The 129,928-nt window shown below is 33.6% G+C and overlaps 5 protein-coding genes, 1 long non-coding RNA gene, 1 other non-coding gene and 6 pseudogenes across 7 annotated transcripts; 5 read left to right on the forward strand and 8 right to left on the reverse strand.

Annotated features, from left to right (window-relative positions):
• The first annotated feature begins 17,053 nt into the window (after window positions 1-17,053).
• LOC120215234 lies at window positions 17,054-22,003 on the forward strand (annotated as a pseudogene).
• Window positions 22,004-28,980: 6,977 nt separating this feature from the next.
• LOC120214600 (lamin-like protein) lies at window positions 28,981-29,748 on the forward strand. Its single transcript, XM_039212455.1, has 2 exons — window positions 28,981-29,323; window positions 29,414-29,748. Exons 1-2 carry the CDS (start codon window positions 29,071-29,073, stop codon window positions 29,746-29,748), a joined length of 588 nt encoding a protein of 195 aa, XP_039068386.1. The 5' UTR covers window positions 28,981-29,070.
• Window positions 29,749-46,891: 17,143 nt separating this feature from the next.
• LOC120215244 lies at window positions 46,892-47,842 on the reverse strand. The gene is made up of 4 exons (XR_005524923.1): window positions 47,811-47,842; window positions 47,612-47,725; window positions 47,132-47,493; window positions 46,892-46,968 (listed from the first exon to the last, which is right to left on the reverse strand). It is a non-coding gene; the product is annotated as an uncharacterized LOC120215244 (long non-coding RNA).
• LOC120214610 (protein argonaute 4-like) lies at window positions 47,059-48,781 on the reverse strand. Its single transcript, XM_039212465.1, has 9 exons — window positions 48,735-48,781; window positions 48,423-48,594; window positions 48,205-48,321; window positions 48,013-48,120; window positions 47,832-47,874; window positions 47,612-47,715; window positions 47,331-47,493; window positions 47,132-47,244; window positions 47,059-47,079 (listed from the first exon to the last, which is right to left on the reverse strand). Exons 2-9 carry the CDS (start codon window positions 48,585-48,587, stop codon window positions 47,059-47,061), a joined length of 834 nt encoding a protein of 277 aa, XP_039068396.1. The 5' UTR covers window positions 48,588-48,594; window positions 48,735-48,781.
• Window positions 48,782-48,911: 130 nt separating this feature from the next.
• Window positions 48,912-50,136, reverse strand: LOC120214622 (protein argonaute 4-like). The gene is made up of 5 exons (XM_039212471.1): window positions 49,936-50,136; window positions 49,642-49,847; window positions 49,358-49,555; window positions 49,113-49,249; window positions 48,912-49,024 (listed from the first exon to the last, which is right to left on the reverse strand). The coding sequence occupies exons 1-5, from the start codon at window positions 50,134-50,136 to the stop codon at window positions 48,912-48,914; spliced, it is 855 nt and encodes a 284-aa protein (XP_039068402.1).
• An 8,580-nt stretch (window positions 50,137-58,716) lies between these two features.
• LOC120215271 (protein ETHYLENE INSENSITIVE 3-like) lies at window positions 58,717-62,173 on the forward strand. Its single transcript, XM_039212998.1, has 2 exons — window positions 58,717-58,970; window positions 59,768-62,173. The coding sequence occupies exon 2, from the start codon at window positions 59,900-59,902 to the stop codon at window positions 61,736-61,738; it is 1,839 nt and encodes a 612-aa protein (XP_039068929.1). The 5' UTR covers window positions 58,717-58,970; window positions 59,768-59,899; the 3' UTR covers window positions 61,739-62,173.
• Window positions 62,174-67,959: 5,786 nt separating this feature from the next.
• On the reverse strand, window positions 67,960-69,502 carry LOC120215283 (annotated as a pseudogene).
• A 7,432-nt stretch (window positions 69,503-76,934) lies between these two features.
• Window positions 76,935-81,478, reverse strand: LOC120215250 (annotated as a pseudogene).
• A 3,885-nt stretch (window positions 81,479-85,363) lies between these two features.
• LOC120215292 (60S ribosomal protein L30-like) lies at window positions 85,364-86,808 on the reverse strand. The gene is made up of 5 exons (XM_039213014.1): window positions 86,657-86,808; window positions 86,448-86,553; window positions 86,058-86,159; window positions 85,627-85,695; window positions 85,364-85,532 (listed from the first exon to the last, which is right to left on the reverse strand). The coding sequence occupies exons 2-5, from the start codon at window positions 86,509-86,511 to the stop codon at window positions 85,492-85,494; spliced, it is 276 nt and encodes a 91-aa protein (XP_039068945.1). The 5' UTR covers window positions 86,512-86,553; window positions 86,657-86,808; the 3' UTR covers window positions 85,364-85,491.
• Window positions 86,809-88,062: 1,254 nt separating this feature from the next.
• On the forward strand, window positions 88,063-93,743 carry LOC120215259 (annotated as a pseudogene).
• TRNAK-CUU lies at window positions 90,827-90,899 on the forward strand. Its single transcript has one exon. It is a non-coding gene; the product is annotated as a tRNA-Lys (tRNA).
• A 1,082-nt stretch (window positions 93,744-94,825) lies between the features above and the next one.
• Window positions 94,826-96,632, reverse strand: LOC120214634 (annotated as a pseudogene).
• A 5,347-nt stretch (window positions 96,633-101,979) lies between these two features.
• Window positions 101,980-104,295, reverse strand: LOC120214644 (annotated as a pseudogene).
• Window positions 104,296-129,928: the final 25,633 nt, after the last annotated feature.

The raw sequence follows: 129,928 nt of genomic DNA on the forward strand, positions 1-129,928 counted from the left end.
AAGAAAAATGAATATTGAATGAAAAATAGGCTTGAAATGCTCAAACTTGAGGTTTGATGCTTTTTCTTTGATTCTCTCTTGATTCTAGTTGATTGTTGCTTCTTGTTGTTGATCAATGGCTTCTAAGCTTGTTTAAATACACCTTCAAATGATTCTGAACGTTGGGTATGCTTAGTGGAGTCAATAGAGCAGTGTAAGTGTGAAAACAATGAATAAATTCAGTTGGGAGCGTCAGTGCATCGATGCATACCCATGGTGTATCGGTTCATCAGTGAAAAATTCAAATATTTTGACCGTTGGACCCTTAGTGCATCGGTGCACTAAAAGTGCATCAAGTGTATTCGATGTTTCAAAAATAGCCAGAGTGCATCGATGCATGGCTGGTGCATCGATGCATGGCTGGTGCATCGATGCATCAAATGCATTCGATGTTTTCATAAAATCCTCAGTGCATCGGTGCATGGTATGTGCATCGATGCATGAAATGCATTCGATGTTCAATTTAATTCATGGTGCATCGATGCATGGATTGGTGCATCGGTGCATCACTCTGAAAAATTGATTTTAGGCTTGATTTTGGTTCAAAATATTTTGTGAAAATTGTTTCAAAAATATATATTAAGTATAAAACACAATTTTACACATTTAGTAAGGTTTGAATTTGATCTTGAAAAGACTTGGAGTAATTGATTTGATATTCAAATAATTGTGTCGAATATACTTATACAATCATTTGTAAAATCTTAAAATTTATTTAAACTTAATTTGTTATATCGAAACATAAAAATGTTTTCAACATATTTTTATGTAAAAACGTCAAATTATTTATTTATTTTTTGTGTGTGCAAAAAAAGTATGCATTAAAATCTTTAAATATTCTTTTGTAAATTATTTTATAAGTCGAAGAATTTGGATTTTTACATGAAATTACAAAATACGTATAATCTATTATAGGAAAACTTTGAGAGTAGTAATTTAAAATATAAATAATTTTATAAAAGTTTAATAACTAATATTTCTTTTACAAAATGATGATGATGATGATGATGATAAGAATCTTTTATAATTTAAAAAGTTATAAATTTCATATATTTTTGAAAAATTTATTGACTTTTAAAATTAATTATTTAAAAATATAAAAAATATAAAAATAAACTTTTAATTACAATTGAGGGATCAAATGAATTATTATTCATTAATTATTATTTTTAACAACAGTTAATAATGTTTATTCATTTTTAATAAAATTATAATTTAATATTTATTTTATATTTTTAAAATTAATATTAGAAATAATATTTTAAATATATATGTGATATTTTTTAGCTTTACATTTTTTATTGAATTTTGTTACAAGTTTAAAGAGTAACATAAAAGAAAAGGAAAATCTTTAGATTTTCATGTATATATTTATACTTTTCGTTTAGAAACATTTTACCATAATTTTTCTTAATTAATTTGAATAATAGAAAAATAAATGAGTAATTTGAATTATAACTCATATATTTAAAATTCAATAAAAATACAATAAAAAAGATTTAAAAGCGAATAAAATTCAATAAAAAATGTAAAGATAAAAAATATCACCTATATATTTAAAATATTCTTTCTAATATTAATTTTAAAAAATATTAAATAAATATTAAATTCTAATTTTATTAAAAATAAATAAAATTATTAACTATTGTTAAAAAAATATTAATTAATAAATAATAATAATTCATTTAATCACTCAATTGTAATTAAAAGATTATTTTGATATTTTATATTCTTAAATAATAAATTTTAAAAGTCAATAAATTTTTAAAAAATATATGAAATTTAGAATTTTTTAAATTATAAAATATTTTTTATCATCATCATCATCATCATTTTGTAAAAGAAATACTAGTTATAAAACTTTTATAAAATTATCCATATTTTAAATTACTTACTCTCAAAGTTTTCATATAATGCATTATATGTATTGTGTAATTTCATGCAAAACTCAATATTTGTCGAGCTATAAAATAATTTGCAAAAGAAAATTTAAAGATTTTAATGCAGAAAGTTTTTTTTTTGCATACACAAAAAAATAAATTAAAAAAATTGACGTTTTTACACAAAAATCACCTTAACAAAACTTAATTACATATTAACGAAATTAGTACCTAACACGTGACATAAGACGCGATTCATGGGATGTGCCTTACCCCACGTGGTGTCACATCAACGTAAGATGCAATATATGGGTCGCATTTTTCTACAAAAAATGTTAAATCGAGAAATATATCTAAAAGAATGTCTGATAAGTAAACATATAACGAAAAAATGATTTTTTTGTTGAGAAAATCGCCACAAAACAAATCTTTAAAAGACAAGAAAGAGAAAAATGATTAAAACTAGTCCACGGAGAACCACAGTGGGGCTTTTTGACAGATTGATAATAACCCAAAGCTGAGTCAAAATTGGGCCCACGGTTTAATTACGTCAAATTTCAATATAACAATGCCATATACTTAACTTCAGCCTTTCGATCTCTTTTGGAAGCGTGAAACGAAATCTGTCAAGCAGTAAAAGCTGAAAACCCTACTTCCAAGAGGAGACAAAAGATGTTTTTTGGCGAGTAAAGTAGAAGAAGAAGAAGAAGAAGAAGAAGAAGAAAAATACGAGACCGATTTTGATGAAAGGTCATGAAAGGCCATTGATGTTTCTCAACTACAACAGAGATGGAGGTATTTTGTTCTCATGCGCTAAGGACCATACCCCCACTGTTTGGTTCGCTGACAATGGAGAGCGTCTCGGTACTTATCGTGGCCACAACAACACCGTTTGGTCTTACGATGTCTCTAGTAAGTTATTCTTTTTGTTCTTTAGTTATTTTATGAAGTTTTTGAATTTGAAGTTTCATATTTTTTTTTCCAAATTTGCAGGGGATTTGGTGAGGCTTATAACGGGAAGTGCCGATCAAACGGCGAAGCTTTGGAATGTTCAGATGGGAGCTCAGTTATATATTTTTAATTTTGGCTCGCCTACGATGTCTGTTGATTTCTCTGTTTGGGATAAGCTTGTTGTGATTACTATGGATCCTTTCATGGAATTGACGTCATTTATCCATGTTAAACGCATTGCTAGAGACCCAGCTGAACGTAAGCTTGTAAGTGTTTTTTATCTTTGTTTTCTTTAATATAGCTTTTAAGTGATTGCTGCGCCAATTTGTTAACTTTTGTACTTACATGATTTAGCTAGGAATTTTGAAATCTTGAGATATTTACTGAAGTGAGCAAATTCTTGTAGTCAATCTGTTCTGATGTTGTTACCATGAGAGCTAATTATTCTTCCTCCGTAGCAAATAACGCTTCAGCATCCCAACCATCTCACTATTCTCCTTCGAGCTGGAAGTAGCAATATTACTTTCAACAGGTTTTTTCTTGGTTCAACAGTCTTTTGCCATGTATCCCATTTTCCTGCAGTTGTAACACTTACCATCAAACTTTATACTATTATCGCGATTATTGGAAGCTCCCCCTGGATGAGGGCCTCCATTTCCTTTGTAATTTTTCACCTTGTCACAATTCTTTTTAGATCCACTATCAGTATTCCGCTAAAAAGTGTCTCTGCTTTTGCTGGTGTAGAGCGCTTCTTCTTCACCCTTCAGCGAGACTCCTACTGATAACTCCGTAAAAAGGTCATATTTAGGTCCTTTTCACTTAAATTATTAACTGTCTAAAAGCCCATTTAGGATCATATATATGCATTTAGGAGCATATAGTTGCATGTGGTGGAATTCTATTTGCCGCATCATTTTATTTTGTAATCAGTGCTACTTTATGGGGAAGGTGTTTGCTTGGTGATGTGCAGGATTTGGGAGCAATGAAAAGAAAAAGGGCACCCTAGTAAACTCTGTCGGGCAGATAAGACATAGAAGTAAGACCATTATGAGAAGTGGACTTAGATTTTCCTTAGTGACTCCTATCACTCACTCCCATAGTAGTTTGTCTTACGAGGAAGTTAAAGTCCTAGTTATTAAATCCAACATTTACATTTTATTTTGCCTTTACATTTTCGTTTGTTTGCACTCAACACAATTTAATTTGCCAAGACATTTCTATCCAATTTGCCACACCATATCCATTTGCTACCATATTATCACCATTTCATTTCCACAACATCCATCTAATCATGTCACAACATTATCATTTGTACATACCATCACTAAATTTACTTAGGTGATAAATTAAAGTGCTTTGATCGAACTTATCAATTTCCTCCAATCCTTGTTGAGACGATACTCACTTATCACTATATTACTTGTTCGATTGTGTATACTTGCACATATTTTCGAACCTATATATAGTACTCACACAGCGCAAACAAGTTTTTGGCACCGTTTCCATGGATTGGCAACTGAAAGTTAATTTGTTTTGTCATGGCATTTTTATTTTACTTGTGTATTTTTTAGATAGTTTTACTTTTTATTTTCCTTATCTTTTTCAGGTTTTTCTTGGTGTATGACCAGAAGACACTCGAACGAGCCATTAGAACTTGAAATCGAGAGGTTTTTTAGGAGAAGAAGACGTGCTCAACATGCAAATATGTATCAAATCAGAAATCAAGGCATTGGTCATGAGGAAGATCTGAATATTGGGGTAATTCCAAATACTGGGAATGCAGCTAGACCTCATGCTATTCGTGATCACTTAAACCCTATCTTAGATTACTTAAATCCTAGAATTGTGGCACTAGAAATTTAGACAACCTACTTCGAACTCAAACCTATCATGTTCAATATGCTGAATTCCATATGGTAATTTAGGGGCATGCGAAATGAAGATGCCAGACAATATATTCATAACTTCTTGGAGGTGTGCGATTCGTTTTGTCAACAAGGAGTGCACAAAGATGTATTAAAGTTAAAGTTATTTATGTATTCTCTGTGTGACCGAGCAAGGGCTTGGTTGAGTGCCATTCCAGCGAGTTCAATGGAGTCCTGGATTGATCTGTGCAAAAAAAAAATTTGCTACGGTATAATCCTCTGAACATGAACACCCAACTGAGGAACGACATCGCTTCCTTTTGTCAAGCTGATGATGAATCAATGTATGAATGATGGGATCGGTATAAATGATTGCTTTGCAAATGTTCAAATCATGGTTTTCAAGACTGGACGCAAGTGGTGATGTTCTATAATGGAGTTAATGCACCCACGGGGATGATGCTAAATGCCTCGACAAATGGGACATTATTTAACAAATCACCTGCAGAGGCATTTGACATTCTGGATAGGATTGCCAACAACGATTATCAATTTCCATCTACAAGGCTTGGACTTTGGCAAAAATAACATGGAGCTTTCGAGCTGGACTCTAAGGATTCAGTGTCCGCCCAACTTACTGTTATCACCAATATGTTGAAGAATTTGCAAAGAGCAAGTGAGATGAGAGAAGTAAAGGCATCCAATTCAGCATGTTTATTATGCCACGACAATCACCATGAGAGTGACTGTCCGACCAATCAAGAATCCATCAATTATGTGGGAAACTACAATCGAGGTAACAACAACCCCTATGCTAACACATATAATCCTGGATGGCGTCAACATCCAAACTTTTTGTGGGGAAACCAAGGAACCAGCAATGCTCATCAACTAGTTCGGCAGTAGAATTTCAATGACTCCCAAGGTTTTCAAACAAATATATCATGGCATAATTCTCACATGGGAGGGCCATCTTCATCTAACACTAGTTCTTTGGAGGCCACAATGCAATAGTTTATAGAAACTATGAAGACCACACTGCAAAACCATGCGACCTCCATAAAAAAACCAAGGAGCCCTGCTTCAGAGCCACAGTTCATATTTGAGGGCATTAGAGGGCCGAGTTGGTCAAATTTTCGCGACATTACAAGAATGTAGACCAGGACATCGCCGAGTGACACTGAAGTCACAAAACCTCATGGCAAAGAACAATATAGTGTGCTAACTCTACGGAGTGGTACATATATCAATGTCGAAGACAAGTTTGGGGGAAGACCGAAGGATGATTCACCCCCTGTAACAGTGCAAGCTGATCAAGAATTGCTGGAAGAAGCACCAGTGGAAGAGGATAAGGATGAGGGTTCATCAAGTAAAGTGACTGAGAGGGCAAACAAAAATGCCAAGGAAAATATTGTTCCCACCACGTCAGAACAAGAAGTCAGACCCCCACCCCCTTTTCCGCAAAGACTGAAGAAACATAACGAGGATATTCAATTCAAAAAGTTTGTTGACATTCTGAGTCAACTTCAAATCAATGTTCCTTTTTTTGGAAGCTATGGAATAAATGCCGACATATGTTGAATTCCTCAAGGAGATTGTTACCAAGAAAAGAAAGGCTGAGCAGTGTGAGACAATTGCCACGGCAAAAGAATTTTGCTCTTCTTTAAGCAAGCTGCCACTGAAGAGACATGATCCAAGAAGTTTTATCATACCATGTTTTTATAGGAGACAAATATGTTGGAAATGCACTATGTGACCATGGCTCAAGCGTGAACTTGATGCCTAAGTCAATTTTCTTAAAGCTTGGGATAGGAAATACGAGACCCATCTCGGTTATCTTGCAATTAGCCGATCGTTCACATGTTCATCCCGAAGGGTGAATCGAAGATGTCATTGTACGGGTTAACAAGTTTGTATTTCTAGTTGACTTTCTGATTCTGGACTGTGAGGTCGATGCCACAACACCCATTATTTTGGGGAGACCCTTCCTAGCTACCGGTCGTATTCTTATCGACTGTGAGAAGGGTGAGCTGACCATGAGAGTGGCCGATCAATGTGTTACTGTGAATATCTTCCGATATCTCAAATACATGGATGATTCTGAATAATGCCAGAGTGATTTAGAAGTTGATACAATAATCGCAAGAGAAACAGATCAATTTTACCATGACAATTTCATTCAGCTGAAAACTGATGAGCGGCTATTTGAAGACTTAAAAGCTGAAGAGCCTAATGACTTCTATTTCGAGGAGCATCAGGCTAGCTTCCTCATAACTAGCCCAGGTACGTGTTTTGAACCTTTGAATTTTGAAGAGTTTGTTCCTCCTAAACCCTCAATACAACATGCTCCTATCCTAGAGTTAAAAAATTTCCCACATCTTAAATATTCTTATCTGGTAGCAATAAAACTTTACCTGTGATTATTTCCTCTACCCTTACTCCTAACCAAGAATGTAGTCTGCTAAGTGTTTTGTCACATCATGAGAGAGTGTTAGGATAGACGATGGCAGATCTGAAAGGAATAAGTCCAACTATTTGTATGCACAAAATCCTGCTGGAATAATGCCATGGCAAATCCATAGGACTGCAGCGAAGATTAAACCCAATTATGAAACAAGTTGTGATGAAAGAAATTCTTAAGTGGCTTGACGCTGGAGTGATTTACCTCATCTCTGATAGTTCTTGGGTAAGTCCCGTCCAATGTGTACCAAAGAAGGGATGCACGACCATGGTGACAAGTGAAGACAATGAGTTGCTACCAACATGTACTGTCACCGGGTGGTGAATCTGCATGGACTACCGTAAACTCAACAAGGCCACCAAAAAGGATCCATTCTCTTTTCCATTCATCGATCAAATACTGGATCGACTAGCTGGAAAAACATATTATTGTTTCTTGGACGGATACTCGGGGTATAATCAAATTTCCATCGCACCAGATGACCAAGAGAACAACATTCATGTGTCCCTATGGCACTTATGCTTTTCGAAGAATGCCTTTTAGACTTTATAATGCCCCGACAACTTTTCAGTACTGCATGCAAGCCATATTTTCTTACATGGTTGAGGATTTTCTAGAAATTTTTAGGGATGACTTCTTTATTTCTGGAGATGACTTTCAAAAATGCCTCGACAATCTGACAAAGGTACTCAAGCGATGTGAGGAGGTTGATCTCGTGTTGAACTGGGAAAAGTGTCACTTCATAGCGACCGAATGCATTGTTCTAGGCCGTAAGATCTCTAAAAAGGGCATTTAAGTGGACAGAGCCAAAATCGAGGTGATCGGGAAGCAACCCCCACTAACTTCAATTCCGCCCATGTGTGACAAATATGTACTCCTCTTGCACGATGTAAAAATTGGCCAAGCATCTTGAATATGCCGTTACATTTTAGATTTACTCCTGTGCATAAATAATATTTTACTTTACTATCGTTTTATTCTATCTTATTTTTAGTGATTATTTTTATTTTTGTTGCAAGATAAAATCCACACAGCCGACACGTGAGGATTTTACGGTGAAAGCAAGGGGAAATTGGCAGCAACAAGATAAAAAAGATGAAGGAAAACTTTTTCATTTTTACTTTTACTTTAGGGTTTATTTTTTAACTTTTTTTATTTTCCCACCCATACCCCACCAACTCATTAAATACCCCCTTATTTTTTTACTTTGTTTTTATCTTCTTCACTTTTCACATTGTTTTATCTCTCATTCCTCGTCATCCTTAACGCCGAAACTCCATATCTAAAAAGCTTTAAGCTTTTTCACTTTTTCTTTGTCTTGTTCATTAACCATTGTGAGATCTCGTCCGTCCAGTTCAGACGCAACATATCCATCTTGTTTCGTGGATAAAGTAGTACAACAAAGGTTTCAAAACCTTAAAACCGTTAGGTGTTCTTCGAGTTGGGCTTTGTCTTCTCTAATGAGGAAGATGTCGACCTCGGCAGTGATGTGCTCGACATTTTCCACCAGCACAAGTGGAAAAAAATTGCCAAGCATCCGAATAACGTGAACGCGTCGCTAGTGAAGGGATTTTACGCCAACATCACTGAGCCGAATGAACATGTTGTGATGGTTCGTGGTATTTCTATTCGATTTACTCCATCTTCTATTAATCGTTATTTTAAATTGCAGGATGTTGCCGACAACCACACCACTTTCACGAAAGAGGCAGACAATAAAAACTTATTATGGCATTCTGGAAGACCTTTGTCTTCCCAACACAATGGAATGGCCAGCAAATGAGCCGCAGGACGGTGAACCGAGAAAAGCTACAACCGAGAGCCAAATTGTGGAATCACTTCATGAAGCACAAGCTTCTCCCGACTTCCCACAATACCACCGTTTCATGTCAAAGGATGTTTTCGTTGCATTCCATTATAGTAGGGTGTTCCATTGACATAGAAAAAATTATTGTGGAACAAGTTCATACATGTCTGAAGCGACCTGCTAGTGCCTTGGTATTTCCAAATCTCATTACGACTCTCTGCCGTAAGAAGAATATGCCCGAGGAGCAATTTGACGAGATATTACCTGGCGTGGATGGTCTAACATAGGCCAAGATTCCTATGTTACTTGGATTGAAGGAAGCCAAGGGAAAAGAGAAAGATGAGAACACTTCTCGTGCTGCTGTAACTCCACATGCCAGGGCAAAACCAGATGTCCTAGAAGAGGTCATTAAGCGCACTCAAGAACAAGTCGAGCAGCTGACCGACAAAATGATGACCTACTTTTCATATACCAAGCGCCGAGATGAGTTTCTGGCCAACACTTTCATGGAGATTCTCCCGCACACAAATTTTGACATCCCAGTCTTTCCTGTCACACTATTGCAACCAGCTGAAAATGTCGAAGCATATGAAGATGCTCACCAGCCAGCCAATGAAGAGGTTCACCAGCCAACCGATGAGGAAGAACCAACTGATCTCGATCCCTTCCACACTATGTCACCAACTGAGCACCGAGAAGAAGAACTCCAACTTGCACCGGGTACCAGAACCCCCGCAGTTTGTTGAGCCACTGGCGAAGGAACACCCTGAAATGCCATAGCTTACAGAGCCAATGGAAGATGAGCAATCTGAAATGCCACAGCAAGTTTCTTTGCGAATGAGTCGACGCCGACTGAATAAGGTTTCTAAGCTTAAGGAGCCTCATCTGTCAACAGTCCCAGAAGGCCCAATACTTCCCCTGCTGCGCCAGCATCAGACTCTGAACACTCCATCCCCACACAACTACGAAAGCGCACACGTCGCACGACCGCTATCCCACCACAAGCATGAAGTTTATGTACCTTGCATTACATTGCATTTCATAGCATGTAGTTTAGTTTTACTTAGTTTTTTATTTAGCATTGGGGACAATGTTTCTCTCAAGTTTGGGGGAGTTAGGTTCCCAAATCATTACAGTATTAGTATAATGAATACGCCATGACATTAGTACGTGTAGAATTAGTTTTCTGGAGTAAATTAAGGATGCCCGATGATGATGAATTCTTGATGGCTAGAATTGAATGTACATGACTGTTGAGGATGATGGAACCAACTCTAGGACTTGTTTCTTTGAAACTTTTGAGTACACAATTGTATGTTTTCCATGCTTGCGGAACTTAGAAATTTTTAGAAGAGAATTCTTGTATATCGTGGCATAAAACTTTGAACGATGAAAACCCCATTATGTAATAAAGAAATAGATTAAAGTGTGAATAAATGCTTTGGCATATATGTAGAGGGACACTCCGTTATGCCATGACATTACCTGGAAACTGCATATAAATAAAAGACAGCTATGGAATATGAGTGAATGAAAGTAGTGACGGGATGACTCTACCTGACTAGATCGGGGGTGAAAGGTATGCTCCCTTTCATCTAGAGTGTGGGATGATAGATGAGATAGGTTGACTCCCCTCGTAGCAGAGCTAATGAAAGAAAAGAAAACAATGTGGGAGTAAAAATTGTAAATGTCGTGGCAAAACAAGAAACTTGCTTAGAAAAATTTTAGGTTTGTTAAGCATGGACTGGATACAAACACGCACACACTTACACAAAGAATCTTGCCCTAAGGGGCAGTATTTGATTTCTCAAACTAGTCTAGCATATTGAAGCCAAATATCGAGGATTGAAATTTTATCCCATATAACTATTATGCTTCTGAACTTGCCATAGTATTTTTATTTTGCTTAATACTATCCTTTGATTGAGGACAAGAAATAGCTTAAGTTTGGGGGTGTGATAACTCCGTAAAAAGGTCATATTTATGACATTTTCACTTAAGTTATTGAATGTCTAAAAGCTCATTTAGGATCATATAGATACATTTAGGAGCATATAGTTGCATGTGGTGGAATTTTGTTTGTCGTGGTATTTTATTTTGTAATCAGTGTTGTTTTATGGAGAAGGTATTTGCTTGGTGATGTGCAGGATTTGAGAGCAAGAAAAAGGAAAAAGGGAAAATGCTGTAACATAAGGAGACTACTGAGCAGAATGCAAATGCCGAACCAGATGCCATTTCGAGAGCGAACAAAGAAAAAAATATATTTTTAGTAAGAGCCAGTTGTCATTGTCTAAACTTGATTTCTACAATCAGCCATATAGGAGGGTCCCATTACCATCTCTGCACCATCTCTAACATAAAAGGAATGATATTTAGGGTACTAGGGTAATTTTAACACAAAACCCTAGGTTCATTCTCCACCTATAAATAGGAGATAAAGCCACAATAAAAAAAACACTTTGGGGACTTTGGACTTTTACCTACGTTGCCAAGAGCTAAAAATTCGGAGAAAAAGTTCTCCATCAATTCGATTTGCCGTGACATTTCTCCATTGACAAACTAGAGGGAGTGGCGTTCTAGGCGTCCGAGAGGAGCTAGTTCGCTGGGACAGTCCGTGGTGGCCGATGGAAGCTCCGGTAGTGCACGTCGAAGGCTTTTCCTCCTTCGCTTTGCTCTTTGCTTTCATATTTTATCATTTGGGTTGTAAAGAACAGATTAACTTGCTTTGTGCTTGCTTATTTCGAACTCCACCATGAACTAATCCTATTTGGTGGGAGTCCATTTTGGATATTTAAGATTTACTTTAATGAATGATTGTTTTTGTATGTTATTATCTGTTTGTTTATGGATCTTAGTGCCTTAAGGTTGTAGGAGCTATGAGAGTAGTCATTCCTTAGGAGATTACTTAATGTTCGAGAGAATGTCTAGGTAGCACATCCTTAGTGTCCTAGAGAAACTAGGGAGGAATCACATAAGCAAGGGGTTCTAGATAGTAACTAGGCCTAATCCACTTTAGAGATAAGGCTAGGATTTCATTTGACTAAAAAGAGTTGTGCATGAGCGATGGGTTAGATGTTAATACTGCCGCAAAAAGTTATTACCAAGACATATCATGTTATCTGTACCAATAGAATTACTGCAGGGGTTACGCCAACCGGTTTTTCCAATGCATCTTCACTCTGTCGAGTCCCTTACTATAGATAGCATAGGACACCCTAGTAAACTCTGTCGAGCATATAAGGCATAGAAGTAAGACCATTCTGAGAAGTGGACTTAGATTTTCCTTAGTGACTCCTATCACTCACTCTCATAGTAGCTTGTCTTACGAGGAAGTTAAATTCCTAGTTATTAAATCCAACCTTTATTTTTTATTTTGCCTTTACATTTCCGTTTGTTTGCACTCAACACAATTTAATTTACCAAGACATTTCCATCCAATTTGTCACAGCATATCTATTTGCTACCATATTACCATCATTCCATTTCCACAACATCCATCTCATCTTGCTACATCATTATCATTTGTACATACTATTAGTAACTTTACTTAGGTGACAGAGTAAAGTGTTTTGATCGAACTTATCAATTTCCTCCAATCCCTGTGGAGGCGATACTCACTTATAATTGTATTACTTATTTGATTGTGTATACTTGCACATATTTCTGCACCCATATATAGTACTAACACAGCGCGGACACCTACCATTTGCTTGGCCATGGCTTTTTGACCTGTAAGCAAATTTTCGAACTCAACAAGCGAGTGTTGTGTCAGCCATCCCTATACAGCGGCAACAAACCCTCGATAGTCGGGTCTCAAACCATAGATAATTATTCTTTTTATCCTGGCTTCCCCAATAGCAGTTGTCGGATCTAATTCTAAAATTTCGTGGCATATCACCTTCACCTTGTGAAAGTATTGGGCAACCGCCATGTCGCATTGCGCCATTGATAGAAGTTCATTCTCGAGAAGTTGCAATTATGTATTGTTCCTCTTTGAAAAGAGTGTAGCAAAGGTGTCTCATGATTTCTTCAGTGATTTAGCATCCCGAATATTCTCCAATATTTCTTCTTCTATTGTGGTCTTTAAAGCAAACATTGCTTTGGCTACCTTAATTTTCCACTTTCGCAAGACACCGTTAGCATTTTCTGCTGCCAGTTATCCAATTTGCCACAACATATCCATTTGCTACCATATTACCATCATTTCATTTCCACAACATCCATCTCATCTTGCTACATCATTATCATTTGTACATACCATAAGTAACTTTACTTAGGTGACAAAGTAAAGTGTTTTGATCGAACTTATCAATTTCCTCCAATCCATATGGAGGCGATACTCACTTATCATTGTATTACTTATTCGATTGTGTATACTTGCACATATTTCTGCACCCATATATAGTACTAACACAGCGCGGACACCTACCATTTGCTTTGCCATGGCTTTTTGACATGTAAGCATATTTTCGAACTCAACAAGCGAGTGTTGTGTCGGCCATCCCTGTACAGCGGCAACAAACCCTCGATAGTCGGGGCTCAAACCATGGATAATTATTCTTTTTATCATGGCTTCCCCAATAGTAGCTGTCGGATCTAATTCTGAAATTTCGCGGCATATCGCCTTCACCTTGTGAAAGTATTGGGCAACCGCCATGTTGCATTACGCCATTGATAGAAGTTCATTCTCGAGAAGTTGCAATTGTGTATTGTTCCTCTTCGAAAAGAGTGTAGCAAATGTGTCTCATGCTTTCTTCAGTGATTTAGCATCCCGAATATGCTCTAATATTTCTTCTTCTATTGTGGTCTTTAAAGCAAACATTGCTTTGCCTACTTTAATTTTCCACTTTCGCAAGATACCGTTAGCATTTTCCAATTTGCCACAACATATCCATTTGCTACCATATTACCATCATTCCATTTCCACAACATCCATCTCATCTTGCCACATCATTACCATTTGTACATACCATCAGTAACTTTACTTAGGTGACAGAGTAAAGTGCTTTGATCGAACTTATCAATTTCCTCCAATCCTTGTGGAGGCAATACTCACTTATCATTGTATTACTTATTCGATTGTGTATACTTGCACATATTTTTGCACCCATATATAGTACTCACACAGCGCGGACACCTACAATTTGCTTGGCCATGGCTTTTTGACCTGTATGCAAATTTTCGAACTCAACAATCGAGTGTTGTATCGGTCATCCCTGTACAGTGACAACAAACCCTTGATAGTCGGGTATCAAACCATAGACAATTATTCTTTTTATCCTAGCTTCCCCAATAGCAGCTGTCGGATCTAATTCTGAAATTTTACGGCATATCGCCTTCACCTTGTAAAAGTATTGGGCAACCCCCATGTCGCATTGCGCCATTGATAGAAGTTCATTCTCGAGAAGTTACAATTTTGTATCGTTCCTCTTCGAAAAGAGTGTAGCGAAGGTGTCCCATGCTTCCTTCAGTGATTTAGCATCCCGAATATGCTCCAACATTTCTTCTTCTATTGTGGTCTTTAAAGCAAACATTGCTTTGCCTATTTTAATTTTCCACTTTCACAAGACACCGTTAGCATCTTCCGCTGCCGGTTGTGTAACTTCACTACCATCGACAACCTCACACAAGTCTTGACCTTGAAGGTAAGACTTTATACACGTTGTCCACGTGTTATAGTTTTGGTTGTTGAGCTTCTTGATTCCTCCAACTACTTGAAGGTCACCCATCGTAACGGCAAGGCTTTGACTACACCGAACAAGCTTGAGTAACAAACGTGCAAAGTACTAAATTACTCTAAACACAAAGGTTTGTAATAACTCTGACAATAATCTCAAGAAATATTTTCTGATGTGGAAGATCAGTTAAAACTGCAGCCACAGAACATACTCGAAATTTCAAGAGACCTTAAAAACGTGGCTCGGATACCAATTGTTGAATCAAAATAGAGTAAAAACTCTAATTGATCGAGAAGAAGAAAAACTCTCTTTAGAATAATCTCACAAAATTGCAAAAGGGAAGAACTCTTAAGAAAGCTTTCAAACTCAAATACAAATGGTGTATTTATAGGTTACAAGAACCAATCTAAACCACTCATTAAAATAACCACAAAATAATTTAAACCATTGAAATTAAAAATGAGAAAAATATCTAATTTTTACCTAACTAATCATTAAAATGACCACAAAATAATTTAAACCATTGAAATTAAAAATGAGAAAAATATATATTTTTTACCTAACTAAATTGATGTAAGCAATGACATCAAATTAATTTAGGTGTGGGCTTATTTAGGCTAATATTGACTTCTCATCACAGAATTGTGCTCGAAATCAAACCCTCATCGCCAGAGCTCACCCAGGCACGCTGGAACTGGACAAAACAGATCACAAGAGGAAGACAAGATATATTTGCTCCATACTCCAGAAGAATGGTTCAATTCCAATACCGATTATACCAATTATGTTACTAGTGAATAAATCAACGACTGTGATCTGAAGTAACAGTAAAATTATGTCTTAATACCCAAATAAGAATCCAAACTACACATTTTTTTTTCTGAATAAGTGCCTACTGTATATTTTTTGGATCATCCAGGTGTCTAATGTTACAAACATATTAATTTAGGTGTCTGGGACGTAACAACCGTTAGTTTTCTCCTTTAAGTGACACGTATCATGATAAGATAATTTTTGAATTTTTTTAAATATTAAAAATATTACTATATTTATAAAAAAACCTAATTCCTTTTAAATTACAAAAAAACTCAAAATCCCTAAAATTCTCAAATCTTAACACTAACCTGCTGCCCCCTTTCCGACCACGACCACTGTCGCGGACGTAGTCCCTACCATCATCCTAGTTATACGTCGTTGCAGTTGTCACCGATTGACCGTCGGAATCATATAGGATAGCGATTTTTATCATAGGGTTCGCGGGGTATAAAATGTTGATTCACCGTCAATTGGCCATTGATCGATCATAATTTCATATGGGTTTTGGCCGCGGGGGGTGAGTTATGGTGGAGCTTTGTTGATGGCAAAGGGCGGCAATCAGTGTGAGTTTAGGGGTTGAAATAAAGGTTTTTAAATTTTTGGGGTTATTTCAAAATTTAAGTGTTTTTTAAATATATTTTTTTTAATTTTATATATATTTTTAAAAATTATCAGATTGTGTCACGTGTCACTTAACGGAGGAAATTATCGCCTTTGACAGCCCGAATACTTAAAGTGGTAACGTTTATAACGTTAGACACCTGGATGGTCCAAAAAATATTATAGGTACTTATTCAGGAAAAATGATATAGTTTGAACACTTATTTAGATATTAACCCTAAAATTATTTTATAATTTTTTTTGGTTACATGAACTACTTTTTAACTTATAAAAATAAATATAGGAGTAAAGCATATACATGTGTTCAAATGAATGTCAAAAGAATTGTTGGGGTAAAAGAGTAAGGTGTATGGGTTTTTTATTTAGCCTATTAGAGTAAGTTAAAATTTATTTTGAGATTTATGGTCTTTTTTATAATGATATGGAACTCGTCACGTCGGAGTGACGAGTTTTAATAAAAAAAATATTTTTTTATTCTAAATTTTTACCTCGATATGATAGATTTTAATAAAAAAATTATATTTTATTCGAACTCGTCATTTTGACGTGACGAATTACAATAACACTGTAAAAAATGTCGTAGATCTCAAAATAAATTTTAACTTGCCCTAATAGGCTAAATAAAAAATATGATATCTTTATTAGGCTATAAAAGATATGTTTATATATATGAAAAACATGTATTAATTTTTTTAAAATACAAATCAAGAGTTTTGGTGGTAAAATAATTATTATTATTTTTTGCGGTCCCAAATTCGAACATCATGAATATCAAAAGTTTAAACGTTCAATATCAAATAATTGAAAGTTATCTTTAAATAAATCAAACTAAATTAATTTAAAATAATACAAAAAGAAGTATGGTCCACCTTTCATTGGGTCCGGGTAAAAAGCATGGGCTCAGACTCAGTCTCAATAACGAGACAGATCAGAATATTCATATGAGTGATTGCCAAATCCCGTTGTTCTCCAGAAACCCTAATTCTTCCTCTGACATCAATTTTTCGAATCTTCATTTTCTCCATGGCCAAGAAGCGAAAGCAACGATCTTCTGCGGTCGTACCCAATAAAACAACAGCGGATCCTCAACCAATCAAAGAAGAAGAGTAACAACATCAAGAATACATACCCAAAGATCCGAAACCGAGAGTAGAAGATGAACACCTACAGGAAGTGGAAGAGGAAGTTGAAGAATAAATATAGGAGAATCCTGAAGATGAGGATGAGGAGGAAGATGACGACGACGAAGTAGTCGAAAACCAAACCGTAGCTGGAAATGGAGCTCCGAAAGGAACGAGTCAAGTGAGGAACTGGATGACAAGCCGTTCGAGACCCTTCTACAACCGTTTGAGAAAGATCAATTGATTACCCTTATTAAGAAAACAGTTGAGAAGCACCCTGATTTCAACTCATCGGTTCGGGAACTCGCGGATATGGACCCGGCTCAACGGAAGATCTTCGTTCATGGTCTCAGTTGGGATACCACTGCTGAAACCCTCACCGTCGAGTTTTCTAAATATGGGGAAATCGAATAATACAAAACGGTTTCCAAAAGGGTTTCTGGGAAATTCTTGGGTTATGCTTTTATTCTCTTTAAACATCGGAGTAGAGCACGTCGGGCTTTGAAACAGCCCCAGAAAAATATTGGGAATAGAACTACTTCTTGTCAGCTAGCTTCGCAAGGGCTGGTTCCAGCCCCGCCTCCAACCACGCCGCCTATGTCTGAGTATACTCAGAGAAAGATTTTCGTTAGTAACGTGTCTTCTAAAATGGACCCAGAGAAGTTGCTCGAGTTTTTAAACAGTTTGGGGAGATTGAGGAAGGTCCGTTGGGGCTTGATAAGCATACAGGGAAACTAAAAGTATTTGTGCTTTTTGTATACATGTCGATTGAGGGAGCTAGGGAGGCGTTTTTGAATGTCATGTTTTGCATTGCCAGAAGGCCATCGATGGGCCAAAACCAACTGAAGGTGGTTACGGAGGAGTTGCTTCTACTTGGCCTCATCAGTAGTCTCAACCGCATCAGCAAGGGCAACATGAGAATCAGTCTCGTTACCATCATGCAAAGAATGGGAAGTACTCGTCTAGTGGATCAGAGACTGGTCATTTGATGGCTCCATCCGGGCCTGCTGCAGTGGGAATGGGATTCAACCCTGGATTTGCTGCTGTTGGGTTTAACCCTGGGGTGGCTGCTACTACTCCAGATTTAAACCCAGTGCTTGGACAGGCTTTGACTGCATTGCTTGCTTATCAGGGAACTGGTTTAGGGCTTGGTAATCTTCTAGGAGGGCTTGGTGGTGCCCCCGTTAAACAGGGAGCACATGCTGTAGGTTATGAGAGTCAGGTTGTAGGAGGCTATAGGAACCATATGGGAGTACAAGGTGGGTATCAGAAGCCAAAAATGGGGCAGGGCAGTGCTGGTAGGACTCAACCTGGTAGTGGTGCTCCGTACATGGGATAGTAGGTAAGCGCTAAGGTAACTTGATATAATCTTTTTATGTAGTTTATTTACATGTCCATTTTTTCATTTTCCTCATCTTTATGCATAATAGACCTTACAAATGAGAAAACAAATCTAATCGAGTTACAAGTTTTGTTGCATAAGTAAACATGATCTCGCGGTATGAGGATGACTTTGTGAAGGATCAGGTTTGTGATTGCAAAACTGAAAAAATAATTTAGTAAAATAGTTAAAGCATAAGCCTGCACTTTTTGACTTCTAGTGTTCCAGGCAATTTCAAATTTTTCTTCCGTTGAAAACCTCATCCATGTTTGGTGAGAGTTAAAATTTAAAAGTCTGTCTGAACACCATCCGCCGTCCACCGCCATACTCTGACCCCCATTCGCCGTCATTTTTCTCATTTAAGATCGTCTGCTCTTGGGGTTTCCAAATCTGGGCTTAGATTTGCGATAAGATCATTCAATCGGCGTAAATCTAAACGTTGTTCACTTTCGTAGTGTCGAGATTCCTTGTTTTCCGCGAATCTGCCTTAAACAGCTTCGACGAGGCTGGATCTCGACACTGTTCCTCAGTTGTTTTGCGCCTATTAGAACGACCGGTGGCATCGTCGTCCCAACTGGTGGGTGGTTCCGACGTGCCAGTTTTCTTAGACGTTGTCGTGGGTGTTCGATATTCACTGATTTTTTGCTCTCGTTCAGTCCCATTTCGTTCAAGGGGTGTCGTACAGTGGATTGTTACTGCAGCACGTTGCTTGAATTCCTGATTAATTTTTTACAATTCTCACAACCTTGGTTGACTCACTCCAGCTCCGGTAAACCAGTTCTGACTTCCCCATAAATCGAACGAGCTCAATTCGGCTTAGAATGTTACGATCTCTTACTGCAGCTGTTGGATCATCTCGGATCCGAGTTAGGTTACTTCCGGGATTTTACAATGCCTTTTCACCTTTGGGATTAGCCAAAGGAGAGGTCAGACTTCGGTTAATGGCTCTACCCGAGAGATCCGAATCAAAGATGGCGACTAGAAGGCGACAACGGGTTCGCCAATCACAATCAGATAATAAAACTCGCGTCGATTTTAACAAAACGAATCAAGAAAGGACTTCGGTTTCCTACGGTTTGCGAAGGAAACAGTCAATGGTGGGTCTGGTGGGAATCAGAAGTTGCCAATGACCGGTGGTAGCAGACGAGGACAGGTGAAGTCGAGATCGACAAAGGAAATGCATTTGAGATCCTGATTGGAGGATACGTCGGCGACTGAGGAAACATTTTTGTAAGGAAGATGACGGATGTTAACCAAGATGGAACCAAGGAGTTCACCAAAAAGGGGTGTTCCGATAATAATTCTACTGAAGTAGCGAGAAGGGGAATCGAGTTTTATAATTGGTAGAAGGAATGCCACCCAAAAATCCGTAATGGGTACAGAAGCGGTTGTTACACGTTATTTATCGGAAATTTACTAGAGAAGGTCCATTGGAAGAGGTTTGGATCTTTATTTTGTACCCACGGTCAGGTTATTGATGTTTTCATTCCGAACAAAAGAAATTCGAAAGGGCTTCGCTTTGGTTTCATTCGGTTTGAAACAATCGAAGAAGCAAGGAAAACGATCTCAGAAATGAATGGATCTCATATCGACGGGAGCAAAATTAGTGTATCTTTGGCTAAATTCAAACCTCGACAGTCTTTTTTGGAAAAAGAAATCTACATCTATTCAACATAAGTTTGGGATGGAAGGTGTTTCGAGGAATAATCGTTGTGAAGTTGAAGGTGTTACGGACGAAAATAAATTTCACGTGTTGTGTAAATGTCTAGTGGGGTGGTGCAAGGACTTTATCAAAATCGGTAATCTCGCTAGTCAAATGCAAGCCACAGGCCCCATTGGCTTCTCGTTAATGAGAGCTGCTGGAAATGCAGTGTTAATGATTTTCGAAGACTCTGCTTCATTGGGAAGTGTGAATAACGATAAATCAGAGACTCTCGCAAAGTGGTTCTCCAGAGTAGAAGCTTGGTCAGATAGTTTGGTAGTGGAGTGTCGTCGAGTGTGGTTAGTTTGCGAGGGTGATCCTTTTCACGCTTGGAATTGGGATACTTTCAAAAACATTGTAGATAAGTGAGGCTATTTATTAGCAATCGACAAAAGCTGTCACTCACCATCATTTTTTTGATTGGGTAAGAATTCAAGTCCTCACAAAGGCTTATGTGAGAATTGATGGGACGTTGGAATTGAAGGTCGGTGACAACTCCTTTAAAATCATGGTGCATGAGATTGAGCCTTCATTCAAACCAAACTCTTGGGTCCCTGACGAAGTAGATTCTCATTAGATCTCGTCTCTTCCATTGTGGCTTTGATATAGTTTAAATGGTTACATGTGTTGGTTTTCTTTTGTGTTATGTTCTTTTACGTTGTTTTTTATCCTATTGCTGGAGGTTTAACTTAGAAATAGGGTGATTGTCGATTGTGGTTTTTGGTTTAGGATGTGAGAGTTAAAGGTGTTTGTTGTAATGGTGTATATCACCATAGGAGGATTTTCAATGTTTTATTATGTATTGGGTATTATTATTAATAAACTATGAGGTACTCTTTTCTTCCTTCCAATGTTCGTTAACATACTTCTTAGTATGTGGACGAATACGAAGGGAGTTTTTAATGAGACCTCCAACTTCTATAAAAAAAATAATTTAGTACAAATGAGTAGTACGTGTTTGCTTTTAGTTTTTGAAGGAAATGAAGGCTTGTTGTAAAGTGTCTAGTTTCAACAACATTTAGCTGTTGGCTTGTAATTAGTTTCACCACAAGGACTTATATTATGCTTACATGCACAGCACAATTGAAAGTCAACAGCTCTTAATATGTTTTATTTTGAAGCTAATTGTTTAATAGTTCCAGTTTTACAATCTGGCTGTTGTTTTGAGATAGTTTAACCCTCTTAAGATGGACGGTGGATATTTTTTTAGTCTTAACTCATCACTTTTCTGATGATACATAAGACTTCCTACCAAAATTTTGTAACTATTTATATTTTGTTGCGTTCTATTTGTAATTCTAGTTACCCCATTCCTAAAATTATGAAAATCTTGCTTTCGTTGCACTATTTTTTGTATTTTCTCAATGCATAACTTCAAAATTTAGTTGGTTAAATTATGTTAACAAAAATCTTATTTGGTTTTGCCAAAGGTATGAGAATTCTTTTCATCTTTCTCATGGATATTTTTCCATAAATCTTTTGTTTTTGACACTTGTTTTTTATGATTTTTTCATTGTGCAGATTCTCTCATAAATGCATCAATCGTTTTGTTTTCGACTCTGGTGATTCTGAAGTTCAGGAACTCATGCAAAAGTGGTCTTTAACTTTGTAACCAAAAGTTGATACTATCTGCCTAGTACTATAAAGATCTGAGATCTCAAATCTGTATTTTCATTTCTATTTAAGTAGTTCCCCCTCACTTGTTTTAAAAAATATGTACTATTTTGGCTTGAAAATTGTGGAGAACGGTAGAATTTCATTGCAGAGGACAGAATGTCTTTTCAGGTTTTCAACTGTGTTACTCAAACAATAACATTTTCTTACTTTTTTTCTTAAATCGATTGATGTTTTATGATGACTATTTCTTATTAATTTAGTTTTATGTCAGGCAGCCTTTTTTTCCTGTGTATTGTTATATTTTCTTGACTTGTGCTTGTTTTATCTTTTTAATTGCCTGGAATCTTTTTCCTCTTGTATGATTCCCCCCTGTTTAACTTCATATAGAATAGATTGTTGTGCTGTTACTTTTGTGATATGCTCTTTTAAATAGCTGATTATGGAGTTATTAACTAAAAATATTGGATGAGATGAGATTTCAAACTGCAGGTACAATGGCTATGTAGTCCCAACTGCTGCTTTCATGCTTAATGTATTCTTAATGGAAGCGACTCCAGCTTCTACTAACCTCCCAGCCCAAACCCCATTTTCCTGTATCTGATCCCCCGTCCTTGTGGTGTTTCTCTCATTGATCGAGAACCTTTGCCTTAGGAAGGGGAACAAATGGAGATGTCGGGTTACTTCTTCTGTCAATGACTGGTGAAATGGCTTCTGTCTTCAATGGCAACATTTGTTGTTTTTCTAACCGAGTTATTTGTGATGGTGGATGGAATCACAACTTGGCAGGGAAGGTCCTAGATATTGTTTTGCATATAAATAACCGGTTGTTTATGTATATATGAAGTTAGTTTTCAGGTCCCAACACCAGGAACCCCTTCATCTTGTTTGAGGGGATAATTCCGGTACGGCAGACTAAAAAACGGTTAAAATAAAGCGTTACCAGTTTTGTTATTGTGTTAAATAATAAAACTGGTAAAAATTATCGGAAACATTATTAGGCGCTATCGATTTTGTTATTATTGGGTGTTTTTTATCGGATTTTCGGAAAAAAATACTGGAAATATTATTAGGCTTAAAAAATGATCGGATTAATATAATATTTTAGGTAATTACCGAAAAAATTTAGATAATTTTTATCGATTTTATTATTTAAATGATAATAAAATCTGCAACGTCTTATTTTAACTGTTTTTAAGCCTACTGCATTGTAGAACTTCCCTTGTTTGAGGTTTGAGGGACTTGGATTCATGGGGGGAGCTGGTAGTTGAGTTGATGGGACCTCCGGATCTGTAAGCTGAAGAATGTTAGTGACAGTCTGAACTTCTCCGGATTAACTTTCTTGCATAACTGAAATGACAGCTTCTGATTATTATTGCTCATGATGGATGTAAAACAAGAATCCTGGACAGTTGTTATTCCTGCATTCGATTTAAAAAAGAACGTTCTCCGGTTCTTCGCAAAGCTATATGTATATTTATTTTTAACGATGGTGCAACGTTATACATATACTACTAAAACAAAATTGGATAACTAAGATATGTATGGTTCCGGTGGAACTAGGGTTGTAAAAAGCTAATCTGATATGCAAAATTGATTGAAATCGATTTGAGTCAAAATTATTTGTGATTCGGATGAAGATGATCTGAAATTGATTAGAGTTCGAACTGGCGTTGACTTGAACTTGAATTGGACTTAGAAATTGTGGATCTGGACTTGACTTGCACTCGATCTGAGAAACTCGAATTGATCTAATAATATGATAATCAAGTCCGACTTGCATTCGACTAATATGAATCTAAACTCGGAATTAACCTGGTAAATAAATAGTATTACCTGACTTGTTATGAAAAACCTGACTTGTAATTGACTCAATATGTAAATTATTTGACTTGTTATTGAATTGATTTGCTATTGATACGATTTGATATTTTTTTGACTTGTAAGTTGCAAAAAGAATTAATAAATTTGTGAGATTATGAATTTATGATATTATAGTATGTCAAAATATTTTTTACTATTTAAGGTACATGATTAATTATGACATTGAATTAATATATTTACTTTTTATATTTATAAATTATTATATATAATATACTTAAAAGTTGTATTAAATTAATAATATGTAATCAATAGAAATAATAAAAATATTTTTTACAATTTAAAATAAATTAGTAGTTTTGATCATTAGATTAAATAATTTAACTTAAAATTTCAATATATATAAAAACAGTAATGTAAAAAGAAAGGGTTTCATTGAAAAACCACGAAGGAAAATGAAAAAAATATAGTAAACTATATATTTAGTCATTTAACTTTTTTTTCTTAAAATCGTACTTGATATTAGACTTTGTTCCTATTTTGATTACTTGTTGTTAAAAAAATTAACAGTGATATTGATGTGTCACCATGCGATAATATATATTTATCATCAATTTGGTTTTTTTTTAATAATAGGTGACCAAAACTAAATAAAATATAACGTTAGGTATCATTTTGAGAAAAATATGGAGTGATTAAAACGAAATCAAAATGATAGTTAGGTGACGATACATGTAAGTTTACCCGTAAAAATAAAATAGGGTTGACAGTTTATGACCAAATTTGGGTCCCACCACACATACAATCTATCTTACACGTGTTTAATGAAAATATGGAGCATGAATGAGACTTCTACATTTCCGAGGTGAAAAAAGTTCTAAAAAGTGAAATAGTTAATTTTGGCATTGATGAAATCAAAATAATACTAATCGTCGGATGAAAAAGCAAAATAAAGAACAAATGTTGTGTATGATACGTACCATCAACTGGTGAAGTCGCGAAGAAGAAGGATGTCTGAGGAATTTGACAGTTAGGGTCATCGTAATGAAAACAGTCTCTTCTATAAAGATCATCATATCTATTATGTTTTCAGTGATAAAATCCAACGGCAGAGATTACTTCCACTTGCTTCTTAACTATCACTTAAAATCATCTCCATTTAATAGATATTTAAATGATATTAAATATTTAATACTTTATATATATTTTAGTATTTTATATTTATATATATTTAATATTTTAATACTTAATCAAATAATAATAATACTCTAATACTTACATTTATACTTTAATACTCTAATAATTTATATATTAATATATACTAATACATATAATATATATATATATATACACGTATATGTATACTATCTACTTATACTAAATATAATTATATATATATATATATGATTAGTATATACTTGTTTATAATATATGCATAAGTATAATGTACATTATATATATATATATCATATTATCATATTATATAACATTCATCATACATATTATACAATTGTACGATGCATAAGTATAATGTATATTATATATTATAATTGTTTTAATTTTTTCTCATGTTTTACAATTATTTTGATTTGATCATTTTATATTGTTTAATTTGTTTAAATTTAAATTTGTAATTTCTTATATGTTCATTTTAGTTCTTAAAATTATATTTGTATATAAAATTGACCCTTACTTATTTATATTTTTTGTAATTTACTTCTAACCCTGCAAATCACATTATAAATTTCATTTTAAATTCTATAAATTTTTGTTCACCAACTTTTTAAATGTATGCAATTTAGTTCATTTTTATATTAATTTCAACTTCACATTTTATAATTATTTCGATTTGATCCCTCATCCATGTGTATTGTTTAATTTATTTAAAGTTTTGTTTCTAGTTTTATGTTTCATCAATTTAGTACTTCAAATTATATTTTTATCAAAATTGATCCACAATTATTTATGTTTTTCGAAATTTATTCTAAATAATATACAATTACAAATTACAATTCAACATCCTCACGTTCGTGAAACATTGAAAGGCAAAAAATAATTTACCAAAAATGACCCGACTTGAAGTCAATCCGTATCTGGTAAGATCCGACCTAAATTTTATATGTCAATGATGTGACCCGATATGAACGAGATCCGACTGAAGTCCATTCGAACCTGAATTAACATGATATTTAACTGCTCTGGACTTGAACCGTTTTGACGTGAACTGACATCGATCCGAACTGAAATTAACTCGACCTGAATCTAATATGAAATCAACATGAAAATGACCCGAACTGCTTTGACCTAGATCCGATTTGATCCGAGTCAAATCATTCAATTAACATGACTCTATCTGTATCTGATTTTGCATGACCTGACAAGATCCGACTAAAACTTGAACGATTACTTGGTTTTACAACCCTAAGTGGAACTAATTTCCATTTAGGGTAATGTGGAGATGCGAATTAAATTATTACAAAAGACATTTAGACTAATAATTGAAATATATTTTAGTAAAAAGTAATTGATTATTACACATGATATTTTGATGCGTGTATAATTTATTTTATTGATTCCAACACTTTGTATATGGATACTATCTTTTGACAGAAGCAGAAGCAATTAATTTTATTAAGAAGGAAAAAATTATAATTATAATAAATATTTATAATTAGTTCATAAATTAAATATATAATTAAAATATTTTTTATAATTATTAATATAAGAGATTAGTAATTTAAGATTATATAAGGATTATATAAGAAAAAATAAAAACTTAACTAATTTTTTTGAATAATATGTAGATACGAATATATATGATTGTCAAGATAAGGAACCGCAACAAGAAATTTAACTACGGGAAGACCAATGATAAAATACAAATTCGAGTCAAGCATCGTGGGAAAGCTATCTACGAACGTATATTGCACATCTAAATTCAATTTGAGGGTCTACCAAAGCAACTTGATATTGCTTAAGCAAGGTCTCGAGTTCGAGTCGTTATGTATGCAAAAAATCCATGCTAGAAGACTCACCCACAGATGTTAAGTGTGTGATGCGGGTCGATCCGGATTAGTCAAGGCGAAGCTTTGAAATTGGGAGAACCAAAAAAAATTAAAAAAAATTTTTGATAATTTTTAATTTGAACTATGATTTTTTTCATATTAATCTTCGAATCAAGTAATTATTTTTTAAATTTTGATGGGATGACATTCAGAATTTATACCATAGGTTTTATCATCAAAATTTAAAGGAAAAATATCAGATGGACTAATTTGAGCCAAAAAGATAGTAGGATTAAGCTGAAAAGTATTAAATTGGGAAACTAAATATTATTTTCGCCCATAAAAGAAACCCTTTCTGTGACTATGAATGTATCCTAATCTTGATTAAAATAAAATTGTTAAAATATAATTAAATAAATATATAAATAAGAGTTATAGAGAATTTGGGCCATTTTAAATATGTAAATAATCTAGGGTTTTTGAGAATTTGGGCCTTTTTTTTTGAGCTCTTGGTTTATATCATGCACATGATAACTGAACTCTGTTTGAATCTTATGTATACCTTCCAGGGGTTGTATACTATGGACCTGTTGCTCCTCCAGGCTCAGTAAGGGACAACCTCCTCCAAACTTAGTTCAATACACTATGAATCCAGGAACTCCCATGTTCCCTCCAGAGATTATAACTTTGAGGGCTAGTATTGTAAAACAAATTGAGTATTATTTCAGGTAAGGGATTCGTTCTATTCTTATTTATTTAATAATTTTCATATACAATTTCCTTTGTGGTTTACTTTTTGCTGCTTTATTGCTGGATGCTATTGTTCAGAACCACTTGTAAATTCTATGTTATCCCTTTCAAATCCTAGTACCATTTCCATTGATGGATTGATTTATCTCTTGGCTGGTGAAATTGATTGTTTCATAAATATTTTCATTTAAGAACTGGATATCTTGTCAGAGAAGTGCCAGTTTAAAGCATTTGTGTGATTTTAATCTTGTGAGTCAGGTTAAGAGAATGAGTACAGACATACAATTTATCCTTTGATGCGCTGATGACTTCTTCAACTATATAAGTGCAGGTTAAATTTCTCTTTCTTAGGTGTCATTGTTTAAAATTTGATTATGAATCGTATGAATGCAAACTTTGTTCAGGTCAAAAGTTTAATTTTGAGCATAGTTTTAAGCTATTTTATGGTCTTTCTTTAATAATTATTGTTATAGGGTGATAAGATACGGAGATGTGATGAGTCGTCCAAGTGAGTTCCTGCTAGTTTGAAGCCAACATTGTCATCAAATTCTCTGTCTACTCAGGACCAACTTGTGGAAACTGTTATTGAGACATGTGGAAATGGTGATGTGAGAGAAGATTATTCAAGGAACACCATTGAAGAATTTTTAAATTTCCATTGCATGGTGTGTGCTTGGACCATGTTCTATTTGAGGTCAAATTTGTAGGAGTAACACGTAAAATTAACAGAAAACATACAATAGCTCAGCGATGAGAAACAAGTAGTTTCTGGTGGAAATGATGGCTTGAACATGAAATTAATGTTCCATTACAAGTAATTGATCTTGTAGTTTATTGACCTTAGAACTGAAAGTGCAGAATTATTAGATTTGAGCTAGATTTTTTTAAAAAAAAGATTATTAATTTTATATTTAATTGACACAATTCTAAATTGTTAAGCTAGAGAATTTTTTACTTCCTTAATGAATGAATATTCTTACACTTTAGATTTGAAACGGAAAAGAGAAAAAGATAGAAAGTGTGAATAGAATAATTCGAGTTTGAGTTTTAAATATTTACTTGATACATTGTTTACATTGTTTTGTGGTTTATGACACTTTTTTTTAAAGATTTTCAGTTTGGACTAATCAATACGGAGATAACAAGACAGGTTTGAGAGAGAGGAGATGTTTTTTTCTTTAACAAATGAAACAAGTCATTATTAGAGGAGGTTTTTTGTAATAGAAACATTTTGTGATCAAAATTAATTCATATTTAGATCCAAAATAATGTTTTATAAACAGAACTGTGAGACAGAAAAGTTTAAATCTCCTAATTTAGAGACATCAATAAGAAACAAAGGCTATACCAAATTGTTGTGGGAGAGGAGTGGAATAAAGTCCAATCTAGTCAGATAGACTCATCTTATGTTTAACTTTTTATAAGCAAAAATCACAAAATATTCACCAGATATGAGTGTGATTATTGGGCCATGAAAAATCTGTGAGCTAGTTAGTCTGCTCATGCCAAAATGTGCTTCTTATAACATTAATTTCTTGAGAGTTTTGTGATCATATATATGAATGCGAATGTGAAATGCATGTGTTCGGGATTTTCGTTAGCCTTAGATATCAACCAATTGCTATTGAAAGAGCTGTTAAACAAAATGAAGGGATTTCTCTGCCTGGTGCTGCTGATGGTAACAGTTGAAAAAACAGAGAGTAGGGAGCCAGTTCTACATAGGGTTGGAGGTGGAAGATTTTCTTGGAAACCAAATGTTAACTTCACGGATTGGGCAATTCATGAGCAATTTTTTGTTGGTGATTGGCTTTGTAAGTTTCTCTTTAAGACCACTTGATCAATTCTGCGTTATAAGCTGAATTGCAATTGAAAATAAAAGATTTCATTTGTTTTCTGGGTAGATTTTGGATTCAACAAGCAGTTATACAGTGTTCTACAAGTGAGCCAGACAAGTTATGACAATTGCATCGAACAAGATTCTATCAAGAACATAACGAAGGGAGGAAGGGACGTGTTTAATCTCACAGAAGCAAAACCATATTACTTCATAAGTGGCGGAGGCTACTGTTCAAAAGGAGGAATGAAAGTTGCCATCATCGTCCAATATTACATTTCCGCACCATCACCTCTTACAAGTGGTTCCTTCCCTATTACGGTCAGCTCTGCCTCAGAATTTCCTGGAAAACTGTATCTCTTTGTTCTGCCTGAAGTTATTCTTGCATACGCAATGCTATGAAGGAAAAAAAAACAGTTGCTTTGACATTGTTATGGATTTACTTTACAAGTGATATCAAACCAAGGTTTTTATCTCTTAATTACAATATTACAAATATTTAAGAAATAAAGACAGGAAAATTAAACAAAAGGGTAAAGGTTAACCATTTTAACTGATGAAATCTTAAACAAGACTAGATGAGTAGGATTTGACTAGTCAACAAAAACCATTTCATATTTAGATAGGCACTAGAAACAACATCCAAAAAATGTGATAATAAAAAAGTCTGAAACAGCCCTACTTGATATATAACTTAAAACGTTTTAGGATGGAAGCCCGTACAAAATAATGGGATATACGAGGTTCTTTTTCATCAGAAGAACATGGAGCTGCTGACATTTTCCTTCAATCTGGGAAGCTGAGGGACGGTAATGGCTCCAGGAACAGTCACACCAGCATGGCTCGAAGATGTCTCAGAAGCATCCTCAAACTTCAGGAATTGCCCCAACTAAGAAGCTGCCAGGTGAGCGTAGCAAATAGGAGCAACTGCGCCAAATGGATGTATAGAATAGGATTAGGAACAACAGCATTTTAAGAACTGGAATTACAAAATCAAGCGAATAACAAAATTTCGACGGCAACTCATAAGAGTATACTCACCAACAGAGATGGCAGTGGTGCTCCTTTGATACCTGCAATAGCCATATATCATAAGGAACACAATACTGATCGAGGCTTAAACCGTTAGTGAAGAAACCGAGTGAATATACACTTACACATAGGATAGAGAATGAACAAGTTCCTGCAGATCATCAGCTGAAAACCCGACCTGATCTAAGAGAACGTGATAATGGGTTGGCCTTGTGGTCTCCTGAACAAAGAACATATTATATAATCAAGAATAGCCAACAACCACAAACAACCATGAATCAACTAAAACAAATTTCTGTAGAACTTACTATCATCCCTGCATGAGCACAGAGATAAAAATCATTGTTCTTTGGGTGACAAACTTTGTTGTCAATCGCAGTTCCTGCATTGATTAAAAATAAGAAAAAGTTTTTAATGACCATAACAACAATCGGTAACAAATGAAGTAGACCAAATAATGAGTGAGACTAACCAGGTTGCACGTTGCCTGGAGATCCCTGCTGAAAAAAATTAGTATGATGATTTTTCTGCGCAACAATCACCACAAACTTCGGGTTCCAATTCTCATCGAGGAACTTACAAGTCTATATAGGGGAAATGTTGCTTACAAATTATTATCTTAAAGACAATCACGACTTAGGGTGAATAATTTAAAGAGAAACGTGAAACTATCAGTTCTACAAATTGAAAGGAACTACTGCATACCTCAATAACTTGATCAAGTTCTTTGTTCAAAATCTGATTGAACTGAGATTCACTGACACCATCCCTGAAAGAAAGGGAAAATCAAGAGGAAGAAAGCAATATTGCACAAGCATCTCAATAAAACATAATAAAAACATAAGCAAAAACAACCATAAACTATTTCACAAGAAACAACATACAAGAGACAATAGAAAATTGTGACAATCAGCAGCAAAATCTCTACCCTGATTTTCCTAAAAAAATGCATTCTTCGGCAAAAACAGTAAAATCTTAAAACAAAAAGAAACTTGAATATGATTATCTGATCAGACTTCATCTTCCTTGAATTTGAATAGAAATCCAATAGAGCCTCCCTGATACCAGATAAAAACATGTTAGGTACACAAAATTATTTCCCAGAAGAATAACATATTCATTTGGTCAATAATCATTACAAATTTAGTCCAATAACTTTATGATTGAAACACACCTCATGATACCCTCATCACCCTTGTCTTGAAAAGAGAATCTATCGTTTCGAGCTTTGGAGACTGTGTACGCACACCTGCCCTATAGCGGGAAATCAATGGCCATTGTCAGGAGCTAACTACATGCAATAAAATGAATTCAAACCAAAAAAAGGAATTTTAAAACCTGATGCTTACAACATAAGGAAACTATTAAAATACAATAACAAAGGATTAGATCATCTTTACTGCAGCAATTGACGGGACATCTGACTGCCCAGGAGAGCCATGCGATACATCCATACCAAGGATAATAGTTGGTGAAGATACTAATTTTTTTTACCCATTTTATTTATTTATTTATTTATTTATTATTATTATTATTATTATTATTATATATATTATTATTATTATTAAAAAATAATTACAGGCTCAATGAAAACTGGACCGGCCCAGTTACAAACAACCAGAACCAGCCCAGACCAAAATGAAACCCTAAATATTTAGGGTTTCAGGGTTTCTAAACCCTAGCACTGTTACCGCCGTCGCCTCCTCCAAGAACTCCCAACAGCCGCCTCTGCCGACACTTCCCAAGCCAGATGGTCCAACCAGCTGCTACCAACGCCTTGCTGCCACGCCGCCGCCTCAAGGAACACTCCAGAACGCCAGATGGCAACCAACAGCCTTCCCTACAGTGAGTCACCAGCCTAGCTTTGGTGACTCACTGAGGTTTCCCTCTCAGGACCGGTCCAAACAGAACTCTGTGGTGGCTATAAAAGCCACCCCACCTGCAAGAAAGAAGGAGGGGACAGAAAGCAGACACAGAGCAAGAACAACCGAAAACAACAAAAGGAACGAAGGGAACGACGGCAACACACAAAGAGAGAGAACCCACTACAAGCAGTGAACCAAAACAGAAAACAAAGAAAGAAGAAAGAATCTCACCAGAGCCTTCACACGTCACCGGAAACCTTCGAAAATCGAAGGTATCTTCTTAGATCTGCTCCGATCGGGGGCTATTTAAAAAAAAGGGTTACCGGAATCGTCTTTAAGACGGTCCGATCTATGTTTTGGGAAATTTTGGAAATTCCGGCCACCATTTACGGTGGCCGGCGGCGGAGGTGTATGGTGGCAGACGACTGCCGGATTCCCTCTGGCGGGGGAAAATAGAGAGAAGCCAGAGAGAACTCTGGCTCTCTCTCTGTTTGAGAGAGAAGAGAAAGGAAGAAATGAGAGCCGGTGTCGGGTATTAATACCCTCTCCCAAACGACGCCGTTTTGGGGGAGGGTATTTCTGTAATTTCATAAAGGGTAAACCCTGTTCGTAGTGCCCCAAATTTGTATACCTTACAATTTAGTCACTGAAAGTAATTTTTTTATTATTTTAATTTAATCTTCTAATTTTATTTTATTTTAATTTAGTCCTTATCATCATATATATATATATATATATATATATATATTTTTAGGTAAATATCAAATTTAGTCCCTCATAGTTTATTAATTATTATTTTAATCCCGTATTATGAATTATGGTTAAATTACACTTTTAATGCCCATCTTTTATATATTTCGAATTAGTACTCTAGTTTTATAATTTTATATTTTAATCATTCAAATTTCATTTTTGATTTTTTTTTTAATATTTTATATTTTAATACTATATTTTTAATTATTATTTGCAATATTATTTTATTATTATTACTTTTTATTATTATTCTTATTATTTATATAAATAAATATATATATAATAAATAATATTTGTTTATTCGTTAAAATCTTATATTTCATAAATTACTTTTTTAATAATCATATTTTAATATATATTTATTTATTTTTCAATATTAAGAAAGGGCAGTCTTAAAACAACTGGATGTACATTTTCTGATATTTTTAAATAAATAAATATCCTATTTTTTTAAATCATATATTAATTATTTAATTATATATTTATTTTTTAATATTGAAGAAAAGAGCTGTCTTAAGGCACATAGAAGTCATTTTCTGATATTTCTAAATAAATAAATATTTTATTTATAAATATATAAATTAATATTTTCCATAATTATAATTTTGAAATAATAGGATTATAAATTAAATATACTTTGAATTTTTAAATTTTTAATAATAGAGACAATTTATAATTAAAAAGTACCAATTTTGGGCGTTGTATGGGTGCTAATCCTTCCCTAAACGTAACCGACCACGAATCCCTTTTTATTATTAAAAAGAACAAATTTTTGGTTAAAACGCAGATCAGTTTATCTTTTAATCGATGTTTTGTTAAAAACTCTTTTAAAAGATGATTTTTAGGTATTCGACCTACCTGATCCAAAAGGCCGATGGCGACTCCCAAATTATTTAAAAAAAACCATTTATTCACATCACTTTTCCCGCCAAGTAAAAAATTCGTGCCCGGATAAAAACCGGTTACGACAGCTTGGCGACTCCGCTGGGGATTGTCAAACTTTAAAATTAATTATAAATTGTCTCTATTAATTAGAAATTAAAAATTCATTTATTTAATTTTTAATTCTTTTATTTCAAAATTTTTATTACTTATTATTTTTATATTATTTTATTAATATTTTTTTATTTTATTCAGGTATTAATTATTTTATTTGTCTGTTAGAGGTTTGAACATTTCTCCTCACACACAACACTTGTATTGCATAACATAAAGCTCTATAATTGAGTTTGTCCCTTTTAAGTGGGAGTGAAAGCGACATCTTCGTGAGAATTATTCTCCGTGTCAGACCTAGCAAGTAACTTTCAGGGATTATATGCTCTATGTCTTCGTGAGAATTTATTCTCCGTGTTAGTCATAGAGAAATGTATCCCCTCGAATTGAACTCGATCCGCTTAAGTCTGTAATGGACTAAGATTGAGGGTTTGACAGCCCAAGGGGGCATCAACAAGGACAGTTCGAGTACCTTTACTCCTAGAACTGAAAACCTGCATATAATAAACCCTAGAAACTCTCCCGATCTGAAATAATGCCGAAATTTTGTCAGTAGGTATACACAAAGGAGAAATAAGCTCTAGCTTTTAATTTATTTTATTTCCTTTTCTTTTTTCCTGAATAAATGCATGCGAACTAGAAATCATGCGGTTAGGTTAAATTTTCCAAACAAAGCATGGAACTAGAAAGCATGAGGTTAAGATTTATACCTTGATAGATAGATTTTTTCCATTAGTTGGTACTAACTATTCTATTTTTTCTTATTTTTTCATGCATGTTACATTGCTCTAATCTGTTCATATTGATTTCTTTTGTTTGCATTGCATGATCATGGCATAACCAAAAGGTTTACTGGAAAGACTGTTCATCATATTGGAAAGAAATCGTAAATGGACAAAACGTTTTATGATCAAACAAAATATGATGCGGCCAAGGAAAGACATCCTGAAGAAACTACGAGGATCGAGGGAAGTTCTGTACATAGAGAACCGGTTATATTAATACCAAAAGTATTACACAAAGATACTACCAGATTGATACCAAAAGCAGTCTATAGTAAGAGTATCAGTCGGGACATTCAGAGTAGTGGAGGTTTTTATGAAGCTCAAGCATGTTATTTGAAGGACTTGAACGACCAAAACAAGAAATTGAGCACAGAAATGAAAACCATGCATGAAGATTTTCAGAAGATCAGTCAAACCTTTCAAAATGCTGGCCTAGGAAGTACCCCAGAAGAGTGGATAACAGGGGTCACCAAGCTGAAAAAGAGCTGCAACATATATGAGGATCTTGTTCAAGAACTTCTTGGACAGAAAGTTTCTCTTACAAGGGAAAATGAGCAACTCCGAGAAATGACACAGAAGATGAAAGAGAATATCATGAAAGAAGTTGCAGTCCAGACAAGCAATATGGTTCTTAAATGATAGATTTAGCTAATTTTATAAAGAGATGAAGCAGACTGAAGACTCAACTTTTTAAGCATGAACAGAAACTAACTGGGCTTTGAAAAAGTTAGGAGTTAAAGATATCCTTATATGTAAAGTTTTGTTTGATGTACCGAAACTTTTGTGTTCAATGAAATCTGTTCTAAGATGATCACTCTTGAGTAAACACCTTTTCATACATACATTTGCATCTTTGCATTTTTCATTGTGCATTTATACTTTTATATCTGTTTTTGTACTATACAATTTGCATTTTTATTGTTACATTCACATATTTACATTTGCATTTACATTTGCATTTTTTACGTTTGTATTTACATTTTCATTTTTACATAATTACATTTGGTTTTAAACTATTTTACATACATTTAAACATGAAAACATGAGAGTAATTCGTGGAGGATTCCATGACAGAATTTCTGAAATCAAAATGGAGCTAACTTGGTCTTCCTAAAGAAGGATAATAGCCATGAATGAGATTTTAGCAAGGGTTGGTAGAATTGAGAAATTGCAAGAACAACTTATCAAGACTCAACAAGAAATGACTGATCATGCAAAAAAAGTTTCAGGATGATTCAAAAGAGCAAATGACCAAGCTAATGAACCTGATGAATGTTGTGATACATGGAGAGAAACCCTTAGAGGATCCTTTTGTGAAAGATTTGAATAGGATTATAAATAATGTAGATGATGCAATGGAAACAAATGACCAGAACTTTGCTAAGGAATGTGGAAATTCGATAAATCTCCAAAAATTGGGTATGACAGAAGATGAGACAAAGATCAGGTTGAAGAGAAACATAGAAGAAATTTTAGTACCATTGAAGAAAGCTAAACAAAGCAAACATCTAGATCGTAAGTCACAAGATCTTCAAGAAAGCAAAGAAAATAATTGTAATGTGACAGTGATGTTAGGGGAAATTCTACCCAAGTTTCCTTCAGTTTTATGCAGCAAGTTATATCCTGAGTTACTCAAAGCCCATCTTATTGGCCCATGTCAGGCTAAGCCTTTGTTGCCTCCTTACCCGAGATGGTATAATGAGAAAGTCTTTTGTGAATATCATGCTGGAATCTGAGGACACTCCATCGAGAATTGCGGTAACTTCAAAAGACAAGTTCAAGACCTTTTGGTTCATAAAATCATAAGAGTATATGTTAACAGTCAATCCATTTTGTTCAAACAACCGGGATTCAAACCCCAAAATGAAATTAACACGGTCAAGGCAAATGAAGATCATACAGCAGAAGATATTGAAAAGAAAAAAGGTAAAATTAAGGAATATGAAGTATGTATGATAGATTCAACTCCTGATACTTCTCTGATACTAAAGAATGAAAAAGAAAAAATGAAAAGAGAGGTAATTCAAGATTGGCCCACCAGTTTAAGAATGAATGGGAAAAATGTAACTCTGAAGAAACCTCAAACATTTGTATTAGATGTTCCGAGGACAAGTGAAGCAGTGGGCAATATAAAGAGTCTAGTGAATACTACTTCAATCACAGCTGCAAGATGCATTCAGAATCAGAACAAAACTTTCATCACCAAAGGAAGCTATTCTGAATATAAAATTGAGCCCAATTTCCACTCGGGGAAGAAGAAGATGATGATAGAGACTGATCAGGGAGAAGCAAAGATTTGTGCATTTGAGAGTTTATCCAAAGAATTTGACACAAAAGATGATCAAGAAATGGGAGGCAAATGAGGACAAAAAACCTTAGTCCTATTACACACCTAACATTATAATGTGGCATGATAGATAAACAAGTGGAAGTTGATATCTACCACTGTAGTACCTTTCTACTTTCAGCATCTTGTTTGAACTTGTTTTTTGTTCCTTTTTACACCTTTTGTGCAATAAATAAATGTGTGTTGCTTTTATGGTTATGAGCAAGGAGTCAAATTTTAATCTTGAGATTATTGAGTATCAAGTAGATTAAATATTCTTTTAATTTTTCAAGAGTTATAGATCTATTGGCAAGTGGTAAAATTATATCTTCAATATCCCATCCAATGCCAATTACTCGACCCTTACCAAAACCAAATCCTGACACTACATTTATCTGAGATTCTGAAGAAATGTCTCTACTTGTTTTTGAGACATCAACTCTAGATGTTTACCTTCTCGGATAGAGTTGGTTGGTTTATGATACTACCCCTTCCACTATATATATGACCTCAAAAGTCACACATTTGACCTTCCAAATACAAAACCATCATAAACCAAAAGACCTCAAAAGAACCAAACTTTCAATTATTCGTGAATTTTACTGCAAGAAGAGACGAGATGAGGCATCATGGACCAACTCATTAATGATAATTTCGAGTGATTAGGGCATACTCAAAGAAGAAGGGGAAAGTGATTGATTGAAATAAATATATCATGCATTAATTACATTTTTTCATGTAAATAAAGTTAATCTTGAATATTCATCCCCCTGTGGATACCTCTTTTTACAAAGGTTTATGTGTATGAGATGATGAACGGCATTGTTTCATTTATCCTTTAATATATATATATATATCCTTTGTTGTCCCCATTTGAGCCTGAATAATTTTTCTTCTAATTCAACCCTAACCAAGGATCACCCTCTACATTGGGGGGGCAAGGTAAAGGATATTGGCTCACAAGAATAAAGATTGGCAATACAGTTTTATTACGAAGAGAAGTTTCCATGAAGTCATGAAAGTTTTGAACTACAAAGTATGTCAAATACAGAGTGCTTGAAGATCAATCCAATCAAGAATAATGGAAAACCTCCAAAATGCAAAAGGAAAAGGAGGTGCTGAAAGCAATTGAAGTATTATACTCATCCAGCAAAGAAAGAAGAAAAAAAAGAAAAAAAAAGAAGAAAAAGGAAAATTGAATCAAGATGGGTGACTTATTGAGCCTCAAGTTACAAGGTTGATCAAGTACGAACAAAAAGAGTAAGAAATGCTGAAGATATGTGAAATTGGAAATGAATCCAAAATTTGGCAGTCTAGAGGGATCCAAATGATGGAAAAATCCCCAACAAAGCAGATCCAAGTTAAGCAAGGAAAGATTGATGGCATCAAAATGAATTGATCCTTGGTTTGATTACCCTTAAACACTTATTTGGGCCTTTTTATCCCTTTCTTTCGTAACCATAAGCCATGGCCTACGTTACGTACCTGAAAAGTCCATTCTAATCATACATGGATTTCTAAGTAAAAGAGGATATCTTTAAAATTCATTCCACCTCCCAAGATTGATTTTTATTTGCAAAAATTGGTTTTTAAAATCTTTAATGCATGATATGAAAAATGATAAAGGGGGGGGTTCAAGATGTAAATTTTTAAATAACATTTTGAAACCAAAGGAGGATTCGAGTTGAAAACCTAAAAAAGGCGGCTCGAATAATGAATGGTGCAACAATGACATAAGAGACGATCTTAATGAAACACCGCACATCCCAAAGACGTTCATGAGAGTCTGGAAACGAGAAGCATCTTTACAAGATGAGCATAACAACCATTTCTTCAAATTAATGGAAACCCAAAGAGACATATATGCTGGACTAACCTGAGAGACCTTACTTTACCAGAATCAACCTACACCTCAAATCAGTCAATAATTTTGACACTTGCCGTAGAACTATGATTTTTGAATGATTTAAAAGTGTATTTGATTTATTTGATATTTATTAAACTCATTGTTTATGATCTGATTCTATTGTGAACCTGAGAAGGGCAATACTTTACAAAATTCTTTCATTCTTCAATAAAGAAAGGAGAAAAAACATTTTCAAACAGGACAGTCTCAAATGAAGAAAGTCCTTGAAGCAATTGTTGTTTATTCTACCTCTGTTATAGAAAAAGAATGAACGAGGCCAGAGTAATGAAGCACTTCACATTTTTGAAAGCAAGTGGTCTGAAAAGCCAGAAAGTCTGGAGAATTAAACTTGTGACACTCTCCTATCACATTATTAGCAGCTCATCAAGAAAGATTATCATGCTGAGGGAGATAAGTATCACCAGGCAGATTATTTTCCCCAACCATCAATTCATGTCCTCTAGAAGATTACATCATAGAGCCATGAACAAGTCACTACCTGCACTCTGGTTATACCGTGATGCTGGCTCAAGTCTTGATACATCATTGCTACTTCTTCTATGCCGATCACTTTCTTTGTCAAGATGAAGATTGTTGAATTTGAATTTGAGGACTTATGGAACAGAATAAGACATTGGAACAGAATCTACCCTTATAGGCCTTTTATATAGGGTAACATTGGTTACAGGATTCCAAAAGTTGAAGATGACCAGTTTTACTGTCAATTAAACCTTTCCATGATTCGAAAAGAGTGGGATATATTCGAGCAGCAGAAGAGACAGTTGTCATAGCAATCATTGCAAGAAAATGCACCAACAAAAATCTTTAAGTCCATCCTGATGATGTTTATTTCTTCCAGTAAGGTTGTTACGCTGGATGTCATCGACGATAAGGTCGAATTTGCCAAATCTACTCATTAATTGCTCCAACTGATCATCATTCAGTTCTTGCACATCTATTTTCAAAGATATGCCAAGACAGTAGAAGACGACCTCTGCATCACTGATCCCAGAAAAAAAAAGACAGGACATGGATATCACCGGAGAACTTGTCTCTAGCAGCTCCTCATGTATAGTTTTTAGGGAAACCTATAAGCATTTCCACCTCATCAGGTTCAAGTGGAACAATTTTATTCCTTCCAACCCATACCAGATTCTATTTTCAGCACTCATCAAGAACATACTTCTAGACACTCGAAGGTGGTTCATCGTCATAAGCTTCAAGAGCCTTGCGGATCCTTTCTGTCAATTTGGCACTTCTTGTATATGTTTGTAAACAGTTCAACTTTTTTCTTGGATCCCAGGAAGGCCATCATTTCTTTGTCAATGGAAAAATATCATGTATAGTGCGTGGAGAAAACAAGATAAGAAGAAATCTGTTCTCAATTGGCAGATTATGAATATAGCCCTTTTCAGTGTAGTAGCATGAAAATGCTTCGAATCTATAAATTCTGGCTCTACATAGAATAAGTACTGTGATATTCCAGTCCAAACATTAACTAGAGCAAGTGCCACGTTCTCATAGTAGAAATAAGGAGACCCAATAGCATCTTCTGGAAATGTTCTTTGAGTTATCTGATCTGATTTGGTAGGAACCCCAAAACCAATCATTGGATTTGAAAGATGAATTTGCTCATAGTAGAAATAAGGAGACCCAATAGAATCTTCTGGAAGTGTTCTTTGAGTTATCTGATCTGATTTGGTAGGAACCCCAAAACCAATCATTGGAATTGAAAGATGAACTGTATGATCGTCTTCATTAAGAAGCTTCATTTCAAGCTTCCTCTGCTTCTTCCTTTTCAAAAATCATAGCCCAAGTTTCGCCTTTGCTTGTAATTGGGATAATTGCATAATGGCTTCCTATCTTCTACCATAAGAAGTGGGTCAGTAGCCTTAGCCATTTGATCATCACATATAAAATCTGTCAATTCTGCAATTGATGAATCTGGACCACATCTCTCCATGGCTATTGAAGCCTCAACCTCTGAGAATCCCATTTTTGCCAAGTGTAACAGTTTATTCTCCTAATCAGAATCAGAATTCAGGATTTCCTCGATATCAGAAGAACTATCAATATCTGTGAAATCATCCTGAAAGATCGCTTCATAATCAGATAAGTTGTTATCAGAATCAACATGTTGAATGGGTATGGATTTTTCAAGAGCCTGTACCACTGTATATGTAGTCTTGCTATTGCATCAGATTACTGTTCGCATAAATTGGTTTCTCTCCCAAAGAAAAGTATATTTCAGAGATGGCTTTCACTGAAAGATGATAAGCCACTGTGTCAGCCTGGAATGGATTACCAAGCTATTTATATTGCTCTGTCTGACTAAATCCCTCCAGATACAGAAAATGGTCACCTCATTCAGAAGACACATATCTCAGACGTTTCTGTCAAAATGATTGAATACTTCTTAAGTTTGTGACAACATAAAGAGAATTTCAGTTATTTGACAATACTGTTGTTTAGTGACAACAGAATGAGAGTATTCAAGATAAACATATTTGGGGCACGAATAAAGCCACAAGTACCTACAATAGTTCATTATCAAAATTGGACCTCGTGGGGATCATGACATTTCAGTTAAACAGACATTGAGAGTTAATCAGAAGCAGAATATTGAGGCATCTTGAAAGCCCATTTTAAACAGAAATAGAATATTGGGGCATTTTGAAGGCTCACATCAGTATGAATATTTGGGCATTTTTGAAGGCTCATCTCAACAAGAAGTAATGTTGAGCATACTTTTAGCATCTGTATCAGCAAATATTGGGGCATTTTAAAGGTTTCTTCAGACAGATCCATGTGGGGCATTTGAAAGCTCAAATTAACAAGAAGCAAATGTTGGGGCATGCTGAAAACCCTTTTTCAATCAGAATCGGGAATATTGATGTATCCTGAATATTTATATCAGCAAAATGCTGGGACATGCTGAAGGCCCATATCATCATGTGTTAAAGATCATTGATTTGAGAAAATATTTCCAATAAGATAGAAAGATATGAAGAATGAAAATGGTGAAACAGTGACAGTCAAGCTGACTATACATAATTGCTTCGTTCATCAGGCAGTTACATTATGATCATGTTGTTGAACAAATATCTACTCAGCAAGTATGGTTTCAAGTACCCAATCTTCTTAACCATGTATCACATGACAGCGTGTTCTTTGTTAAGCTACATCATGGTTGCATGAATAAAGATGGTCCCCAGGCAGACTATTTGATCCAGGGTTCAGTTCCTCGAGATCTCAGCTTTGAATTTTGTATTCTGTGTGTCGGTGATGATTGGAAATATTTCTTTGAGATTCCTGGCAGTTAGTTTCAACCATAATGTTGAGATTATGAAGCTGTTTTTCACATCAGTTTTTGCTTACTTGATGACATTGGAAAGGGAGACTCGACTCTCACTTATATTACTGTTATTCTCGTTGTTATTGGGATCATCATTGCTAGCCAAGATGAACTGAGTTTCCATCTATTTTGGTTTTATCATGTACGTCTCATCCCCATAAACAAGAATTCTACGGATATCTTTCTGTACATAGGTCCTATAGCTGAAGTGTTTCTACTTTCTACAATGCTCATTATGAAAGAAAGCATGATCAGTATCACATTTGCCTTTTCCAAAGATGATATCAAGATTTGTTGGTATCTCCTATTCAATTCGACACCTTCACATTTTGTGAATTTGACCAACTTTTTGGTCATACCAACATTACACTTGAATCCCCATTGAGTTTTGTTTTCAAACGGTCTTGTGACATCATTCAAAAGCTTTGAACACTAGGCAAAGAGCTTCAATGATTGAGAAATCTTGGCAGAAGCCACAGGAAAAGATGAATGTGTTGTCAAATGTTTTACGAACATCTGAACAAAAACCACAGGAAAAGATGAATGTGTTGTCAAATGTTTTACGAACATATGAGCAGAAGCTACAAGAAAGGATGAATGCGCTGTCAAATGTTTTACGAACCTGCTATTCTGATGCTGAACCAATGTTACGATCATATGGTTTCCATTTATTGATCCAAGATGAAATCTGTCTTCTTCAACCCCAAGATTAGAAGTAAGATATAATGAAGATTTCTTTCCACATAAGGGAAGCAGAAATTTTAACAACAAGAAACTAGTGGAGCCAACTATGATTGAACGACAGGTTGTTGTTAAGCATCTCGACATTATATGGTCCAAGTTGCCGTATTCGAGATTGGATTAGATGTGGAGACATGAAAGGAATTGGAATAAATCTTCCTTGTGATGTGTTTCAAGAGTCAAATCAGAACATACTCTATTCTCCTAATTAATCCCTGCTGAGTCAGGCATATCTACATCTACACTCTTCAAAGATGATAGATTCTCTTTTTAAAGATGATAGATTCTCTTTTCAAAGATGAAAGCTTTATGGGATTTATACACAAGTCCAAGCAAATAAAGTTGGTTTTATCTAAGACAAAATGGGGCATCAAGGTCATAGTTCTGACTACGACAAGATTTCTACAAATGAAACAATTCTTCAAGAGACTTTCATGAAGCAAAGAAGACATAAAGATACAAGTTGGTCAGATGGTTTTTCAGAAATGCAAGCTTGGTAGCATAAGTTGCTACACTGATATCCAGAGGTGACCCAGGCAATAAATGATGAAGTGAAGGAAAACCGAGTTCACCATTTTGAAGTCAAATGAAGATTGCATCAACATTCATGCATCATATTTAGACATTTGCAAAAATAGGTGCATTTTCATTCATTTTATCCATGTTGAATTTTGAAGGAATTTCAAAGATTTTAGCAAAGATTCAAATCCATCATTTGATGGATCAGCTTTTCCAGAAAAAGTTCATAATGAGAAGAACTCATCTGAAGAAGGAAGAAGAAATTCATAATGAGAAGAATTTGTTCAACCTTTTGCTCAAATCCATCATTTGATGGATCAGCTTTTCCAGAAAAAGTTCATAATGAGAAGAACTCATCTGAAGAAGAAGAAGAAATTCATAATGAGAAGAATTTGTTCAACCTTTTGTTTGAATTCATCACTTGATGGATCAGCTTTTCCAGAAAAAGTTCATAATGAGAAGAACTCATCTGAAGAAGGAAGAAGAAGTTCATAATGAAAAGAATTTGTTCAACCTTTTGTTTGAATTCATCATTTGATGGATCAACATCCCCAGTGAAAGAGTTCATAATGAGAAGAACTCATCTGAAGAAGGAAGAAGAAGTTCATAATGAGAAGAACTTGTTCAAATTTTCGCTTGAATTCATCATTCAATGGATCAGCATTGCCAGGGCGAGTTCATAATGAGAAGAACTCATCTAAAGAAAGAAGAATAAGTTCATAATGAGAAGAATTTGTTCAACTTTTTGCTCGAATTCATCACTCGATGGATCAACTTTTCCAGAGAGAGTTCATAATGAGAAGAACTCATCTGAAGAAAGAAGAAGAAGTTCATAATGAGAAGAGCTTGTTCGACATTTTGCATGACTCTATCACAGAAGGAGATATATCATCATCAACATTTCCAGAAGGAGTTCACAATGAGAAGAACTCATCTGAAGAAGAAGAAGTTCACAATGAGAAGAGCTTGTTCAATCTTTGCTAGATTACATCGCAGAAGGAGATAAATTGTCATCCCCAGTGGAAAAGTTCATAATTAGAAGAACTAATCCCAAAGAAGAAATTATTCAACATTGCCATTATAATCAAGTGAAGTCAAATGGATAAAAAAAATTATTATCTTTTCGTCTTTGCCCTATTCTTGTTAACACAAGAATGAGCAAAGAGGGGCAGATGAAGATACTAATTTTTTTTTACCCATTTTTTTTTTATTATTATTATTATTATTATTATATATATTATTATTATTATTAAAAAATAATTACAGGCCCAATGAAAACTAGACCGGCCCAGTTACAAACAACCAGAACCGGCCCAGACCAAAATGAAACCCTAAATATTTAGGGTTTCAGCTAGGGTTTATAAACCCTAGCACTGTTGCCGCCGCCTCCTCCTCCAAGAACTCCCAACAGCCGCCTCTGCCAACACTTCCCAAGCCAGATGGTCCAACCAGCTGCTGCCGACGCCTTGCTGCCATGTCGCCGCCTCAAGGAACACTCCAGAACGCCATATGGCAACCAACAGCCTTCCCTACAGTGAGTCACCAGCCTAGCTTTGGTGACTCACTGAGGTTTCATTCTCAGGACCGGTCCAAACAGAACTCTGTGGTGGCTATAAAAGCCACCCCACCTGCAAGAAAGAAGGAAGGGACAGAAAGCAGACACAGAGCAAGAACAACCGAAAACAACAAAAGGAACGAAGGGAACGACGGCAACACACAAAGAGAGAGAACCCACTACAAGTAGTGAACCAAAACAGAAAACAAAGAAAGAAGAAAGAAACTCACCGGAGCCTTCACACGTCACCGGAGCCTTCACACGTCACCGAAAACCTTCGAAAATCGAAGGTATCTTCTTAGATCTGCTCCGATCGGGGGCTATTTAAAAAAAAGGGTTACCGGAATCGTCTTTAAGACGGTCTGATCTATGTTTTGCGAAATTTTGGAAATTCCGGCCACCATTTACGGTGGCCGGCGGCGGAGGTGTATGGTGGCAGACGACTGCCGGATTCCCTCCGGCGGGGGAAAATAGAGAGAAGCCAGAGAGAACTCTGGCTCTCTCTCTGTTTGAGAGAGAAGAGAAAGGAAGAAATGAGAGGCTGGCCCGTCGGGTATTAATACCCTCTCCCAAACGACGTCGTTTTGGGGGAGGGTATTTCTGTAATTTCATAAAGGGTAAACCCCGTTCGCAGTGCCCCAAATTTGTATACCTTACAATTTAGTCACTGAAAGCAATTTTTGATTATTTTAATTTAGTCTTCTAATTTTATTTTATTTTAATTTAGTCCTTATCAGCATATATATATTTTTTTAGGTAAATATCAAATTTAGTCCCTCATAGTTTATTAATTATTATTTTAATCCCGTATTATGAATTATAGTTAAATTACACTTTTAATGCCCATCTTTTATATATTTCGAATTAGTACTCTAGTTTTATAATTTTATTTTAATCATTCAAATTTCATTTTTGATTATTTTTTTAATATTTTATATTTTAATACTATATTTTTAATTATTATTTGCAATATTATTTTATTATTATTACTTTTTATTATTATTCTTATTATTTATATAAATAAATATATATATATAATAAATAATATTTTTTTATTCGTTAAAATCTTATATTTCATAAATTACTTTTTTAATAATCATATTTTAATATATATTTATTTATTTTTCAATATTAAGAAAGGACAGTCTTAAAACAACTAGATGTCAATTTTCTGATATTTTTAAATAAATAAATATCCTATTTTTTAAATCATATATTAATTATTTTAATTATATATTTATTTTTTAATATTGAAGAAAAGAGTTGTTTAAGGCACCTAGAAGTCATTTTCTGATATTTCTAAATAAATAAATATTTTATTTATAAATATATAAATTAATATTTTTCCATAATTATAATTTTGAAATAATAGGATTATAAATTAAATATACTTTGAATTTTTAAATTTTTAATAATAGAGACAATTTATAATTAAAAAGTACCAATTTTGGGCGTTGTAGGGGTGCTAATCATTCCCTAAACGTAACCGACCACGAATCCCTTTTTATTATTAAAAAGAACGAATTTTTGGTTAAAACACAGATCAGTTTATCTTTTAATCGATGTTTTGTTAAAAACTCTTTTAAAAGATGATTTTTAGGTATTCGACCTACCTGATCCAAAAGGCCGATGGCGACTCCCAAATTATTTTTAAAAAAAACCATTTATTCACATCACTTTTCCCGCCAAGTAAAAAATTCGTGCCCGGACAAAAACCTGTTACGACAGTTGGAACATTTGAAACCATAGGTATTGATCTCTCAAGGGTTAACATCGAATTTAGACCTCCAAGCTGTGAGCAAATAAAGATGTATGACGTTGAAAATGTTAGCAGGTTTACTTGCAAAAAAAGTTGTTAAACCTAATGATATAGTTACAGAAGTTATAACTGCAACCGGATGAACTGCTTAAAGCAATAGAAAAAAATATACATTTGAAAAGAAAGCAGAAGAAACCTTTGCATTTATCTTCAGAAGCAGATTCGTCGGGTACTGATCAGTTACTTTAATTGGTGCCATACACTGAGTCACTATGCCAATCTCGGAAAGATTTTTTCGTTTCCACGGACCTTAAAATATTCAATGTTAAATGCAAGGAAAAGACACCAAGCAAAACATGCAAAGTCAACAAATCAATGGAAGAGATTCAGCTCACCAAAGAGAGCGTTTTTCCTATCTGGCAGAAGACAAAGAAGAAACTGCGGAGCATCGGAAAGTTTGGACTGTATGATATCAAACATTTTCTCAACCCTAGCAACAGGAGGGAGGCGTCTATTCTGGCCCATCTCATTAAATACATCAAATGGATGATCTATTCGCTGAAAAGAGGAGAATCAAAAGAAGCTAAGCTAGCAAGATGAGTATTATAAATGACAATGCTACACCTACACTAAGTAGCACACTCTAACAATCAAATAAAAGTGGATGCTGACATACGATTCCTTTCATTTCTCCGCACCGAATCAGACTTTGCACAATGTTGTTTGGACCACAACGAGCAGAGAAGTTGGCAACAGCCCATCTTTCAATCCTCGATGGCTCTACCAATTTCTATGAACGCATAAATTGAACTGATTAGAAAAAATGATAAAACAAATATAATATAGAAAACTACATGATTACAAAGAGCAATGACCTTATTATTAAAATTTCCAACTTCCATTCCTCGGGAAGAAATCATCACCATTGCCCACCCTTAACTGAAACCAAAAGATAACCCAATTAGTACATCGATCTAAAGAACAATCATTAATATAAATAAAAGCCTCAAAAAAGCAGCAACACAAATGGATGCAACATCAGGGAACAATTCACAAAGACAAAAACTATAAGTCTACCTCTGGGGTTGGTAGAACACAACCTTCAACTTGGGTGAAATTAGAATTTATAGAAACACCACATGATGACAGCATTGGTTCGGCACGATAATTACTGGTACGTAAAACCTGCACAAGAATTTCCAACACCGATGGGGAACAAGTAATAGAACAAATGAAATTCTGATTCAAAAGCTTCAAAATGAGACCTACATTAAATAATGCATTCATCCTTTCTTGTGACTTCTGCCTAGATTTTTCAACCAGAGAAACTCTTTGCAAGGTCTTTAGAGCTTTCGTATAGCGTTGCAAGGACACCAAAAAACAAAGCTAGTGTTTAGAAACAGATACACAACAAAACACAGACCAGAATTAGTTGTTGAACATTTATTATTTAAAAAAACAAAAGAAAACCACTAACACACAATCACCTCGATGGGAATGTATGTAGGCCGCTTTCGCTTGCCAACATTAATCCATGGCAAATCAGTAGAATAATGTAACTGTATGTTACGATGGTTGACAAAGTAATCATAAATAGTAATCTCCACTGCCTTTGTTTCACCATTTTCATTCTTCAAACCTTTTTGCTTCATAGAAAATCTATATCATGAAGAAAGTCCACATCAAATAAAAAATTAAGCACTCATGAGGTGCAAGAAATACAAGGACAAAATAAAATAAAAGATGCTTTAGTAAAAACCAACGAAAAGACACTGATAAAAAAAATTAGAAAATCATACATATGATCTTTGCACAATTGCTCAATCTAGTAATCTTGTCCTCCTGGTTGGATGGACCGACTCTTATCCGCAGATTCTTGAAGACTCTTTTAGCCTATTCAAGAATTCCCAGTAATTGCTATTAAATAATAAATAACCGATGCAAACATTTTAAAATCTACATTCACAAAATAACATCTATTTATTACTTTGGTCCAATCTAGAAAGAAAAGGATCTCTAGCATTCTGATTGGCAATTAAGAAAACAACTACTCCTCCACCGGGTTGAATTATCATTGTAGTTGATACATCTTAAACAAAATAAAATGAAAAAGGTGTAATTAATCAATAAATATAAAGCAACAAAAGCATAAGCACTTTGGGAGATTAGATTCAAACCAATATTAATTGACAGGCCTCCTTGAGAGGCTCTGAAACTTGAATGAAAACCTCTACAGCCTAGAACACCTCCTCCAATGTCTGTGAAATTGTTCGGGTTATCATGAAAGAAAGACTGGCGAACAAGTAGACATCCCCTGTGAAAGTGAAGGCAATGGCAGAATAGATATAACATCAAGCCTCAAAACTGAAATTGCAATATATATATATATATATATATATATATATATATATATATATATCACTGTTTAGCAGCATGCTGCCTTAGTATGTTATCAAGCACCCTCAGTGCTTCGTGTGAGTTCTCAGATTCCTGTCCACGCAGAGCACTTTGAATTGATTGCATTGGAATCTTTGCAACAAAGCTTATTTCCACTTTTAATTTCCTTTTTTGGCGCTCATTTGGGTTGCCATTTCCATCAGATCTTGCATTCCCATTGTTTCTAAACATAAAAATACCACAAGTTAGACCTGGCATAACAACTTGAAGCAGTATATATACTAGGAATCAACCAAAAGTGAAATCTACCTTTTAGATGTAGCATCCTCAAGTACGACAATGAACTCGAGTTTATTATTTGGGAGAGCACCGATAGTAAATAAACTCTTTTCCCCGTCATATGCAAAGTTCTTTCCCGCCAACTCACTACTGTAGGTCTCCTGCACTTTGTCAATCACTTTTCTTCCAACACCTTTACCATCAACTGGGCGACCATCTTCATAGAAAAGAGAGACCTGGTTAAAAACAACATAAATCAATAATTATTGTTTACCAACATCACACGATAATAAAATCATAGAGATAAAGAAATCAATTACATACACAGTTATGGAAGAAATTCCTATCAGAATGATTTGTGACCTTTGTCCCCTTAGATCCAATACCATACCTGGCCATAGGTAGTTGAGCAAGTTTCTTGTTAGCAGTATCAAATTCTACTTTGACCGAAACCACATCAGTAAGCAAAGGTGGCGGAGGAGGAAGAGATTCCGGATTATTTCCTTCTTCCTCAGATGAGTCCATATCCTAACCAAGAAGAAAATTATATATTAGCGACTAGCGAGCATCAAAGGATAGCCAAAACACGTACCACATCGTAAAATCATTCCATGCAGAAAAAAAAAATAATGTTTCATGGTTGTAAATTAGCCATTAATAAGAAAATAGGAAGCAAGATAGAGTCCATCCACATAGGCTTCCTTTATGATACTAAATGAGTTGTACCTCGTGTCTAAGAAATTGACGAACGTGTATCAAGAGAGACACAAATACACATGCAATGGAGATAGGTGAAGTGACAAAATTTGGTGAAGTGATATTAAAATTTTACAATTTTGAATATTTTGAATCCAATGTATTTGATATGAGTGTGATATAATTTTATTAGGGGTGTAAAATCGGGTAATCATTCAGGTTTCAGTCGGATCCTGGCAGGTCGGATAAAATCGGATACAGGTCAAGTCAGGTAAATTTGACACCAGATCCAGATCGGGTTCAGGTCAGGTCAAATCAGTTCGGGTTATTTTCAGGTTGATTTGACACCAGATCCAGATCGGGTTCAGGTCAGGTCATTTTCAGTTCGGATCGTTGTCAGTTCAAGTCAAAACAGTTCAGGTCCGAAGCAGTTAAAAAGCAGGTTAATTCAGGTTCGGATTGACTTCAGGAGGATCTCGTTCAGATCGGGTCACATCATTGGCATATAAAATTCAGGTCGGATCTCTATCAGATACGGATTGAGTTCAAATCGGGTTAATTTTTATTTTTGGTTTAATTATTTTCGTCTTTCGCAAACGTTGAATTTCAATTTGTAATTGTATATGATTTAGAGTAAATTACTAAGAATATAACTAATCATGGTTCAATTTTATGAAAAATGCAAATTTAAGAATTAAATTGAACAAATATGAAATTACAAATAAAAATTTAAATAAATTAAACAACACACATTGATGAGGGATCAAATCGAAATAATTTTAAATTGTGAGGTTGAAATTAATACAAAAAAACTAAATTATACCCATTTAAAAAGTTATGGGCCAATTAAAAAATTGAATTAAGTAATAAGTATGGATCAATTTCATATGCAAATAAATTTTGGAGGATTAAATTAAACAAATATGAAATTACAAATAAAAATTTAAATAAATTAAACAACACACATTGATGGGATCAAATCTAAATAGTTTTAAATTGTGATGTTGAAATTAATACAAAAAAGTACTAAATTATACCCATTTAAAAAGTTATGGGCCAATTTAAAAATATAAATAAGAAATAAGTATGGGTCAATTTTAGATGCAAATAAAATTTGGAGGACTAAATTGAACAAATATGAAATTACAAATAAAAATTTAAATATATTAAACAACACAAAAGGGATCAAATCAAAATAATTTTAAATTTTGAGGCTAAAATTAATATAAAAAAGTACTAAATTATACCCATTTAAAAAGTTATGGGCCAATTTAAAAATAGAAATAAGTAATAAGTATGGGTCAATTTTAGATGCAAATAAAATTTGGAGGACTAAATTGAACAAATATGAAATTACAAATAAATATTTAAATATATTAAACAACACAAAAGGGATCAAATCAAAATAATTTTAAATTTTGAGGTTAAAATTAATACAAAAAAAGTACTAAATTATACCCATTTAAAAAGTTATGGGCCAATTTAAAAATAGAAATAAGTAAAAAGTATGGGTCAATTTCAGGTGCAAATAAAATTTGGAGGACTAAATTGAACAAATATGAAATTACAAATAAAAATTTAAACATATTAAACAACACAAAAGGGATCAAATCAAAATAATTTTAAATTTTGAGGTTGAAATTAATAAAAAAATGTTCTAAAATATACTCATTTAAAAAGTTATGAGCCAATTAATAAATATAAATAAGTAATAAGTTGAGAAAAAAATTAAAACAACTAATATAGATATATATATATATATATAATATAAAGTATATGTATATGTATTATATATATAAACTATATAGTTTATATATATATATTATGTATAAAGTATAAATTATATATACCAGGTATAAACTATAATACTATATAGTTTATATATGAACTATTGAACTATGTAGAAACTACATAGTTTATATATAAATTATATATAAACTATACAATTTATATTTATATATTATGTATAATTATAAATAATATATATTGTGTAAATTATATAGTTTATTGATATAAATTATATAGTTTATATATATATATATATATATAGTATATATGGGTTAGGGTTTAATGTTTAAGATTTAGGGTTTATATTTATATTTATATAAACTACATAATATAATTTATATTTATATACTATATTTTATCCTATTTATATAAACTATAGTTTACATTTATATACTATATATATATGAACTATAGTTTACATATAAACTATATAGTTTATATACTAACTATAGTTTAAATATAAACTATAGTTGATATTTATATATGAACTATAGTTTACATATGAACTATATATATAAACTATATAGTTTACATATGACCTATATATATATATATATACTATAGTTGATATTTATATACTATATAGTTTACATATGACCTATATATATATACTATAGTTTATATTTATATATTATATATATTATATATATATAATATATAGTATAATTTACATATGAACTATATATAAAAATCCTAAACCCTAAACCCTAAACTATACATTATATAGTTTATTAGTATATATAAACTATATAATATATATAGACTATATGGTATATATATATAAACTATATATTATATAGTTCATTAGTATATATAAACTATATAGTATATATAAACTATATATTATATAGTTCATTAGTATATATAACCTATATAGTATATGGTATATACAAACTATATATTTTATAGTTCATTAGTATATATAAACTATATAGTATATATAAACTATATATTAATTTATTAATATAAACATATATATTAATTGAAAGAATTAAAAAAATATAAGGATCAAATTGAACAAATTTTAAATATGAAGCTTAAATTAATAAATCATAACATTAAATTTGGATTAAAATTGAAAAAAGTTGAAATATGAAGCTTAAATTAATATATTAAATTATTAAATTTGGACTAAATTGAATAAATTTAAAACTAAGAGACAATATTACAATATCAAATGAAGTTAAAAAACAAGCGGGTTTTCTCCCGCTTAAGCCTTGCCAACTGTGGCGCCAAAATCAACATCATTTACCGCCAAATAAACAAACCTAACAAAAATAAAAGAAAAACTGAAATGAATACTTGAAAGTAATTCCTAAAGGTAACCCAAGCAGGAGCTTTTACACAAGCAAGGGACAAACAAGAAGGGAAGAAAAGTGGAAAATTTCATCTGCAGCTGATGATTGTAGATGGTTATTCGCCACTGCCTTTGAAGAGGAGAAGATTCACGAATATTGATTCCATGGATGCTGCATCAGCTAAAGTTTGTCCCTTCCTTTTAATTTTCTTGATTTAATATTTGTATTTGGTGACCATAATCTTATTTTAAGTGATGGATTGATCCGGGTTTTTACTCTGATTTTTTATTCATGTGATGGGTCTGGTTCTTATTGTTGTTTATTCAACTGGGTTTGTTTCCTTTTCTTGATGTTAGATGTCACTAGGTATTCCGCATAATGATTTGGGAGAGAATTTAGGTTCATTATATTTCTAGTTGAGCTCCAATAAGGATAACTGTTATTAGCTTAATTTTGATGGAATGAAGCTTCATCATGGTTTCTTTTGCAATCTTTATTGAAGAATACTTGCTCATCCATGAAAGTTGCTCAGTAGCTTCCGTTTTAGTTCTTTTTTTGGGTGAAATTGCCGTTAAAAAGTTAATATAAGAACTTAGAAAAAAGGGAAAACTATTTCTTCCCCTTTTTTGTTTGAATCTTTGAGCGGCTTTCTGTAGTACCCCATATAAGGAATATCGTGCATATGAAGTTGTTGAATCTTACTAAAGTCTAGCTTCCACCGCGTGTTGTGATTCCTCTGGTGTTTGTAGAAGAGATAAGTAGATGTATGGAGAGAACTCGGATTTATCATATTTGAATCTTTGTGATCCTGGTCTTAAGAAGAGCGCATTTTAAGTACATTCTCGGACAGTGTTTTATATTAGTCATATGGTTGTCATAAGTGTCAGAGACACAACTTTGGATTTCCTTTATGCAATTATATTTTTTGAAACCGTTCATTAGAACTTTGATTGTAGACTGCTTAAATTGTGTGATATGTAGTACGCAGATTGCGGGATGTTGTTACTCAATTTATTTATTTATTACTTCCTTGAATTGATTTTAGGCTAAGCTTGCTGCTGTAAAAGAGAATCATGGAAGAGAAATCCGTGTATTTGAAACTGCAGGACCGTTGTCAACTCAAAATGAATTGCCCAACACTGATACGACCCGCCCCAAATAATGTTGGTTAATGTAATAAGATCTACTTGTATAATTTTTAATGAAAAAAATTGTTTGACGTTTACCGAAATTTATTCTTGAATTTTGCCTAGGGCTTTTAAAATGTCAGGATTGACCCTGCTCAAGCTCAACATAGAGAAAGGCGTGCAATTGAGGTCTGTGCAGCAATCGGTGTAATTTTTTACCACAAAGTTCAGTCTCTTTTTGTGTTGAATGTTGATGCCTTGTGTTTGAATATATTGCAGGTGTTGAAAAAGCTTGTTGGTCGCATAATCCTCTACCATTCTTACTCCATGTAAGTTTATGGTTATGTATCATCACATAAAAGTGGCAGTCATAGCTCATTAACTCTTGTCCACGGGGTATGCCCATTATATCCATTTAACTATTTAGTACTATTCTTTTTCAAGTATACTGCATCATCTATTCATGCTTCCTCCCTGACTCTGTTGTTATGCCTTCGAGGCTTGTATACCAATACAGACAACTCCATTCTGTACTTCTTCTGAGTGGGTTAAAACTATTTTTTTATGTTTTTATATATACATGTTTTGTAGTACCATGGTAGCTTTCATTAAGACACTGGCTTCAGCAATCCAACTGGCTTCCAACTTTAGAAGCAACTCTTGCATTGGATGAAGAGTCTGTCAGGAGGGTAGGAGATGACTCAGTTGGGGGACCAATAGTTTCTCGTCAGTTGAGGCTTATTAGAATATTGATGAGAGACCTCGTTGTCGATTAGGTTACACCATCAATTTGTGAGGTCTTTTCTTGTGGATAAAATTGGTAGACTCGATGTTATGTGTTTGTATAGATATGAATTGGTAGAACAATGAGAACTCTTTGATCTAATTCTAATATGATGAAAGTTTTACACCAAAAATTCCTATCATTTACTCTTTTTATGGTATCACATGTGGCAGTATAGAAAGTAAGCATTAAAAGGTGTGTTTTTCATCACTTCTCCAACTATAAATCATCATTCAAATCTTTCACTTTTCTTCGTCTTCAATCTCTTGTTTCTTATAGTTTTCTGTCTTACAAGATAAGCTAAAATCAAAATGAACTTGGGTTAGTCATTTAGTCTCCCAGTTTCATTCACATTGTTGAAGTTAGATTATGGGTTGTGGGCCTTTTCTTTATAGTTTTTACTTTATTTTCCTAATATAGAGGCTCAAGTTATTTTATATAATATTATTTTTTCTTTATATAAATTAAACTATATAATTTATATAAATTAAACTATATTAATTTTTCTTTGCATTATTAATAATGTTTTATCTAATTTACATTTAAATAATTTTATTAATTTTATTAAATTATTTTATATAATAGTTCTATTTATTAATATAATTATCATAATAAATATTTTATTATAACATTTAAAAAATAATCATATTAATATTTTAATTACATCATAAGCTAAAAAACTTATAATTTTATTAAAATCTTATAATTTTGTCTATGGTAATATATAAGTCAGGTAAATATCAAATTAGATCATTAATAAGTTGGATCATTTACAGGTCAGGTTAAAAACAGGTCAGGTTGAAAACATGTCAGGTTGAAAACAGGTCGGGTAATACCAGTTATTTACCAGGTCAATCTCGGGTTCGGGTTCATATCAGTCGGATGCAGTTCGGGTTCGGGTATCATATTTTCGGTTCAGGTCGGATGCAGGTCGGGTTCGGATCCACAATTTCCAGGTTCATATCGGGTTCAGGTCAACATCAGTTCCGACTCGAGTCGGTTTCGGATCGCCACAGTGCATGTCAAAAACAGTTTTGACTCGAGTCAGTTTCAGTCAGTTTTGCAGGTCGGGTCAGCTTTTTACAGCCTTAAATTTTATCATTGTTGAGCTTGCAAATGAACATGTTTGCGACCATATAAACGAACATGTTCGAGACCATATAAACAAATATGTTCTCGAACGTTAAATGAATGAACACAAGCATGATATAAAAATATAAACAAACTTGGAATGAACATGAACACTTAAAAAAACAAACACAAACACAACATGATTCATTCAAGCTCGATTCATTTAATTTTCTTAAATAAAATCAACTTAATATTTTGAATATTAAGGCTTTAAGTAATAAAGTTATTTATTTTATTCAAAATTTTCAATTGAAAATTGAAAATTTATTACCATTAGGCATTAGGTGGAATTATTCAAACTATACAAAAGTTAGTATTATTATTACTTACCAAGTGTCCAAGAATATCTACGTGTGTGTATATACTAAATTTAAAGTTGTCATATCAATCTTCTTTATACTAAATTTCAATTGTGATATTAAATTTATAGCTTTCACAATTGTTTATGGTTCCAAGTATGATCTATTAATTCGGTGGAGGTTTTATGTTAAAATGAACTAAATATTCATAGCTAATTCTTTATTATCTACGTGGTTCCAATTATGAGCTATTGATTTGAAGAATAATAAAATATTTTGAATCATTATTTCAATCAATTAATTTAACAAAACTCGATCTGTAATCTTTAAATTTTATATTAAACATCACATCCATTAAGCCCAGTCTATAATTTATATTCATTACTAATTACATTTAAATCAAATTAAACACAAATTTATTCAACTTATGGAGCTGCTCGTGTTGATGGATCTAATCGGCTTAGGCCTAATCTTGGGCTTTGGGTTGGGGAATAATAAAATATAGTAAATACAAGAGGGATATACGGTTTACGTGTCCAAATAGTAGTCCACAACATTATATTTATTAATGACCTTTTAACATAAGCAACGGAATAAACTAATACTGTTTACTAAATAATGTGTGAATTTGTTTATAGTCCAATCATTTTTTACTTTATATTAATTTAAGTTTGAGTACAAACAAATACAAATGTCCCTAACTTTGTTTTGATACAACTGTTTATTAGATTAAAAAATTATATAATATTCCCTCCACCTCCTAAAGTGGAGAAAGTAGTGGGCAAGCTATTTTATATATTACTTTTGGAATAATTTATAATTTTGTTATATATATATATATATCCAACCATTTTCTAGTTTCATGTTTTCACAGAGTTTCATTTAGTTTTCATTGAATTTGAAGGAATAAAGTTATATTCGTATTTGTTTGTTTATGTTTTAAGATACTCATGTTAGGTTCGTGTTCGTTTATAATAAAAGGTAAAATATAATTGTATGAAAAGGAGTTTTCATGTTAAAATAGGGAAAATGGAAAAATTACAAAACTAGTGCTTAAACTTCTTACAATGCATAGTTTAAACTCTAAATTTCATCATATATTTAATTTAGTATGTACATTTACTAATATTTAAAATGTAAAAAAATAAACGAGCTTATAAACAAACTTATAAACGAGTTTATTCGTGAACATAAACATAAAAATTTTGTTCATACTAGTTCATTTAATTTAATAAACAAACATAAACGAATAATATATGAATGATTCACCGAACGCTCTATTCATTTAAACCCATATTTATTTCCAAAAATTTCGAAGCATATTTTTGTATTAAATTATAAGAATATTATCAATTTAATAACCAATTCATAACATATGATATTTTTTTATTATATGCGACATTTCATGAGAGTTGAAAAGGAAAGGAGTTGACTCGATTACTATTTCCCACACAGGCTTAAAATAAAGATTTTATTAATTAATTATGATTAAGATAAAAAAATATTTCAATGAAAAAAATAAAGTATATAACGACTGTGTGAAAATAGCCCTTAAAACTATAATTTATATTAATAAAAAACTAAAAAATAAAAAAGATCATTAAGTTCATAAAAATATTGTTACATAATAATTATATTAAAACGTATTAAGACACTCATAAATGAAATCCTATAATGGACGAAAGAAACACGGTTCAGCCTCTGCAATTTTTTCTCATTTATGTGTCGTAATTAATTAATTCACACGAAAATCTATTATGAATTATAGGAAAGAAATGGAAGAAAAGAAACGTTTATCCCAAGAATGAGATGAGATTAACCTGACCTGAACTTCATTTAATTTTCCCTCTTTTTCACTTTACTTTCCATCTTCTTTACTATTTAATCCAAAGTCTCACTTCCCCATACCTTGATTTTATTACACCTTTTTGTTTTGTAAAATATACATTTTGCTTTTGCGAATCTTAAACAGTTCCTCCCACTCTCTCTCTCTGCTTTCGCAATCACCAAACAGGGAGCAGCCACCCGCTTCACTTCTTCCCCTCCAATAATTCCCTTGTTTGGGGTACCGGAAAAGTTCCATCTTACACTACTTGAAAAGGATAAATATTCCTTTCTTTTCCTCCTCATACATCTGTTTCTTCTTCTTCTTCTTCTTCTTCTCTTAGTTGCAGTATCGACTTCTTTGATCTTTGTGGAGCAAGCCAAAATCTGTGTTTTCTTTTTCTTTTTTCTGGTAAGTCTTTTTGGACTTGTTTTTGAGTGGATCTTACTTAATCTTAGTACTTTGTATGGTGTTTTCTACTACTCTGATATGGGTTCTTTTTTTTATTTACTTTTGATTTAGAAATTTGAGGCCTTGAGCTCTGTTTTGTTTCCTGTTATCAATTTATCCAGATGGGATTTTCATTAATGGTTGATAAAGTTGAGGTTTCATTTTCTGGGTTGGTGTTTTTTTTCTCTTCTTTTTCTGATTTGGGTTTTGCTTTCTGCTTGGTAAAGTTGATTTTTTTTATTTGAAAAACAAAGCTTCACTACTTTTTTTGTAATTTAAATTTTGTTATCGATATAATAGATTGAAGTTTTGATTATGTTTTGGGTTTCTACTCTCTTAGGCACTTATTGTATCAGATCCAATGAATTTGAGCTTGCTTCTATTTTTTCCAGTTAATTCTTCATTTTATTTATTTATTGAAGTCGGTGTCCTGACTTTTGTCCGATTGTTCCTTGATTTAAGATTTATGGATCAGATTTTTGTTTGTCTCTCTTATGAAATGATAACTTGAAGAGTATGCTTCAGCTGGTATTGCTTTTAGGATAGTTTGATCTGTTCAATTTACTTAAAATGTTTTGGGTTTTGAGAAATTTATATTTTTGGACTACTTTGCATAGATTTTGGGAATTCAAAATCTTTGTTTATGCTTTTCTGGGTTTGGCTTGGTCAGTTAACTCTTTCGATGCTGCTATTTTATCAGGGATATTTACAGCGCTTGCATAGTTTGTTTTAACCAATTTATTTATTTTTATGTGCAGGTTAAGTTAGGCTGGTGATTTGAAGTTAAATGTGTACCAGCAGATACTAGCTGAAAGGGTAGTTGGAGAAATTTGACTCTGAGATTCCCTCAAGTTTCAGATTTATCGTTGGGGTCGATCCGATCTTGGAATATGATGATGTTCGATGAGAAGAGTATTTGTGGAGATATGGATTTCTTATGTGCTTCCCTTGGGGGAAAAGATGTGGCAGTATCACAGACGGAAGCAGAGGTTGCGGTAGAGGATGATTATACTGATGAAGAGGTTGATGTTGATGAACTTGAGAGGAGGTTGTGGAGGGGAAAAATGCGTCTCAAACGTCTTAAGGAGCAATATAAGGGCAAGGAGGGGATCGATATCGACATACAGCGTCAGTCCCAAGAACAAGCGAGGAGAAAGAAGATGTCGAGGGCACAGGATGGGATATTAAAGTACATGTTGAAGATGATGGAGGTTTGCAAGGCTCAAGGTTTTGTTTATGGGATTATTCCCGAAAAAGGGAAGCCAGTAACTGGAGCATCTGACAATCTTCGAGAATGGTGGAAGGATAAAGTCCGGTTTGATCGTAATGGTCCTGCTGCTATTGCGAAGTACCAGGCGTATAATTCGATTCCTGGAAAGAATGATGGCTGTAATTCCATCAGCCCGACGCCACACACCTTACTAGAACTTCAAGATACAACGCTCGGTTCTCTTTTGTCTGCACTGATGCAACATTGTGATCCCCCTCAGAGACGATTTCCTTTAGAGAAAGGTGTTCCTCCACCATGGTGGCCTACTTGCAATGAGGAATGGTGGCCACAACTTGGATTACCCAAAGATCAAGGCCCTCCTCCTTATAAGAAACCTCATGACTTGAAGAAAGCATGGAAAGTTGGGGTTCTCACGGCAGTAATCAAGCATATGTCTCCTGATATTGCCAAGATTCGCAAGCTTGTAAGGCAGTCCAAGTGCTTGCAGGACAAGATGACGGCAAAGGAGAGTGCAACATGGCTTGCTATAATTAACCAGGAGGAGGTTTTGGCTCGGGAGCTTTACCCTGATTCCTGCCCACCGCTTTCCTCTGGTGGCGGAAGTGGCACTTTTTTTATAAATGACTGCAGCGATTATGATGTTGCAGGGGCTGAAGTTGAGCCAAACTTTGACGTGCATGAGCTTAAACCCGGGAATCTCAGTTCATCTAATTTTGGTATGGATACAATGAGCACGGTTCAACAACAATCATATCCTATCAAGGGAGTCGTCAATACTTTGGATTTCATGCGAAAGAGGAAACCATCCGATGATTTTAACATGATGGAACACAAGATCTACACTTGTGAGTTCCTCCAGTGCCCTTATAGTGAACTTCGCTTGGGCTTTCATGACAGGATTGCCAGGGACAATCATCAATTAACTTGTCCACACAGAAACGCTTCTGCACAGTTTGGTGGTTCAAATTTTGACGTGAATGAAGTGAAACCGGTGATTTTATCTCAACATTTCGCACCATCCAAGCCAGCTGCCCCATCTATTACGTCTGTTACAACACCCTATGACCTATCAGGACTTGGAGTTCCGGAAGATGGGCAGAAAATTATCGGTGAGCTCATGTCAGTATATGATAACAACATTCAGGGCAAGAACATGAATCCCGGAAACAATCCAGTAACAGAAGGTCAAAATCTCCTTCACCCGAAAATGCAACAACAACAAGGTGACTTCTTCAGCGGTCAAGGAGTAATGATGGATGGAAATTTCTTCGAGGAGTCTAGCATGCCTCGTAACCACCAGATGTTTTCGCAAGGGAAAGGCCAATTCGACCATTTTAAGGTTTTGAATTCTCCATTTGAGACCAACCACAATAACAACAACAGCTTCCAGTTGATGTTTGGTTCTCCATTCAATCTGACTTCTTTTGATTACAAGGAAGATCTACAAGCAGTTGGGGTGGATACCATGCCTAAGCAGGATGTTCCAATCTGGTTTTGAGTAACAAATTTCCGGTCCAAACTGGTTTTCTCTCAAACTTACCGCAACTTTCTTGCAGGAAGATCTACCTTTTACTTCCCCCAAGGTCTTTCCAAACAAGCACTAGCTAATGAATCTTTTTTTTTTCACTTGGTTATTGTATTTTTCTTCATGCATGTAGCTGGTAGAAGCTATAGCAAGCTTAGCAGGTCTTCATATGGGCTTTCAATAAAAACAAAGAAGTCCCATAATCCTGCTACTGGTTTACATCGAATGTTACTGTCTCATAAATAAGTTTTATGTATTGTCTCAATGCTTCCGTTTTCACTTTTTGTTTGAACTTGTTACCAGTTTCCACCATTATCATGTTTTGTAGGAATCCGAGTGTTTTTTGTCCTGTAATGGGAACATAGTTGACAGATTGTGTTGAATGGAAACTGTTGTCTTTTAGTGCAATCCTATCCTGTTGTTGTGCATCTCATGTGAACTTCAGATCCCACAGTAGTTAATGCCAAGAAGATGGTTTCAGTTTCACTAGGATCCTGTCTTTGGTGGAAGATGGGAATGGAACTAGTCTGGTTTTGTGCCAAGTGTGTGAGTGTTTGGTAGTGGGGTCACCTTTCTTTGGCTCCGTTTAAAATTTGGAACTTATCATTTCAATGGTCCCCATTTCTGAAAAAAAAAATAACAAAAGCCAGGCAATAAAATAGTTCATTTCCACCCAAGGGAGAAAAAGAATTAAAGGGTTATGATCCAAACCATGTTGGCACTACAGTGTTGCGTTGCTTTCATTGTTGGGTTTATTTATTTATTTATTTATATATTGCAGATGAGGTTATCTGCAAAATTCATCTTCCCTTTCTATGTTTTGGGTCCTTCCTTGCAAAGAAAGAAAATACATAACAAGATCACATGGGCAGGGTGTTTGGCCAAGAAATTATTATAATTTTATTTACTCAATCCAGAAAGCAGTTTCATTTTAATATAACTTTGAGAGAGAGTGATAATATAAAGTATACAATAATTGACTTGTTTAAAATATAAATTTGCAGGATTATAAGTAGTTTGTGCTGAAGGAGACTTCCGCTTTAAGTATTTAATTTGACATATCTTGTATATAAGGCAACAATAAGTATGACGATACAGAAGGTAAATTGCAGGAGATTATAGATTATAATAAAATTCAAACTAGGTTAATAATTCATTGAAGAGAAACAAGGAACGAGGGGGGGTTCCAATTTAGTGAACGTTGGCAAATATTATACATTTTGTCTTAAATTAGAATTAGTTTATCAAATGGCTATGTGATTGTTCTTGTACATTTAAGATAATATGCTACTGTAAAATCTGTACACGACACATTGATTCTTTTGTCGCGGTGTCACGATCAATAGATTCGTCAAAGATAGTAATTCTAAAAGCTAAGGGAACAAGAAAATTGTAATTTTTTAGCAAAAGAAAATCCCAAACAGTTTAAAAATAAAATTAATGTCTTCATATTATCAGTCAAGTTTTGTCTTTGTGATTGAGACAAAATTATGAGATTTTGTTGTAGCTGCAAAATGCCAATTCGCCAATAATAAAAATAAGACGTGAAAAAAAAACTAAGCGTTTCAATGTATTTTTCACGGGCACTGAATTATTATAAATTGACATATTTGTACTGTGATTAATTATTCATATGTAACACGTTTTAAAAATTATTGTTATATAATATTGTAGATTATAATTATAATTATAATTATAACGTACCTAAACATAAAAAGATAAATGGGGACAATAATCATAAGAAATTTTTTAAATTTCCTTGAGAATAACGATCAATATCAAAAAAATCTAATAAATTTCATAAAAAATCATTGTCTTTTTCGAATTGTGAGCAAACTAAACTATCTCGCAGGTTGTTTTACTACACAATTCTGATTATATCAACAAACAACATTTTACCAAAGAGGTGATCTAGCTATACTTGATCAACAATAAATCAATCAGAAAACAAATGTCACTTGTGCGAGCACCAAAATGATCACAAAGGTATATGCAAAATGTACCATAATTCGTAAGGAACATGCCACAAGAGAAAAAAAAAACTTGCCACAATGACATATTTTTATTTAAAATTGAAAAAAAAAATTAAGAAAAAAAGAAAACAAATGATATAATATGAAAAAAAGAGATTAATAACCATCGACGGTCGACAATCAACACTAAGATTATCGCTTTCGTCGACTAAATAAACATCAAAAGAAAAGAAAAAGATAATACAAAAATATTGAGAGAAATTTAAGTTAGAAAAAAATCTTAAATGTCCTTTTATATATATAATTTGTTTTCTCTTTTAAATAAAAGGAGATGAATTTTTTACTTATAATATATTTTTGGTGTTAAGTGATAATGTGGAATAGGTGGAAGAGAGATGAGAGAGGACATTAGGTACGTTAATAGACCTATTATAATCATCATAAAATTGGTTACATTTGTTTGTCGATCGTTTGACTTATTCAATAGCTAAACGTAATTAAGTGAATTTAGTTGTCTCAATTGTTATGTCAGTAGGAAATGATGAAGAAGAAATTACAGAATAGAGCCTACGAAACTATAACAACGACAACAAAGGTTCGCTCCATTAAAACGAAATTGATTTCTACTAGTATTTTTGAAAAGGCTTAAAAAATATATGACACAAATATAAAAAAAAAATATCTTTGAAAACCATAATTAGTTCGTATAACAAATGATAAACAAACTATTTAATACTTTAAATTAACATAACTTGTATTATTAAAATGTATGATATCTAATACGAATATATTTATGTGATTTAAGTTATTTTATAAAAATATATACAATAAATCTGTTTTATTTAAAAAAAAAAACTAATCAAGAACTTTGAAACGGTCATAGCTCATATATATATTTGAAAAAAGTAATCTTGTATTTGTAATTGTGTTGGGGATTAAGGGTGTTTGGCAATGGCAGGATTTGGAGGGTAAAAAGAATGAATAGTGTTAGTTAAAATATTCGAATTTGATAAATTTTAGTTTAATTTAATTTCGTAAAGAATGATTTTTGGAATAAATTTATAAAAGATAGCTCAGAGTTGAATTGAATCGAATTTAGGGTCTGTTTGTTTCCCGTAATTCGAATTACGGATTTAGTTTTCCCCGAATTCCGGTGCTTGTTTCACGTAATTCGTTTTCCGAAAAATATTTTCCCGTGTTTGTTTCACGTAATTCGTTTTCCGGAAAACGTTTTCCCATGTTTGTTTCACGTAATTCGTTTTCCGGAATGTAATTCATTTTCCTAGTAACAGGATTTCCTTTGTGTTTTCTGTAAAATGACTTACGGATTCATTTTCCGTAAGTCATTTTCCGAACTTTTCACTTCAAAGCAAAAATACTCAAAATAATTTTATTTTATGAATTTAATATTAATAAAATATTTTAATATCATTTTCATCAAAATATTAATTATTAAAATATTTAAAATATATTTATTAATATTTATAATAATATTATATTATATTTTTAATATTATATAAAATAATCAATTATATTATAATAATATAAGATATTTTATTTTATTTTAATAATATATTTTTTTTATATTTTAATAATGAATAATATTTATATATTTCAATAATATTTTAGTAAAGATATTTAAAATATACTAATTAATATTTTTAAAATATAATATAGCATTATTACTTTAATAAATAATGTTTAAATAATATTATTTATTATATTTAATATTTTTAATAAATAATTTTTAAAAAACTCTTCAACTAGTGAAAAAAATGTTTAAATAACATCTTCCAAACATCATAAAACGATTTTCAGATGTTTTCCAGAAATGTAATTCATTTTCCAGAAATGTAATTCATTTTCCAGAATTCAAATTCCAGTAATTCATTTTCCAGTAATTCAAATTCCAGTAATTCAAACTCCAGTAATTCATTTTCTGGAAAACCAATTACAACCAAACAAACAGACCCTTAGAATTTTTTTTAAAAATCAAATGGATCCAAATACAAGTAAATAATGATATCTAAAACTTTATTGGTAAGGAATGGTTTGTGCGGGCCGGCAAACGTTTACGAAACAAAAGAAAGCTAGGAGCGCATTCTTGGATTTGGGCCAATAATCAAATCACCTTATTATACAAAACCAATTAGTTTCCACATTCATGCCAAGGTTGAGATTGAATCCCCGTCGCACACAAAAGTCACTAAACAAAACAAATTGGTTAAGTGTTAGAAGCTGACTTCACCCCACATTTTATTTGAAATCTCTTTTCTGTTTTTTTTATAAATAAAAGCAACTAATTTTATTAAGAAAACACAAACATATCCAAAATTACAATAAATTGTTTACAACTATATATTATACATATAATTAGGATATTACCAAATAACCATTAACACAAAAAACTAACCACTATATAAGGAAAAGGGGAAATACTCATTTCAAAAAAATCAAATAATAGGTAGATACAAACAGATCTGACTGTTACGGAAAATAAACTACAATTAGGAATGGAAGAACGACCCGAACCCAAACGGGGAAACCGAAACCCAACTAAGTTCGGGTCGGGTATCGGGGTAAAATTCGGGGATTTTTTCGGGTTCAGGTTCAGGGCAAGGTATCCCCGCCCCGCCCTGATCATATATATATATATAATATTTTATATTTTTATATTAATTATATATATAATATTTTTTATTTTTTATTTTAATTATATATATAATATTATATATTTTTATATTAATTATATAATACAAACCTTAAACCCTAAACATTTAAATATTAAACCCTAAACCCTAAACACTAGTTTTTATGATTATTAAAGTGAAATTTGGTTGATTTTTTGATAAATTTCTCAATGTAGGGAGTTACCAAAGAAAGTGACAAGAGTGGCACGACGATTTTGGATGACTTTATTTAACTTAATATTACGTATGCATCTTCGTTGTATGATTTGAATATCGGAACAAATTTGTATTTAATTATGTATATGTTTTATTTTGGAGTTTAGACAATTATTTAGAATTGGATTTGAATTTGTGATTGTAGTTTGAATTGTAAATCATGTAGACTAATTTTCCAATTTTTTGTGATCGTTTTTTCTATTTTTTTATGAAAACTACGGTTGCTCAATTTTTTCTCAGGATCGGGTCGGGTTCGGGGACGGGACAAAAAAATCCCCGACGGGGCGCCCCTATAAAAAACCCGACGAGGAACGGGACGGGGACGAGGGAGCAAAACCCGCCCCGAACCCGCCCCGTTGCCATTCTTAACTACAATAAGAGATTTAACAACTAAAATATTAACGATAAACGCAAATCAATGCCAAAACATTGTGAGAAAATTATATATGAACGCAGGATGCATACCCAAACCAAATTCGAGAGTTTCAAAACAAGGACGATCAACGTGATAACAAATAAGTAACATCTTGATCAATTACGACGACGTCAAATTCAATCATACTAAAAATAAACGATAAACTGACCAAACTACCAAAAAAATTAAAAAAACGTGTCAAAAGTCAATGAAACATATCATAAATTAAAGAAAATCGTGTCATAAATACATAATTATTAAAAAAAACAAAAGAAAATTAAAGATACGAGATAAGAAAAACAAAGAAATATTTACGATGATAATCAACCCTATGAAATTGATGTTGCTGCTTATCAAACAAATATGAGAAAGAAAGCAACAAATAGTTGTTTAGAAAAACTAAAAAAATAAAAGGAAATAAGAGCGGATAGGCTTTCCTAATTTTGTGATACATCTTTTCTGTCTCTAAATTCCCATCATTAAACAATTGTTTATATGGAAACTTATTCAAACATCAATTGCATTAAGTCATTGAACACATTATATAGTGCATCTTTTCAACTTAATTGTTTATATGGAACTTATTCAAACATCAATTGCATTGAGTCATTGAACACATTATGTAGTGCATCTTTTGAACTAGTCCAAGTCATGACATGCATGACCAATTGATGATCAATTTTGAAAATAGCAAAATTTATTAGTGGGAATTATTGAAGACACAATTAAGGGGCAGACAATGTTTTTCCTTTTGAAACTAATTTTTTTGCATTGAGGGATTTTATTTAGGGTAAATTTTAGTGATCAAAATAAAAATTATTCAAATTTTAGTCATCACGGTTGTAGTTTATCCTATTTTAAAAGTGTTGAGGTAAATTAAAAAGAAATATATTAAAAACAATTAATTTAATAATTATATTAAATTTATTTAATTGAAAATCTGTCATGTATACCACTACTATGTATATAATAATCAAAAGTAAATTTCCCAAGAAATAAAATATTATATTATGGCGCACTATCCCTGGAACCAAACACGTCAACTGTACCAACCGAATTCCAATCATTAGTTCATTACCACAGATCCACTCCATAATCACAATCTTTTGACACAATCCTGGACGCCGCCGTTAACCTGTCCACCGTTATCTTGCACGTCACTTTAACAGTAATCTTCCACGTCTTAACGGACCCCACTTTGATCTTAACTGGCGCTCTCAGCCTCAAACTAAATGGCACCGCTCCTTTCTTTTGCTGATCGGAAAGAGCCCTGAGCGCGCCGTTGGTTAGCTCAATTGCAGAGCCCTTTAAAGCCGTTCTAAATATTGTTACGTTATTCGTCGGCTGGTAAAAAGCCCGCAACGCGCCGTTACAGAGGTTAATGTCTTCGTAGTAAACTCTAACGGAACTGCCTTTCTCGTAGTAAATACTAATTTTATCGTTGGGGTTGTGTGCTCGGACGGTGACGTCGAATTCAGGAGAGAGGCGATGATGACGTCAAGTTGAATTCTCTGATGACAACGTTCTCGACGGAGTAATTTGGAGACTCGGGCTTGAAAACGAAGTAAATCACCGCGGCAGCAATGGCGGCGGTGAAGAGGAGGACGATGATGGTAATCAACAAGCAGCAACAGCAGCTGCGACAGGTACTACGACGAGCCTTCCGTTTTGACAGATGCTCATAACGGCGCGCGTTCTCCGGTGGAGGGACGCGGTAGATTTGATCCTTGGGAATTTGGATGACGTAAGTTCCAGGTTGTGGAACAGGTTTCTCGGGGACGAAGTCACTGATTTCGGCATTGGGTGTTCGCCGGAGGAGGGTGGAGAATCAGCCGGGTGGATTCGTTCGGCCATCGTGCTGTTAACTCAGTTGACTCACTACAAGAAGAAAAATGGAGAAAGCGGCAGTTTAGTGTTTTGAATGTCTGAGACAGAAAGCGGAGCTTTAATACATGTATTTAAATACTAAAGATCAACGCCGTTTAAGGAGGAAAAATCAGAGATCTCATTGAAACAGGAGCGTGTGATTGACTGTAATCTTAATCACTAGAATCACATTCATCTGCATTAACCATTGCACTTTCCAAAAACAGAAACAAAACAAATTAATGATAAATATTTTCCCACTTTACTTTCCGCGAATTAAACGGTTACATTGCTTCGGCACACTGAATCAACACGTAATGAAACGTATATTCCACCGAACCAAACACGCCTTAAATAACCAGCTAGAAATGGATCTTAAAGATAAAGAAAAGCTGTAACAATGGAATAAACATACCTGAAAAAGCTGAAACTACCTTTTCTTTTGGGGTTCTTGAAGAATCAAAGACAAATCAAAACAAGCTTCAGTTTTCGATTGCTCAATGCTCTGCTGGAAATGGACAACTGGAGATATAGAAATGGAACGAGAAAGGGTCTGAAGAGTTCACGAACCAAAGGGATTTATCTTGCTTTTGTTGTCACGTAAGCGTGTATATTATGGAATGGTTAAAAGGGAAGGTGAAGAAATAGTCAAAAGTGGAGTACAGTTCAGACTTGGATGTCAAAGAAAGGGAGCGAAAATGTCAAGAAACGACGTCGGATCTGATATGATCATGGGGTGGGGATTGGGTTTGCGGGCGTACGTGTTTCTTCATTGCTGGCTTTTATCTGCTGCTTTCCATTCTTCCTCCGTGTGGGAGACTTCAACGTGGGCCAGTTGGCATTGGCCTCCTTTCCGATTTTTTTTTTGTGATTAGTCACAAAATTCTTAATTTGTTTGATTATTATGATGTGATATCTACCCAATAAGATTGTCGGATTATTGTTTAATTTTGTTTCTTTTCTTTAATAAAGTTATGGTATAAAGAAATTATTTAAATGGATTAAGTTATTTGTTAAAATTTGGTAGATAATTCGAATTTAAACTTATAATATACGCATGGGTATAATTTTAGTCTATTTCTTAATGTATATAGAGCATATCTTAGAAAGTATAGTACTACTTGAGCTAGTTGTAATTATTAAATTATTTTGTAACTATTAAATCTGATTACGAAAAGGTTTACTATAGTTTTCACTTAAATATAATTTTCTTCCTAATTGTAAATGTTTTTCAACAAAGAATATAAAAATGGTTTACTTCATAGCCAATTTGCAAGGTGTGAGTTTAAAATCAATTTCCCACTAAACTCTTTGCATTTCAATTGAAACCAAAGGCTATTTTTTTCCAACACACACGTTGAAATATTCTTACAAGAAATATACCCACTACCTCCATTTTTTATGCAAAACGACAACAAAAGAAAACGTTTTAAGATGATTTCAGATCATTCATAAAAAATAAAAACAATTTCACTTTGTCCGCAACAAATGAAACAAGAAACATATACATTCTTTGATTGCATCATTGTTTCTGGTAGTTTGATTTATAATCGGCTGTTACCATATAAGCGTTAAAATTCGAATTTAATAGTATTATCTTTACAAGAATAATTTAAGTTCTAAATTATTTTTAATTTTTTTAAAGTTATCATATGGAATAAAATATTGGTACTATTATAATTGATATATTAGCAAAACTTGCAAACTACGTTGTTAACTCTCACTGGTAAATTCTTTTTTTAATCGTGATATTAATTATTGTAGAAAAGACGAAGAAGATTTCAAAGGAGTGGTCTGTAAAAAAATCCAAACGCCGGATTACAAATAAAAAAAATGGATTTGTTATGGTTAGGTTTGTCTATTGTGAATTTTTGATGCTGGGAGAAGAAAAAGAAAGGAAAAACTATAGAAATTGTAATGTATATAGTTTGGACCGTTTCATTTATTTCAATATTGTATAGAACATAAATTGAAATTTTTGGAGGGTCCATTTTACGTGCATCACTCGAGAAGTGAATGGCCTCACAGATGCTTTAGCTCAGCTAGGCTAAGTGGATTCATTGTAACCAAAGAAATAGAAATAAAAAAATTGAATGAAAGCCGGTAACTGTACAACTACAGAACAAAAAATAAAAATAAAAATTATGCAAACTTATTTTTCGCATGGCTCGTTAGATAAGCATTCAGTTGTCAAAGGTGTGTACATATTAAAATGCTAATGTCAATTTTTTAAAATCTTTTATTTTAAGAGATTATTATCAAATTTTATCTTAAGGTATATCATTCTTTTTTATATTGATTTTTCTTTTTTATAAAATAAAAAAAAACAAGGCCGCATTGGCTTAGTAATAAGCTGAAAGTTAAAAAAATGTGGGAGACTCATGATTCAAATTAAGACCATCTAAATTTACTCTGGGCGCACGTTAGCAGGACTAACGAAACCTGGTTTTCCTGTCGTGTCGCATTCGAGGCTGGCTCAGCAAAATGGAAATCTTCACTTGTGGGTCAGTTCTTAGGGACTGCTCCAAATTTTACCACTCTGCAAAGAATCATCGAGAATCTATGGAATTAACCTTCGAAAGAGGTTAGGGTTCAGGTAAGTCTCGCTGGAAACAACCTGTATATTTTCACTTTCAATTCTGATTCTGCTCGATACTGGGTTCTTGAAAATGGCGTATGGCATATACTTAATAAACCTCTAATTCTTAGAAAGTGAGAACCCAATTTACAAAGACTTGATTTCGATTTATCTCGTCTGCCTATCTGGGTTCATTTGTTTAATGTTCCTCTATAACTATTTTCTAGAGAAGGACTTAGCTACATAGCAAATGCTATAGGAGTTCCATTAACAATAGACTCATATACTGCTTCTAAATCTAGGCTTCAATTTGCTAAGGTCTGCATTGAAATAGGTGCTAAGGAGAAAATTCCTGAACCTGTAGAAGTAGTTCTTACCAATGGTCTTTCCACTACAATATATGTTGAAGTACCTTAGTACCCTTCTAGATGTAACAAATGCGAAACTTTTGGCCATTCTGACAAAGACTGCTTAGGTAAAACTTCAACAGCTCCCCAAACTTCAAAAATCTGGAGAAAGATGACTATCTTAAAAGATATCTCTGATTAAAAAATTATTGAAGGCATAGAAGCTCAACAGGACACTCTGCCAGAATCTTCTTCCTCAAAGGCTAATTCTGATCCCAAAGACTTAGATCCAGGAATAGAAATAGAAACAATTCCTCCATCCCACTCGGATCAGTCCTCTAAAGGTGAACCTTCTGTTAACCAAACCTACCTTAAAAGTGATGAAAGTATCAAGGACCAGACATCTCCCTGTGATGAATCAAATAACGGTGATCAATCTGCTCTATCCCAAGTAGCTAATAACAAAGAGAATGAGACTCATTCTTTCCCTAAATGAGGCAGAGGCAGACCTCTTAAGGTTAAATCTAAAGCTGTGTTGAGAGGCTCAGATAACAGATTTGAAATTCTTACCACAATTGATGAGAACTCCTCATCATCTGAGGGACAAGTAAGAAAGCCAAGGCATGCTGCTTCTGGAGTTGCTAAATTGATCAAAGAACGCTAAATTGATCAAAGAACTTAAGTCAAAAAAGAAAGAGCAAATTTCTAAGTTCACTAGTACCTCAGATAGAGTTATAAAGGGTTCAAACTCCTCCCTCCCTCAATGATAATTTGCTTCTGAAATATCAGAGGATTTAATAATCCTCAAAAACAGAAAAAAAGTCCTTAACATAGCTAATCTTTATAATGTATATGTCTTATGCTTGCTGAAAACCCGTGTTAAAGCTGAGAACTCTGAGAAAATTTTAAATACTATCTTTGGGAATTGGAATGCCTTTACCAACTATGACTATGCTTCCAATGGAAGAATATGGCTTCTTTGGAAGAAATGAATTGATTTATCATTATGTTACTCTTCTGCTCAAAGTATCTCTGTAAAGTGTTCTTTTAATGACTCTCATTTCATAATCACTACTATCTATGGCAGTAATTGTGGTTCTACTGGAAGACTTCTTTGGAAGACTCTTAGAGATCTTGATCCTATGGTTTGACTCTCTTTCTTGGATCCTGGGAGGGGATTTCAATATCTATCTTGACTCTAAAGAAAGTTCAGACTTTGATCTCCAAGGTCCTTATCTCTCTTCTGATATTATTGATTTCCAAAATGTAATCCAATATCTTTTCTTACAAGATCATCCTTTTTTTGGCCCAACCTTTACTTGGAGAAACAAGCAAAAAGAATCTTATCTAGCAAGGAAACTTGATAGAGTTATGATCAATTCTCCTTGGGCTACTACTTTTCATAAATCATTTGTTGAATTCACTACCCCTGGGCCTTCTGACCACTGTATGGGTCTTGTATGGATTAACAAAGAGACTCAAACCAGCAAAACCAAACCTTTTAAAATTTTCAACTTCTGGTCCAATCACTCAAACTTTCTTAAAGTTGTTCATCATTCTTGGCAGTAGCCCTCCCATGGTAACCCTATGCAAAAATTGTTCTCTAAACTTAAACGCCTAAAGCCTTGCCTGCAGAGTTTAAACAAAGACCACTATAGTAACATTTCTGCTAGGGTAAGACTAAAGAAAGCAGAGTTGGAACAAATTCAAATAGAAACTCTTAATGGCACAATCTCTATGGAAAAAGAATTGATAGCTCAATAGGAGATGATTGCTTTAGAGGAAACTGAGCACATGTTTCTTAAGCAGAAAGCAAAAATCCAGTGGATTAAAGAATGAGACAAATTCTCTAAACTTTTCCATTCTGTCATTGCTTCAAAAAACAAAAGAGATAATATCAGAGTTCTAGTCAACAATGAAGGAAAAAAGGCTAGAGTCTTATGATGCAATGACTTCAGAAATCATTGATTTTTTTAAGCTTCAATTAGGTACTTCTGATCCTAAAGTTCTTAATACTGATCATTCTTATCTGAAAAACCTACTTCAAGCCAACTTACCTAGTGAGGTTGCCTCTGACTTAACTAAAAATGTCACCACTGAAGAGATCAAAGAGGCTTTATTTAGCCAAGGGAATGACAAAGCATCAGGCCCTGATGGCTTCACCCCTCTGTTTTTCAAAAAAATCTTGATCTGTGGTAAGTGAAGATGTTACTAATGCTGTCAAATATTTTTTCCAAGAGGCTAACATAATTCCTGCTTTCAATTCCATTATTATAGCCTTGATTCCAAAAATTCATAACCCTAGCAAAGTCAAGGACTATAGACCTATCTCTTGTTGCTCTGTGGTGTACAAAACTGTCACAAAAATTCTTGTCAAAAGATTGACTTTATTGCTGCCTGAACTTATATCTCTAAACCAAACAGCTTTTGTGAAAGGTAGATCTATAATTGACAACGCTCTCCTTGATCAAGAATTGGTGAAAGGCTATGGAAGAAAAAAAAATTTCCAATGTGTGCCCTCAAAATTGACCTTAAAAAAGCCTTTGATTCTCTTCACTAGGATTTCATATCTTCTGTTTATATGCAATAGGACTGCCTCTCACTTTCATAAGGTGGATTGAAGCTTGTTTCAGAGAAGCCAGATACTCCATTTCCTTTAATGGAATTTGATAGGCTACTTTAAGGGTCAAAGAGGTATAAGACAAGGTGATCCCTTATCACCAATTTTATTTGTGTTTGCAATGAATATTGTTTCAAAATTATTCAACATTGCTGCTGCCAGAGGAATCTTTGGGTACCGCCCTAAGTGCAAAAAAAATAGTATTACTCATTTATTTTTTGCAGACGATCTTTTAATTTTTTGCAAAGGAAATCTAGAATCAATTGTTGGAGTCGTGATTGTACTTAATCATTTCTATGATTTGTCTGGCCTTAAGCTTAATGTTAGCAAGACTGAATTGTATTCTGCTAGTATCTCTTCTAGAAATTTGAAAACATTAAATCTGCTATAGGTTTCAATCAAGGTTTTCTACCTGTTAGATATCTTGGTGTTCCTCTTTTCACAAGAAAGTTAACAGAAAAGGATTGTCTGCCTCTTATTGACTACATCAAATATAGGCTTCATCATTGGTCTGGAAAATTCTTAAGTTATGTTGGAAGACTAGAGCTTATTAAAACTGTTTTATACAGTGTAGCTAACTTCTGGTGTAGGTAATTTATACTTCCACATAAAGTTATTAAACGACTTGACCAACTCTGCTCAAGATTTCTTTGGAAAGGATCGGATAAGGATGCTACAGGTGCAAAAATCAGTTGGGAAAAAATATGTTGTCCCAAATCTGAATGAGGTCTCGGCTTAAAAGATATCAGATCATGGAATAAAACTTGCATGGTTCATCTCATTCAAAAAATATTGGCTGGTGAAGGATCATTATGGGTAGCACGGATTCACTGCTATGTGATTAAAAGCAGTAACTTCAGTGACATCAGTGAATGTTCTTCTTATAGCTGGTGTATCAGAAAACTTATTAAGTTAAGGAGTGAAGTCCTCCCTATCCTTAGCGCTGGAATATCGAAGACCAAAGAACTATGAGAGGAAATGAGAGTTCACAGAACCAAGGTTTCATGGCACAAAGTTATATGGTTTCCACTTCACATTCCTAAGCTAAGTATTATTTCTTGGATGGCTATTCTGGACCGTCTACCTACTAGGGACATGCTTTCTAGAATGGGAATTGTATCTGATGGTTTATGTATCTTATGCAACGATTCGCTCGAAACAAGAAATCATCTGTTCGTTGACTGTACCTTTGCCACTTCACTGTGGAACTCTATCATGAGTCATTCTAACATGCGCAACATGCATAGTACATGGGAATCAAGGATCGAATGGGCTTTTCTAGAATGGAAGGGTAAATCTCTTCTTTCCACCATTCTGAAACTAGCTTGGACCGCTTACATCTACTCGATCTGGGAGGAAAGGAATAGAAGAATTTTCAGAAGAGATTCAAGATCATCTGATCAAGTCCTAAAGACCATAAAAGACCTTGTTTGAATCAAACTCAATGACAGAAACTTTAATAGAATAGACAATGTTAATATTAATCTATGTAATTATTGGGGTATAGACTAAACTTTGTTGTAAGTAGCTGTTAATACTCCCAATTGGGATGTTTGTTGTTGAACTTTCTTCATTAGATAATAAAAATCTGCTTATCCAAAAAAAAATAAGCTGAAAGTTCGAAAAATATTAAGATTTTAAATCTAAATTTTATTGTGTAATTTTTTATGAGTTACTTTGATTTAATTTATTATAAATTAAAATATATGATTTGTGAAATATATTTTAAAAAATAAATTATATTTTTTATTATTTAATTTTGATTATATTCTTATTTTGATTTTTAAATTTCAAAAAATAATTTATTCACTTAAAATTTTAATTATTTTTTAATCACTTGAGAGTTAAATTATAAATAACGAGAGCAGAACCACGTAACAGGTAAAAGTCTTTTTTTTCTTCATTTCATTATCTTTTCAATAATTTTAACACTAGAGTTTCATTTTTATCTCATGTCATCATTTTTGATATTTTTTATGACCAGTACTCCACATATTGATAAATATCTCATTATCTCTTATCACTCTATTAATTTTGACTTTATTAAAATCTCTATAAAACCAATAACCATCGATCCAAAACTTACAGAAACAATTCCAATCTATAATCTTTATCGTCCAATAATCATGAAATATTATTCATCTAATTGTTAGAATTTAGTAGAGATGGTTCATAGAAACTGAATTTAGCCCATCATTTTTGACCCTGTAAATCTGGCAAGTTAAAAAATAGGAAGCAGAAGACATCTCCTATGTTCTGCCTTTGAAATTATAGAGGATAAAAGTTCCACCTACATGGTAAATTGGTGCTCAAGGATACTGAACATCGACGCATACTCGACACGGATATTTTTCAAATTATTTACAACCTTTTACTTTATCTTTGGAGGCAACGTTCTCTGCTCCACCAAAATGTTTAATATCAGGAACTATGAGATAAAATGTTAAGAAACATAGGGCTGAATGTACATGAGGTCATAAAAGAATGGTTAACCCACCATCTACAATGAAATTTTATTCCTTCCTACTAACCCTGTCCGAATGATATTTACCATACGAATTCCGGACCAGTGCTAGAACTTAACAACCAGAAAATCAATTTGAGACATGAATTCCAACTTATGAAAGTAAAGAACAGATAAATTGGGGGGGGGGGGGGTTAGTAGTTAAACTACACAGTTAAAACCCCTTTTGTTTACCTTTTTCTAACACGATTACCGAGAGATCTTCGTAAACTGATTTCATATCGGGCCTTTCTTGTGCCGGTAGGATGCATTTCAGAGCAACCTGTAGCATGGCATCGAGCGTTCTTTGTGTATATTCGATGTTAACCCTTTCCAATATCAAAGGATCAAAGCAGTCACCAGCACGGTTTTTCAATGCTAACAAACTCACCCAGTCCGTTAGATCAACCATACCTGTGCTCCCTGAAACTCTCTCTCCCGAACTTTTTCCTGTTAGAAGCTCCATCAATATGACCCCAAAGGCATAGACATCGCTTTTTAAGGAAGGGCATGGTTTACTCGAGCTAGCAAACTCAGGGGGGCGATAGCCGAGAGCACCTGCATTCAGAACTTGTTCAGCTGTGCCTGCTGATGTCAGTATCCGATGGAGACTGTAATCAGTGAGGCGTGCAGTAAAATTTGGAGTTTCCAATAAAATGTTTGTCGACTTGAGATTGCCATGGGGTATTGCTCTCTCGTTGTGTAGGTAGTTCAGACATCGAGCCACATCTATAGCGACCCTAAGCCGTTCATCCAGAGACAAGGGCGGCAGTTTTCTTGGCTTTGTCTCTGCAGAAGAATTCAAGATTAATGGCTTATGTAACGGTATTCTAGCATAGAATTCAATCTAAAGGATCAAATGATCTTTCCTTGAACAAAATCTACAATCACAAATGATCAGAAAAGTCTATAATCACACACTGAAAAAAAATCTTACCTTGAAGATAGAATGCTAAACATCGTGCATTTATGTAATTCGATATGATCAACTTCTCGTGCTCCTTGGGACCCCAATAATAACCCTGAAGAGAAACTAAATTTGGGTGTTTGATGTACCCAAGTTTCTTCACTTCCCTCGCGAATTCCTTTTTACCTTTTGTTATCCCTTCCTTCAACCATTTGATAGCCAATACAGCACCAGAGTCTAGTGTAGCTTTATACAATGTCCCATGGCAACTCCTTCCAATAATTTCAGCTGGAGCACGTGAAAGTTCGTCTGCAGTCAATGCCAGAGATCCATCAAAGAGATGCAGATTCCCAGCTAGTTTATCAGGAGAATGAACTTTTATTGCACTCGAACCCTCGAATGGAAATTGGTCTTTTGAAGGAGATGCGTTTGAAGATGACAAGATAGACAAGGGTGAAGCCAATCCTTCATCTCTTCTCGTGGACTCGAGGTGACCGAGATATTTAGGGTCATTTAAGACGAATGAACTGTTTCCATGATCATATGAAGAACCCTTTTTGGTTGATGACAAAAGCTGTTGAAGGAAACTAAATGAAGACGATGATGAATCCTTGCTTCTGAAAGGTGCTGATGTATGAGAATGGGAATACTCTCCTTGAGGTACGGTTTCTTTGCCGTTGTTTCCTTTCAAATCCTCTATCGTAGTTTCCTGCCAGTTGCTCCTATAATAAATCATTACACACACTAGAGCTATTACAGCAGCAGCACCAACCAAACCTACAATCAAGGCAATTCTGGTGACGGGATTCAGATGAGATCTGTGAGTATTCAAATTCAGGTTGGAAGAACCTTTTGGTGACGGTGAAAAGGAACCAAATTTCAATAAAGAGTTTCCAGGATGGAACGATGAATCGGGAAATCCCCTCAAGTTATCAGGTACAGCACCAGAGAAATTATTAAAAGACACATTGAATCCTTTCAGTTCATCAGGAAGATTATCAGGGATGCTGCCCTCGAGTTTGTTGATGGATAGGTTAATAACCTCCAAGCTATGGAACTTGGCTATTTCTGGGGGTAAACTGCCTGTTAACGAGTTATTAGACAGATCAAGAGTCATCAGGCTCAAATTTTCGGCAGAACTTACCAAAGGCATGTTCTTTATTTCCTGAAGAGGTATCGAACCAGTAAAGTTATTGCCTGAGAGATTGAGATCAGTCAATTTAGTTGACATGAAGAAACTCGGAAGGAGAGATCCATTAAGGCGGTTGAGGCTAAGATCAACGACCTTTAATTCTGGGTATGTACCTAAAATTTCAGGGAGAACACCCTGCAATGTGTTGTTTGATACTTTGAATGTATTCAGCCTTAAAAACTGAGAAGTTTGGTTGGCAAGGTCCCGGTCAGTGAGTTTGAACTCAATTCAATAACTTCCACATAATTCCCCCAATCTCGGATTCTAGACAAGTCCCCTGAGAGCATGTTATTACTGAGGTCTATGACAGCACAATGACCTATCCTATAGGGCAAGGACCCCGAGAGTCTGTTTGATGATATGTTGAGCTTCCTTAGAGTTGACGAGGTCATACTTCCTACTGGCCCTGCCATGGATGTGAATTCATGTAGAAAAAAATATTAAAAAAAGGGTGAAAATATAATACACTGAACCAAAAGTAATTGGCATACGGAACCTAGAAGAACTGACTTTGAATTACACATCCTACATCGATAGGAAGGAACTACTAACTGGACATACCATACATGTGAAATAATTTTGGATAAGGGAAACGATGTAAAAGGAAAACATCCAAGATTGCTTAACAGCATATTTTAAACTATTAGATAAATAATTTTGGACATACATACGCTTATTGTCATGTTGAAGAGCTACCATGTTACTCTCACGATCCAAGACAAACTTGTTTTCGGTTTTGGGAAGCCAGAAAAAGAAAACATATTTTCTACCTCGTTTTAGTTTAAGAATGTGCACATAGCACAATACACATTGACGGATACAATTGCTCACTGAAGTTATGGAATAAAGAGAAAATAAACTAACATGACATAGGCTGTTAAAAAGGGAATACCTTCAAGTTGATTAAGGCTGAGATCAAGTTCGGATAAGATCATGGAGCTTTCTTGCAAAAGAGCTTCCGGTAGTGATCCTGACAACTGGTTGTTCGCCAACCAAAGAATCCTCAAAGAGACTATAAAATTGAAAGAAGGTATAGTTCCCACTAATTGATTATTACTAGCATCCAAAACTTCTAAACTGTCGAAATATGGCATTCCATCATGAGCAAAGAGCTCTCCACCCACCAAATTCCGACTTATATTTAAATACCGAATGGAAGAAAAAAAACTGGAGCTTCCAAGTCCCAAGTCCAGTGAACCAGATAACTGATTGCTGCTCAAGTCCACATGCACCGCACTTTCCAATTGGGATAAAAGATTCATGATATCCCCAGAGAAGCCATTAGATCTAAAATCTAAATATTTCAACCTCTTAAGGTAGCTAAACCCAGAGGGAAATGTGCCTTCAAAAATATTTGAAGAAAGATTCAGCAGAACCAAATCTTTTAAATGGGCAATACCTGATGGTATAACCCCATGAAAGGCATTAACCGAGAGGTCCAAAAACTCGAGAGACTGAATCAATCCGATGTTCAAGATGGTTCCCATCAACTGGTTGTTTGAAATGGATAAATTACTAAGCAACTTAAGACCAACAATGACAGGGATACTGAAGTTTCCAACCAAACCCAAGTCATTTAGAGTGATTGAAGTCACACGACCTTCATTACAGGTGATGCCAAACCAATTCTTGGGACACCCATCAGATGCCAAGGACTTAGAGTCCCATGAATCAAAAACTTTACCAGAAGGGTCTTTCTCTATGCCTTTCTTGAGCTCTAAAAGTGCTTCAAAATCAGATTGTGCTAATGCAGTCACTACTAGGAACAATAAATATACAAAATTGAATCTCTGCATTCCTTCAAACAAAGTCCCCAAGCTCCTACCTCCACAAATCTCAGTGAATATAACAGAATGGAACAAGAGCAATAGAGCGCTTCTACAGCAAGTTGCAATCCTGGAATGAGCTTAAAGACTACGCATGAATGTAGTTTACTGAAAGAATTCGACTACATTAAATTAACAATGGGATACTCACAAAAGCCAAAGATGCTCCCTTTTGAAACTAATCTAAGGGGATAATGAATGAACTTCCAAACCCATGTCCATTGAAATAAACTGAAACCCAAACCAAGTGAAACAAGCTCAAAAGCGCCAGAAATATCATAAAAAGACTTACATCACACAAAGGAGATGATCCCGAGGGTGAGAAGCGAAAAGATAATGTTTGGCAACAGGGGAAGAAGAGACAAACCGTGGAAAAGGGGTAGCTAAAAGCCTAAAAGTAAGAATCTTGAACCTTAAGTGACTTGGGAAGTTGCAAAGAAAGTTCACCAAATTGTAGTAAGATGGGAAGTTATATCAAGGAAAGAGAAGGTAGAAGATGCAGGGAAAGACCAGAGATCTAGGCAAGAAAAGCCATGTAAAAGAGTAAGATAAGGGAGGTGAGAGAAGGGAGAGAGTTTGCGTGGGCCGTGGGGGGATCGAAATGTATTAGGTGGTCTGGTTTTTAATGTGGTCGTAAATTGCACACACATTTAATGAACACTAAAGCAGAACAATGATTTGTGCTTCTGGGTGTTGTTGAGTCTTAAAACCATATAATTAATAAATTGAATTTCTTTTATCATAAATTTAGTGAAATAAAGCAATATGCAATGAATTGATGAACTAATAGCCGGTCGAGTTGGTGCTGCCTTGTTTGGTTTTGACCTTAGAAAGTTTTTTGATTAAACCACACTTTTGATTTGTTTTTTAATGTAGGTGAAATATTTTACTACTAGCTTAGCTTTCACCAAAGAATCTTCCATTTAAATTTTGATCCACCATTAATGATCCATATTTTTTTTCCTGATTCCATCCATTAATTTACCAAAAACCCGTTCAAGTTTATCCAAAAACCGAATCACTTTAAAGAAATTTAAGGCCCATATAATGAACTGATATGAACCTAACACAACTATAGAAGAGTTGATATAAAACCAAATATTTTATTATTGCAGTCGTAAATGTCCAAGTCCAATCTGCGCAAAAACAAGTAGAAAATGGCCAAAAAAGCTAGGAAACATAAAAAAAAGGCCATGTTATAAGACAAACAAACTTCACACCTTAATTACTTAGATACCTAGCTGCTGAACTTCAAGACAAAAGTGATGGCAGAAGAAACCGTGTCCCATCCTTGGCTACTTAGATGTATCTGATTTATTCAATAGCTTAGAGATAACATAGATAATTTGAGAACCAGTGGCCAAGCTTAGGGACCAAATTCCCTTCCCCGGCCTTGACAAAAAATCAATGAGGGTAAAAAAAGAATGAAGACAATTCATTGTATCTGCAGATAATTCAATTCAGATAAGCATTTTAATGGCTGTTTATAAGATTGACCTGTGTAAGTAATCAATTAAGAACAAAACAACATCGACCATTGCTGGCAAAGTGACCATACTATAAACACAGACAAGACTGGCTAGCAAGAAGAAAACAATCTTGTAATCCACTTAAGGCAAAATGATGGTTTAAATTGGATGATGCCATCCTTAACCAAAAACATATGCTTGCAGGATGTTGCAGCCCTCAAAGACCAATGATTTTCCTGTGCACGTGATGTCCATGCAAACCTTCGTCTCAATCCCCACCAAGCATAGAACTGAAACCACGAGAACTTTGTCGTATCGCTAGGGTGTTCATTTTTCGGTTTTAACCGAAATAACCGACTGAACCGAATTAGTTCGGTTAATTCGGTCGGCCACCGAATTAGTTCGATTAGGGAACGATTAATAAATTTTTTTGAATTCGGTTAACGTTTAATTCGGTTCGAAATCGGTTAATTAACCGAAATTAAATTTTAAATATTATATATATTATAACATATGAGCTCATCCCAAACCATTTAAAACTCAATTAATAATTTAAATCCAATAACTTTTAAACCTAAATCAATATTAATTAATTAAAAATCCATATATAATTTTTATTTTATAATTATATATTATTTAAATTAATTGTAAACTGTTTTTTTAATTAAAAAATATTCAATTTTTATATAAATAAAAAAAAATTAAAAAAATTATGTTAATTCGAAAATTAACCGAATTAACCGAAATTTATTCGGTTTGATTAATATTTTCAAAAAGAGTTCAGTTCAATTAACGGTTAAAAAAATCGATTAATTCGATTCGGTCGGCCACCGTTTTAACCTATTGTACACCCCTACGTATCGCTCCACCCAATGGAATTTGAGCTGGCTAGCACCATAGAAGGATAAAGCCACCAGGGAGGTCATCACTGCTATGGTGCCGCAAAGGCAACGTCAACATAAGTTAGCCATGTGAGTAAAGCCTGGCTCATAGGCTTATAGCAGACCATGCCATCTATACATTATCTTGTCTGATTAACCAGAACATAAGTATACCCGTAGATTATTGACATTCAATATATCTCGGATGAAACACAGACAAGGGCCAGGTAATTCTTACATGCACGTAGAACACTTTTCTTTATTTGACCCAACTTAAATCAACTCCTCCTAATATTAAAATCTTATAAAAAGAACGCTATAGTAAACAAATAATGTCAAGAATTTCAATGTAGATTATATAGGTTGAAGCTAGAGTCAGTTATAGAAAATTATTGCAGATAGAGTTAAGTATAATGTGAACATCTCAGGTCCAAGAAAAATGGTGGATGCTACTGAAAAATTCAAAAATCATGCAAACTGTTTTTTTTCCTAAAAAAGACAAAGTAACTGGTTCTAGATATCTTCCGCAAATTCTTTAAATAGCACAGATCAGCCACCCCGTGCCCTTATGTATTCTAAATTTCTGCTACACATACATATCAATAGGATCAAAACTATCTCTCGTTTGCTAATTTGCCTTGGAAAATATTAAAATTAATATGCATGATGAAGACATACATCAAAATTAATTTGACGGTACTAACACCAGTCTATGTATACCTGAATAGCAGCACTATGATGGCAAATACCATCATGGAAGACGAATTTTCAACGGCTAGAAACACAGGTAGAGTGGTTGCACAAGGAGACAACGCCACCTACGGCCATTTTCTCCATGGGTTGGTTATGAGAATGACTATGTCCACCCTTACCAGACAAAAACAACAATATATAGCTAACGCCAATAATTATGAGCAAAAGTGAAGCAAGTTTATGCACTGTTTCTTCACCAACAATTGTGTTCGCCATAGTTATGGCTGCTATACCTAGAATCGAAGTGGATATTACATGCAAAACTGTTCCAAATGCGGCTGCGCATAGACAATAATACAAAGATAAAGAAGAACGATCAACCAAGAGTTTAAACATTTAATAGCATTTGGTTTCCTTATGTTTAAACTATCTGCAACAAAATCTCTTATTTTTGCTAAAATTATAGAAACCCAAAAAGCAAATCAACATATTAGAATCAATTGTGATATTTAAGCATGGTAAACTTATGGTACCAAGAACTAAATAGGCGACAAATTTCTCAACTGTAAATAAAGTGTGTGTATGTGTTTTTAAATCTGGGAATAAGCATATGCAAATTAGAGATCTAAAAGCAAATACAGTTAGATGAAGGGAACTTACTGACGGAAAGGCACGAGAAAGGGTCCATTTTTGGGCACGGCCGACGATGGAGAATGGAAGCCAATGGGTAGGAATGACAGAATGAAGAAGAGACACAGTCGCTATGCCGCCTATGGTTGACAGACCTTCGGCGCGAAACTCTCCATGAATGATTTTGTATCAGAGTGAAGGGAGATTAAGAATTTGGATTCTCTGGGAGTTAATTTGATTCAGGGAATACTTCTATATATTAACTTGGTAGTTGTATTATTTTTTTGGGTGGAGAAATCAGAAATGTTGGAGGTATAAATGGGTTGTTTGTTTTGGTGTCAGCTGAAGCTTTTGAGGAAGAGATCTGAAAATGAAATGAAATTAGGTAATACTAAATCAGAAAAACGATGGGTTTTCGCACCAATTTCTTCAAAATTTTCATTTAAATATAATCCATTTTTCATTTTATAGTGAAAAAGGAACTTGTATTCACGTTAAGGGGAAGATGATCACGTGAGATTGTTTCCAAAGATATTTTTATATTATTTTATTTCCAAACATATTTTCAGTTTTTATTTTAAAAAAATAAAAATATATTGATTACTAAATTATAGTTTTTTTTTTTGTATTTTCCTACCATATATTGATTTTCACTTCGTCAAACAAGTTACCATGTCCTCGTCAAGTTCTTTATTTCCATAAAGCGTCATTAATAATCTACTACAAAATATGGTATGAGATTATTTTAAAAGAAATCCATTTCAAAAATACTATTACATGGCCACTGTCCCACATCAAACACTACAAAGAAAGTTCTGGATTTTAGAATAACTTCTCTTTAACATCAACAATGTTTCCAGCTACCCAAAAATAGAAACTATCAGAACAAAGCCTTGGAAGATGAGTTTTCCCCCTACAGCTTAGTGATCACCAGGCATGCTCTTGATGATATCGGAGTCACCTGAAAAACACAAACAACATTTACCACAATCGGGAACTTTAGACGGATGCAAAGTAGGAAAATTCAGAATGTTACAAGCATTATTCTATATTACCAGGGTCAACAATGCTAAGGCAGCAGACTCTGAAATATTTGCCGCAAGCAGTGCCTAAGTCTACATTGTCTGCGAAAAAAGAATCCACACATTTACTCATATTGTTGAATACGGCTTTCACATGAAGATTTGTTGTTAGTTGCTCATCTTAAAATTTTCACAAATACATTCAAATACATAAGTTATGAGAATAACTAAAGAATGGAAGGAGGCAAGGTGAAAGAGCTTATGTTATTCGATATTAGGAGGTGCTTGTCAAACATGGATGGAATAGATGCCGGAGCAAGATATAGCTGAACTAATTTGCTAATCTAATTGATAATCTGTTTTGTCTAATGTTGGTACAGAAATATCTCCAATATACGAGTACCCAAATCATTACAAATATTATTCAAGCATGTAGCAAGATCGAGATAGATTAAGGAACATACTTCCATTGTAGTGGTGAACTCCAACCTTGCACAACATTGCATAATACTCGATCTCCGACTTCCTAAGAGGAGGACAATTGTTGGCAATGATAATCAACTTACCTATAAAACATTAAAATTTATATATGAATAACCATCTACCAAAGCTAATATCGATCAACATCAGAAATGCAGCAATCCAATAATAAAAAAAATCTACCAAAAACTCCCATGCCATCCAAGTTATACACTCATTTAACCAAGATGAAATTCATTCAACTTCAGTTCACCATAAAGAACAATGAGAAAACCAATCATTTTTCATCTAAAACAAGAAGATTTAAACGCCAGAAATAGTTAACCGTCAATCAGATAGCTCCATATTTTAGAAAACGTCAATAACTGTGATACCTTTGGAGTTTCTGAGAGATTTAAGGACGGTTTTGTAACCCAAAGTGTATTTCCCACTCTTCATAACGAGAGCCAATCTGTTGTTGATGCTCTCATGAGTCTTCTTCTGCATTTCATCCCCATTATATCCACTAGTTAGCATGTTTTCAAAAAAAAATACTAATTAGAGTAGAAAATTAAAAAGAAACAAAATGGAGATGGAATTTTACGGTCTTCTGGTGGCCACCATTTCGATGACGGAAGAGCTTCGGTGATATGGGGGAAGGGAGTGACTGCGGCAGCTACAAATGGTTCGCCACAACATGAGAAGAAACCCTAAACCTAAACAAATATATCGATACCTGACTTAAGGTTTTTAGGGTTGGACCAACCCAAAGCTACCTTTTATGGCCCAAAATAAAATTCAACTAAAAGATTAGAGATAAGATTAAATTACACTAGTGGTCATTGAACTAGTTTTATAAATTAAATAATAATCATTAAATTTATTAACTGTTATAAAATGATCACTATAACACTTTAATAATTATAAAAATTAATAAATTTAATGATCATTTGTGGCAGTTTAATAAAATTTAATAATATTTTATTATAGTTTAATAAAACATAACGATCACCAGCAATTGAAATTGATTTGGGTAAAGTTATTAGCAATTGTCAATGATTTTACTCTAACCAATTTTTTATATTTTTAATATTAGAAATAAATTAAAAATGCATAGGCTAAAATAAAATTTTTCAAAACTTAAGACAAACATTGTGTTTATTTTGAGCTAAACATCGTCTTAACCTTTAATTTTATATATGTTACTTTTATAAATAATTCTAATTATTTTTAATTTGCTATACTTAATTTTTTTGTGCAAAAATAAATAATTATTTATAAGAGTTTAATGCGTGTAGTTTTATTATAATATTTTTGAAGATGTTATTCTAATCCTTACAATTTATTATTGTTTAATTTTGATCTTGCGGTGCAAATAAAAATTACAATCAAATCAGAATCGTCGATAACTACCATCAACTTTGATATTATCGTAATTTAAAAAGAACGGAATCAAAGCTATAATATGATTAATAAATAAAAAAAAATTAAACACAAAATTTTAATTTTTTTATAAAAATTTTAATTTTTTTATTTCGATCTTTGAAATTTTAATCTCTTATTTTATATTTCAAACGAATACCTTTCTTAAACTCACTCTTTTATTTTATTATATAATCATCTTTTTTGAAGTAAAAAAATAATTTATGTAAATTTTTTTAACTTGATCTTAAAAAATACTAAAAAAAATTAAAATGAAATTATCGATATCTAATAATAATTTTATCAAAATCCATTTTTAACGATCACTTTAATAATATCTATTTTAATATTCATTTATAATATTTATTTATAATTTGATTTAATCATTGATAATATGTATTTTACAAATATAATTATTTGAATCTAGAAATTTAAGAAAACAACTACTTCCTTAATTACTATAAGATCAGTGAATGAATTCATCTATTTAAACACAATATTTCACTAATTTAATCTTTATCTAAAACCAATATAAAGGAGTAATAGAGACCAAATTCAGTTCCAATAAGCTAAGGTGGTTATAACTGATTTTTGCTACTCCTCCGCGACTCCGCTCTGTGCTCGATCTTCGCTATCCAAAGAAATCATTTAAAGAAAATTTTTCATTTTCATTTTCTTTATCTGTATTTTTATCTTTCTAGGGTTTTGTTTTACCGTCCGTCATGGCGGAAGTCATAAACATGCCGGCCGATTCCTTTGACCGCCGTCGCAGTGGAGACCGTAAGGACAACAATAATAACAACACATTGCCTCCATCATCTGATGATCCCAACTCCTCTGCTGCATCACCGCCTCCCCAACGACGGCGCGATCGAGACTCGCGTGAGCAACGGGACCGCGACTACTACGATCGCAATCGCTCTCCTCCACCTCCACCTCCCAGGGAGAGAAACTATAAGCGGCGCAGCAGCATTAGCCCTCCGCCAGCACCATTGAGTTATCGGGATAAAAGACACTCGCCTCTTCCGCGGATGTCGCCGCCTCATAAGAGGTCTAGGCGTGAGGATGGAGGAAACGAAGGGAGAAGAGGGAGCCCTAGAGGAAGATTTGGACCTGGAGATAGAAGGTAATCTTTTTTTTTTTTTTAGATTTAGCCCGATTAGACTGTAAAATAATAGAGCTTAATTTAGCTATAAAGCATTTGAACTATTGGTTTTAACAGTCTTTGGTATTTTCTTGTGCTTAATGTTATGAAGTCTTCTGAACTTATTTCTGATTTGTTAAAACTTGATATTTTGGTTATTTGATTTAGGCTTTGGAAGTTCTTTAACTGAAAATTTGAGATTATAGACGTGGGTTACATTACTATGGAATATAACCAGTACTTTAGGCATCGTTCTGTTTTGATGTTAGGCCATGATGTGACTATTTTTAATACAAATCAATCTAACAAAATCCTAATGGATACTGTTGAGTGCTGAACCTACGAAAGAGCCCTAAATATGAAGTGTGTTCAAGTGTTGTGATGGTTTCCTTGATAAATTCGTATCATTTTAATTTCCTTCTTGAAAATGCTTACACATTACACTTTACAAGTATCCCTTGTTTGTCTTGTTACAATGGACTTTCATATTCCTATTAAGGAAAGCTAAGCTGTTATTGCAAATTACTGGACTGCCTGGTGAACATCTGACACTGACTTTTCATTTTCTATAATGTTAACTGAGAGGGATCATCAATTCAGTTTCTTTACGTAGCTTTGTATCCAGTGCTATAACTTATATATATGACTATACAATTCAATATTTTGACTCTTGAATTCTGCCCATGTCCATATACTAGTCATCAGTTAGGAGGCATTCATAAAAGATAATTTTCACTTGGCAGTTTTAGTTATATTCAGATTTTTCTCATGCTGTGAAACACTTCTTATGGTGTAGATTTGGGTATGACTACGGTGGTGGATATGATAGTGAGATGATGGGAAGGCCTCATGGGTGGTACTCAGGTCGCTCTTCCGGTGACTATCAAGGTGATTCTTTCTTGAAATTGCTTGAGAATTATAAAGTTTCTTCTAACTTCAATTATTTCACTTAGAGCACTTTTGATATGACCATTTTGTATTTTATGCCTCCCCCCATGTTATTATTATAATTTAAAAGGTTATATGACAATTATTGACTGTCATCTTGCACTTAATTTGTCAGTATCAGTTGTTAATATAAAATCTTGATTTATTATGCTTAGCAATAATAATGGGGATAATTAACTTTTACATATAATTCTTTTTTGAAGCTACCAAATTCTTCTTGTATGAAAAGCTTGTTTTCATGTGGTGAGTTATGAACTTACTATAATTGGAGATTGAGAATGGGCAAAACTAAAAACTAGTCTTTTGCACTTAGGTTTTTTTTTCTTGCCTTTCATGGATTGCAGTGTCGGTTTGGAATGTATTGAAATACATATCATCAAAGTAATTTTGGGTGTCTATGAAATGATGCATACATGCAGTTAATGCTGACCCTATGATGAGTAGATTGTTCCTTCTGAAGTTCCATATACTGATGTTGCATTATTGTATAATGCAGCGGCAACAAACCTTTTACCCATCTTTTCTATTTATGCCGTTTTATTTTAGTTTGTCAAATGATATTTTGCTTCTGCAGATTGGGATGCTGGCCTGGTGGTTATGGTAACACTTCCAGTTCGAAGAATACTCAAAGGTTAGCTTTCCATCTTAATGAACTCTCTACTTTTTATTTTATTGCATTGTTGAAATATTCAGATTCTCTTTTATTGAGGTGAAGATCAAAAGTTCTTCTTATCATTTTATACAATAATATGACATGATAAGTAATTTTTCAGAGAAGGATTGATGTCATATAAGCTATTCATTCAAGAGCTTGAGGATGATATACTACCAGCTGAAGCTGAGAGGAGGTACAAATGAGAAATAACATTATCTGTTAGGTTTATCTTGTTTGAGACTTGCGGTGTAAACAAATTGGAATATTAACTATGATTTATTACTGTGAAGGTACCAAGAATACAAGTCAGAGTATATATCAACCCAAAAACGAACATTTTTTGATGCTCACAAGGATGAGGAATGGTATTTCCCATTGTTTACTGATTTCCTGCTTATTTGTTCAACTCATTGTTCTAAGTAAAGTTATTTATGTATTTAGGTTGAAAGACAAATATCATCCAACAAATTTGGTCACTGTTATTGAAAGGTTAGTTGATGTATCAGTTAAGGAATTTGTTTGTAAGTCAAAGGATGCCCTCTGTCTTGCTTTTGTTGTGTAACGTTGATGGTTTTGGTGTCAATTTATCATGCTATTGTTGAATTGCCTGTCCAGCTCAGTTGGTAGAGCGCAAGGCTCTTAACCTTGTGGCCGTGGGATCGAGTCCCATGGTGGGCAATTCATAATTCTGACTGCGGAGGTCTTCCACGGAAGTTACTCTCAACCTGGCGTTGGGGGCCAGCCTACTATCTTACCTCCCCCTCACCCCATTACATATGGGAATAGGGTTAGCTAATTTTTTTATCATGCTATTGTTGGATTTTTTATTTATTTATTTTTACGTTTTTTTTTAGGAGGAATGAACATGCACGTAAAGTTGCAAAGGAGTTTTTGCTTGATCTGCACAGTGGAATCTTGGACTTGTAAGATGGAATTTTATGTTCATTTACTTCAGTTTTGCATATTCAACCAGGCTCTCTGCCTCTTATTTTCCAGCTGCTGACCAATACTTTATATTTGTGATGCAGAAGTCCTGTTGTCAATCCCTTGTTATCAAGTAAGCCAGGCCAGGCCAGTGATCCTAATTCTGAAGATGAAGCAGACATTGGTGGAAAAAGAAGGCGGCATGGTAAGGGATCTGCAAAAGAGACTGATATCATTTCCTCAGCTCCGAAGGCTCTCCCAATCAGCTCTGATTCTAGAAGAATTTGGATTGACATCGAACAAGCACAGGAACTTGTACATAAACTGGATTCTGAAAAAGGAATCGAGGGAATATATTACGGGGGTCTGATAATGACAAAATAAATAGAGATAAATCTCATGGTAGTTTGACTGGTCCAGTGGTTATTATACGTGGTTCAACTTCTGTGAAAGGCTTGGAGAGTGTTGAGCTTCTTGATACTCTTATAACTTACTTGTGGCGTGTCCATGGCTTGGATTATTATGGAATGATTGAAACAAGTGAAGCTAAAGGTCTTAGGCATGTGAGAACAGAGGGAAAGAGTTCTGATGTAACTAATAACGAATCTGAGTGGGAAATGAAACTTGACACATGCTGGCAAGAAAGATTGAGGGGTCAAGATCCTTTGGAATCGATGACTGCTAAGGACAAAATAGATGCTGCGTCTGTTGAAGTTTTGGATCCTTTTGTCCGGAAGATTAGGGATGAAAAGTATGGTTGGAAGTATGGTTGTGGTGCCAAGGGTTGCACAAAGCTCTTTCATACTGCAGAGTTTGTGCACAAGCATCTTAAACTTAAGCATCCAGAGCTTGTGAAGGAGCTAACGTCAAAAGTTCGAGAAGAGATTTATTACCAGAATTACATGAAGTAAGTTTTCTTACATGCTGCATATATATTTGTTTTTCATCTTAACAGTTCGTGTATAAGAAATGCATTGTTGCCGTTCACAGTGATCCAGATGCACCTGGGGGGACACCTGTTATGCAGCAATCTCGACCGGTATGCTATAGCTGGTTTTGTTTTGATGTTTTGATATGTGTTCCCACTTTTACAACCTCATTTTCCCACCTTTTTATGATTTTTTTCATCAGAAGGATAGGCCTCCAAGACGTAAAATGTTAGAAAATCGCTTGAAAGATGAACGTGGCTTACATAGAGTGCGTGATAATCGAGAAAATGGTAGTGATAGATATGATAGGTCTGAGAATCCACAATCAAGTGATTTTCCATCCAACAATGATGGTACTGATGAGGGCAATCGTGATGATTCAATGTTTGATGCTTTTGGTGGTCAAGGGATGCATGTTGGAGCTCCATTTTCTTCAGATACTGCAACTCCGCCAGTATTGATGCCTGTTCCTGGTGCTGGGTAGGTCTAGTGTTGTTCTACACGTAGCTGTAATTAGCTTATTATTTTCTTGTGGTCTTATACATGTGTAATTGCAGTCCTTTGGGGCCCTTCGTTCCAGCTCCACCTGAACTTGCAATGCAGGTGTTCAGAGAGCGTGGTGGTCCTCCTTTCGAAGTCAATAGTAGAGGTGGACGTCCTGGACCTAATGTAAGTGGACCGACCCCCTTTCTTTTGCCTTCTGGCTTCCAGCAGGATCCTCGTTGTTTAAGAAGGTAAGTTCTCTTGAGACTGTTCTAAAACCATTGGAATGTATGGAAGCTATTTCTTTTGTAGTGGTTAACCTAAATACTGTTTGCTTGAATGCAGAATTAGACAGTTCAGTTCATGTTTCTAAATTTTGTGATTTCATTTGTTTAAAATATATTTTAATTTAGTGTTGGGATCTATGTTGTTCCTCCAATGGATTTTTAGAAATGTGGTGGGGAATTTGCCAATTACAAATCACAAAGTGAGACCACTTTCCATGTAATGTAATATCAAATGTTGTTCCTCACCTTCTGAAATTTATATCGACATTGAAATATGCTCACAGATCATCACATTCCTTCCTTGACCCCTTTTCCCCTTGAACTCACTGTTTCTGAGCAGTTTCCCTCTTATGGTTTTGGAAGAGAGAGAATAGATATGCTATTTTTCTGTAATTTGGATTATATAGACTGTCTCTATGCATATAATGGTGTGTCGGTTTGTGGAGACAACACTTTTATGTTTTAGCAATTTATTATTAGTTAGATGAAGTTTTATTGCGTTTTTTTTTAGTATTTTATGGTGTTTCTCTTCTACAGACAGATTTGTAAAGCTTGCCCTGATTTATTTCATGCAGTTATCAAGACCTAGATGCACCTGAGGATGAAGTCACTGTTATAGACTACAGAAGCTTGTAGGTATTAGAAATGGAGGTTTGGCAAGACCAAGATTTAAACTTATGCAACTGAGGTAGAAAGCTGTTCATCAAACGGTCCAAGGTCAAGTGCTGTTGTTAGTTTGTGATCGTATGACGTGTCGACCTAATACCATTTTGTCAAAACATGGAAAACCCTTAAATTTTGCCAATGAGCATGCTAGTTTCTGCTCTTTGTGATTAGGAGTATTCTCATGTTGTGAATTCGCCAAGTAGTGTGTAGTTACTGGGGGCCATCTTGTCCATCTTTCTTTGTTCACTTCGGCACTGATGGTGAACCAACACAACAATTTCCAGATTTGTAGTGCAAAGTACATGATTGATATGCAAAACGCGTACAAATTTTCTTTCATTCAAATTAGGAAAATGCCTTTGTACTTGTCATGGAAAGAAATTTCAGCCCCTTTTTTTCTTTTTTATTTGATAGAAAAAGACAAACTATGAACCAATTGAACAGTGGATTATTCATCTTTTTCGTTTAGGAAGATGTAACACCGCAAAGAATAAAAGTGAATTTGGGACACTTGAAGATTGATGAGGATACTTGGTCCACGACTATAGTTGAAGCTGTAGGGTAGGCGGCTTGAAATTGGGACCAATTAATTTGAGGATCTATTGATAGAGCTTGGACAACTGTTATGGTGGATTGGATTGCCATTGAAGTTTGAAGGAATGCACCACTTGACATAGTGGCCAAAATCTTACTAGAGTTTTCAGATCTTCTACTTGTCGTAAACTGCATAGCTTCCAAGGTCTTGCTACTGCTCCATCTGGATTAATGTCACCTTCGGTTATTATTATAGCAGCTCAATTAAAAAAATCTACTTAACAGAGAATACATGTCAACTTATATTTCAATATTTTAACTTTCGTCACACATTTAATTCTCTGAGTCTATTTTTGTATCAATTACTCATCCCAGCAGTACATTTAGGTTGATCCTATTGTTCATTTTTATTCTTCATATTTTCTTAGGTCATGAGTTTTAGACTTGATAGAAATATTCTATTTTCTCCTCCTAGTGTCCTCTTTCCTTCTCTCTAGATAGGAGTAAGGCTAAATCTAAAATTTATTAAAAAAATTTACTCACCCTGATTTATTCCATAAATAATCGATATATGACTTTTAATCAGTTTTTTCATATTCTCATTTTTTTTTGAGTGAATCGGTTGGCCTTTATTGGAAGTAGAAAGAAAATAAGAAGCACATGCATGGGCAAAAGTTCTTGGTGGAGGGGCAGGAGGCATGTAAGAGGGGCAGACGATTTGTATTCTCCTATTTTATATTTTTATATTCACTAAACCCTTATTGTTGAGGATTTTGATACCCTAAAACTTAGCACACACTAAAGAATAACCGAAATTAAGTAACCCCAACATCATGAACGTCCAGTAGACATTGTCTAATCTTCCCTCGTTAATATCATCCGGCAACCATCCGGTGACGTTTCTTATCAGATTAACCATCGTTGCGCTGACATAAAAAGCGCCGATGGCAACGGAAATCATGGAAGTCGCTGTGCTTTCCATGGAATCGGGGAATTCTTGATAGTACAATGAAGCGTTCCCCTGAAAATAGAAAGCTTCTCCGACGCCTACTACGATGAGTTGCGGAAACAGCCATAAGGCTAGCATTGGCACCACGGCACCGCTCTGCTGGCTGTGGAGATGGTTATCGTGGGCTGTTTTTAGCCTCTTCGACTCCACCACGGCGGAGATTACTATGCTTAGGAAGTTGAAAACGTGGCCTGTTTCGATTTTTTGTAAGGGTGTTAACAATCGGCCGGTCAGGTTCTTCCACTGGGGATAAAGAAACCTATCTAACAGGGCGATGAAGGTGGCCGAGGAGATTAAAGCCACGATCGTGATTGAAGCGTCGGGTATCTCGAAATTGGAGCCGAGGTGACGACCATTGTTAGAGCTTGAAGAACTGTCATGTTGGTTTGAACTGCAACAGGGGTAGCTAAAAATACAGTGCTCGCCCATAATGGGAAAATTCTAATAAGAGTTTTCAAGTCTTCAACTTGTTGAACAGAGCATAATCTCCATGGCTTGGCTATCGATCCATCTGAATTAATGTCTCCTTCAGTCTTCATTGCGGCATGGTTTAAGAACCTGCATTCAATTAAGATATCTTTTGGTAAGCCAAATAATTTTATTAAAAAATAAAAACACATGAAACGTCCAGTTCACGACTGCAATTTATATTTGTGCTTATACCTGAATCTCCGTTTAGGCATTGTAGCAATGTCTTTGTTTTCTCCATCAGTAATCTCACGGTGATAATACTTGCTTTCAGACGAAACCAAGAGTTTCCTCTTTCGTATTGCAGCAACAATCACTCGAGCCAAGCTCGTGTAAGGGCTTCCTTGAGGCTTATCATGGCGGTAGAAACGATTTCCCAGCAAGAAAATAAGCAAACCCACAAAATTAAACGCCGCACAAATTCCGAATCCCAGTCCCCAACTAATATTATCCTCAACATAGACGATGCCTGTAGAACTGACAACACCAACTGCATATATTGTAAAGATAAACCATTTGAAGAAGCTTCCTTGATCTTTAGGATTATCAAATTGATTGGCTCCTAATGCTGCTAATATAAAACGAACCACCCCCGTGCCTATTGATGCCAAGGTAATAGCCGAATATAGAACAGCTAAGTGGAGCTTCGATGGACCATGGCACAAGCTTGAACCGGTTTCACAGTGTGGTCTCGAGTAGCTCAGTGTTGCTGTTAGGGTTAGAACAATTATTCCCTGGAAAGGTTTTAAAACAAATGGACATTAGATATCGAATTTACTGATTTAGAAATTAAGATTTGTGAGTTAAGAGCAGGATACCAGTAAAAATAAAAGTGAAGAAATCGAAACAACATGGAAAGAACCAAGGAAAGAGTCAGCCAAAACAGCTCCAATAATTGGGGTCAAATTGATGGAACCATTGACCACATTGACTACCTGAGTAGCGTCAATGCTCTTAAAATTGAACTCCTCGACCAAATACACAATCAAATTCGTCAGCCATCCCCAATCAGCTATCACCATTTCTGTCAAAGTTGCAGATGAAACACACAACACCAAAGCATATTCGTTACAACATGGTTTTAGACATGTCTGAAAGAGAGAGAGAGAGAGAGAGAGAGAGAGAGAAACCTAAACAAGAGAGAGGTGACCCAACCACCACGATTACGTCCGGATCTTAATATGTGTGGCTGTGACTCAGTGTCACCATTCGTGGAGGCGGCAGTAACAGCCGACTGCTGCAACTGATCCATGGAAGACATATTGGCTTTGGGGTTATACATCTGAGATGCTTTGGGTCATTTATATACTCTGTACATGGTTCTACTGTGTCTTATATACGGTAGATATTACTATATCATTTATATTTACATACCCCACTCTTTATCTAAGTAATAAATGTTCAAATTTCCTTTGGATCTCAATTTCAGTATGATCCCCACATTACATTAGTCGACACGATTTTTAAAAGAATTTCTATTGTTAAAATAAAAAACCCGAAACTAATAATATAATAATTCTGATGGTATAATTGTTAAGATAAAATATAAAGGATTTTAATGTTTGAAGATTTAATGATTATTGTTATATATTTAAATTACCTTCCACAGTTTGAAGTATGGTGGAATTAAAGAAGGGTGGGAGGGCTTGAGTTTCCAAATTTTCTATTTAACGTCTTTATAAGTTTTCTTTACAACATGGTTTTCAGAACCGGACCGGTCATGCTACCGGTTTACTGGTTCAACCGGTCGAATCGGTCCGACTGGTCGAAAGAACCGGACGAAGTCATAATTATTTAAAAAAAATAATAAATAATACCAAAAATATTTAATAAAAAATAATTTTTTATATCACAAGTCATATTCAAAGCAAGTCATAACATATATAAGTTAAAAATCATAAAATCAAGTGAAACAAAATTATTCAAATTAACTACAACATAATATTTAAGGTAAAACATATTAAATAATAAATATAATTATATAACTATAATTAAAAAATAAATTTGGGCTAAAAAATCATAACAAAATGATATTTGTTTGGTTTATTTTTTTTAAAACAATCTCACATGGCTAAAAACATAGAAGAGCATCCAAAAGTCTAAAGAGTAAAAATATGAGAACAAAACAATCCCACATGACTAAGAAATATAGAAGAGCATCTCAACTAACTTCTATAAATAATAGAGGTAATTTGGCATTCAAAATCATGGAGCCTTTTGGTGAGCATTGAGTGAACTATTCTTTCACTTCAATCAAGCTCAAATTTTAGGCTTCAATCGAGATTTTAATTTTTTTTTTTGAGTTCAAGCCTTTTTGAGTTCAAGTTTTAATATTATATTTTGAGTTTGAGTTGAACTTAATAATTTTTAGCTCGTGAGTTTGAGTCGAGTTAAGCTTACTTTTAAAGTTTTCAAGTTCGAGTCGAGCTCAGTAATACTCGAGTTTGACTTGGCTCGTTTAACAAACGATGTCGTTTGGTTTATTATTATTTTTTTTAAAAACAAAATTTCCAATTTTTTTCGGTTTTTTCTAGTTTTCAACCGGTCCGGTTCGAACGGTTCAGCGATTCTGGCCGGTTCAATAATAGCGGTTCAACCGGTGTAGATTGAACCAGACTAAGCAACGGTTCCCGGTTGAACCAGCTGGTCCGGTCCGATTTTCAAAACAATGCTTTACAAGTTTAAATATTAAATAAATTACATTTTAATTCAATAATTTAACTATTATCAATATTTGATTCTGCTTTTATGCTTCAATTGAACCGATGTTGAGTGGATGTTAAAGTAAAATTAAAAAGCTATTAATGAAGTTGGGTAAGCCTTGTCTTTAATATGGATAAATAAAATTCAATTAGAAAAAATTGATTCTTTTATTTAATTTGATTCAAATTTTAATTTCATAAACTTGAATAAAATATTAAAAAAAATTAAGCTATACAAATTAGTGGATTAGTTTTTAAGTTCAAATCAAGTCTATCAACTTTGCATGATAAATTTATATTACATATGAAAAATATTAAGAAATATATATGATTATTTAAAACTGTTTAAATTAGAATCAATTAATATTTTAATATTATAAAAAAGTTAAATATAAACTCAAACAATGACTCGATTAAAAAATTTAAAAAATTTAAATTATAAAATAAATTTTATCAACTCAACTAACTCGAAATATTTTAGCTTCATTTAATAAAATACTCGTTCCTAACCTTTAAGATGCCTTTGACCACACCGACGATAATTTTAGGATTTAACCATTACTGATGTAAATTAAGAGGTAAAAGGTTTTTTTTTTTTACCTTGTACTCCGTTTTGATGATGATGGTACAATATGTAATTCTAGGAATTGACCTAGAGGAGGTAGCTTAGGGAGATTATCTTTTAAAATTTTAAATTTTTATATATTTTAGATATTTTTTATATTTTTTTATTAAAAATATATTTTCGATCTCTAAAATTTTATAAGTTATTTTTTATTTAAAATTTATAAATTCATCCCTCTTAGCATGAAATTCTGCATTCGTCCCTATACACTACTGAAATTTGGGTATTACCATCAGCTCCTGTTTGCAAGGACTATATCTAATACATTAATAATAAAATTATTTTATTTTATAAATGAATTAGAAAAATTACCGCGAATAACTTTTTTATTTGTTTAAATATTTTTATTTTAATTGTGAAATTAAAAAAAGATTTACTATTGATACACTCAATAATTATGTTGTTTTCAGATTTGTGTATCAAATTTCCTTTGACATTTAGGAGTGAGATCAATTTAATTATTTATTTCACTTTTAAAAATGAAAGATCAATTTAATTTAAAAAATAATTTGGTTAAAATTATAATAATTGCATAATCTATTTTAACGATTAAATATTGAATTCTTTTTATAAAAGTTAAAGGTTCAAAACTTATTATTAATAGTGTTTATATATTTTTAAGTAGTGATTAATTTAAATATTTGTTTTAATAGAATTTTATCAAATCACTTACTTAACTCAACGGTTCGACGTTTAATTAATATATTATAGAGAGTTTTTGTATTAATAGAGTTAAAAGAAAAAGTATAACCCAGTTCAGTGGTTAAATTGAGTTGACTTTGATGAGTTTAATTAATATATTATTGAGAGCTAAAGTGGAAGCAAAAGTGAAGGCTGAAAATTCCATCACGTATGTGGAAAATGGGAGGGATTCATTAATGCTTGTGTTGGTTGAATTAAGAGGGAAATCAGTTAGAATAGGCTGTAAATTGGATAAGATATAAATAATAAATTATTAATATGTATGTATTCATTTTAGTTAGTGAAGGAGCATGTGAAACAAAATTGTTATATTAGTTCTATTACGAAGTCTCAACTAATAGTTATTGACTTTATCAGATAAATAGGCAGGATAACTTAGGAATATATCTTGTTAAAAATTATTAATATAAGAATTTATTTCCTTCTTTATATTTTTTCCGAAACTCATAAACTACTATAAGTATGATTACAATCAAATTTATAATGATATGAGTATATAAAATAAAAACATAGTACTAACATAAAGTATGGGAGAATTGAAAAAATATTGTTGATCGTTTAACTTAATAGTTAATGAGGTAAGTGATTCATGATTTGCGAGAGGTGAGTTTTAAGTCTATTTAGTTGAAAATTTCATGGTAGTTAGATGAAATGTATATGCATAATGTTGAACTTTTGTTAAGTTTAATGTGATCAAACGAAACCATTAAAAGACTCGTAGTGTATATCCTTACTTATCCCTGGGGAGAATAATGTACATGCATAAGATTGAATTTTTGTTTTTAATTGATTTATATTCTAGGTCTTTTGTGGTCCTAAAATATAACGACGTGAAAGACTAAGTTTCTTACTTTTAATGAATTCATAGTCTATGATTTGGATGATCCTAGTGAGATAGACTTGTTAAATTCAACGAAATTAAATTTTGAGAGATTGTACTCATTAGATGTTCTTAACGATTTCAAAACACTGATTCTGATGGTTTAGTTAGAGATAGACTTAATGAAATCATCTACGTAAGTATGATTGATTAGTCATCTTTTATGAAAAATATTTGGTTGTTTTTCTAGAACATACACTAACATCACGAAATATATTGGCTAAATTATTTATCAATCCAAAACTCGATTAGATCTAAAATTAGTCGTGCATCATAAAGTGTCCAATATTCGTTCATTTGATAAGAGAAGAATTTCTTATTGTACTACATATTAATTTAAATCTAACATATATTGATATTTAAGTGGTCAATCTTAGTGTTTCTCCTTTTACATTTTTCAAAATTTTATTATATTTACATCATTGGGAGATTATTAGATAATATAGATAAAAAAATTAATCCCATTAAATTTGGACTTATATTTTAATTAATTATTTGTTTCCATATAACATTAAATCTCCATCTCTTCTTCAACCTCTTAACTCACTCTCTTCATTAACCACAGTCACCATAACTACAATCACTTTTTTCTTTGGTTGTCAAAAGTTTAAGTTAGGGGTGGTTCTCCCAGTCTAGGACGAGGGCATACCTAGCTAAAACTCAATTAAGATTTACATAGGTACTTCAAACTAGACTTCAAACACCTTCACCGGTGTAATCATTGTAGGTGCACTTAAGAAAGCATTGAGCACATCTTCTTTTTTTGTCCTTCGATCTGGACAGTCTAGAAAGCATCGAAGTCTAATTACAATTTTAGTGGTGTAGATTTTTAATTTTATATTTAAAATAGGAAAGTATCCATATATTATGATCACATAGAGGCTATGAAAGTATCCATTCATAAAATATATAAAGGTTCTAGTTACGTAAGAGCTATGGTGATTATGGTTAAACTTAATAAAGAGAGGGGAGAAAAGGAGCTACGAGGTTGAAGAAGATATGGAGATTTAATGCTATACGAAAATAAATAAATAATTAATTAAAAACTTGAGCTTAAAATTAATGATGATTAAAAAAGTTGTTGATATGTTTTAATTTTATTGCTTGGGTTTATATCCTACGTGGTGAGATAGTTCAGAAAATAATTTTTTCTCGTTTACCCACTAAAATTACCTTCTTCTTCTTTTCATTTAAGGCCTGAAACAAAGAAAAAAAGTGATTGTTTACCCATCATCCATGTTGTTAGCCGTAGGAGTTGATTGTTGCAACAGCTCCTTGGAAAACATTTTGGCTTTGGGGTTTGTGTTTGATTTGAGATTTATTTAAACTTAGAATATTTTATGTTTAAGAGTAATTTAATTATCATTTTGCTATCAAACTACACATACAATTAATAAATCTAGATACAACGCATTATCATGTCTTTTAGGAGCTTATTCTTAATTCGAAAACTTTAATATACCTAATTTATGAAACTTAAGAGTATTTTAACCCTTCCAAAGTTTTAAAGCCTAATATTAATATCACATAATTAATATCGCACCTTAAGACCCTAATTAAAATGATTACACGAAATGTACGATTACATAAATATGACAGTAACACAGTTATCACATACGTATGCAATTAACATATGCCATTAAAACGCAATTTATTACCACTAATGTGTTGTAATTTTTGACACCAGACACGATCCAAGATCCGACCTACGATCTGATATAATCCCCATTTTTGCGCCAATTTAAGTATGTTATCTTATTAGTCAATCATCGTTTTGGGACAGCATATAATCCCCTGTAAAACTTCGGATTGGAGAGGTGGCCACGCACTCCGCCATTAAACCCTTATTGTTGATACCTGTAAAACTTAGCACACACTAAAAAATAACCGAAATTAAGTAACCCCAACAGCATGAACGTCCAGTAAACATTGTCTAATCTTCCCTCGTTAATATCATTCGGTAACCATCCGGTGACGTTTCTTATCAGACCAACCGAAGCTGCGCTCACATAGAAAGCGATTCCGACGGCAATGGAAATCATGGAAGTCGCTGCGTTTTTCATGGAAACGGGGAATTCTTGACAGTACAATGAAACATTCCACGGAAAATGGAAAGCTTCTCCCATGCCCACTACGATGAGTTGCGGAAACAGCCATAAGGCTAGCATTGGCACCACGGCACCGCCCTGCTGGCCCTGTAGGTGGTTATTGTGGGCTTTTTTTAGCCTCTCTGACCCCACCACGGCGACCATTGCCATGCTTAATGTGTTGAAAACGTGGCCTGTTCCGAGTTTTTGTAAGGGAGTTAACCACCGACCGGTCAGGTTCTTCCAATTGGGATAAAGAAACCGATCTAACAAGGCGATGAAGGTGGCCGAGGAGATTAAACCTACGATCGCGATTGAACCGGCGGGGATCTTGAAATTGGAGCCAAGGTGACGATCCATTGCTATAGCTTGGAGAACGGTCATGTTGGTTTGAACTGCAAGAGGGGTACATAATAATACAGTGCTCGCAAATACGGGGAAAATTATAATAAGAGTTTTCAAGTCTTCAACTTGTTGAACAGAGCATAATCTCCACGGCTTGGCTATCAATCCATCTGAATTAATGTCTCCTTCAGTTTTCATTGCGGCATGGTTCAAGAACCTACATGCAATTAAGATTTCTCTTGGTAAGCAAATGATTTTATTGAAAACACATGAAACGTCCAGTTCACGACTGCAGTTTATGTTTGTGCTTATACCTGAAGCTCCGTTTGGGCATTGTAGCAATGTCTTTGTTTTCTCGATCATTAATCTCATGGTGATAATCCTTGCCTCCAGTCGAAACCAAGAGTTTCCTCTTTCGTATTGCAGCAACAATCACTCGAGCCAAGCTCGTGTAGGGGCTTCCTTGAGGCTTATTCATGGCGGTAGAAACGATTTCCCAGCAAGAAAATAAGCAAACCCACAAAATTAAACGCCGAACAAATTCCAAATCCCAGTCCCCAACTAATACTATCCTCAACATAGACGATGCCTATAGAACTAACAACACTGCCTGCAAACATTGTAAAGATAAACCAGTTGAAGAAACTTGCTTGACATTTAGGATTATCAAATTGATTGGATCCCAATGTTGCTATTGCAAAACGAACCATCCCCAAGCCTATTGATGCCAAAGTAATAGCCGAATATAGCACAGCCAAGTGGATCTTCGATGGACCATAGCACAAGCTTAAACCGGTTTCACAGTGTGGTCTCAAATAGCTAAGGGTTGCTATTAACGTTAGAATAATTATTCCCTGTAAAGGTTTTAAAAAAAATGGACATTAGAAACGAATTTACTGGTATGGGAATTAAGATTTGTGAGTTAAGGGCAGGATACCAGTAAAGTGGAAAGTATAGAAATTGAAACGACACGGAAAGAACCAAGGAAAGAGTCAGCCAAAACAGCTCCAATAATTGGGATCAAATTGATGGAACCATTGACCACATTGGCTACCTGAGTAGCGTCAATGCTCTTAAAATTGAACTCCCCCACCAAATACACAATCAAATTCGCCACCCATCCCCAACCAGCTATCATCATTCCTGTCAAAGTTGCTGATGAAACACACAACACCAAAACATTTTCATTACAACATTGTTTTAGACATGTCTGAAAGAGAATAAAACGAAGGAAAGAGAAAGAGAGAGAGACCTAAAATAAAGAAAAAGGTGACCCAACCACCACGATTACGTCCGGATCTTAACATGTGTGGCTATGATTCAGAGTCACCATTCGTGGAGGTGGCAGTAACAGCTGACTGCTGCAACTGATCCATGGAAGACATTTTGGCTTTGGGATTTTGGTTCCCAGATTCTTTGGGCGAGGCAGTCATTTATATACTTTTTATATGGTTATACTGCGTCTTATATACGGAAGATACTACTGTATAACCTAACTTGAAAGCCTTCACTTAACTCTTTTTATTAGTCCAAGATAACTACAAATTAATATCTATTCAAAATAATCTCAACTATTTAACAATAATAACTCTTACAAATGATATGCACAAACCAAAAACATCTATAAATAACAAACATATCTTTAACCACTTAAATCATTTGATTTTTACCCTTTACCGTAACTTATATGAAAAATCGATTATTATTATAGATGTGATTACTCCTTCTTCTTTTTTAAATAATAAATATTTTTTATTGGTTTAACTTTTCATAAAATATACGGAGATGCCATTATCGCAGAAGATCAAGGGTCCATGTGGCTTGGATAAATTCTTTAGATTCTCTGAAATTTATATCTTTCTGACATGGCAATGATAATAAAAGAAGACGTGGAGCATATTGTAGAGTGAAGGAGTGGTTCGGGGTTAGCTGTTTAACATGCAACAGCCCATGCATCTACCCTAGCTAATTACGTAACCGTCTAACAATTTTCCAGCTGTACACCAGCTTCTAAAACCGACTCCAAACCACTCCTTCGCTCTACAGTAGAGCACAAGTACCGAGAATGTTGGGAACGATTGAAAGGGTGGAGCAATTCAAAAAGTTCATTACAATTTATAATAAGTTTTCTTATATATAAAATTTATTCTAGATTAATATTTGTTAAGTTTGGTTTCTTTACTCAATTCAATCAAATGTTAATTTAAATGAACCATAAATATATAAACTTATTCTTTAAATATATACAAATCATAAGATTTCTATACAAAATTAATATTTTTTTGAATAGTCTAAAATAATTAAAAGATTGAAATTGTTTAAAATTATTTTTAGTCATTAACACCAATATACACTCTATTGAGTGTAATTGATTTAACCTAGTACTTGTAAAGAGAATAATATTTTTTTACAATGAAATCATTTAATATATTCTTATATGCGAACACCAATTTTCGTCCGCCCCAAACTACCCAAAGTCAACAAGCCATGCACAATGGTCCCTCCACCATGGTTAGCTAAACTCCCGATTTTCTCAGTGCAATAACCAACATGAGACGTGCTTCCATGGGACTGCAAAGGCAACCGAAATCCTCGTCAACAAAGCAAGAGTTTAGTCTTCGTAAGACTCAAAAATTCGGGACTAAAAATAGCAGATTTTTTTACTATAAATGTGTGTAAAAATCACGGTAGAAATTCATGCGATATATAAGAAATTACACGCAAAAATACTCAAAGGTTACAAGAAATGCGACGGGGGAAAATCATACGAATATAGAGTTTTTCAAAGAAAATACCGAGGCCATATTCATTTCGAAACAAAAGAGAGAGAGGGTACTAACCTCTCGGTCGAAGCCTTTTTTCGGTAACTGGGGGGTCTGTTCACAAATCCGACCGTTGAGAAGAAAGAGGTGACGTCGGGAAGCAACATATCTCGAAATGGGAGCGATCCAACGGTGAACGATGAACGGTGAACGATGAACGGTGACTGATCAGAGTAAGAAAGCCCGAACTGTTTTCGGTTCTTTTGTGGTAATCTGAGCATTTTCTGGAGAAACGACTACTGAATTTGGACTCAGGGGACCAAAATAAGTCACCCTGTAAAATTTAATAACGAATGGACACTGTCGAAGACTGATGATCGACGGACAAAGATTGCGTGAAAGGGAGAAGCAGAAGTAATCTGGAAAAGCAATATGTTTGGCTTTGAGCGTGAAAATAAAATGAATACTCATGGTTTTGAACTTTGGGTAAATTCTCCCTATGTCCCTTTATATATTTTGGGTAAATCTTTCCTTAGTCCACTATATTTTATTTTATTTTAGTCTGTAAGTATTATTTATGAGCTATTTTCATTTATGGTGTCTGCATTATTTAATATTCTTGATTTGGGTCTTATTTATTTTGTAATTACTGTTTAATCACTTTAGTTTTTGTTAATTCTAGTTTAGACCCTTAAATTTCTATTTTTGATATTTTAGTCCTTTAACCTTTTATTTTTATTATTTGTGTCTTTTACATTTTATTTATTTATTTTACATATTTTTCTTTTATTTTTAATATTTTTTAATTTCTTTTAAAATCATTTATATATATTTACACTCTTTTACTTTTTTTCTTCTTAACATTTTTATTGTTATGTTCTCAATTTATTCATTTATTATTTTTTCTTTCGATTTATTTAATATTTATTTTTCAATCTAACCTTTTTTGACCTTTTAAAAGTAATTTCAATTGATCAAATGTAAGTAATTTGAATCGAACGTTTTAAATTTTAATTTTAATTTTCGCAAATAAAGACAACCGACAAATTAATTGGTATCGAAAGGGCGGTTCAATGGTGCTAATCCTTCCTTGATCGTAGCCGACTCTCGAACCCGATACATTTATGGTAAAACGCAGATCATGCAAGATAGTGTCTGATCCATCTAACTATTTTTAAAACGATCGGTGGCGACTCTAACACTCATTTTTCAAGTCAAAGTCCAATTCCAGGCCCAACCAAAAGACGGCTGCGACAACTTGGCTACTCTGCTGGAGACAGGTAAGTGAGTCAGGCCAGAATTAATTTTCGGTTGTATTTTTTAGCGAAAATAATAAATGTTAATTTATTTATTCGATTCTAATTATTTATCTTTGATTATTTTTCAAATAAATAGTTATACTGACGTTTTTTCAATTATTTCAGATTTTTAAAATGTTCATCTCAGGCTTTATACCCGAGCTCTAAACCTTTTAAGTAAGGGTGAAAGCGACGCATTCGTGGGAATTTATTCTTCGTATGGGCCTATCAAGTAACCTTCGGGATTCATACCTTATGTCTTCTTGTGAATTTATTCTCCGTATGGGCATAAGGGAATGTTTCCTATCTAGTTTAACTTAGTTCACATAAGCTTGTAATGGGCTTAGGACTAAGGGTCTGGCAAGCCCAAGGGGGCACCAACAAGGAGAACTCAAATACCTTTTTAGAACCTAAATCGGGAGATTACAGGGAATTAGATCTCACCCTCTAAACCTCATTTCAAACCCTAGGCTAATTTGAGTTCATTTCCTGCCTTATTTTATGTTCAAAGAATGTGAACTAGAAATTTATGCGGTTAGGACTTGTTCAAAATCAACTTGCGGGATAGAGATCATGTCCGGGTAGGAATTAAAGCATATGGGGCAGTTATCATGTGGGGTAGGAATTTTATTTCATCTTTTGCATCATTCATTCAAAAGGAGTGTTGATCCACCAAAAACGTGTTTGTTAAACGTAAATAATTTGCATTAATGGACAAAGGGGTTATAATACAAGAGATGAAAAACACAAAAGTCCAATTCAAAAGGGTCTGGGATTTACACTGTGCACATCAAAAGTTGACTTTTCAAGCTGACAAAGGTTACAGGGGCAAGACGAGAAAAATTGACTTGGAGAGTCCCTTCAAAGACAACAGACCATTTTTGACAAAATCAAAATGCAAGCTTCAGATGGTTCCTATCAATGGAGGGCTCCAATGAAGCTTTCGTTAGGAACAAGCTCAGCAAAGAGTGAAAGCCGAAGATACAGTCATTTGAGACTTTTTGGGGCAAGCAGCTCATCACTTGCACAGTTTAGCCAGAGAAGTCGGAACAGTTAGACAAGGCATTCAACCAGCGACAGAAAAAAAATTGAAGATGAATCAACCAGTCCGAAGATGTTCGGGTCTATACCTTTAAAATGTTTTATGTCTCCTAAGACGTAACATTTTTTTCCCAAATAAGGATTATTTATAATAACAGACACATTTTTTGGATCAATGCCTCGAACATTACATGCATTATGCATTTAAACATATTTTGCATTTTTTTTATTTTCATTTCTTTACATTCGCATTAACTAACAGAAGAATGTCTCCTCAAAAAAGGAAACAAGTACATAATATACCACCTCAAGCATTTGACACGCCCTATCTGCATAACACCCGCTCAAAAAAAGAATAAGATGGAAGCCAGAATTGTTCACATCAAAGAGAACATGTTGAAGCTCCAGAGAGAGTTGGAAGACAAAATAAACTAGAGCAGTCGAAATAATCTAGATGCAATCGCAAAGAGCTAAGAGTCCTTGGTCGATCAAATTGTGGCCAAGTTATCTGGTCTACATCAAACAAGTGCACATGGGGCAGGTTCACCTGAAGGGGTAACTATACCACATACCCCGCAAGTGGTTGTCTCACCTGAAATCTTACCGAAACTTCGAGGGGACTCATCTGCTGCAAAAGCGAAGCCCTCGCCCGCTATATTTAACCCTAAGAATAATCAGGGTTATTACCATATACCAGATTCAGACGAAGAGGATAAATCAAAGAAGATGGAATAGAAAATCAAGCAGTTGGAGGACAAAATAAAGGTAGTTAAAGGAGACCATGACTACCATGAAGTCGATGCCGCGGAACTCAGTCTAGTCTCGGACATGGTTCTTCCTCCAAAATTTAAGTCCTCGGAATTCGAGAAGTTTGATGAAAATAATTTCTCATCTACTCACATCACCATGTTCTGCATAAAGATGACAGAATATGGAGGAAACGACCAACTTCTGATCCACTGCTTCCAGGAGAGTTTGTCGGGCTCTGTCATCCAGTGATACAACCAGCTAAGCTGATCCCATATCAAGACTTGGAAGGACTTGGCCAAGTCATTTCTGGAACAATACAAGCATGTCAACGATGTGAGGCCAAATCGAATTATGCTACAAAACATGGAAAATAAGCATAACGAGAGTTTCAGGCAATATGCACAAAAATAGAGGGACTTGGCTGTGCAAGTTCATCCACCATTGGATGAAAAGGAAACCCGGAAGCTTTTCGTACAGATCTTGAAGGCTCTATACTTCGGACACCTGGTTGCGATCACATCAGGAAGATTTTCAGACTTGGTTATGACCGAAGAAATGATCGAGTCAGCCACAAAATAGGGCAAAATTAAGGATGGGAGGCCAGTAAGAAACCTCCTATGAGAAAGAGGGGTGGAGAGATTAACAACATCAACCACGTCAATAAAGGTGTTACAATCTCCAGCCCAAAATCAACTGCAGTTGTACCGTCAGGTACTTCTAATCAAGATTCCAAAGAACCCAGGAAGGAAAGAGAATATTTCGACCCTATTCCCATGACCTACAGAGAGCTTTACCAGGAACTACTTGACACCCACATAGTGTCACCATATTCAGTAGAACCCATGAAACCCCCATACCCCAAATGGTATGATGAGAATGGTCATTGTGAATATCATGGCGGTGTCCTAGGGTACACTATTGAGAACTGTTACGCATTCAAGAGAATCGTACAAAAGATGCGTAACCAGAACTGGATCAACTTCAACAACTTAAGGGTATCCAAGTGAGGAATATTATTTCATCATTTGAGTCATTTTGTTTGAATTTTTTTTTCATTTTTCTTAAGTTTTTGTAAGGACATTTAAATAAATTTATGGTACTTTAAAGATGACGAGCAATGAATCACATTTGTAAACTTGCAACTATTTGAATATCAACTAAATTAAAAAACTCTTTAAATGATTCAGAGTTACAAATCTTTGACAATGTAACATGATCAAAAACTGATAAAACAATGACTTTTGACCTTACCCAGAAGATGCGCTCAAACATCGTACCCTTCTCTTGCAAATAACTAATGTAGCCTTCTCCCTTTATAAGGCTTGGTATTTAGATGTGCATAGGTACGGACAACATGGGGCATCTTTTTCATATGCCAATTACTATACTTTTTTTAAGACGTTCAATGATGATAATGATCTTCACGTATGGAATAGTCAAGTAGGTGAAGTAGGTGAATCTAGTTTAGGTCAGTTGCTTGGAAATTGAACTCTAAAGATAAGATTCCTTGACTTTCAACAACACCTAGACTATAACAGGTTATTCTTGACAAACTTAAGAAGTTGAATCCGTATACCCATATTATAATATTACATATATACAATAAAGCTTGAATTGTCCCTCTAAAGCAATTGGTTAAACGCCCCAGCTTTATGGATAAGATTCAGCTAAGCCTGATAAAGGTGATTATAATATTTATATAATAAAGCTTGAGTTGTCCCTATAGAGCAATTGGTTAAATGCCTTGGCTTTATGGATAACATTCAACTAGCCTGATAAAGGTGATTATAATATCTATACAATGATATTGAGCGGTCCCTCTAGAGCAATTGGTTAAACGCCCCGGCTTTACGGATCTAGCTAGCCATACAATGGCAAATTAAATAATGAGTTTCGGTAAATATGGACTAAGGGAGTTAAGGAACACCTGTTATAGTCAACTTTACACGAGCACTCATGAATTTCATTTTTAGATCAATATTTCTGTACTGCCTTTGTTAGAGGAGCCTATGAAGCTTGAACAAATGGAAGATTTCAGAGAACCAAAATAGAAGGTCTAGTAATTGATTATGCTAGTTACGTCATTTTATCCGCACCCGATTAAAAATGCCAAGTCGAGAAAGAGGGGCATGTTGTGATGCTAAAAAAATGACATTCTGTTGGCCAAAATCTTAGAAAATAGAAAGCCAACCTGAAACCAGCACATCAACTTCGATATTTGTCAAAGAGCTATAACTTTGAAATCATTAAAAAGTTATTGATTCCTTTGACTTTCTGTGAACTCATGTTTATGATTTGATTCGATTACAAGCCTGAATTAATGAGCAATGTTTTACATAATTCCTATCTTTTTCCCTTCCTAAAATAAGAGAAATGAGAAAAACATTTTCAAACATGACAGTCTCAAATGTGAAAGGTTGCAACCCGAGAAGAAAATGGGGCATGGTCGATTTCGAGTACAAGACCGACATACAAAATGAGGCTCCATCCAGAAGATAAAGCAGAACCAATTCATGTTGCATGTATCTTATGCATACTTAAGAGCATCACATTCATTATTTTTACATACATAATGTTTGCAGCTTTTAGAGTCAAGTTTCGACTCTAAAATGAAAGATACTCGATTTAGAAGCACCTTCAACAAAAACCCTTCAAGTTCGATTACACTCATCTCAAAGGCACAATTTACAGCATAATTCAAGGCTAGAAGGGTTATCTATCAACAAAATACCTTCAAGTTCGATTACACTTAGCTCAAAGGCACATCATTTACAGCATAACTCAAGGCTAGAAGGGTTATCTATCAATAAAGACCTTTGAGTTCGATTACACTCAACTCAAAGGCACATCATTTGTAGCATAACTCAAGGCGAGAAGGGATATATGCCAACCAAGACCTTCGAGTTCAATTACACTCAGCTCAAAGGCATCATTTGCAGCATACTCAAGGTAAGAAGGGTTATCTTCCAACCAAGACCTTCGAGTTCGATTACACTCAGCTCAAAGGCACATCATTTACAATATAACTCAAGGCTAGAAGGGTTATTAGACCTTCGAGTTCAATTACACTCAGCTCAAAAGCACATCATTTGCAGCATAGCTCAAGGCAAGAAGGGCTATCTACCAACTAAGACCTTCGAGTTCGATTACACTCAGCTCAAAGGCACATCATTTACAACATAACTAAAGGCTAGAAGGGTTATTTGTCAACAAAGACCTTCGAGTTCAATTACACTCAGCTCAAAGGCACATCATTTGTAGCATAGCTCAAGGCAATAAGAGTTATTTACCAACCAAGACCTTCGAGTTCGATTACACTCATCTCAAAGACACATCATTTACAGTATAACTCAAGGCTAGAAAGGTTATCTGTCAACAAAGACCTTCGAGTCCGATTACACTCACCTCAAAGGCACATCATTTGCAGAATAACTCAAGGCAAGAAGGGTTATCTGCCAACCAAGACCTTCGAGTTCGATTACACTCAGCTTAAAGGCACATCATTTGTAGTATAGCTCAAGGTAAGAAGGGTTATCTGTCAACCAAGACCTTCGAGTTCACGATTACACTCAGCTCAAAGACACATAATTTACAGCATAACTCAAGGCTAAAAGGGTTATCTGTTAACAAAGACCTTCGAGTTCGATTACACTAAGCTCAAAGACACATCATTTGCAGCATAGCTCAAGGCAAGAAGGGTTATCTGCCAACCAAGACCTTCGAGTTCGATTACACTAAGCTCAAAGGTACATCATTTACAACATAACTCAAGGCTAGAAGGGTTATATGTCAACAAATACCTTCGAGTTCGATTACACTCAGCTCAAAGGCACATCATTTGCAACATAGCTCAAGGCAAAAAGGGCTATCTGCCAACCAAGACCTTCGAGTTCGATTACACTCAGCTCAAAGACACATCATTTATAGTATAACTCAAGGCTATAAGGGTTATCTGTCAACAAAGACCTTCGATTTCGATTACACTAGCTCAAATGCACATCATTTGCAGCATAACTCAAGGCAAGAAGGGTTATCTACCAACAAAAGACCTTCGAGTTTGATTACACTCAGCTCAAAGGCGTATCATTTACAGCATAACTCGAGGCGAGAAGGGTTATCCGTCATCAAATACCTTTGAGTTTGATTATATTAAGCATAGCTCAAGGCAAGAAGGGTTATCTGTCAACAAAATTATTGAGTTCGATTCTATTCAGCTCGACGACACATCAATCACACTACTTTCCGATTGCAACCAAGGTCTTTAAGTCGAGAAAAAGTCCAGGGTTAGTCGTGCCTTAGTGACAAGAAATCATTTTCAAGAAGCATAGCTTAAGTCGAGAAAAGTTATCTGTCAACGAAGATTTCTGAGTTCAATTCCGATCCAAGGTCTTTAAACCGAGAAGAAGACCGAAGGGTAACGAGAAGACCGAGAAGAAGACCGAAGGGCAACGAGAAGCCACATTCCGATTTAAATTTTGAATTACGGTTTCAATTCCATGTCATTTCAAGATGGACTCGACTTCGCGACAGATGAGTCATCCGCAACTCAATTCGACAGAGAGTTGTTTTTAATTGAAATATCATAGTACATTTTCAACTCCACCAAACGAAAATTTGTGTCATTTTATCTTTGTCGTATTTTTCGTTCCACGAAAAATGACAAAGAGGGGAAGCTGTGAACACCAATTTTTGTCCGCCCAAACTACCCAAAGTCAACAAGCCATGCACAGTGGTCCCTTCACCATGGTTAGCTAAACTCCCGATTTTCTCCGTGCAATGACCAACATGAGACGTGGTTCCATGGGACTCCAAAGGCAACCGAAATCCTCGCCAACAAAGCAAGAGTTTAGTCTTCGTAGGACTTAAAAAAATTGGGATTAAAAATAACAGATTTTTTACTATAAATATGTGTAAAAATCATGATAGAAATTCAGGCGATATACAAGAAATACACGCAAAAATACTCAGAGGTTACAAGAAACGCGACGGGGGGAAATCATACGAATACAGAGTTTTTCAAAGAAAATACCGATTCATTTCGAAACAAAAGAGAGAGGGGGTACTAACCTCTTGGCCGGAGGCTTTTTCCAGTAATCGGGGGGTCCGTTCGTAAATCCAACCTTTGAGAAGAAAGAGGTGACGTCGGGAACAACATATCTCGAAATGAGAGCGGTCCAATGGTGAACGCGACGGATCGGAGTAAAAAACCTCGAACTGTTTTCGACTCTTTTATTATAATCTGAGCATTTTCTGAAGAAACGACCACCGATTTGGACTCAGGGGAACAAAACGAATCACCCTGTAAAATTTGATAACGACACTGTCGGAGACTGACAATCAACAGACAGACTTCGTTGAAGAGAGAAATAGAAGCAATTTGGAAAAGCAATCTGTTTAGCTTTGAGCGTGAAAATAAAATGAATACATATGGTTTTGAACTTGGGTAAATTCTCCTATGACCCTTCATATATTTTGGGTAAATATTTCCTTAGTCCACCATATTTATTTTATTTTATTTTAGTTTGTAAATATTATTTATGAGTTATTTTCATTTATGGTGTATGCATTATTTAATATTCTCGATTTGGGTTCTGATTTATTTTGTAATTACTGTTTAGTCACTTTAGTTTCTATTAATTCTAGTTTAGACCCTTAAATTTTCTATTTTTGATCCTTTAACCTTTTATTTTTGTTATTTGCATCCTTTATATTTTTATTTATTTATTTTACGTAGTTTTTCTTTTATTTTTAATATTTTTTTATTTCTTTTAACATCATTTATATATATATTGTTTTTACACTCTTTTATTTTTTTTCTTAACATTTTTATTATTATTTTCTCAGTTTATTCATTCATTATTTTTTCCTTCAATTTATTTAATATTTATTTTTCAATCTAACATTTTTTGACCTTTTAAAGGTAATTTCAATTGATCAAAGGTAAGTAATTCGAATCGAACGTTTTAAATTTAAATTTAAATTTTATTTTTTGCAAATAAAGACAATCGAAAAATTAATTGGTACCGAAAGGACGGTTTAAAGGTGCTAATCATTCCTTGACCGTAACCGACTCCCGAACTCAATACATTTCTGGTAAAACGTATATTAAGCAAGATGATGTCCGATCCACTTAACTATTTTTAAAATGATTAGTGACGACTCTAATAATTTTTCAAGTCAAAACTTAATTTCAATCCCAACCGATATACGGCGACGACATTATAAATTTGAATGTTTAATAAAAATTTATATTTTTTAAGTTGAATGATTTAACTCTTACCAATATATGATTCTGATTTTCTACTTGAACGAAAGCAATGTTGGGTGGTTGTTCAGACTCAAATTAAAAGCTACTAATGATTTGGGTGGGTCCAGATTTCATCCTCGAAAACTGCAGATGCCCGAAACTCGGCCCCCACCATCGACAACTTTAGGATTTAACTATTAATGATGTAAATTATAAAGTTAAAAGTTTTTTTTACCTTATACTCCGTTTTATTTAAAATTATATAATTATGAAGTACTTATATTATATATTTTAATTTGGGATGATGTTGGTTAAAGTAATTTATAAAATGTTAAATTATAAAATATTAAATGTATAATTATAAATTAGTTAAAATTTTAAATATAATTTAATTAAAATTCAATATCTATAAAATAGTAGTTTGAGAATAAACTATATCATTGACTACCTAACTATTTATCTATTTTACTTTAACCACCGATTTTTTAATTTTTTAAATCGAAATGTTTAATTAAAATACAATATCTATAAAAACATTAGTTTTTAGGGTAAATCATATGATTGACCACCTAACTATTTATTCCTTTTACTTTAACCACCAATTTTTCAATTTTTTAAATCGAAATACCTAACTATTTAAATGTTGTCAATCAAACCACATGCCTTTAAATATTAACGGATGAGATGATGTGACAGTTAATAAAATTTATAATTATACATTTAGTCTTCATTACTTACACATTCTATTAATTTGGTACTAACTTTTATTTTATTTAATAAATTTAATCCTCAATCCGATGGTGACATGTGTCACTGTGTGATTGTATATTTTTTAATGTTTTTTATTCAATAAAATTTTCATCCAATCAAATAGTGTCACGTGTCACCAATTGAATGAATAGATAATAAATTAAATTAATAACCGTTGCTGGTGGGGTTTGAACCTATGACACAGGCTAAAAAAATTAAGCAGCTTAATCTCTAAGTTGGACTACTAAATTTGTCTAGTATAGATAACATAATTTATATAATTTATAATATAGTTAATAGTAATAAATGATCTTATAAGGACTCAAAAATGAAATAATTGAATAGTATGAAAATATAAAAATATATATAAACAATATTATAATTGATTAATTAATGAATATGTTTTATTTATATTTTAAATCACATTTAATGCAAAAATTAAAATAAAAGTGAATTTAATATGTTATAATTGAAATGTATCATTTTACATATTTTAAATTAATAAATTATCTTCATTATTCTAATTTTATTGAATTGAAATGTATCATATCTTATGTTTTAAAATGTTATAACGTCGATCAGATTCTAATCTTATTTAACAACTCTACATTAAAATATAATAATTCAATAAAATCAAGTTTTCCCTAAAAGTTTCTTCAAATATATAATGAATAAATAATAAAATATAAAATTCTTACTCTAATTGAGATATAAAAAGTCAATGCGTAAGTTAAAATGCTTACTACGATAAGCCCTAAAATGTCAGGAAAATTCTAAGTCATCGAATCTCTTCGTTATATTTCAATTATAATATATTAAAATTAAAATTAAAATTATTTTTATTTTTAATTTTCATTAAAATGATTTCAAATATAAATAAAATACATTCACATATTAATCGGTTATAATATTTGTGTATATATATCATATTATCGTATTATTCAATTATTCCAGGTTGAAGTTCTTATTAGGTCATTTTCTCTTCTTTTTTTATTTCCATTAGCTATATATATTATATTGTGATAGGTTTGTCATTTGAATGATGCAGTGTAGTGATTGAGGTATTTGCTTCTTTTCCTCACATCATGGGTTCAAATCCCCTCAACAGCTATTGATTCAATTTATTTTCTATTCATTCAATTGGTGACACATAACATCATTTCTTGGATGGAAAATTTATTAAATTAAATAAAAATATTACGAAAAAATCTCCATCTGATTGAGGATTAAATTTATTTAATTAATTAAAAGTTAAGATCAAATTAATAGAATGTGTAAGTAATGAGGACTAAATGTGTAATTATATAAATTTTATTAACTGTCACATCATCTCATCCGTTAATATTTAGCAGTTGGTGGCTTGATTGGCAATATTTAAATAGTTAGGTGACCCGATTGACAAAATTGAAAATCGGTATTTAAAGTAAAAGGGGTAAATAGTTAGGTGATCAATGTTATAATTTACCCAAAAAACTAATGTTTTGTAAATATTGTATTTTAATTAAATTACATTTAGATTTTTAACTAATTTATAATTATACGTTTAATACTTTATAATTTAACATTTTATAAATTAATTTAATAGCGCTCTTCGTTAACGGTGTTCATCCACGCTCGACAAACGTTGTAGAACTTTTCTTTATTTGGTTGATAATTCAACTTGTTAAAATGGAGCGAAAAGTTACAAAATATGCTATTCGACAGCAAATGGAGATAAAAAAAAAGGCATGAGACTGACATAAGATGATACTAATTCAGTTAAATATCAAGAAAAGGGAATTGAACCCTTATTTTTCTTAGTTTAATGTTAATATAATTTGAGTTCATGTTTCGATATTTGTCGTGGTAAAGAGGTAAAGTGATTAAAAATTAATAAGATGATGAAGTCGTCTTCATAGGTAATTTAACATTACGATAAAATATAAAATCGTTATGTCAAAAAATGATGCGATTTAAGATTGTTTTATCATACCATAACTTGGGTTGAATTTTTAGTGTAGTTCGTCAAAAAATTCTGTCAAATTCGTAATAGAGTCTGTCAATTGGAATCATTGAAACCCAAGTCTCCATACGAGAAAGTATTGTTAGAGTTGATACATGATATAAATATTTATGTTCAAGAGTAAATTATATCATTAATCACTTATCTCTTTCTATTTTAAGCATTGAACTATTCTTTTAATAAAATCGTTATTAATGAATAGTTTTTTTTATTATTTTAGTCATCAAAGAATAAAAAAAACTAGTAGTAATGATGATGTAAATTTTTTTTTATTTTATTTTCTTTTTCTTCATCAATTGTCTGTCATTTTGTAAATTTTTATTCAAAACAATAAAACGTTGACATGTGTTATCATTTTATTCTATTAAAATAAAATTTAATTTTTTTACTTTTAAGTGAACCCTTGAATAAAAAGTTCAATATCCAACCACTAAATTATACCCAAAAAAAGAAAATAATTCTATCAAAATAAATATTTTAGTTAATTTGGTTGCAATTTCAAAATTGTAAAAATACAATTAATAAGATCAGCTTAAAACCCTTGAAGAAAGAGTTTAATATTGGCTTCAAGTCTGCCGCACGTTAGCGTGGCAGCAATGATAGACGATGAAGGCATTTGAAATGGAATGAAGTAAATGAATTGATGCCCCAATTAATTATATTAAGGCTATCTGTCACGATGCCACCCTCTCAAGCCAATGGAACAGACGCATCAGGTTGAAAATGGCAGGCGGACAAGAAATTCTCACTAACAGACGACATATGAACAGCGAAGAGAGAAGGACATAAACGGGGCAAACAGAACTTTGGAAAAGACATGGAAGACAATAGCTAAATCATGTGGCTTGCAAAGGGCCAAGATATTCCTATGGCTTGTTGCTCAAGGAAAATTCTCACTAACAGTGAAAGGGTTAGGCTACACTTAGCGTCTAGCGCAAGTTACGAAGTATGCGGAGCTGCTGAGGAGATAGTGAACCACGTCCTCAGGGAGTGTCCAAAGGCAGTAGCAATATGGTCAAGATTGATTAAACTAAGGAAACTCTCGGAGTTCATGGTAGTGAAAATCAAATACTGGATCAAAACCAACCTCAAAATGCCAACACACTTGGAGGATGAGGAAGACGACGGGAACATTCTATTTGACTCTACCCTATGGATGCATCGGAATGCTTGTATTTTTTATCCGGATAACATAGGAGCAGAGTGTTCTGAACAGAAATCGAAGGATGCAGATGGATTATCGTTATCGATTAATGCTGGTAAGGATTATTATTTTATTTTCAAAATGATTGTTTTTGAAAACTTTGGACTATTATTATCGATTCATGCTAGTAAGGATTATTATTTAATACATTAATGGTAAAATTATTTAAATTTTACAAGTGAATTAAAAAATCATTGTATGTCTCTATGTGCTTTATATTATTTACATATTCTTTATTAGAATTATAAAATTAAAAATAAATTAACCGTCAATATATTTAATAATTATGTTATTTCTAAATTTGAATCGCATCAAATTTCTTTTGATATTTAGAGTTGAGATCAATTTAGTTATTTTAAAAATATTTATTGATTTCTCTTTAAAAATGAAATATCAATTTAAATAAAATTATAATAACTGTGTGATTGAATATTAGACTCTTTCACATAGATTTGAAATTTAAATTTTATTATTAATAAAATTTATGTATTTTTTAAATAACGATCAATTTAATTTAAATATTTATTTTAGTAGAAATTTATCAAATCATTTACCTAACTCAATGATTTAACGTTTAATTAATATATTATTGAGATCTATAGTGGAAGCAAAAGTATAACCAGTGGAAGCAAAGATCAAGGCTGAACATTTCATCACGTATGGAAAAATGGGGGAATACATTAATGCTTGTGTGGGTTGAATAAAGAGGGAAATCTGCTGCAACTTTCAGCTTTATTAGATTAGACAAATGAGAAGATGCTGGTGTCCCTAAAAACTCAGGTAACTCTTTTTCTTGGGTAAATAATAGGTTTAGTATCCCAACTATAACTTTTATTATATTTTGGTCACCCAACTATTTTTTGTTTCAAAATCTTACTTAATTTTAAGGTTTAGTTTATTTTGATCACCCACTATTAAAAAATTAACAGTGATACTGACATGTCATCATAAGATTATTTCATATTATTTTTGAATTTTTTTTAAAAAAGTCACATATGCATTTCTATTATTTTTTTAACGACGGGTGATCAAAATGAAACTAAAGTGTAACGTTAGGTATGATTTTAAAAAAGGATAAAGTATATAAATAGTCCCTAAACTTTTAGAGCACTTGCAATTTGGTCACCCAACTTTTAAACTTGCATTATAGTCATCAAACTTTTATTTCATTTTCATTTCTGTTCATGTCGTCACCTACCGTTAGTGGGCTCTAACGCCACGTTACTAGCTATGTTTATATTTGCCAAACTTTAAAACATAATTTGCTAAACTATATCGTTTTATATTTGGGAATAATAAAAAGGGTTTAACTCTAAAAGAAATTCATTCAGCGATAAAATTGGGTTTAGGTTCAATTTGGGATTTTTTTTGTTAAGGGTTTTCTCTTGATTATCGATCATGGGAGGATTAATATGAGGGAGAGAAGGACTCGATCGAAGGTTTGTTCAAGTGTGGCAAATGATAAGTTGTTAAATTTGATGAATGTCTTATTTGATTCATGAGTAAATTTTTTATAGATTATCAAAGTGCGTTTAAATTGTTTGAAATGTTGTAATTATGCTTGGGATTATGCTTGTTGTTGGATGTATTGTTTGAATTTAAAACAGAAAAACGTGTGTAAAATTATATGTTGGGAATGCAGTAAGATTCGAAACCATCATTAATGTGTTGGGATTATAATGGATTTTAGATGTATTATTACTATTTTATTCATTTGTTGTATATTGATTTATGGTGTTTAATTTATCTTAAAGGTGTTGGCCATCACATGTTGAGGGTCCAAGATATGAAGATGCATTTGGCCCATCTGATCAACATGTGGTAGATCTAGAAGCTAAAGATTGTTCTTGTAGAAAATAGGGTCTTACATGTATTACTTTAGCTTGTAATTACTACTACATATTTATTGTTTCTATCTAAATTTTTTTTTTGTCAACAGGGATCCCATATTCACATGTTGTCTCAGTGATGTTATTAATTCAAGAGAGGCCAGAGAACTATGTTGAGAAATGTTATCATAGGTCAACTAAAATCCAACTCTACTCCGATTTTATCTACCCTATTAGAGGAATAAATCAGCGGGAACCAATCCTATCAATGGAGCTAGTACTTACTCCAGTTCGAAGGAGGCCACCTAGTAGACCTAAGAAACAAAGGACAAAGACTGCTGATGAATCAGAAAGTGATCATAGTAGAGGGCAAAAGACCCTAGAAATTAAGTGCAAGAAATGTGGTAAAGCATGTCAAAATACAAGGACATGTGAGGTCGGGTGAGAGACAATTTGAGGCTCAACAAACAACTTTTTGCAACACCTATAGCAAGTACACCTCTCACACCTCCAACAAGTCCTACTAGGTCATCTGAAACTACTCCAGCACCTTTAACAACATCACATCGAGCAACTTCAACTCCAGCACGTCCAGTAAATAGATCATTTTTAATTGGTCAACCTCCAACACATCGATCATCTTCAACTGCTGCACCACCAACTGCTCCATCTCTATATCCAACAGCTACTAGAGTACCAAAACTCTCTGTGAGTATTTATTAGACTCAATATTACTTTATCTATTATTTCCTCTAACTTATAATGTATACATTTCTGAAATGTGGATGTTCTTTATTTTCTTTCATTTGCTTAGTTGAGATTTGAAGTGAATGATATAGAGGATGATAGTAGTTATGTGTTTTATTTAATCAATCATTATAGATATTTTAATTAATTGGACATGTTATGCATTCTTAACTAAACATGTTCTGCATATTTTATATAGAATGTCTAGTTGAAATTTTCTATAGATTTTTAAGTTGGTTTTCAAACTTTTGATTTATATCAAGTTAATAAATGTGATGCATAAATTTACAGGTACACCTTATATGGTATTCTTCCTTATTAAAGATTCAAAGGCATGTAACTATTCAAGTGCCAAGTCAGCCCACATTTACTGAGCCAAGGAAAAAGATCAAAAAGGCGACAGAAAGGCAACTCGCACCATATGAACAACAACCAACTGCATATCAAGTTGTTAGATGGATGTTGCAATCACATGCTCCCTCTAAAAATATGGTTATGCATAGTTCTCAAGAATCAATTAGTAGTTTCAAACCAAAGACTAATTGATATTTTTGGTTTTCATACTTTTTGGCAGTTTGAAACCATGATATGGCAGTTTCATACTTTTTGATAGCTACTATCTTTTGTGTCTTTTTTTGTCTAGGTTTAGTCAATATGATATGGCTGCCAAAAACTTATAACAGGATGTATGTTGACATTTTGATGTATTTACAGAAAAATGGTTGAATGTACAACACTATACATTGTTATGTTAATTCTATAATTTGTTGTTTTATATTTAATCAAGAAGTTATTTCATATTTTATTTTGTATTATTTTTTGTTCCAACTAAATAAGAAAAATACTTCAAATTCATGATGGTAAATTGATGAACCTCAAATTCTTGTTCATAAATACTTTAAATTCATGTTTATAAACAAGCATAAGGAAAAATAAACACATAAACATAAAAAAAAAATATAAGCAAATTGATGAACCTCAAATTCATGTTCATAATCAGTTCAATTACATGCTAAACTTCAAATTTCTTTCTTAATCCTTCTTCCCAACATAATCAATAACAACAAAATCTTCCCAAGATGAATTTGAACCTGCAAACATAAGAGAAAAAACTAAGAATCCCTTGCTTAAGCCTTTCTTAACCAACATAAGTAAGAAAAATAAAGCCCCAAACAAATGATAACTGAACATGAATGTGGATTCATTGATGGATCATACCAAATAAAAAAAATTGCATTTTCTTCTAAATGAACTCCCATAGTTAACACACCCAAAGAATCTCCTGTCAGCATTATTGTTCATCCAAGTTGTGCGAACGCTAGTTGATATTCTGCAATAACACAGTGGAATTATAGTTGGTGGCCTCTCCATTTGTGTCTCCATTGCTAGAATTTGTTCATAAAAACAAATTGAAGAATGAAAATTTTCATTTTTAGGGTTTATGATTTTAAATTTAAAGAAGAAGAAAAGTAGGTTAACTGCTGAAATGGGTTAAAGGATATTTGTATTGAATTGAAAACGGGGTTAGTAACGTGGCATTAGAGCCCACTGACGATGGGTGACGGAAGGGACATAAATGAAAATCAAATAAATTTCGATGACTATAATGCAAGTTTCAAAAGTTGAGTGACCAAATTGCAAGTACCCTAAAAGTTTAGGGACTATTTATATATTTTACCTTTTAAAAATAGTAGTTGAATTACCAAAATGGAACAAAAGTTATACTTGAAATACTAAACGTGTAGTTTACTCTTGTTTCTCTTAGGTGGCCATAGAATTCGGTGACACGAAAAGCTCAACTATTCTTTACTTCAAATCAAATTTAGATCAAGAGGGAGATGAGTGCTGAGCTATTTTTTTTTTCTTTTTTGAGTTAAAAGGCATAAGCCACGAGATTATGAGCTAACAAGCTTATAATAGGGAGGACCTTGAATATCTTTAGATGCAAATCAGTCGGTGGTGAATTGAGGAACACCGTGGAGGAGACAGAAGGCCCTGATAATTTTGCAACACAATCAGCTAGCATAATGACTTCGCGGAGTATCATCTGTGAATTAAATTTGTTAAAAGCTATTCAAAGCTCATAAGAAACGAAATAAAGTGTTATCGTATTTCTTCCCAGAAATTCGAAAACTTCACGACCAGAGAGCACAAAACCTTTCTCTTAAGTTTTCAAGCTAATTTCGAAATTAGAAGTCATAGAAGAAAGAAAAATTATTAAAAGCTATACATGTAAAGTCATAGAACTAGAGAGAGAATATGATTGTAAAAAAACGTTTTTCGAAAAATGAAATCTAGAAAATATTTTACAGAAATGTAAATCATTTTTCAGTGTTTGGATGGTACATTGTAAAATGTTTTACACTGTTTGGTTAATTTTTCTGAAAACAATTTTCAGAATCTGTTTTTAATAAAGAACATACATATTCGATATGTTTTATTTTTATTATTATTAAAGGTTCATTTTTTTAATATAATTATATTTTATAAAAATTTGTATTTTAAATAATATTAATAATTTATGTTGATTGTGTTATAAATACACTATTTTAGGTTTATTTTATGTAGGTTTATTTTATATAATATTAATAAATTGATTAAAAATATATTATAAAAGTTTATAAATCCTAAGAATGTTTAATTAATAGTACACCAAATTAAAACAACAATAGTACATAACATTGTAATAATAATAATAGTCAAAATATAATTAAAGGTTTATCACATTAAAACAACAATAATATCCAACCGTAAAATACCAAGTCTAATTATGGTATTTAAAATGAACTTATAGCTGTGATTGTGAATACTATAGGTATAATAACGTTATTTTACAGTGGAAATAATTTGCCAATTGGGAAAAGGAGAACTTGCAAATCTAACAAATAGTTTTCATTTTATTGGCAAAAAAAATGAATCAAAACCCTGAACAACCTTCAATTTGGTATGGAATTGACTTTTATCTGAGCAGGTACCCTTTCTCGAACTCACTTGGTATGGATACAAAGGACCTTCTCATAAAATCAATAAGTTTCTGTATGGAGGAAAAACCATCGGTCAGTAAACACCATCAAACAGAAAGAATGAGAGAAATATTCACCAAATATATCCCAACATGTTATTATCGATGGAAATCAACAGTCCCACAGAAGTTCTAATAGATTAGTATCCTTTATGTTGGAAGCTTCTATGTTCCATTTCATGTAACAGTTGATGCATGTATACAATAAAATAAAATATAATAAAATATATTTTTCTAGAATAGAAATAAAGGGCATAACTCAAAAGGTAGAAAAAGACTACCTTAGCATCTTCATAAGTTGACATGTAACCAATAGATACTCTAACCGCTCCAGTTGGTTTTCCATTTATTACATCATTGTCATCCCAGCAAACATGCCCAGCCTGAACTCAAAGCAAAGCTTAACAAGAAGCAAGTCCACTAGATCAGTTAACAAATAAAGTGAACAAGAGAAGAGACTTAACTCTAAAAGAAAAATACACCATCAAAGTGAAAACAGAATATGCTGAATAATAAATGCACAATGGTTTGCAGAGGCAAAATATTCTAAAATGTAAAGCAGTAATAGACCTCAAGTTTGACAATCTGCTGTCCTAGACGACACTCAAAGGAAGGGATATACAAAGGAGCTTTGTTGCTCAAAATGGGTACATCCCATTTTTCATTTTCGACAATCCAATAATTTCGCAACAAAAAGTTAAAACCAGAAGCAAGACTGAATATGATAGAGAGAAGCAAACAATCAAATAAACTGAGGCATGCTGTGACAGTTGGGGAAATCATTTCAATCCATTCAAATCCATAACCTTAATCCCCAATCCCTAATTTAGTTCTTAACTTATCAACAATTCAACACCATACCTATGAACATTGAACAAGATTAAGCGCATTCGGAGCTATAAATCTCCGAGAAACCATAACAAATCTGGGATTTTGAAGAATGGGGAATCGATCAAAACAATCCCTAACCTAAAAGAAGCCCGAACTCTAAACTGGGTCGGTTGAATCTCCCCACTTTGGACCCACTGCTAACAAAGAAAGTAAACCCAGATTCAAGAACATGCACATTCAGCATTTAAACGATTCAAGAGAGGGAAAATTGTTATAATGGGTGAAGAAAATTACCTTCGGTGAACTTGATAAAGGGCGTTTCGAAAGAGGGGTAGGTGCAAGAGCTGCCATTGAAATCAGATGGATCTTAAAAAAAGCTAAAGAAAAATATAAGAGAATAATGGAGAGTGCTTTGGTGATGAAAAAGAAATGAAGGAATTAAAGGAAGAAACAGTGAAGTTTCGGTGTGGAGCAAGGGACGGGAGAACGAAGTTCAGAATCAGTATGGAGCAAGAGACGGGAGAACGGTGGAAAATGACTTACGGATTTCCAAACGGTAAGTCATCTTACCGTGTTTTTTTCCCGTAGACTGTAAAACAACTTATATTGACCTATTGTTTAACGGGAACCAAACACAGGAAAATGAAGAAAATATATTCCGTAAAATGTTTTTCCTAACTAAACAGACCCTTATTGTCTTAAAATTAAATTTATTCATATTGGTATAATCACTAAAATGGACATTATCTTCAAGATTAATTGGCTATTTTAAATTGTATACTAAGTAGGTGAAGCTCCAATAATATTGCTCTTTTTTGGAACGAAAAGAATGATCAAGAGTCGAACAGTAACTAGAAGAAAAGAAAGCATGTTACAGGAAATTGATGTCAGAAAAAATCATTTGAGAATAGATCAAGTGATGAGGTGTGATTTTAACGGAATAATCTAGTAAATACAAACTATTTTTAATTTATTTAGAAACTTTTTTAAACAGACAATATCTAAAAATATGTACATACAATACATATTTAAAACACATACTAACATAAACATGAACATATGACCTGTGAGTCGCAACAAGCATCTGCAATTAATGTGAACAAAATATAAAATATAAAATCAAATATTTATTTTATAATTTTCATACATTTAGAACTAAATGTCAAATATATATCTAATAAGAATTTATTTATTAAAAAATATAATTTATAGATTATACTTATAGACATAAAAGAAAACGAAATTGTTAACAAAGAGTGATAATATAAAAGTGGATTATCGACAGAAAATTCAAGTGAGGTGACAATAAAGTAAGCAGGCAAAACAGTTGTACCTTTGTGGTTTCAGACTTGCGGCTCATTAAGTCATACCAATTTAAAACAAGGCTGTTCCTGTGCATTTTTAGTTGTTCTATGTTGGGATGTTCTATGCATCAACTTTAACTTGGAATGAATTTTGCATTCATTCTATTTGTTTGTCAAAGTTAAGCAAAATCAAAGTCAAATTTTATTGATATTTGTTACAACAGGAGTGATCTCTTGCCTGTGTTTCAGTAAACCAAATACAGCAACAATCAGTACATTAAGAAGAAATCAACCAGATAACATATCAACTTGTTATATCCTCGTATACAACGTTAGAGTACTTCACCTCCGACGGTCAATTATGACTTCATGATGTGATTACTAACAGATCATATGATATATTATAAGACAAGTTTATTCACCCTATCAATCTATTAGTAATTATCTTGATTATAAGTCCACCGACACTAAAGATCCGTATATAAATCACCACGTATTGACTAAAAAGGAGGAGGTTCTTTCTTCTTCTATCCATCTTTCTCTCTCATATTCTTCATATCTCTAAAACTAGAAAACATTCACAATCCGTAACTTCACTATGGATTACCAACTGCAGCTCTACATCTAAATGAGAGGAAATGAAGTTGTCATCAATAGAACTCATATCGGAAATGGAGAAAAACACAAGTTTATGAAGTCTTGTGGATTGTGAAGATTGCAAGGGACTGACCTCTTTAAAGCTAAAATGAAGGGGCAGACAGCTACCGAAGCAAAAATAGGATGCCTCGGCCCGAAACCCACCAGACTATTCTGGTTGCTATCTATCAGCCACCACAAACTTTTACCTAAAAGAGGACTGCGCATTTAGAGCTAATGCCTCCTTGCAAATCATGTCCTTCATCTGCTCTTCTCCCACGGTTGCTGGTCAAGGTCGAAATTAAATGGCACAGCGCGGACGGGTTCATCACTAATCTTTCAAGATAAGGATGGACCAATGCCTCTTCAAGACTTCAACTGTCACAGATAAACTACTTTCATGCAAGTAAAATAAAGAATTGCTTCATTGAACTGTACAAATTTGAGTCTCAAATCATTCTTCAATAAAATCATATAATTTAGTTATTATTAAACTCAATATCCATAAGAGCATGCGGTAAATGTCGTTCATCAGTTATTCTTATGGTTGGATCAAATGTCAACATTCTGTCAATGAGATCATGAGCCAATCGACAATAATATGTATAATAAGCAGTCCTATTATTTAGTGTAAAATGTTAACCTAATGAAAGTTATAAACAACATAGAATTAATCCAAATTAAAGAATTGAGTATAATATGTATGTTGAGTAAGAGATTATTTCATAGATTACCCATTGATCAATCTTTCCTCTTGTAAATTTAGAGAACATTACTAAGCACTTTCCCACTATAAAGTCAGCTAGCGTAGTCAACATTTTCTCAAATATCAATTTACCTCATTCAACAAACGCATTTGATGTTCATGATCCTTTCCAGGAAACAAAGGCTTTCAATTCATGAGCTCCAAAGAGTTCAGCAGTAGATCCGGTGCCCTATACCACCCTGAGACAATATATTCCATCATAAACTCATTCTCAGCAGTCGGTCGAGCGAGACCAAAATCACAAATCTTAGGATCACAATTAGCATTAAGCGAGAGGTTGCTGGGTTTGAAATCTCTATGAATCACATTTGCAGAATGAATGTACTTCAGTCCTCGAAGAATCTAATAGAAGAATCTTTGAGTAATACCTACAATGCTCCTATAAACTCTGATCGGTGCGAATGATTTGGTGAAGAATTAAGACGTGAGAGAATTAAGGATGATGGAAAACGCGCGAGGAACTGAGCGATTCGTTTGATGAGGGATGATATTGTAGCCGCCTCTAGATCTACGGTTGAAATTCGACGGAGTAATCATGTGGAATTATTTGCAAAACCTTCTGATTGAATACACAAAGCATGTTGTATCAATGAAATCTTTGTGTGAACCATAATTTGGGCACTAAATGTTATTTTTTATTTCATAAACATGAATATATGATTAATTCAGATTTGATATATTTTAAAAAGAAACAAATCTACGTAGATATTGTTGATTTTGATTATTTTTAACATGTAGAATCAAAGTTATTCATGCAATGGATCTATAATTAGTTTTAATTATATTTTATGTCAAATTCAAATTACCTTTCAACACCTAAATTAATGACATGTTGACTAAAGTATCCGAATGATACAATGTTGATATTTTAAGAGCTTGAGTATAATATTTTTCAAGTTTAAAATTAATTTAGAATCTAGATAATAATTAGAGGAGGTTTGATGTAATTAACCCAACTTTAAAAAAAACTAAGGTATCTAACGTTTGTACAGAAAGCCTTTCATACCTGTCTCAAATATCAACAATGCATTGCCCCAACTTTTACTGAAACGGCACTTGATGAGAGGTTTGTTTTCTTTTGTCATTCATTTTCCCTACAAACTTTCACTCGTGCCACACAGCAAAATAAGTTAGGAATATTAGTTCCGTGAGGCAAAAAGTGCCAATCTCTTTCCTTTTTTGTCAAATCTTTGCGGATGAGAATTAATATTTGTTTGCCTTAACGGAGTAGTAATTGATAATGACAAGAAGTATATTTTTAAATAGAACATCTCAAAACTGTAAACATTCAATTTAAATAGATATTGCATGCCATTAAAGACAGTTTATACTTGTTATCAATATTTGATTTGATTTGATTTGATTTATATTCACACATACATGTGATAGATATCATGTTTTTTTTTGTGTGGATAGTAGTCATTTTTATCAGATATTTTTCAGACCAATTGAAAATTTTCGGATAACAAAATTAACTTTTAAATGATTTGTTCGAAATTTTATGAAGTGGTTTTATTTCTTTTATCGTTGTGAGTCACCGCTCCTCCTATAAAAGACACTTTAACTTTACAACTTTCTCTGTTTCTATCATTTTATTTTCTTTGTTTTTTCAGTTCTTTTGATTAAATCTATTTTATTTCTTTTAATTCATTTATTTATTATCTAATCGATGCAAGCATGTTCATTTTACTTTCACATTTGTTTTAAAATTCAAACAAATACAAACTGTCGAATTCAAATTTAATACAAACAGTTACTAGTATTTGTATTACTTCTTGATCACCTCTTAATTGTGAATGAAACAAACCGAATCTTTAATTTTAAACTTCAAGATTTTTCAAAAAAGTAAATAAAGAATGAAGTTAAAGATCAAAAAG

This window comes from Hibiscus syriacus, unplaced genomic scaffold (assembly GCF_006381635.1).
Source record: "Hibiscus syriacus cultivar Baekdansim isolate YM2019G1 unplaced genomic scaffold, ASM638163v2 tig00000764_pilon, whole genome shotgun sequence".
NCBI classification, from domain to species: Eukaryota; Viridiplantae; Streptophyta; class Magnoliopsida; order Malvales; family Malvaceae; genus Hibiscus; species Hibiscus syriacus.

Coding starts and splice junctions, on each gene's coding strand:
- LOC120215292 (XM_039213014.1), bottom strand. CDS start 86,511: ATGAAGAGTGGGAAATACACTTTGGGTTACAAAACCGTCCTTAAATCT. Junction 86,160..86,447: donor ATCTCTCAGAAACTCCAAAG/GTATCACAGTTA, acceptor AATGTTTTATAG/GTAAGTTGATTATCATTGCC. Junction 85,696..86,057: donor AGTTCACCACTACAATGGAA/GTATGTTCCTTA, acceptor CTTTTTTCGCAG/ACAATGTAGACTTAGGCACT.
- LOC120214610 (XM_039212465.1), bottom strand. CDS start 48,587: ATGAAGCAAAAAGGTTTGAAGAATGAAAATGGTGAAACAAAGGCAGTG. Junction 48,322..48,422: donor CTACATACATTCCCATCGAG/GTGATTGTGTGT, acceptor TCTAAACACTAG/CTTTGTTTTTTGGTGTCCTT. Junction 47,494..47,611: donor GCGGAGAAATGAAAGGAATC/GTATGTCAGCAT, acceptor TCCTCTTTTCAG/CGAATAGATCATCCATTTGA.
- LOC120214622 (XM_039212471.1), bottom strand. CDS start 50,136: ATGGACTCATCTGAGGAAGAAGGAAATAATCCGGAATCTCTTCCTCCT. Junction 49,556..49,641: donor GAGGATGCTACATCTAAAAG/GTAGATTTCACT, acceptor TTTTATGTTTAG/AAACAATGGGAATGCAAGAT. Junction 49,250..49,357: donor AGGCAGCATGCTGCTAAACA/GTGATATATATA, acceptor TCACTTTCACAG/GGGATGTCTACTTGTTCGCC.
- LOC120214600 (XM_039212455.1), top strand. CDS start 29,071: ATGAATGCGAATGTGAAATGCATGTGTTCGGGATTTTCGTTAGCCTTA. Junction 29,324..29,413: donor TTTTGTTGGTGATTGGCTTT/GTAAGTTTCTCT, acceptor TTTTCTGGGTAG/ATTTTGGATTCAACAAGCAG.
- LOC120215271 (XM_039212998.1), top strand. CDS start 59,900: ATGATGATGTTCGATGAGAAGAGTATTTGTGGAGATATGGATTTCTTA.